The sequence below is a fragment of the Opisthocomus hoazin genome, chromosome 1 (genome assembly GCF_030867145.1).
Source record: "Opisthocomus hoazin isolate bOpiHoa1 chromosome 1, bOpiHoa1.hap1, whole genome shotgun sequence".
Lineage (NCBI taxonomy): Eukaryota > Metazoa > Chordata > Aves > Opisthocomiformes > Opisthocomidae > Opisthocomus > Opisthocomus hoazin.
Genome location: NC_134414.1, coordinates 18,447,767 through 18,591,945, shown reverse-complemented (window position 1 = coordinate 18,591,945; position 144,179 = coordinate 18,447,767). Strand labels below are relative to the sequence as shown.

At 41.7% G+C, this 144,179-nt stretch overlaps 2 protein-coding genes across 2 annotated transcripts; one reads left to right on the top strand and one right to left on the bottom strand.

Annotated features, from left to right (window-relative positions):
• Positions 1 to 28,919: 28,919 nt before the first annotated feature.
• CEP126 (centrosomal protein 126) lies at positions 28,920 to 72,712 on the bottom strand. Its single transcript, XM_075428174.1, has 9 exons — positions 72,642 to 72,712; positions 71,589 to 71,714; positions 61,255 to 61,400; positions 59,818 to 59,923; positions 53,918 to 54,116; positions 40,575 to 42,687; positions 33,410 to 33,619; positions 30,942 to 31,006; positions 28,920 to 29,160 (listed from the first exon to the last, which is right to left on the bottom strand). The coding sequence occupies exons 1-9, from the start codon at positions 72,710 to 72,712 to the stop codon at positions 29,053 to 29,055; spliced, it is 3,144 nt and encodes a 1,047-aa protein (XP_075284289.1). The 3' UTR covers positions 28,920 to 29,052.
• Positions 72,713 to 76,555: 3,843 nt separating this feature from the next.
• On the top strand, positions 76,556 to 89,117 carry ANGPTL5 (angiopoietin like 5). The gene is made up of 9 exons (XM_075426541.1): positions 76,556 to 76,654; positions 78,390 to 78,537; positions 79,557 to 79,660; positions 80,229 to 80,281; positions 80,325 to 80,368; positions 80,729 to 80,829; positions 86,169 to 86,289; positions 87,318 to 87,503; positions 88,798 to 89,117. Exons 1-9 carry the CDS (start codon positions 76,556 to 76,558, stop codon positions 89,115 to 89,117), a joined length of 1,176 nt encoding a protein of 391 aa, XP_075282656.1.
• Positions 89,118 to 144,179: the final 55,062 nt, after the last annotated feature.

The following is a 144,179-nucleotide window of genomic DNA, read 5'->3' as shown; positions in this document are numbered from 1 at the left end:
TGCTTGGGCAGCTTGTTCCAATGTCTGACTCTTTCTGTGAAGAAATTTCTCCTGATATCCACTCTAAACCTCCCCTGACCCAACTTGAGGCCGTTGCCTCTCATCCTATCGCTAGTTACGTGGGAGAAGAGACCAACACCCGCCTCACTACAACCTCCTTTCAGGTAGTTGTAGAGAGCAATAAGGTCCCCCCTCAGCCTCCTCAGGTCCCCCCTCAGCCTCCCTCCTTTAGGAGGGAGAGGGCAACTCTGGGGCCTGTTCAAGTGACAGAGACTGTTTATTGCTTCTATCTAGTGACTGCCTGGCTAATATGAAATATTGGAGTAATCTTGGATTTAGGCATGAAAGTTCTTCAGCAGTCCTATTTTAAATGCTTTTTACTGATGCTGACTAGTTGTGGTTTTTTTCCTTATTATTTGTAGACAGTGTTGTAGCCATAGTGCAAGTGTTCTGTTAGTTACCCAGCACAGTTTTACATATATATGAGGAACTAAATTTTGCCTATAGACATGCTTTTGTCTTCATTGGTGTTTGATATTCACGCTAGAGAAGCAAGTGGCAGATTGGAGAGAACGCTTTTATGCAGTCAGTAATACTTCCAAAGTTTTGCAAGAGCGTATTGAAGAAATGCACACAAATAATAAAGAGAAGGATAACACTATCAGTCGACTAAAATCGAGGCTTAAAGATCTGGAGGAAGCATTTGAAAAGGCTTACAAGTTATCTGATAATAAAAATACAAGGCTAAAGGAAGAAAATAAAATGTTTCAAAATGTAAGTGAGAAAATGGGCAATGGTGTTCACAGCTGCGCAGCTTGCTATGAACACAGCAAGGCCTGGGTTGTGGAAAACTGCTCGGAGTTTATCGTTGGGAAGTCTTCATGGACAGCTAAGAGCACAGAATTATTCAGCTGGCTGCTTCGTAGTCTAGGGGTTGGGTAACACAGTGGACCTAACAGATTTTTAAAAACAGGTATTTAATGCAGCAACTGTGTACTTGATGTGATAACACTTGTCATAGTCTGCCTCAGGTATTTTATTACTTTGTACGCTATTAGTTAATTTTTATTTTTCGTTGTATTATAGGAAGTTATTTTGGAACGTGTTGGGTTTTTTTTCCTCTCAAGCTTAGTGGGAATGGACTGAATTTTTTTCGTAAGTCGTCACAACTTGCTAAAGCTGTTAATTTTGTGTATGATTTCAGGCGGAATCAAAATAGTTACTTCTCTGATTCTTCAGTAATAGCTTCATGGAATGTTTAAATGGATTTGTTCTGGCAAAAGGGGTAATAGCTGGAAAAGTTACTTCATGCTTTAACTCCTTTTTTACAACTAAAATTTCAAAACACAAAGTCAGATTTAAAGTCAGTGAGGAATTTTTACTGGTTTGTTCAGGTCCTTCAGTTTCTTTGGAGGTGAATAATATGAAAATTAGAAATATGTTGTGTAAGTATCTCTGTCTTCTCTTGTCCTGTCTATAACTTTTTGTTCCAATTAGAAGATGCTAGAACTTAACAAATAATATTGAAGTACACTGTATCCCCTGTAGTGCTTCTGCCTTTGTTAGACAAGCAATTTTAGATAATTTTTACAGCAATGAACAAACTGTTCATTGTACATGGAGCTGAACTTGGCAAGGGATGTGAAAAATAACAAGAAGGGCTTCTACAGGTATGTCAGCTGAAAAAAGATGGTCAACCCCCGCTCATGAGCGAGACCGGCGAACTGGCAACAGCAGATGAGGAGAAAGCTGAGGTATTCAACAACTTTTTTGCCTCAGTCTTCACTGGCAACCTCTCTCCTCACCCCTCCCAAGTCGATGAATGGCATGAAGGAGACCAGGAGGGTAAAATCCCTCCAGCTGTAAGTGAAGACCAGGTTCGGGACCTCCTGCAGAACCTAAATGTACAGAAGTCCATGGGACCTGATGAGATGCATCCCAGAGTCCCGAGGGAACTGGCTGACGTAGTTGCCAAGCCACTCTCCATGATATTTGAAAAGTCATGGCAGTCAGGGGAAGTTCCCAGTGACTGGAAAAAGGGAAACATTGTGCCACTTTTCAAAAAGGGTAAAAAGGAAGACCCTGGGAACTACCGACCTGTCAGCCTCACCTCTGTGCCTGGGAAGATCATGGAACAGATCCTCCTAGAAGATATGCTAAGGCACATGGAGGCCAGGGAGGTGATTCGAGACAGCCAGCATGGCTTCACCAAGGGCAAGTCCTGCCTCACCAACCTAGTGGCTTTCTATGATGGTGTAACAACAAGGGTGGACAAGGGAAAACCTATGGATGTCATCTATCTGGATTTTTGTAAAGCCTTTGACACGATCCCCCACAACATCCTTCTCTCTAAATTGGAGAGCCATGGATTTGATGGGTGGACCGTTCGGTGGATAAGGAATTGGTTGGATGGTCGCAGCCAAAGGGTAGTGGTCAACGGCTCAATGTCCAGATGGAGACCAGTGACGAGTGGAGTCCCTCAGGGGTCTGTACTGGGACCGGTGCTGTTCAATATATTTATCAATGACATGGACAGCGGCATCGAGTGTACCCTCAGCAAGTTTGCAGATGACACGAAGCTGAGTGGTACGGTTGAGACACCAGAAGGACGGGATGCCATCCAGAGGGACCTGGACAAGCTGGAGAGGTGGACCTGTGTGAACCTCATGAGGTTCAACACGGCCAAGTGCAAGGTCCTACACCTGGGTCGGGGTAATTCCCGCTATCAATACAGGCTGGGGGATGAAAGGATCGATAGCAGCCCTGCTGAGAGGGACTTGGGGGTGCTGATAGATGAAAGGCTGGACATGAGCCGGCAATGTGCGCTGGCAGCCCAGAGGGCCAACCGTGTCCTGGGCCGCATCAGGAGAAGCGTGGCCAGCAGGTCGAGAGAGGTGATTCTGCCCTTCTGCTCTGCTCTGGTGAGACCTCACCTGGAGTACTGCGTTCAGCTCTGGAGCCCTCAGCACAAGAAGGACATGGAACTGTTGGAGCGGGTCCAAAGGAGGGCTACAAAAATGATCCGAGGGCTGGAGCACCTCTCCTGTGAGGACAGGCTGAGGGAGCTGGGCTTGTTCAGCCTGGAGAAGAGAAGGCTGTGGGGAGACCTGATTGCAGCCTTTCAGTACTTAAAGGGAGCCTATAGGAAAGATGGGGACAATCTTTTTAGTAGAGACAGCAGTGACAGGACGAGGGGTAATGGTTTTAAACTAAAACAGGGTAGGTTTAGGCTGGATATAAGGAAGAAATTCTTTACAATGAGGGTGGTGAAACACTGGAACGGGTTGCCCAGAGAGGTAGTGAAGGCCCCATCCCTGGAAACATTCAAGGCCAGGTCGGACAGGGCTCTGAGCAACCTGATCTAGTTAGCGGTGTCCCTGCTCGCTGCGGGGGGGTTGGACTAGATGACCTCTAGGGGTCCCTTCCAACCCAAAACTTTCTGTGATTCTGTGATTCTGTGATCTTTTGTGTTGAAAACAATTCCTTTCAAGTGTAACAGTTCCTCTCCCTTCTACATGTGTGAGTACAGCAGTACCAGGCTACAGGCTGTGCTGTTTTTCTCTGGACAGTGATAGGGGTATTTGTGGGAGTGACTGAAGTTCTAGATGCTGGAGGCTTGATTCAGTCATTTGAACTTCGATTCTACTGCCATTTAAGATTCCTCAAGGGGCTGGAGCTTCTTCGTGGGGCTGTCAGATATGACACAAGACCTAGAGGAGATCTATGCTCCTCCAGACTGGTGGCTGGAGGTCAGGTGGGCCTTTCAAATGGCACTAGACCTAGAGATGAAGGTCGAGACCTGCAGTGCATTTCTGTTTCAGAGACTGAATTTTAGGTATCTACTTGTAGTCATTCACAGGTCAGCTAAGCTTCCATTATCATCAGGGAGGACCAAGATCTCAATTTAATTGCATAGAGAGGCATTTCAGATGTCTAAAGTACCTTTGAGATTGCCTAGATACCCCTTTTCTGTTTTTCTGGAAGGGCAGCTGGAGGCTGAGTCTACTGTAAGTAATGATATGTCTGCCAACTCCATAAAGGTGATACTCTACTTTGTCTCAGATGGAACTAGGTAGCCATGTGTAGGCATCTGAATGGAGTCCCAAGTCAATACTGTCCTTGGAGTCAACAGATTTATTTAGCTGACAAGATGTCTGCCATACGATGAGCTCAGAAATATCCTAAACTCCATACTCGAACTCTGTTGAATGCATGATTGCATGTATACCTAAAGTACATGTTACACATATACATCTACCCAACAGGCACCTAAAGCTGGGATTCAGGGATGAATTCCAGCTGTGAAGGGGCTGGCTGAGTGGCTGAAAAAGCATACTGGTCCTTTCTAGTGTAAAATTACTTAATATCCCTTTTAGTTCTGCACACCTTACTCTCCACTTATGCTCTTGATAAAGCATCTAAGAATATTATCTTCCTCGCCAGTATTTTGTACATCGCAGTTCAGTCCCGCTCCTCCATCCCTATGAGCAAATTACAGCTACCTCCAGGATCCCAGTTCCTGTGCACCTTCCATCACTCCCTCCCACCTTTGACGCATTGTACCCAACCTTGGGTTCATGTCTCACTCTCAGCTCCTTCACTGTATGTACCAAAGCCAGACAGCTGTTGGCTTTCATTAAAAATAGTGGGCAGAAATATCACCACTATCTATTTTAATCATTTTTTCTTCTCTGAGAAGAAGTATATACAGTACTACTGCTACATTTTAAAGGATTATTTTTGCGTGTTTTGTGTTGGACTACTGAATTAGAGACAATTTGTAAGCATATCATTAATGTATACTCCTTGAGTGCATTTCACAGAATCACAGAATCACAGAATAGTAGGGGTTGGAAGGGACCTCTGTGGGTCATCTAGTCCAACCCCCCTGCCGAAGCAGGGTCACCTACAGTAGGCTGCACAGGATCTTGTCCAGGCGGGTCTTGAATATCTCCAGAGAAGGAGACTCCACAACCTCCCTGGGCAGCCTGTTCCAGGGCTCCGTCACCCTCAGAGGGAAGAAGTTCTTCCTCCTGTTCAGACGGAACTTCCTGTGCCTCAGTTTGTGCCCATTGCCCCTTGTCCTGTTGCTGGGCACCACTGAAAAGAGCTTGGCCCCATCCTCCTGACACCCACCCTTCAGATATTTGTAGGCATTTATAAGGTCCCCTCGCAGCCTTCTCTTCTTCAGGCTGAACAAGCCCAGTTCCCTCAACCTCTCCTCGTAGGGGAGATGCTCCAGTCCCCTCACCATCCTTGTAGCCCTCCGCTGGACTCTCTCCAGTAGCTCTTCATCTTTCTTGAACTGGGGAGCCCAGAACTGGACAGAGTACTCCAGATGAGGCCTCACCAGGGCAGTGTAGAGGGGAAGGAGAACCTCCCTCGTCCTGCTGGCCACACTCTTCTTGATGCACCCCAGGACCCCATTGGCTTTCTTGGCAGCCAGGGCACACTGCTGGCTCATGGTTAACCTGTCGTCCACCAGGACACCCAGGTCCCTCTCTGCAGAGCTGCTCTCCAGCAGGTCCACCCCAAGCCTGTACTGGTGCACGAGGTTGTTCCTCCCCAGGTGCAGGACCCTGCACTTGCCCTTGTTGAACCTCATCAGGTTCCTCTCTGCCCAGCTTTCCAGCCTATCCAGGTCACGCTGAATGGCAGCACAGCCTTCCGGTGTGTCTATCACACCTCCCAGTTTGGTGTCGTCAGCAAACTTGCTGAGGGTACATTCTAACTCTTCATCCAGGTCGTTGATGAAGAAGTTAAACAAGACTGGGCCCAGTACTGACCCCTGAGGGACACCACTAGTTACCAGCCTCCAACTAGACTCAGCGCCGCTGATGACAACCCTCTGAGTTCTGCCATTCAGCCAGTTCTCTATCCACTTCATCGACCACTCATCCAGCCCACACTTCCTGAGCTTTCCTAGGAGGATATCATGGGAGACTGTGTCGAAAGCCTTGCTGAAGTCCAGGTAGACAACATCCACGGCTCTCCCTTCGTCTACCCAGCCAGTCATGTCATCGTAGAAAGCTATCAGATTGGTCAGGCATGATTTCCCCTTGGTGAATCCATGCTGACTACTCCTGATAACCTTCTTTTCTTCCACTTGCTTGATGATGGCCTCCAGGATAAGCTGCTCCATCACCTTACCCGGGATGGAGGTGAGGCTGACCGGCCTGTAGTTCCCTGGGTCCTCCTTCTTGCCCTTTTTGAAGATTGGAGTGACATTGGCCTTTCTCCAGTCCTCGGGCACCCCTCCTGTCCTCCAGGACCTCTCAAAGATGATGGAGAGTGGCTCAGCAATGACATCCGCCAGCTCCCTCAGCACTCGTGGGTGCATTCCATCGGGGCCCATGGATTTGTGGACATCCAGATCACTGAAGCGATCTCTCACACAGTCCTCCTCGACGAAAGTCATCCTCTCTGTAGGCTTCTTCTCTTACCTCCGGGGCCTGGGATTCCTGAGGGCCAGTCTTAGCACTGAAGACTGAAGCAAAGAAGGAATTCATTAGCTCTGCCTTCTCCGCATCCTCCATCACCAAGACACCTGCCTCATTCAGCAGCGGCCCCACATTGTCCTAGCCTTCCTTTTGCTGCTGATGTAGTTGAAGAAGCCCTTCTTATTGGTTTTGACATCCCTTGCCAGCTTCAATTCCAGGTTGTTAGGGTGACTTTGGAGAAATGTGTATGTGTTAAAATTAGGAAGCAACAAGGAAAGGTATTGATTTTACACTGCAAGGGATACATCAGTGACAAATCTCCATGCCGCTTGACATGAATGGTTTGAAATTGGGATATTTAGGACCCACAGAGACATTGATTTCTCTCCTGAAGTGCGTGTGAACTGAGCATTTACAAACATATCCCATGTACGCGAGCTACCCATCAATATACTTTGCTTTGAAAAATTTACCTCATGGTCTCAGCTGCTGTAGAAGTCAAAGGCTATGAAGGGTTAAGCCTAGCTGCATTTTTTTTCTCGTCAAGAGGGTGGGGTTAAGGCAAGGAGGGAAGCTATAAACATGTAAGATTTGGAATGTAGCACTGTTGCCTAACAAGACCTCTGTCTTTGACATAAAATTCGGTCTTTTTTCAGGGCTGGCAGGCAAAGCAAGTTCTGTTACTCTCTTAAAAGCTGGGTAAGAGGTCATGTGACTTTTGCTTTCATAAAAATAGCTTTTGTTGCAAAATCCAGTTTCCTTTGTCTGCTGTTTATACTATTTAAACAAAGCTTATTGAGGTGTTATAAAATAAGGTACCCAAATGTCGTCTTCCATTCAGTCTGACGAGCATCCTTCATAGCATAACCATGAATCTTAACCCAAGCCATCTGAGAGACTGGCACTCTAAACCCTGAACCTGTCTGGGAGGCTGGAGAAAATGGTCTGTTTTCGGATTTGTTTACTACAATTATGAGGTCTTTGCTGAAGAGCAATATTTGTTCTCTAACCTTTATAAAATGCCTTATGTTTGGGGGGGTTATTTTAAATGACTTACTCTAAATTCTTACGCAGATTTTTTCTTGCTATTGTTTTCAATCGTGTAAGTAAATGTAGTCTATTCTATTCTTCCTAGAAAGGTGAGGAAAAGATGGGCTCCACTGTAAATTGCTTCTTTGGGGCTTTGGAGAACTGGAGCCAGTTCCTAATGTGACCGCAAAGCTTCTACTGCAATTTTAGCAAGTAATTCAGCACTAGACCACAAAGAACTTAGAAGGTAGCACTGGTGAGCTGAGATGCCCATCAGGGTCCAGATTCTTAGTTACATGTCTGGGCTACCACTTCAAAATGTGAATAGTTACAGAGATCCCCCCAAAAGCCCCCCACTCTAAGCAAAGTGATGCCTAAACTAGCTAGCAGGAAACAGTATCTGATAAAAGGAGAAATTTCGTATGAATTATGAGAACTGTGCCATGCCCTTGGATTGAAGTCTCCCTGAGTCCAGCTGAATACTCTGGCCACTAATTCTGTGGTCATTTCTATTCTTTTCAGCCCAACAAGTATTGCACTTCTACATGAAAAGTGAGTTTCAACAGCGAGACTGACAGAGATCTGTCCTGTACTGACTGCCCTCTGATCTGGACATTACAAAAGGCGATACATGAATACACGTTTCCCCTGTGGGTAACATCCAGCTGCACCCACACAGAGGAAAGAATAAGGGTAATACAGCCACTGGCTCTGTTGTTCTGTGCAGGATTCTGTCTACCAGGATACCTCTAGGAATGCCTACTGAATTGGGCTTGGGAAGTCACATAAAAGAGGAAAGTCTGTGCTTTGAATCCTGATGCTGTTTAGGTGTAGGGCAGATGTTCCACAAAGTCAGGATTAAGGTCGTTGTAGGCTTGTCCTCAAAAATAAAGAAAATACTAAGAAAAGGCTTTTTTGTGGGATTTTTTTTTCTTTTCTTTGAAGTTTTCCAGCTGACCGTTTTGCTGTTGTCTTCCACAATTATGACTTCCACAGCAGTCAATAGACTATCAGCCAAGACATCTATTTCTAGAGGTAATGCCAATACCTCCTGTCATGGAAAAGGCAGAGTAAGAGATATGTCTCATGCAATTTGACTTACTCAAAGTGAAACAAAGATTCTGCCAGAGAGCTGGTGATAATGGGTTTCTCACTAAGCATCAGGTGCAAGGACTGTCCTTGTTCACCTCTGCAAATTCAACTCTAGAACAGAGAAACACGTCTAGGGACCTAGGGATAATAAGTACCTGCAAGCAGATTGGCACCCATGTAGATGTGTGAAGCAAAAGGTTCTTGTTATTCTATTCAACCCAAGAGACAGGCTATAGCAATCAGACTAATTGAAGAGTGAGGGTAGCCTTTCAAGGATATCTATTTTGGGTGCATTAAAGCAGCACAGTGTGAAGTCAAGAAATACAGGGTCAGTTCAGGAACCACTAGTGTTGTCAAAACAAAACCATCACCCAGTGTGAACAAAAGCTTGACATTTCTACGTTTCCTCCAGAAGAAACAGGAAATGGTTTTGGAAATAGGTAGCCATTTTGATTTGAGTTCCAGGAATTCTGTGGTTAATTCTCACCTGTTGGCTAATCTGGGGCTTTTTGTCAGTGTTTGAGAAGTCTACAGGGTTTCTAGCAGTCAGGAAAACTCCATGGAGTCTCCCAGGGCGGAGCTGAAAGTCTAGAACTTAGGTTCCACAGCTAATGATGGAGGTCACCAAGTGTCCAGGCTTCTTCCTCAGTGCCAGGGTGAAGCCCTCATTACAGTTAGAAATCTTAGGCTCTAGGAACAGCAACACAGAGTCTAGAAATCCAAATCTGCACAATAGATCTGCCTTGAATTCACAGGCTGGGGAAGACTGATCTCCTAATTATCTTACCAAGCAGTGATTTTTTTTGGTGGCAGGAAGCTAGGGGGGGTTTAATTCGGAATTCTGCATGAGTTTTGGTGAAGTTGGTTTTGATTCACACAAGTTGAGATTATCTAATGAAAACCTGCTTATCCAAAACCTCCAGCTACACAACAGAATAAAATAACATATCAGAGAATGTGACTGTTATGTTGTCTTTGCAGACTCCTCCTCCTGGTTCAGTTGGTGTTTTTCTTTATTTTCTATTCTAAGTTGCTGTGTGATTTGCTGTGCAGTGTTAAATACTGGTCTCCTGACAGTAGTATGCCTCAGAATCTGTGTTGAAGGAAGCAATTGCTCTCCTCAGATGCAGGTCCAAGACTGCAAGGAGAGTGTGGAACTCTTGTTTGTGGGAATGAAATGTGTGGCCTAAATCTTGTGCATGGCCTCTGGTAGGAAACCAAATTGGAGAGCTGACTACCTTGTCTACAGATGCCAATAGATAAGAAGATATGTATGGTAGTTTGCTTCTGTAATTTATCTGGTGAGAATAAATTAGGACCTGCAAAACAATTGAACAAAAAGGCTGCCGCAGATGCACAGTAAGTGTAGCAGGATAGTGTACTTTGCAAGTATTACCTTTTAGTCTTCAGGTCTTACAAATCACTCTGTGTAGTTAGAATGTCAGCATCAATCCCATCTTCCCCTTGTCTCCATTCTGAAAGAATCTGTATAAAAGAGATGAGCTTCCCCTGAGCCTTCCAGATGAGTGCGCAGGGGTCGGTCACTACAGCAATACTGTCCTGCTGAGGAAATGACAAACTCATTCTTATATATGGGCTGGGTGAGAGTCTCACTTGTTTGTTATTATGCACAGTGTCATTTGAATAAAAGAATGTGGAAATGCTTTCTCAAAGTTTCTGAGAATATATACTTTTTACTTAGGCATGAAGCCAAATTGAGCCATAAACTATGAAAATTGATGGAAACCAATGAGTTCTATACCCTGCAAAAGAGACTGGGTTGTCCTTCCTGTTCAGCTGACATGGTGAAGAATGGATAATCTGCTTTTATTCCTTAGCAATAAGCCTGAAGAGATATGGCAACATTTTAATTTTGATTTTTTCTTTTTCTTCTGAAGGATGCATGATTTATGGTGCCCAGTCTGGCTCCCAGAGGGAACAATTGGATCATTGCCATTTTTCTCTAAATTGCAGTTGTCTTCTTAATCATGTTGTAGTTCAGCTGAGGAATATTTAGACTAGAGTGGTAAATGTTTGGGTATTAAGACCCTCTTAGGAAAAAAAAATGAATCAGGGAAGCAACATTTAGAGAAATTATTTATATAACAAGAGACCAAGAGATCCTTGCCAAAATATCGACTAGTTGTGCCAGACATGTGCATACAATAAAAGAATTTGTAATCTGAAGGAGCAGTGTTAAGGGTTTTCAAGTCTGTACCCAAGACACAACAAGTAGGGAAAGGCTAAGGCGCCCTTAATAAACCCATAACTTCCTTCAGAGCTTATTAAATCATCTTCTGAATGCATTCAGAATGGTACAGAATCTGATGCTTTACAATTCTATCTAGAGATCTCCATACATTTCTGAAAACATTATTTAATTTTCTGAAAAGCTTGTAAGCATTTCCTTATTCCATAAGCACAAGGAGATACAAAGACATTTCCAAAAGACTGTTCCAACAGAACTCATTATGCCTGACAAGCCTGGAACTGGCTGTAAGGTCTTTTTTTTTTTTTTTTTTTCCCTTGGAAGATAAATTTAAGTTAATTCATAAACAACCTTTGCTACTGTGATATTTTTGTCTGATTTTGGTTGTGTTGGGGGGGATTGAGTGGTTTTTTTTCTTTTTCTTTCCTTGCTACCTGTTTCTCTTCTGCATTTTAGATACCTGAAATTTTTTTCATATGCTATTCCCATCACAATTATTGAGTTCTGCCTTTTCTTTCAACAGCAGAATGACTGAAGTTATACATATTGTTCGTATGTGAGTGTCTCGAGATGGAGACATATCTCTCTTGGTGGATAATTAGGTTTTCAATCTTAATTCATAATTTTAAAGAACATACTTTTAAAAGTTAGATGTAGAACACACATTGAGAGGTAATAAGGGAACAGCAGAGTATTCAAGGAATAAACAAGGTGTCTCAGGAAGCATTTTTTATACCTATATATTTATATCCTCTTATTTGTCATAAGTTAGATCAATGATGCCAAATATCCTGTGAACTGTAATTCTGGCAAATCATCTGGCTATAAGATAAATTTGATTAAGTTGGAAGCACTGAAGGTTATGTTCGATATGTAAGGTGACCATTACATAGAAGTATTCAGATGTTAACAGAAAAAGTTCAGACTCATTGGCATCTAGTTCCCTAACGAAATTGAAAACATAATCAGAGTTAACTTATCCCCATTCATTATGGAGTTAGCGAACAACTTAAAAGGTCAGCGAGCTCTACCTCTTCCCCTCTGGGGAAAAGTAAACGTCAAATTAAAGTGAATGCCCTCCCTAGGACCCTGTTTATTTTGAATGTCTTCCTTATTCCAGACTTTTATCAAAATCAATATGCTGACTATGCCCTAGTGAAGCATGGATAGTGAACATTAACTCTCCTTGCAACATTATCAGAACAGCCAGATTTCTCAAGCTCTCATCCTATCATTAGACAAAAGCCCTTAGCTAGACAATACAACAGCTTCAGTTGTGGGAAAGGCAGTGTTAAGAGCCCTAAATCGGCATTAAATGGAATCAGGATCGTTTGCTCCTTTTCGTCTCATTGAACATACAGACTGTTTGGCTGTGTTTATACTGCTGAGTTGATTCAAGCCTTGAGGCTGAATAGCACAGACTGGCTTGTGTCCACACTCCACAGGGTCAACTCCCTCTACCACAGACTTCTCTTAGTGACAGCTGAAGTGGTCCAAAATAGAGTCAAGCAGAGAACTGAGAAATAAGCAGCGTGACAGTAAGTGCGAATGCCTGACCGTATTACCTGGCCTTCTGTGGCTTAGCAGTATAGATGCGCCCTCAAGAAAAAAATACCCAGTTGCTGTGAAAAACTTGAAAACAAGCGATCAGAGCAACAATGATGACGAATGCATTAGATGTGTGAGTCTATAGGTGTACGTGTCACAGCCTGGGAAGAGGGCTCCTCCCTAGGATTCTCAGTAACGTTCGTGTCTGGAGAATCAAAGCAGAGACCTGCTGCTCAGGATCATGGTCACAGCAATCACGGATCACAAAGAACTCGGCTGCAGCCGTGCTTACGATGTACCTTGGTAGAGGCTAGGCAGCTATGCCTGCCTGCACCCAAGGGCTGTTTACCCCTCCTGCATGTATGTACAGACACATAAACATACGGGAGACGAAATTCACATGCATATACATAGATATACAGATATGAAATAGAACCAGCACTGTTCTTCAGCTTGTGTAAAACTAGCTTGTGCTATGGCAGTCGGTGTAATTTTAAATTGCTGCTAAGAAATCTTCCTGACAATGGAGCCATGGATTTGAGTATGGTCTGTTTAAGAAGTTGCCCTGGCTGCTGTTGGGAAGCTGCTTCGCAGGCTGCCAGATAAGTCTTTTTGTTATGTAACACCGAGGGTGGCTTAGGACGTGAGGCCATGGAGAGGCCTGCTGAAACGCTGGTTAGTCTGGGAGAAGCCACGTCCAACATGAGTCACACTTACACTGTATCTTCATGCAGTGTGGGGGTGGGACACTGGCACATGCCATCTCTTAGTCTCTGCCTAGTTCTTCCCAGCCCCAAAACAGCTGAGCTTGCTCCAGAAAGGAGCTTGAGGGGGAACTAACACTTAGGCAGCATGAACATTCAGGAGATAAGAGTTGGGCACAAAACTCTAGCAGACACCAACAAGACAGTATAAATGTACTTTTTGTTTATTAAATTTGAAATAGCTTTTTTCCTATGTGTTAAACCTTCCATGTAGTGTAACTCAAACTTTTTTAGCAGAGTTGATCAGGTTGGATTGGGAAAATTATTTAGGTAACATTGAAAACTCTGCCTTGAAACATTAAGTCTAGAGACTAGGAAGGTGTAATATCAATTCTCTGTTCCAGTTTAATATTGAGCATGCTATTGCAGTGTATTGCTTTCCCTTGATCTGCTCTCAAGGTGATATGATATTTAAAATACAGCCAAATGTCCAATATTGATGGCCAGATTATCTTTGTTGAAGTTAAACCATGCCAGAGGCACAGAGGTGTGTGATCTGGCTGCCTGATGGAAACTGTCATGCACATTCCCATAGCAGTATGTCTGAGCCAATATATTTTATTAGACTCTTAAACCACCTCTGTAGCTACACTGGAAACATGTAGTGACGCAGGGGTTGGGTTTAGGCACTGACCTTTTAATGGTCTGTACAGTTTAACTGGCGGCACAGTTCCTGGCGCAGTATGGCCTGTGCCAGCTAGCACTTACCAAAGCAATGTCCAAGCCCAGCTCAGGGCCTGGCACAGTCCCGGGTCTCTCCCCAAATGCAGTATGAACAAAGCCACCTGCTCCAGGTGCAAAGAGAGTTTAACTTTGTGGTTACAAGCTGTAGCATGCCACTTGCTTTTGGAGCTAGAGAATTGGCTCTGGTCCATTTTATTTATTGATGCAGATGTAGCCAAACGGATCTGTGCAGACCCAGCTTAGCTTCTTACACCCAGTTTATGGATTACACTGGACGTGTTAGAAGTCAGGATGTAGAGATTTCAAACTTCCTCAGCTTAGGTTTGGAAGCATTTTTTTTCATTTACTTGTGGAATCCCAGCTCTTCAGTTACTTGGATGAAGGAGAATTGACTGCAAATGAATGAAGTTTTGTTTATAGGGACATGACCAGTTTGACCAGGATGTGCCACCAGGTGCATTGGTGATGACCAAGTTCACATGTTAATACATCCTTTTGCAGCTAGCTTTGGTAACCTCAGCTTGAGATCTATTTTGAAAAAACCCCACAGTATGCCAAGAGAAAAAGTGAAGAAAAGAAGTCAACAGACCTCTTCTGAGTCTATCTATAATGGAATTCATATCATCTACCTTCTATACAGTACTTTTGTCTAAGCTAGTCCCTAAGCTCTCTTTCAAGTCATTAGAGACAAACAGGCATGCTTAGGGACTGATTCACCTGGCCTGTTTTAGATATATACCTTACGGACAGTTGAATCGTACCTTAAAATTGCCTCTTTCTCTCCAGTTGTTACAAAGGAAGCACATGGCAATTATCTCACGCATAGTTTCTACACATCTACAGGAGACATACAAAAGCTCTAATTCCTCAGCCTACAATGGTACCGTACAATTAGTTTTAAGATTTTCTTCTGACTTTATGAATAAATCCACACACAGCAGCAGCAGGCCACCAAGGGACAGCTGTCAGCTCACATCCAGTCCCCCGGGGTGGCCAGGCAGTGAAGGGGGGGCTCAGACCTCAGCGGGTTGGGGGTGACACACAGTGGCCCGGGGGCAGCTCGGGGGCCCTCCTCTGCACATGGCAAGCGCGGTGGCCACAGACCTGGTGGGACCTGGGCTCTGCTGTGGCTGCAGATTTACGGCATGTTCAACCTCCGGCTACTCAGCTGCCAAAGGAAACATGAGCGGCCACAGTAGTGACGTTCTTTGTAGGAGATGAATAATCACAAAAGGGCCATCTGATACCCCACACGCTAATGTGCGAGTACTGTCTTATTAAGGACAAAAGAGATCTGAGGAACAGGCAGAGACGTGAAATCTAGTACTCCTGCTTTTTGAAGTCTGTTAATAACTTTATCTTCCTTAACTCTTCAGTTTTTCTCTTCCCTGGAAAAAAAATGAGTAACTTTTAGACTCACTGGGTTTAATATACCTTGCATTTAATAGTACCAGAAGGATCTTAAAACACTGTATTAATTATGGGCCAGATGTTGCACGCAGTGCCAAGGTAAATTGATAGGACTGTTCAGTATTGTAAGTGCTGTGCCACAGTTACGTGTTTGTAGTAAACTCTCAGGGGAAGCGTAACATGGCTGGCAGCTATGTACCACTGAAAGAATTTTGACCCAGGTAGACAAGGAAAATCTGTATGATATTTAAGAATTATGTTATTTCTTAAAGTCTCTTCTACATGACTTCTGGAAAGGATTTACACTTTGGTATTCAGGAGACGAACTAGGCATTTCCATTGGATTCACCTTGATCTGCTGCAATGTGCTCTGTACATTTATTGCCCTTTTTGGGTGCTGTTCAAATGCTGTGTTTGTACTTGGTTTATAAATCATACATGAGATTTTAAAATCTTTCAAAAAAATGTGGACACCCAATTTCCGTTAAAATGAATGGGAACTTTGAACCCTGTCCCTTCAGGTGTCACTAAAAGCTTCTCAAGCTGCCTTTTAAAGCCTTGGGCTATTATAACATTGTACAAAAAAATATGCATTTCAGTATGCTGAATACTTTATTTCACCTTCTCTCCTTCCAAAATGAAAAAAAGAAAAGCACTTCTCTTGATGATTCCATGGCAACATATTTGTCTTGAATTTGGATTTTTATAAATAACACAACAGCCAAATGAAAGTATTCTTCAGAGACTAGTGTCACTTTTCTTCAGAATCATCTAGCTTCTACATTCAAAAGAAATCTCCTCCTACATTTTCTATATTCCTAGCTCCGTGAAGCAAGCCACAAAACTCAAGCTTTCTCTTGGCTTCTCATTTTGTAGAAGACACCAATATAAAAATAGACATGTAATGACATTATTAGTAGCATATAATATGTATACAATGTAGTACACATACTATAATACTTACTACATATATTTTTATATCATAATCTAAGACTATTGCAAAATAGCTTTTATAATTCTCCCCCTCCCTGTGATGTAGATCCCCAACATTTTTAAAATTTGTGAGTAGCAGATTCTGAGCTATCAGCGTCCTGATTTACTAGGGATATCTGACTCCCCAAATGGCATCTGATCTGTTATACCCGATTTGTTCTAGAATATAATCATATTTAACGAATGGCTGTTTGGATTGAGTGTCTCCCAATGTTCTCCTTCATCTAAACTTTTCAACAAGAGGCGTTGTCCTGTACATAGTTTCATGTAAAAATCTTTGCAATGACCAACAGGGAACTCGAAAAGTGCTTTCCTGGAGCAGCCTGTTGGTGTAAAGGCTGTGAGCCGAAAAGGTGGTTTGCAAAGAGAGGGGAAAGAATCTCAGTATTTACTGCTCTTGTTGGGATAATAGCCTGGATGGGACCTCAGAAAACAGACCCTTGAGACCTCTTGCACAGAGACGGTACTGACGTCCCTTCGTGCTGTTCTGGTGTTGGGTTGAGTGTGGGGGTTTCTTCTGTGTGGGGTCTCTGTTCCTCCACTAATGGCAGATGCAGAACAACTTAGAACTGTCTCTGAAGTTTCTTTTTGCACTGGATGAAGAATGGAGGTGAGCCACTCTTGAAACTATTTCAGCATAACCTTCTGTACATTATTCAGGTGAAGTTTACCCTGGTGGTGTTCTCATTTGGGTGGCTATAATGTAAAACTATAAAATTATATTTGTAGAGAATCTCTCAAACAATATGCACCCCACAGCATTCTCACGAATGAGGTGAAAGAAGAGATGAGACAGAGCCTGCTACAAATGCCAACAAAAAGTAGCACAAAGCTAGGGACAATATACTCACTCCATGTGTGAAGGACATGTTACATTGGAACCTACGTGGTGGATAAAATGATACATTTAGACCTTGGCTGTGCTGGAGGCAGTTCAGTAGATCTGGCTGTTGAAATTACCAAATGTGACCAAATGGCTTTCAGCAAGCTCTGCACCTTGCTGCAGGGTCTCTTGGGAATGGTGCTGCCCATAGTTAGCCCCGTTTGCAACTCCTCCTCCTTCCCTCTTCTCCTTCCCTGCCTCCCGAAGCTTGGATCCAGAAGTCTCTGCCTCTGGCCCTGCAAACATTCTCCTTACGTATTGACCTGGTAATGGATTTAAAGACAATAACAGAGAAAAAAAGAAAGAAAAAAGAAAGAATAAGCCTAAACTGGAAAAATAAAAGCAAATTTATTTTAACTGCAATCAGAAATCCTTGAGTTATTAATCTATGTAGCCACCATCTGTGTATCTGTGTAGCCACTGTCTGGACATGCAGTGCCAGGTGCTGTTTCCTTCTTGGAAATGGTCTCTGTGCACTGTTCACAGCAATGCCATCTCCTCTCCTTTCCCATCATGTGCTTACAGCCAGAAAGAGCATAAAACATCTACCAGAGGCCTGAAAAAAAGGGAAGGTGGGTGGGTATTCGTAGAATCATAGAATCATAGGTTGGAAAAGACCTCTAAGATCATCAAATCCAACCATCCACCCAACACCACCATGCCTGCTAAACCATATCCTGAAGTGCCACTTCTACACATTTTTTGAACACCTCCACATTTTTTGAACACCTCATGTCCAAAAAATTGTGTATAGTGAGCATACAGGGGCTCTCTGTTTTGCAAGTATATATTTTTTATCCAATTACTTCTTTTTTGAATATCCCCTGTCTAACACCACTTGAGGGGATAACTTGGCCAACAGCACTGTTCTACATATTTTTATTTCCAGTGCTATCCGTGATGAGGCTTGTGCATCAGAGCCCCGATGTATCCCAGGTCCCAGCCACGGGTGTTAACTGATATGTTCTGGGCTGTGAAGTGGAGCTGAGCCATAGGGATGCAAATCTCCAGAGATGGGGAGGATGGGCCAACATGAGTTATCAGACACTGAGTTTGCCATAAGGATTTGATCTTACAGATCAATAGGAGCCTTTCTGTCAAGTTACGTTTTTCAAAATCAAAGTGTGTGGATCTAATGACGTGGCTCTTTTATAATTTTGATGTAGTGTGTGAATACAAAATATGATTTAAGAATCCACCATGTGATTCCAAAGCTGAGACCAGAAGCTTTTGTGTAGCATCCTCCTGCACAAACCCAACCCCGATTTTCCCCACTCTGGGGACAGATCCTCAGAGACATGAAAATTACTGTTTTCAGAGGCAAGGCTGGGTGAGCCTGCTGTAGGTAGTGCGATACGGAGGTGTGAACAGTGCTGAGAGAGCTTTCCAAGAAGAGAAACACAGACGACACTTGAAAATATTTTTCGGTTGCAAAGATTTGACAAAGGATTCATTGCTTTGAGCATTGTCTTGTCAGATCAGCACATTTTGACAGGGCTTTAGTAGTTGGAGTAGAACAAACTCTCTGGATTGTCTCTTCCAACTCTTCACTTTAAAGGAAGCATAAAATGCTAGAAATCAACTGCAATTGGATAGGAAACTTGTAAAGGAGAACTTCCTTGACGGAAAATAAGATTTATGGGAAGTGTGGCTATTGTGGGAGAGAAACAATAGTTAATACATTTGGGGAAAAAAAGGAAGGAACTTTTCTTATTTATCTGTCACTTAACAGCAAACAAACGTTCTGCCAAAGGAAAAAAAGTACGGCTTAAGCCAAGGATTGCCAAAGTTAGTTAAAGCTTGTCACTCTCACATGTTGCCTAGAAAATGTCATCTGTTACTATCCTAATTATTCCATGTTTGGGCTGTCTGGCATTCAGTGACAAGTCATTAGCAAGACAGAAAAGCTGCTATTGCAGTACAGTCTGAACTTTCCTGGAAAAAGCTTGCATAACAACGAATAGCACAGAAAAAGTGAGCAACGTGTTCATATTTCCCCAGGCTCATGAGAGAGCAAAGGTACATGATATGAAGCTGAGATAACCTGAATCCATTTCAAAATCTGTTTAAAAAAAGAAGGTTAAAAATACTGTGCAACTCTTCTATAACAGTGAGGCCAGGAGCTGGTGGCAAGGATGTTGCATTATTTCTTTTAATCTCTACTAGGAGTTCAGGCAGAGACCAAAAAGAAGGTCTGGCCACAGTCCCACAATAGGATGTAAGGATGATCTCTGTTGCTAATTGAACGTGTAAAGAGTCAGCTGCTGCACCTTTACTGGGGACAAACGTGTCCTATTTTCACAGTACAAATTGTATGTACCACAGACACTGCTGTCGATCTCCACAGCACCCGCTTTCCCCCATGCCCCCGCACTGTGCAGCGTTACGCTCTTTCTTTCTACACATGATGCGGCTGATCCATGTTCTTTACAAGAGTAGATGCTGTTTGGCAGCAGTTTTCCACGATGGGGAGCTGGCTTCCATCCAAAGATTTGCCAGACATGTTTCTGCTGCCCTGCCTGCTCACCTACTCTCAGCTTTTTAATATCTATAGACTGGCCGTGGAGCAGGGGTTTGAGCAGCCCCTCGTCGGACATGTGCCTCAGCTGCCTGGGAGAACACAGCTTACAGGAGTGTTACTACAGCACTCAGCTTGTGACAGGGCTGTGAATAGTGGCCTCATTGCACTGTGTGATTATTTATACCAGCAACAGCGCGAAAGTCAGTGTAGGTGGAATTAGGAAGTCACATGCCTTGATAATGATGAACCGCCCGTGTTTCACGGGAGTACGGAAGAGTGGTGATGACAGCCGGGTGGCACTTCGTTGCTCTGAAGCCAGACGCCTCCTGTGTTCCAGATACGCTGTCCTCTAACCTCCCAAGAGCCGTGCTGGGTGTTGCTGTGCTCCACGTGACTTCATCTCTTGCCGTGCCCCTCCAAGACAGCCTCCTGCTGAGCAGCAGGATTGGTCCGCAGGCTTCAGAGCTGCGTTGTCAGCACACGCGGCTGCGTCTGTCTGTTTTCTGGTGTGGTGAGACTGGAAAAGGACCTCCATTTTCTTTTTGCTGGTGGTCAGGTTGAACTGCCTGGCAGCATTGTTGAAACATTCATTAACGTGCTGCGCACCCTCTTCTGTGTGCACAGTAACTACTGGACTGTCAGTGAAGAGCAGGTTCCAGGCCATGTCTTTACGACCTTTCATTTAGCACAGAGGCTCTGGGGGCAGCAGGAGGGACGTAGCTCTCGGGATATTATTGAAATTCCACCTATTAATGGTTCTTCTGCACTGGAAGAACAGTTTTTTGGTGCTTATGTATGATTTGCAAATAATAAGCTGTCTTAGAGTGACTCAGCCGTGAACAAACATAAATATGTGAAAAGGCATTTTAAGCCATGTCTCCACAAATCTTTACATGTAATAAGCCTGAGTGGGACGTTTGATCCAGTAATCATTCTGAGACTTATTAAGGCCAGAAACATAAGCCTCAGTAAGTGCAGATTGAGATCACTCTATATTTGACTAGCTATTTTCCTGAGAAATTTCTGACCTAAGTGTGTGACAGAAGCTTTCTTTTCTAAATAACTTTATGAATGTTTGCTGGCACGACAAACCAAATGACCAAGATACAATAGCCTCTTGGTATAAATCTCTGTTAATGAGATCAGGACTAGAAACCTCATTGTTCAGCTCACATTCTGTCTGAACGCAATCTGCTTCTCAAATTATAAATCAGGGGCAAGACACTGTACCATTGTGTAACCCTACACCCCGGCTCTGGAATGTTTCCTAGTCACAAGAGGATTGTCATCATTTCATTTATGAGAGAGCTATCAAACAGGCTTAGGCCATATTTGGTCTACAACCCCCCCTCAAATGAAGACAAATCCCCCCCCCCCGCCGCCCTTGCAGCAGGGTATTTTGGTAGCGACAACACAGAAGCCTGCATTATAGTGTGCCACTGCCTGAGATCTGAAAATGAAAGAAAAAAGTTATTATATCTATCGCTCTCAGAAGCCGCGCTAATTACTAAGCATGAAGAATTTGTTTATATATGCCCTGTACATCTCCATCCCCCTAGAAAAGAAACACGCGTACGTGAAATAAGGTCGCTGATCGGAAGGTGGAGTTGTGTCTGCAAAGGGGCAATGTGTGTGCAAAGCCTCTGCCGTCCCACAAGACCTTACAGCACATTCTGCTTCAGAATGTAGATCCCTTCTGACCATCCAAGACAGTCACAGAGAGGGACTTCATCACAGGGTGGGGGTGGTGCAGTAATTTCAAGAGGTCTGAAGGACATAGGTGCTTTCAGGTTCTCATCCAGCTTTCTAACGATTCAAGAAAAAGGGAAAAGACTTACTATGTTTGTTACTGGCCTAGGAGCTGTCTAGGAAATCCCAAGCTCGCTCTGCGGCTCCACCAAATGTAGGCCGTTACACCACCGAATGTTCAATCTGTCTGATCAGCCTGGTCACCTTTTGTTCCTGGTAGGACACAGTCTGCAGGAAGGGTCTCCAGGAAGGGAAGGAGGTTCACCCTTAGCAAACTCTGGTGGGTCTCCCTCGTTCTGGCTGCTGGTAAGAGCAACACCGTGAAAGGTAAGTGTAAATGCCCATCCATACCCCCTTATCGCTGCTAGGTGACACCTCCCCGTGCTGTTCCCAGCTACTGGGGACATCTGTGCTGGCACTGCCACAGCAGCTGTGCAGAGCAGCGCCGTGTAGCTCTGCTCTCCAAAGGGAGACCATGGGCATGGGCTGAACAGCAAGCATAGAGACAATTGTTGCAATGTGAATAACTACGAGAAAATAACTCCAGCAGACCAAACATATGATCTCTGGAGGCCACGTTCTCCAGTGCCAAACCCTTTGCCTACAGCCAAGAACAGAGTTCAGACCTCTTTAACAGATCGTGCACTTTTTTTTTGCTTTTTATTTGATGGCCAAACTGAGAAATCAGAAGGGGAAATAATTTCCACCGGCAAGAAATTACCAAAATATTTAAATGGACCTGAAACTAAACATTTCACATTGCTTTCGAGTAATCTGATTAAGCAAAATTTAGTCTCAAACCTTAACTTGAAGTGAAAAGTCAGGCTTTTAAATATAAGCAGAAATATTTCAACTTTAGTGATTCTTTTTTTTATTTGACTAAAACTCTTTGCTGAATATGAAGTGTTTCAGGAGCATTTCCTCTTTTCAAAATAAATGTTTTTATTTATATTAGTTTGCTTAACGGCACAGTTCTTCAATGACCGTCAAATAACAGACAATGGTCCATTCTATTGGCGATTTTACCTAACTGCACAATGGCACAACCTTAAACAGATTCAGCATCTTTTAGAATCTCATCTCAGCACCAGTAGGAAAGATTAAATATGCATAGACATTCCTGAAAATTGGACAAAAGGCATAGGAAAGTGGTTTTCCTCTTCCTTCTGTTTCCTCTCCTCTCCTCTCCTCTCCTCTCCTCTCCTCTCCTCTCCTCTCCTCTCCTCTCCTCTCCTCTCCTCTCCTCTCCTCTCCTCTCCTCTCCCTTTCTTTCTTTTTCTTCTTTTCCTGCCACTCTGAAAGAGCATGAACTACTGGATACAGATTAAATAAAAATATGCAACAATTCCTTCTCAAAACAAACACAAAATTAATATATACAGCAATAGAGACTTTCTATGTAGATTTGTGCCACCCACAGCCACTTCTGTCACCTGGATCATTGCCACCATTGTTGCTGGCTTGGGATTTATATTCAATATTGAAGGAATCTTGCGGCTACGATTTGAAATACAATTCCAAAACCATTGTGGAGTCATCTCTAGTTATACGGAGTCAAATTCGCTCTGGATGAATTCTCTCTTATAAAAGCATTGGTGTTTGAGCAGGAATCATTATGAGCCAGACTATTATGAATATTATGATGAGGACAACTAAAGGATATGGCAACGCCTGTCTATTTGGTCAAGCAGATTTAAGCGTTTCAGTGTATTTGATGAGAAGTGAGTCTGATTATTCCTGCACACCAACAGCCGCGTTTTAGTTGTCACTCCTCGTATTCACTCTGCCCATATTTCGCTGATTTCTTTTCCAATGTGCATTGTAATTTCAGTTTTGTCCGTAGAATTTGACAGCATCAGTCAGGTTCTCCTCCACAGCAGGAGCTTTACCACAGCTTCTGCCACACAACTCAAGACTTCTGTACCAAATACTGGCCTGATACAGGTAAATCCATATTTCAAGGGAGTCTTTAGACTTAAATGCTCTGCGGTACCCTCAGCCTGTGGTTACGCAGAATGGCAGTGTTCACTGCTGCAATTTTACACAAATGTTGGCTGCCCCCAAACATTGCCATGAAGTAAGGATTTAATTGTGTCCCTTTTGGCTGCAAAACATAGTTTTTAAAATATTTGACACACGGAGTGCAGCTGTCAACAGTGGCTCTGCAAAGGCCTTCATCCCTTTAGAAGGCTGCTGGTCTGTAGTGACAAATAAACTGGTATCTCGGCTCTGTGTGTGTGTTGGGTGTTGCACACCTGGTAACGGACTCCGTCTGCGAGACAACAGTTCTGTTATCCTGTGACTCTGGTAGCTACAGAAAATACTTTTTCCCCATGAAAGTAAATTGGCCATGAAGAGTGGCAGGAGGAAGCAGGTCTGTGGCCTCTCCCAGTCCCACTCTTCCCTCCTGTTACCGCTGCAGTTCTTGCCACCACCAAGACCTTGTCAACCAGCATGGGCAAGGGCCCTGCCGCCTGCTGTCCCCGGCTGGCAGGAAGGTCCAGAAGCGGATGGAGAATCGGTGCCTTGTTCAGAAACCCTGGGCTGCTGTGGCAGCTCTGTCTGCAGCCCGGCCAGGCCCCGTCTCCCTGCCTGTGCCCACCAGTGCTGAGGACGTGGCACAGTCCCCATGCGGCTGCAGCTTCCCCCACCCATCACATCCACAGCACCCTCATGCCTGTCACCGCTGCCGCCGACAGCAGGCAGGGGCCCTTCCCACCCTGAGCAGGAGGCCGCAGGTCCATTGCCTCCCGGCTGTAGGTGCTGCGGGTGGTGGCTGCGAGCCCGCTGTCCCCTCCCAGGTGCAGAGGTCGGTAATATTCTCCCTGGCAGTGGAGGCTGCTCCACAGGAGACAGAGCACAGGGTGGACCCTGGCAAGGGTGATTTCACGTCCTGCGAACCCCTGATGGAGTGCAAAGCTTGGGTTAACCTCAGCCCCTTTCTTCTAAGCCGGGCTTCTCCTGGCCATGTCTGCGCTCGGGAGGCTGCTGTCAGTGAGACCCTCAGCTCGCGCTGCTCTACTGCCGCTCGCAACCCCTCCGGGACGTTCGCCCTGGCTGCTGCCTTGCATTGGCTGACGGGATGAAGACCAGGCTGTGTCTACACCACTAGTGTGATTTCCCCCGAGTGAAGTGGAAGGGGTTTATTGTTATGCGCCCCACCCCGCCACGGAGGGGCTGTGGAGCTGCCATCTCCTGCTGAAATCTTGCCTTCATTTGCCCTTGGAGCCTCGCTGCTTGTTTGCAGGCCTTGGATTTCTACAGTGCTCATCGCAATCAGGTTTTCCTGGGCATTGAAATAATATAAGTAAAATAATTTGCTCCAGTAATATAAGTATTATAAAAAAATTATTTCTCTTATAAATCCATGATTTATTGATGGGCCAATTTACTCCAATGTTGCAGGCCAAGTAGCAAATCAGACTAAGAGGGAAGCTGAGTGTAAAGCGGCAAATTTCCTTTCAAGAAGAGGAACATGTTTTGCTTTCTTGAAGCGTGAAAGTTTAGTCTAATCAGTGAAAAATCCATTTTGTGCTCTAGCTCTCCTGTATGACTTCAAGTGACCTGGTGGTCATGAGCCTTTTTCTTAAAGTGTGCTTTGTCACGTGGGAAAGGATATGTACTGAGGACACATGGCTATTTTTTGGGACCATTTGCATGTCGTTCTCTGTAAAAGCAGTGAGGTGCATTTGCACCTGAAACCACCTCTACAGATGCTCAATCAATTTGAAAACCAGGCACATAGGTGCAGATTTAAAAGAAGATTTGTGGGGGTTTTGTATTTAGGCTTGTATTGGAAACCATAGTTTTAACCTGGTTTTCATGTTTTCTTTCCATACTAAAGTTTTACTGTAGAAAGAATATGGACTAATTTCTTTTAAAAGCAGCAAAAACGGTAGGCAGAATCAAGACTTACTGAAAGAAATCTAAGGTACACAAATTTTAAGATATTCATGTCTCAGCCAAGCTTGTTGATTTTAATGTAATTACTTTTCTTCATACCCAAAAAATAAGATGAAGCCACTTCTTAAAAATTGTTCTAAATTTCTATGCAATGAATAGAAAAGCCTGGAAACATCAGTCTGAAGAACAACCATCAACTAACAGGAACAAAAACTTGTTGGCTTTTCACAAGTGCTCAGGATCCGGCAGCTGCCTCTGGGCCCACTCTCGCGGCGTATTCCTGGGAGTGACGCTGTTTAGACACCTAAACAAAAACTGTACTGCGGTATTGTCAAAGAGCCCGAGTGATCCAGGAAAAAAGGCTATTATCTTTGAGTTGAAACCTGTAACCCTAAATCAAATAACCCATTTGCAAATGCTTTCCTGGGAACTTAAATGCAGGCACCTGTTTTTGAAAAATCTCTCTCCCTGTAATTAAGAGCGGAAGCTGAGGTGTGGGCTTTGCTTTTGCCACCTAAACCGATTAACAGGGGAAGAAACCTGGTTAAGCTGGTGCTCTGGCTTGCTGACTAGCAGGGCTGGTTTTGATCCATGGCCTCTGGTATTTGGATTATTTGCTTTCCCTTCTTTTAATCTCTGTGGGGAAACTTTCCCTCATTATTTAAATATTAAATCCTTGCCATGCTGGAATGTCACAGTGTACTGCATACAAACAGAGATGCAAGGGCTCAGTATTTGCGGTGCAAAGCTACTCTGAGTTCCCACTCAGAAGGGCTTTGGTCATCTGCTCTGAGGATACATGCATGTCTTGCAACCTCCACTATCAATACAGGCTGGGGGATGAGGGGATTGAGAGCAGCCCTGCCGAGAAGGACTTGGGGGTGCTGGTGGATGAAAAGCTCAACATGAGCCACCAATGTGTGCTCGCAGCCCAGAAGGCCAACAGTAGCCTGGGCTGCATCAACAGAAGTGTGGCCAGCAGGTCGAGGAAGGTGATTCTGCCCCTCTGCTCCACTCTCGTGAGACCCATCCTGGAGTCCTGTGTCCATCTCTGGAGCCACCAGCACAAGAAGAACACGGAGCTGTTGGAGTGGCTCCAGAGGAGGCCACAAAAATGACCAGAGGGCTGGAGCACCTCTCCTAGGAAGACAGGCTGAGAGAGTTGGGGCTGTTCAGCCTGGAGAACAGAAGGCTGCGGGGACACCTTCTAGCAGCCTTTCAGTACCTGAAGGGGGCCTGTAGGAAAGATGGGGAAAATCTTTTTAACAAGGCCTGTTGCGATAGGACAAGGAGCAATGGCTTTAAACTAAGGGAGAGTAGATTTAGACTGGATATAAGGAAGAAATTTTTTACAGTGAGGGTGGTGAAACACTGGCACAGGTTGCCCAGAGAGGTAGTGGAGGCCCCATCCCTGGAAACATTCCAGGCCAGGTTGGACGGGGCTCTGAGCAACCTGGTCTGGTTGAAGATGTCCCTGCTCACTGCAGGGGGTTTGGGTCTAAAAGTCCCTTCCAACCCAAAGCATTCTGTGATTCTATGAATTTTACATGTATTTGAGCACCAAAGACCCAGTAAGTACTGACACACATCAGAACCCTTACAGCATGCGGAGTGCAGCTACACCTTTCCCCTTCTGGCAGCACTGCCAGCACAGACGGCCACAGCAGCTGTAAGACACCAAGCTTCTACAGTTCTGATGTTTAAATACAGTTTATTTTAACAGGCTCCAGACTCAAGTCAGCCCCTTTGTGCCTACCAGATTATTCCTCCAAAGATTCTGCAATGCCTCGCTAGAGGAAAAAGGTACCATTATTCCATTCTTCAAACACTCTTTTTTTAAAAAAATCAATCTTTCCCTAAACCTTCTTTGTAGAATTTCAGCTGCTATTTGCTACATGTGTAGCTCGCCTTAGTCTTGACGCACCAGCAGGTCGCTCTAATCCCTGATAAACTGCCTGTTGCTGTGCTGGGCACGTGTTGTCTCTCGTCTCCTTTTTACAGGCTGGTTCCCTCCTCCGCAATGCCAGCACCTATTAAAGACCATGGTATGATGGTCATGGTATGATGGGGAATAACAAAATTTTTAAAATACTTCTTCCAAATAATAGTTTGATTGCTTCTTTTGGGAAGATATATTCTATTCAGAGAAATGCCAGCGTCCCTCTGGGTGCGCATCCCTGTGACTGCACCGGTCCAGCAGCGAGCATGCTCTCCTCAGCTCCCGGCACTTCGACAGAGGCTGGCGGTAACACTGCGTGGGGTTCGGGCACATTGCTGGTGGAAATACGGTGGTGCGTCAGACCCCAGACTAACCCCACAGTTCTTAATGCCTAGCTACAAACAGAAAATCAGGCATCTAATATGGAGTTATAAATCCAGAGATTTAGTGAATTGTTTTTATTGCTTCTCGCAGCTAATTAGCAGCTTAGATTTGTTGACCAGGTCTGTGCATTGCACGTACCTTCTGCAGCTTGTTTCAACATTTATCCACTTTGTAGAGAAACAGCAGGGGAAGAGCAAAGAGAGGAAGTTTAAAAGTTAACCACTCCTTAGCAACTAAGTAACTTCACAGATTTAGGTATCAAGCTGGTTAACTAACAAAAGGCTTTTAATCTAAACCGACATAGCGATGCAGACAGGTTTATCACCAAACACGTCAAATTCGTTGACGTGTGAATCGTCATGCTACCGACGAATTTAAAGTTGAGGGACCAATGCACAATCTGCCAGTCCAAAAACTGCCGGAACCAATCTGTCCCTCCACAATAACTGCTTACAAAGGCAGCTGCAAGCATGCCTAGCTCCGCAGCAAGGCATTCAGACATGGGCTTAGACTGTGTATGCCCTTCTGCAGAATATATTACTGTTGGGCTCCAGCAGGAACAGAGTCCTCATCTCCAAGCCTGTTGTCCCCACTTTGCTTTCCTTTTGTGTGGAGATTTTGTGATATGGATTACAAAGGTAAAGCCGATCAGGAAAACCAAACATCAGCTTCTGCTGATGAGCTAGCCGGGTGCTTATGGCTCTGTGTTTCTAGAACAATTGTTTTTCAGCCTAAAGCTGACAAGGATGTGGAGAGGCTTCACTGGGTGCTTGGGTGAAGGTGCATTTACATACCATCAGTTGTATGTTTCCTTCGGAAGCATCTTTCTTTCTAATTTCCTGACAATTTCAGCCTGGGGTTCTTTACGTGAGGAGCTGAGGCAGAATTCCTCTTTAAGTGCAAGTGTTGGTAAACGTTGGAAAAATCTGGAGAATGGGAATCTCCAACAAATTCAGCAAGACTTGCAGAAGCACATGACATATGATGTCGGGAGCATAGTCAGGTTTAGAGCCATCAGATGTAGCTAGTAAATAAGGGCAACAGTCTGCAATAATTTGCAATACAGCCACGAATATAAAGATAAAAGGTGAAACTCTATGTGTTATTTCCTGATAATCAAATCATGTTCACAAAGATCTTTTACAGTTGTAACAGAATCTATTAGCAAAGTGTGAAAAACAGAAGAAGTTAGGAAGGTAGTTAGCCCATACAGTAAGTAGCAAAATATTTGTTCTTCTTTCACTTTAATTATGGGTACAGGAAATTTACACAACCAATACATACACTACAAATGTGAAGTATTTTCATTCTTTTAATTTTACAAGACAATGCATAATAAAATAGATTAATTTGTCCTAAAAATGCTTACCAGTCAACTGACATTATTTGGAGCTACTGCTTTCATCTTTGTTTTGTTGCTAATTTTATAATGTCAAATAGTATACACGTTACATATAAAGTACATAAAGCTACAATATTCTGGAGTGGCTTGTTTAAGATAATGTCAGTACCTCCTGTACAATTGCAATTGATTTCTAACTGAGGCGTTCCGGTACTGCTGTGAGGCTGTTGTAGTGTTCACCAAAAGGGAGGATATACCTTGCTGAATACTCTGTAATAAAATGGAGAATGATGAGATATATATGTATACAAACAGAAATGTGATTATGTATAACATTCAAAAAAACATCATTTGATGATATCATGTGATCTGTTTTCCATTACAGGAACCAGTGTGCACCCTTCATCTGGATTTAGAGGTTGGTATTACAGGATACAATGTCATTAACATGAACTACTGAATGACTCTCTGTACTTTATTTGGATGCTCTGAAATTAGGGGAGCTGAAGCAGGTGGTCCTCTTGGTGAAGTAAAAATGTAAAATCCCATCACTTCTCATAGCAGAAGATCTGATGAAATCTCAGCCATCTATGCTTTTTCTGCAGCTGGGAACTTGTATGACAGTTGTTCACTCTGATCATCAAGAACAATTCCAAGCCCGTGCCTGAGATCTGAATGTGTATCTACAGCTGGACAGCTGTTTAATTGCATATATAAGTATATACTTATATTGCATATATAAGTATATACTTGTATATATATTGTGTGTATATATATAAGTATATACTTGTATATATATTGTGTATATATATATATTTATATATATACATATAAGTATATATATTGCATATATAAGTATATACTTGTAGGGAAAGAAGGGTCTTAAATGTCCATCAGAGAAATTACAGTTCCAGACACTGGACAGCCTTAGTAATGTCTAATGTTTAGATCTTATTCATGAAACAAAAATCTCGTAGATAAAGAATTAGCAGCAGAAAACTTTGCCACAGACCAGCCAGCTACAAAGTCTGACTACTGAAAGCCAGGATAACACAATGGTGGGGGGAACAGCTTTTTTTGTGGTTTTTTTTTTTTTTCTTTTTTAAGCATGACAGGCTATAAAGAAAGCATCAGAGAATGTACAAGCTCAGAAATACTTTAGTAAAATGCAGTTAGGGCCAATAAAAGTAACATGCAACACTAATTGCTGAGAAATACAAAATTTACAAGTTCTTTACCCATAAGGAATTAAATGTGTAAGACAGGAGGCAGAAGAGAGGAATCTGAGGTTCCAAGTCACGCCTACTACTAGGACTCACAAGAAGAGAGAATGATGTGCTCTGTGTTCTTTTCACAGTCCCACTTCAAATCCAGGCAATTGTTTTGAATTTAGGGGGCAGGATACTTTCTGGGCCTCAGTAAGTGGCAAAAGCCTTCTGAATTAAGAGTTTTTTTCTCTAACATTTCTGGTAACAGTTGATCCAGTAAAGTACATGGAGTTTGTGAAAATATATAAATCATGTGAAGTGCACAGTCATCTGTCTATATGTTTTCCTCAGTACAAATGCATAGTAAAGGAGAAGACTGATAACACAGAATTATAAATACTAGCTCATGCAATACAAACTGAACATTTGAAATGTAAATTTTGCACTTCAGGCGCTCATCTGTCTATTAAGTTATTTATATTCCAGGTGTCATGATTATTTTGTTTCGAACTGACAATATCTAGAATGTATGAAACAAAATACAAACACTGCTTGAAGAAAGGTAATACTTAGAGAATATGGCATATCTGCACATCAAAGTAAGAATTCATTGTATTACTATTTTATGCACTACTATGCATTATTCCCTCTTTCCTCTCTATGTTATTAAGAAATACAAATTCATTATGTGCTCTATATGGTTCAAATGGACGCTGCTAAATTACTATTCCTTAAAAGTTCTTGGAACTTTCTGGACTCTGCAGGTGTCTTCATATTTCAAAAGGGAACCATAAGGTCAGTTTACAGGAATTTAAGCTGAACTTATTTAAATTAAATACTTACTAAAGGGGTGATTATGTGCAAAACATTTGAGGCAGATGGGTTTCTGCTAATGGCTTCTTGAACATCTGAAAATAGCATAAAAGTATATCATAAATATTATATAAACCAAATGCTACATTAGATATATGATTCACAGTCAAATACACAACACAAAACAAGATTGTGGAAATGTAGTTTAATAGCACTGTTCTTTTTTTCCCCCTACCAACAGCTGCTGAAGTATATACTGTACCTGTTTAAAATTTGCAGCTAGATATTGTTACCTGAACAAAAGATATAGTGTCAATATGGGAAACTAAAGCTAGAGGAAAGAATGCCAGCTACTCTAAGCTGGCAACAAAATTTCAAGACCTAGATTGGTTAGTGACTAACTGTTATTCATTAAAACAGACCGCTATGAAGGAACACAGTTTTAGTCACTTAATTTGGAAACATGAAAGCAAAACCAAAAAAGGGGGGTGAAAAAGGTCACAGTTTAAAAAAGAAATGGACTTACATGACATGTAAGTACTTAAAACACTTTACTTACTTACTTACAGGTACATGCTCACATGTACTTACCTGTTTTGTAAGACTACCTGTAAAATTTCACAGCTTTTTATTGCCAATTTTAATCCTCAAATAATTAGGCAAGCTAATTAAATTTCTAAGATACATATATATATGTATTACATTTGCTTGCACAGTTACTTCATTTGCAATCAGTTAACTCCTATGATTCTTTCATTATTTCTTTCATATTTTTATGCATTTTTCTTACAGTTTTTATACTTTTCCTTTTCACACTTTACAAACATCAGCTTTCTTGCTCCCAGTGCCTTTGCTGCATTTACCTTTCTCTCTATTGCTTTGTCATTTCTCTGTTATTTATACAAGAATTTATTTTCTATTTCCTTGTATTTCTATCTTCATATCTACTTTCTTAACCCAAGCACATCATACTAAAATTCCTCTCTGACAAAAGACAGAATTCTCCACTTCTGTTTGCCTGAAAGCAATATCCATGAATATTCTGAACCACGCTTTGATGGGAGCAAGGACTGGAAGTTACAGCTGCAGAAAGTTTCTAAGCAGTTGCAAAGATCTTTGATTCTGCTGTTGCAGTTTACAGGAAACTGAAGACTTTTTCCTCAAAGTCAAGCAACCCACCATTTGATGTAGAAACATCTGGATAGTGCGCAGAAACTTAATGAGCCCTGGTTTAGTTTGATTCCCGTCAACGAGGGGCTAAACTTGGGTAACCTGACCATGAAATGGCATGGTCCAGAAGGAAAAGTAGTGGAATAGTAAAATAAAATCAATGGACTTCAAGAAAGCAGACACTTATAAACTCAAATAATTGGCATGTAAAATTTCATATGAAAAAAGTCCAAGGAAAACATAAAATTCAGGAGAGTTGGCAGTTCCATAAGCAGCAAAAATGGCAAGCAGAAGTTATTCCTGTGATATGGAAAGCCAAGCAGTCCAGTGAAGAGACCACGCGGACTGAGTCACAAGGTCCTCACTGATTTCAAATACAGGATGGAGAACACAAAATGCAGAAACTATGTCAAACTAATGAGGATTTTTATGAAAGACCTGTATGTTCACGTAAGTCAAAGCAAATACTAACCATCAGCTACAGCAGCAAGAGACCCAAGAAGTACGTTTTTTTCTCTGAGTGTGTTAGTTACAATGGGATGACGAAAGAAAGTGTTAGCTAAGTAATCACTGGAGAGAAAAAATGATCAAGAACAAGTACAGTCTTTTCCCCCACATTCTTCAGCAAAATGGAAGCTGTAATTGGAGAGCTCGTGTGAAAAGCATCAGTATAAAGCAGGTAAGAAATCAGCCTGGCATAGAGAAAGAACAGGTTAGTTTGACATTTTTAAAATAGTTGTGCAAGTGATATTCACTTAAACATTCAGATTTGGCTGCAGAAATCTCAGAACTCAGTGTTTGTGATCTATAAGAATTCATGGAGAAGAGGAACATTCTATAACACTAGAAGAAAGAAAATTAAAAGCCATTCATTATAAAGGGTGACATTTGCAAAAATATAGGGTATATCATATATAGGGTAATTATTCACAAAAATAATTGCAAAAAATTTGAGATGGGTAAGCATTGGAACATATTCCCAAGTGAGGCTGATACATCTTTAAAGAACAATTTTGACAAACATCTGTTAGAAACAACAGCTACAGTTGGGCTGAGCTAGTTTCAAAGGTGTCCTCCAGTCATATTTCAAATGATTTTTTTGACCAAGGCAAAGTCACCACTATTTTAAATTAATTTCATTGACTTTAAGAAAGGTTTTGTGATTTTGATCTGTTTGCTACATTTAGTAAAGAATAATAATAAGAAGAAAATAGAAGAAAAATATTTGTATCACAGAACTAATGTTTTTAATTCAAATTAACCCATGACAACAAAATATAAAGTTACCTAATCACTTGGTGTAGGATCCTATTTTTTATCAAACTTACTTTGTAGCCTTTGATTGAGACAATCAAGAGACTGGAAAATCTTCTCTTCTTCTACTGAAAGTGTGCTCACGCCTGGACATGGAGCCCTGCTAAGCAGCAGGGGCTGCCTGGCTGGTTGCACGCGTTCCATATCTGCCAGGATTTCATCCTCTGCAATGGGTGTACTTGCTAGTTTTTCTGCCACAAGAAACTGAAGAGTGCTTTCTGAAACTGAAGAGATTACAGGGGTAACTGCAAATGAGAAGAGCTCATGACATTTAGATCATAGGATCACAGAATACTTTGGGTTGGAAGGGACCTTTAGAGGTCATCTAGCCCAACCCCGCTGCAGCGAGCGGGGACATCTTCAACTAGACCAGGTTGCTCAGAGTCCCGTCCAACCTGGCCTGGAATGTTTCCAGGGATGGGGCCTCCACTACTTCTCTGGGCAATCTGTTCCAGTGTCTCACCACCCTCATAGTAAAAAATTTCTTCCTTATATCCAGTCTAAATCTACCCTCCAGGGAATCACAGACTGCTTTGAAATTATGCTGCTTGCTTCCACTACTATAGGTCTGCAAAACACACAAAATTCACATTGAAAGATAAAAAATCTGGCAAAGTCAAGAAGCATGACACATTAGAAAATGCCATAATTAAGATCAATAATGCCTCTTACAATTGGCACCAGAGCAAGTTCTGCTGACTTTGGCAATATATAATGACAGCAAGCAATACCTGTCCATATCATACAGTTATGTATGATACATACAGCTATCATACAGTTCAACACAAACAGGAATGGAATGAAACTTGACTATATGTTGTAATACATTTATAAAACCATCAATATCATGTCACATGAGACGCTGTATCTTACATTTCTGTGACAAAAAATTCAGTCTGGACGACAAACTACCCTTTCTTAGACTCACTGATGCCAAAAGAGACAAGTCGTGTCACACAGCGGATCTATTCGGTCCCTACTTTATGTATAACAAAGGATTGAAGTGAGATGTGTTACTGTACCTTCACCCGACTTATTGGTGTTATTCAGATTTTGTGCTGAGAGAGCTGGCGGATGTCATTGCTGAGCCACTCTCCATCATCTCTGAGACGTCCTGGAGGACAGGAGGGGTGCCCGAGGACTAGAGAAAGGCCAGTGTCACTCCAATCTTCAAAAAGGGCAAGAAGGAGGACCCAGGGAACTACAGGCCGGTCAGCCTCACCTCCATCCCGGGTAAGGTGATGGAGCAGCTTATCCTGGAGGCCATCATCAAGCAAGTGGAAGAAAAGAAGGTTATCAGGAGTAGTCAGCATGGATTCACCAAGGGGAAATCATGCCTGACCAATCTGATAGCTTTCTACGATGACATGACTGGCTGGGTAGATGAAGGGAGAGCCGTGGATGTTGTCTACCTGGACTTCAGCAAGGCTTCCAACACTGTCTCCCATAATATCCTCCTAGGGAAGCTCAGGAAGTGTGGGCTGGATGAGTGGTCGATGAAGTGGATAGAGAACTGGCTGAATGGCAGAACTCAGAGGGTTGTCGTCAGCGGCGCTGAGTCTAGTTGGAGGCTGGTAACTAGTGGTGTCCCTCAGGGGTCAGTACTGGGCCCAGTCTTGTTTAACTTCTTCATCAAGACCTGGATGAAGAGTTAGAATGTACCCCAGCAAGTTTGCTGATGACACCAAACTGGGAGGTGTGGTAGACACACCGGAAGGCTGTGCTGCCATTCAGTGTGACCTGGACAGGCTGGAAATTTGGGCAGAGAGGAACCTGATGAGGTTCAACAAAGGCAAGTGCAGGGTCCTGCACCTGGGGAGGAACAACCCCATGCATCAGTACAGGCTTGGGGTGGACCTGCTGGAGAGCAGCTCTGCGGAGAGGGACCTGGGTGTCCTGGTGGACGACAGGTTAACCATGAGCCAGCAGTGTGCCCTGGCTGCCAAGAAAGCCAATGGGATCCTGGGGTGCATCAAGAAGAGTGTGGCCAGCAGGACGAGGGAGGTTCTCCTTCCCCTCTACACTGCCCTGGTGAGGCCTCATCTGGAGTACTCTGTCCAGTTCTGGGCTCCCCAGTTCAAGAAAGATGAGGAGCTACTGGAGAGAGTCCAGCGCAGGGCTACAAGGATGATGAGGGGACTGGAGCATCTCCCCTACGAGGAGAGGCTGAGGGAGCTGGGCTTGTTCAGCCTGAAGAAGAGAAGGCTGCGAGGGGACCTTATAAATGCCTACAAATATCTGAAGGGTGGGTGTCAGGAGGATGGGGCCAAGCTCTTTTCAGTAGTGCCCAGTGACAGGACAAGGGGCAATGGGCACAAACTGAAGCACAGGAAGTTCTGTCTGAACATGAGGAAGAACTTCTTCCCTCTGAGGGTGATGGAGCCCTGGAACAGGCTGCCGAGGGAGGTTGTGGAGTCTCCTTCTCTGGAGATATTCAAGACCCGCGTGGACAAGGTCCTCTGCAGCCTGCTGTAGGTGACCCTGCTTCGGCAGGAGGGTTGGACTAGATGACCCCCAGAGGTCCCTTCCAACCCCGACCATTCTGTGATTCTGTGATTCTGTGATTTCTTATGAGTATCACAGAATCATAGAATGGTTTGGGTTGGAAGGGACCTTCACAGGCCATCTAGTCTAACCTCTAGACCAGGTTGCTCAGAGCCCCATACAACCTGACCTTGAAGGGTACGTAGTGTCATGCAGAAAACCTGGAATACTTCACATGGTTTATTTGATTCACAGAATCACAGAATGGTTGAGATTGGAAGGAACCCCTTGAGGTCATATGGTCCAAACCCTCTGCTACAGAAGGGCCATCTAGAGCTGGTTAGCCAGAATGATGTCTGGATGGCTTTTGAATATCTTCAAGAATGGAGACTCCACAACCTCCTTGAGCAACCTGTGCCAGTGCTCGGTCATCCTCACAGTAAAAAAAAAGTCTTTCCTGATGATCAGAGGGAACCGCCTGTGTTTCAGTTTGTGCCCACTGCCTCTGGTCCTGTCACTGGGCACCACTGAATAAAGCCTGGCTCCTTCTGCTTTGCACCTTTCCTCCAGGTATTTATAGAAATTGATGAGATCCTCCCGGAGCCACCTTCTCTCCAGGCTGAATGGTCCCAGCTCTCTCAGCTTTTCCTCACAGGAGGCATGCTGCAGTCCCTTGACCATCTTCATGGCCCTTTCCTGGACTCTCTCCAACATGTCCAGGTCTCTCTGGTACTGAGGAACCCAGAACTGGACACAGCATTCCAGGTGTGGCCTCACAAGTGCGATTCAAATGTAAAGTCATGGATTAAAACTTTAGTACTACTGCTTGGGATTTTGTAGCTGATTTACTAATTTGTACAACTGCATACTAATTTTAGTGAAGACAGTACTGCTGTACAGTATTTTCCCTCGGGCTGAGAGGCCTAACCTAGGCACTGTACCTCAAATTTATCTCAGTTTTGTCTGATGTAAAAGTACATTTTTAAAATTAAAGTATCAAGTTTCAAAATTTAAATTAAATTCTTAATTAAACTGTCATGAATACAAACTGGAGATGCTAATCAGCATTTTCATGTGCAAGTCAGGAATCTCCATATCCAAGGAGATATTATATTCTCATTTGTGAACAGAGTTACTTGATTCGTAAATGCAGTTATTTGATTTACACTGGGGAATATAAATTACCTATTCCTGTACATAGTAAATTGTCCCAGGTTCAGCTGAGACAGGGTTAATCTTCACAAGAAGCCAGCTGGCCTGACCCAACCCAGCCAATCAAACGGGATATTCCATACCATGTGACAACATCCGCGGTATTTAAGTGGGGAGCTGCCTGGAGCAGGGGGATTTGCTACTCAGGAGCAAGCCGAGCACTGTGCAGTGAGAACATTGCACTCTGTATGTTCTTCTTATCAGTATTATTGTTGTTATTTTCCTCTCCCTTTGCCAGTCTGTTGAACTGTCTTTATCCCAGCCCACGAGTTTGCCCTTTCCTTCCCATTCTCCTTCCCTTCCCACCGGGGGGCGGGTGGTGGGAGTGAGGGAGCGACTGTGTGGTTCTTTGTTGTCAGCGGGGGGGGTGGGGCTAAACCATGTCACAAATACTTACGTGTGCTGTTTAATGTGCAGTTCATGATTAGACCAAGAGGTCTTTTAGTGATTTTAACACAATTTTCTTTCTTTAGTTCTTATTACAGTGTTATTTAACAAAGAATTCTTACCATTTGTGGAAAAAGAAAACAATTTCTTGATTCTAGAAGCAGATTTGAAACTACTCGTCTGGCTGCTGCCATCAATCGTAACATGGGACACTAGCTTTAAAAGGTTGCCATTTAGTTATATGCAAATTATTGTAATGTGGCACACGGTGCTGAATAGCACCTGAAAAAAAAAAAGCAAATGTGATCATGTTCTGTTGAATATAGGGGGAAATTTAAAAGGAAGGAAAGAAGAAACTCCTTGTTGTATTAGTAATCACATAACATTTTTTTTAAAAATAAAATCCAAAATTGCTCTATTGATATACATCAACATTTAATTTAATTAGTTTGCAAGACATGCTAGATCTATGCCAAGAAGAGTCATGAAGAAATTTTGGGAAATTTAAGACAAAGATATAATAAGCAATAGTCTCTTTAAGGGCATGGGACACTGAGCAGTCTACCCCTGTATAACTATAAGCCTCTGAATGAGCCCTGTTATTTGTCACAGGCTAAATGTTATGCACATTTTTAAAGCACTTTACTGACTGAATACCAAAGGACTTAAAAAAATTCTAATATCCAGCTACAGAGAATAATATGTGTCAGCCAGAAGACATACGACTTGAAGCCTGGAAGCCCAAATTAGAGGAAGATCCTCATGGACAACAATTTTATTTCTTCATCTTGTTCTCACTTATTCTTTCCATAGCATGCATCAGGCCAAGCATTGCAACAGATCACATTTTCTGCAGTGTCCTCACAGACCTCATCTGGAGTACTGTGTCCAGTTCTGGGCTCCCCAGTTCAAGAAAGATGAAGAGCTACTGGAGAGAGTCCAGCGGAGGGCTACAAGGATGGTGAGGGGACTGGAGCATCTCCCCTACGAGGAGAGGTTGAGGGAACTGGGCTTGTTCAGCCTGAAGAAGAGAAGGCTGCGAGGGGACCTTATAAATGCCTACAAATATCTGAAGGGTGGGTGTCAGGAGGATGGGGCCAAGCTCTTTTCAGTGGTGCCCAGCAACAGGACAAGGGGCAATGGGCACAAACTGAGGCACAGGAAGTTCCGTCTGAACAGGAGGAAGAACTTCTTCCCTCTGAGGGTGACGGAGCCCTGGAACAGGCTGCCCAGGGAGGTTGTGGAGTCTCCTTCTCTGGAGATATTCAAGACCCGCCTGGACAAGATCCTGTGCAGCCTACTGTAGGTGACCCTGCTTCGGCAGGGGGGTTGGACTAGATGACCCACAGAGGTCCCTTCCAACCCCTACTATTCTGTGATTCTGTGATTCTGCGATTCTGTGATTCTGTGATTCTGTGATTCTGTGACCTCACTGAGCTCTGCAGTAGTGCCACAGCAGGTATTTTTACTCAAGAACAACACAGTATTTGGTCTCTCATAGCAAGCAATTCAGGACAGACTGTGGTGATCTACGTGCATTTGCAGGCAATAGAACAAATAAAAGCAACTCTTTAAGAGTTATCTAGAGTATTTAAGATAAAGAAGACTTTCAGATCACAATATCTAAGCAGATACTGAGAGAGCGCCACCCACCCAAATTTTAAAGAGACGTTACTCAGCTCTTCCTCTAAAGGAGCTGGAGCTATGTGTCTCTGGGGATGTAGCATTCAGAGTTGCAGTGAAAACAGATGGTATTAGCAGCGCACACAACTCTGGACCAGTAGATTTCCTGATTCATTGATCTGATGTGCAAATAAGGACATCCAGAGGCAAGTATCTCTGCTGGAGGCAAGCCATGGTAATGCAAGACTTCGTTCATTCCCAATGTAAAATCAAATAGGTTAACTTCAGTCACACATATCTTAAGCTCATCTGTTTCACTTTGAACTGGAACAGACAAGCAGATAACATTTCTCATTTCCCACCCCTGCTTTAGGCCAAGAATATTCACCTACCTCTGCTCTTACACACCAGAGCTATTCTGAATAATTCTGTAGTTAAAACTATGTATTACTGTAGATAAAACTAGAAATTTTTTTTTTTAAGTTGTGGGAATTACTTATTTTGCTAGAAAGTGTCTTTGAGCTGCTCAGCTGATCCTCAGGTTGCTGATATCAGTAGGTTAAGTGGTTTGGATACTGCTTGTACCTGAAGCAGGGTTTACAGCTTCAGGAGCTCTCCCTCCAGCTGCAACCCTCCCCTGAACAGAAAGCAAACCAGCATACAACATACAAATTACAAACACAAGGATGCCATCAGTGCCCAAGGCACAGAATATAGCTAGGCTGCAGGGGAGAAATAAGGCAAATCAAAAAACATGAAACATATTTTGAAATATAAAAACCAGGAGATTAAAATATATTGTCCAAAAATTTCTTACGCATCTTTCCTCTATCTTACCAATCAGTCTCTGCATCATCTTGTACACAGGGTTAATTTTTAATAAAATGCAGGGTTGGTCCTAAATCTTAAAATTCTTTATAAATCAGACATTTTGCAGCACAGCAAAATTTGTCCAGTAGAAGCTATTTATTTTGAAATTTAATATTTTTTTGAGCATTAATTATATTACTGGGACTAAAACTTAATAATTTTATACATTCACAGTGTCAGCATTTTAAAAAACACGGTAGATCTACATTTCTTTCACACTCAGGTGGCAATGACTGTTGGACAACAAGCTATGACTCCCAGTTACCTTGTAAAACTTGCTCACATAAACTTAGACACTTCCTCCTATATAATTATTTTGACCACCTGCCACATCTGCTTATTAATCAGGAATATAACATCAGGGAAAAGACTTCATTTTCATTTAATATTATATTATATTATGGGGATCAACACTTGAGAGGCCTCTGGGTACCACTAGAATAGAAATGACAATGACAAATGGTGAAAACCTGTTGAAACTGGCGGTATTGTGCGAATGGATGAAAGGCTGGATGTTTTAACTGAAAACAAATTTGTGATGTAATTGAAAAAGACTTTCTCCTGAATGTCCCCCCAACCCAAACCCAGAAACATGACTCTTACCAGTACCAGAGTCTTTTGGAGCGCAGGAAGTGTGAGCTGCTTGCCACGAGGTCCTTGTTTTCCCAGCTGTTGGGATACGATGGAGATGTAATCCATTTTCTGCATCAGCAGGTCTTCTTTCAGTGCAGGTTACTGAATGACCTTGACAGGCACTTGTCTGAACACTCTTTACAGAAGTATTTTTTGCCCAGGGTTCATATTTGGCCGTGCTGCAGCCAGGTGTAGGTATTGCAGCGGCCCAGTCCGAATGACAAGTAATACTCCCGCTGTTTTCTGTGACCCCACCTGCTAACAAAACATGCCTTTCATTTAAATCCTTCCTGCTTGCAGCGGTAGCTTGAAGACTTGAAGGCAGCTGTGGCTGACACCCAGGGATGGCTGCATTCTCACCATTGCTGTTTCCTGGCAGATGTGCGGATGCTGGGTGAGGTGCTAGCAATTTTGCCGGAGCTTTTAGAGCTCTGTTTGCTTCAGCAGCCGACTGCAGTGGGATTATGGTGCCTGTTCTCTTCTTGGGCATAACACTTGGCTGGGCTCTTACAGAGCTTGGTGGTCTTGTTATTTTTGCCTTATACTTGAATTGACTAACTTCATTAATTTTAGAATTATTACTGCATACTGGGAGTTTACTTTCTTCATCTCTTGATACCATCCAAGCTTTTTTAGCAGAAAAGGATCCAGTAGACATAAATGTATTCAGAGATGTGCATTCTTTATTTGATTCTTCTGTATTAACATTTGGTTTTGATAGACGAGAGTTTTTCTGATGACTTTTCATGAACACGGGGTTTGAAGGTTGAGCAACACTACTTAAATTAGTCTTAGGAGTATTATTTGTACTTTGAACATATTGCAGCTGTGCAGGAGATATTTCACTGGTGTTTTTTTCATAGCATTTTTCATTATTTTCCATTATTACCCGGTTAATTTGATCACACCATCTTAGCTTTCTACTGTATTTTTCATTGTCTGCACTTTTCATTTTTACTTTTCCCAGTTCTAAACTGTCTCTGATAGAAGACACGGGTCGAGTTCCAAAACTGGTCTCATGGTTCATAACCACAGGTTTGAAATGACTGGGTCCATATTTAGATTCCTTCTTCAAGATACTTGTGAATAATCTTGCTCTTTTACTTTCAAGAATATTGTTTTTCAGGGTTTTGTGCTGTGCAGGAGGGCCAGACCTTAACTCCATATCAGACACCAGTGGTATAATTTCTACCATATTTACCTCTTCTTCCTGTTTGTTATTCTGTTTAACATCGCACAGAACTGGGACTTTTGCTATGTCCTGAAATAAAGATGGTCCTGGATTAATGTCATCAATACATTTAGTATTTTCTTTTTTTTCAGTCATTTTTCCTGAGGTATTTTTAAAAAACTCTGTACTGATGTTTTTGTCCTTTGGTAATGCATCAGCTGTGCTGGGAATGCCAGTGGAACACCCCTGATTAGGAAATAAGACTATAGATGTTGCAATAGGTTGACTGGAGGTTTGCACAGATACAGTCCGTTTTTGTGGGGTCATTTGAAAACTCTGATCTTGCATCAGATCTTGAACTCTTTCTTCTGGAACAGAGGCAGGGCTGGCCCCGGCTTTGCTAGGATTGAAAACAGGATGACCAGAGGCTAATGTGCTAGCCGTTCCAGAGGATGGCTTGCTTCTTTCTTCTTTTATATTTTGCGGAAAACTAAATGCATTACTTACAGAGCTTTCTTGCTCACCAGAGGCAGAGAACTCTGCAGGTTTTTTTCCAAATCTGTGAGAAGCAGATGATTCCTCTTCTGAACTGTTTACATGGTCAGCGGGAGTTAGAACATTATGTTTAGCTAAAAGATCATGAACAGGTAAGTTGTGGTGGTTTTGCAAATCTACATTTCTCAGACAATTATTTAGATGCATATTTTTAGAAGAAGTACTTTGAGCTCTACAAAGCAAGCCATTATTCCTAGTCTGTGATTTTTCTTGACTGTACAGGGCACAGTCACACTGTGCAGTCAAAGATGATTCACTCGGCATTGTGTAATTTCCATTTTGTTCTCCAGTCTCAAGACTGTCAGGGCTTGACAAGCTTTCTGAATCATCTGTTTTCTTGACTTCTTGATGAAAATTCTGAAACACAGGCACAAAACCAGACTGTTACACTTACTAGAAATCGTTTTTCACTTATATTAATTTTTCATTAATGAGAGCTTAGGCTAAAATACAATCAATATTGAGCTTGGTGTTTTTCCAGCTTGGGGTCATAGCACCACGAGTGTTTCCATCAAGTCAAAATTTACCTGTGGTCAACTGCAAAAGAAAATGATGTGGCTTGAGCATGAAATTCAGAGGAAACAGCTGCAACAAATTTAATCGTGAATTTTATATCAATTCTACAATATCAAAAAAAGGAACATGATTTCTCTAAACAACACTACTGTTTCCAGATTGCCCTATAGCACAGGATGGTTTTTGTACTCTAGCATGAAAGGAAGTTTACAAAATGAAAGAGAATCCATAAAAATGCAGATTTCATAGTGGACCTGCCCCAAACTGGCGTTTTTCAATAATACTAGACTGAATATGTTTATTTTCATACAAACTGCCACAAATGATGAAGATTTAAACCTTCTTATGGCAAACACAGAAAACATCTCTCAGCTATCATAAGCACAGTGATTAATACCTCTCACCAGCGAAAGGCCCTCTTCTTTCAGAAAGAAGAAAGTATCACCTGATCTGTGGGGACAGATCAGATCTAAAGGCATCTGGGAGTCCCACCTAATCCCTCAACTTCTTCCTTGAACCTTAATGTAGTGATGAGTAAGAGCAACTGGCACCAATCGAATCACCATTGGGACACCTCTGTGTATTTACTACACAAGCATTTTCGGCACTATTACTTCTCCGTCCAAACACCAAGATGCCTGACATGGCTGAAAATACATACTTTTTTAAGTACAAGATTTCAAAATACATATAAAGGAAAACAAGCATACCGAGTATTTTCACAATATCTTGTACACTCTCTGCTGTTGAGTTCACTTCCACACAACTCAGCAGCTAAGTGATTTTAAACCATATGTTGGACAAAATTGGCATGAAAAACTAAGAGAAGCTGCATTAGATATGCAATCCTTTGCAACTAAGATTTTTTTTTCATTAGTGACTTTAAATGGAAAATGTTTCAAGTAGCAAAATCTGTTAACCTAGATGATTATCTATCCCCTGGCAATTACAATAGAATTAACATTTTGAAAACTTATCAAAGAATGCATAAAATTAATTTGTGATTAAGAACATATGTTTGTAGTAAACCTTTATTTTTACTCTAATAAAATTGTTATACCATAATATTGCATAGTTTATAGCTGTACAAATATTTTAAATTGCAGAATAAAAAGCTTAGTGAGTCCTGAAAGACTTTTTATGATTGAATTTTATCTTGCACTAAACGTTCAGAGGTTGGTGCAGTCTTCCATTATAGTTATGAGCTGAGATAAAGAAACTGAATAGAAGAACAAAGAATCAAGTGTAGGGAAAGATCCCTTTAGGGAACATTTTCAAACTAAAGCTGTACAAACTGGTGTCTTTCTAATAGAAAAAAAAATAATTCTTTGTTAGTTATTTATTAACCTTTATGTTTGGCTAAATTATATTGTTAACCTCTGCTTGAACTTCACCAAACAAGAAAAAGGCACAGGCTCAAGAGTTTTCTGTATCAGGCCAAATTTAAGAAATAACTTTGACATTTTCAGATAGGAAAAAAACAGTATAAAGATATTACAGGTGTCAGGCTTACTTCTTGTCCAATCTGGAAACATCATCTGTGTCACTAAAAGTGTTTCTAAAACGACAAAGTTAAATAGAGGAAAAATTCTATATGGATTGATTTTAAAAAACCTGTTCCAATAGCAGGATAGCTTAAACTGCTAAATCTGCAGGGTGCAAGAAAAGTTGCAACTTTTCAACATTCTGATAAAAAAATTTCCACGCAGTTGTGCTCCAGAGGTTGAAAATAGACTTGATCCTGCATTCTAGAAAATTTACTCTCCTTGTAAAACAAAAACTCACGGGAAGACAAAATCTCAGTTGATGCAACCTCCAGAAGTAAGTTAGGAACTAAAGAATAAAGAAGGATTCCTCACTCAAAGTTGTACTCGCTTTTACTTAGTTCATGCAAATTTAGTTCATTTACATTTATTTTGTTGCATCACAAAATTTTGTAATTTCACACATTAAAGATGCTTATCATTCTCCTTTCAATATTTACACATTTTGTTTCCCTTTCCAGCCTTCTATGTAATGAAAGTGAATGTCACATTTTCTTGTAAAAATGCATAGCTGGAACTACTTATGCAGCCCTCAAAAGGCATTCAACAATTATTCATTCTTTTTCAGTGGTCCATAGCGACCGGGGAATAAACCTGGAAATCCCAATGATTTAATCTGATTTAATCTGTGAGAATATTATAGGATGACAAAGAAACAAAAATATTCATAGAGCATACTACCTTTTTATTTTCTGGGTTTGCATATTGTTTCTGTTATATAAGTACAATTTATTGTATTGCCTGTTGCCTGCATTATCTTATGACCTAATGCATGAACTCTAACCCAGCCACTCCACATACTTGCTGTTCTAGGAAAGCGAACACTTACAAAGAGTTAAAGAGGTCACTTGTATGTCTTAAGGCTTAGAACAGCTGTGTCAAGCAATTTCATTTCAGTAAAGCACTAAACAAAAGAGAAAACATGAGCCTAAGAAATTTTCATGAGGCCAATGAAATCACAACGTGGCAACAAGTAAAATTTCAAGAGAGCCTGACAAGTGAATTTTCTGCCAAAGGACTCTGTCGGAACGCTGTTACCCTGAAGCGCTGCTATCTGTGTATTTGATGTTTTCTGCAAGAGGAATGCTGATGGTTCACAGTTCCAGGAGGTGAATGAGGACACTCTTCTGAAGATAAGTGCTGGAAAAATGCTACCACTCCGAGAACCCAGGCCCCTCACCTCTCGCACTACTTGCTATTTTTGATAATTTCAACTGGTTTATTTACAGCAGCTCTTCGTGTGGAGATGCAATGCTATACTTCAATTTCATTGTAAGAGACGCCAATGTTCATGCAGATACAAAGCTAACTATCGCAGCCAGTGAGGTATCTAAACCCATTTACATGTTTTGAGTTTACCAACTATGGAATGGGAAAGTCCATTAGAAAATTAATTAATAATCTCTTTTCTACGCAAGTTGGGAAAACATAATGTATGTGGCACTACACAATACTGATTTCACAGAAGATTTGGGCAGACCCAAGAAAGCAAATGCCACTGAGGCAGGATTTTGGTGCTTATGTGACACAACACATCCACTATACTGTGCCAAACCCATCAAAGAAGTTATGGATCTGTAGGATGACCAGAGAAAAGCTTCCTGCCAACACCCCTGTCTTTCCTAGGCTAACTCCTAGGTGCTTAATTTGCCCCCAAGCTATCTAGGATACAGCAACTAGCTATCTATGAACCTGAGCATTTAAAAGGACCTGATTTACCTGTTTGGAGAATCACCACAGGATGCTAGAAATGCAGATTCAAACTCCTTGGGATAAAAGGACTCAAGTCTCCAATTTTGTAGGTGCTCAGGCACTACAGTACGCCGTACTGTACTGAAGGATTTTTAAAGAAAAGCGATCTGAACACTGAATGTCAGGGTTTCAAGTTCTGACTTCCAGTTTTAATGAAGTCCCCAGGCAAATGCACATAACTGTGTAGGAAACAGGTTTTCAGCTAAACGTTTCTCTGTGTTGCTTTTAATTAATTTAGCATCTCAGCACTCAGAGTGCTGCTTCTCAGGATCCCCGGTCCAGGTGCCTCACTCCCTCACAAACTCACCTAGTCATTTAGCTCCAGAAGTGGAATTCATAATGCTAATCTTTAAATACTACTAGAATTATTAAATGATTAAATGTTCAGGCACTGAACACCACAATGCATTAGTCCCTTTTTTGTTTCTGACCCATTAATAAATTTATTCTGAGCAGGCACCATCTACCATGCAAATTTAAGAGATGGGGTCATGCAAAAACAGTACAGGACTCCATAATTCAAAACCATCATAAGGCCTAGAGACATGGAGAAAAATTTGGCATGCATATGCAGTATTAATTCTAGAAGTTCTTAACTGCTTAACTAATAATCATTTTAATGTTATATATAAAATGCAATGAATGAATTTAATGAGCAAATTCATAATTATTTACAATCTATGTTATAGTCAATGTAATTTTGATTATCCGAAAAAAGGAGAATGGAGATCAACAAAACTCATCCATTTTTGCTTCTTTGGAATTTGCAGGTTGTAGGAGAAATTATGTTTTTAAAATACTTCATAGATGAAGCTATTTCTAGACAATACTTCAGAGACAGAAATGAGAGGGAAACAATTCTAGATATTTTTTCCATTTTATAGCAAAGAAGTGATCCTCTCTCACGGATGCTTTAGGTCTTAGTGATGAGATTCAAAGCCTTGGAATTATCCTTTTCAGAAAAGATTTCCAACAAAGTCTGATTTATGGGGAAAGAGGAGAAGAATAACTGATGGAGGAAAGTATTTCTTCATCTTCTAGTAAGCTCAGAATCTGTCTTCCTGGTTTATTCTTATTCACAAATACACAAATAAGGCAAAGCATTAGGGTTGACACATTTGAACGAAATGGAGCTGAGGCATCAGACAAAAAATATTAATACCATTTGACCAGTATCCACCTCCCAAAAGACCCACAGCCATAGAGTGTGTGCATATAATTTTTAAAATAATCCCTAGTTCAGATGAGGGACTATCCTACCAGATCTCTTTGGTTTGCTAAAAAATTAATATCCTTTTTTGCAGTCTATAAAAAGCAATACTATTAGCAATGTAAATAAATTGCAAAGATGGAGCAGTTTTTAACATGTTTCTCCTGTATCTTGTGCACTGCACAGCAGCAACCAAGGCAGAAGGTGGATTTATGTTAGGAAATCCTAAAGGTCAGATACAGAAATACTTTTAGAATCATAGAGTATCCTGAATTGGAAGGGACCCACAAGGATCATTGAGTCCAAGGCCTGAATCCACAAAGGGGAACCTAAAAGTTAAACCATACACCTAAGAGCATTTTCTAGTATTATGTATTTATACCTCTCCAGAAATAAGTTTATCTAATGAGACAGTTTCATGTAATTGCCAACATTCACTTCATGCTTCATGAACCTAACCACTTGTCTTGAAAAAAATATTTAGTGACTGTTACATGTTACCTGTATTACAAATTCCATTTTTTTGATTAGGTATTTTTCAAGACATACATTCCTTTTAAGAACTTTACAGACATGATTTATAAGAACATGCACAAGATTTCAGCATCTACCTTCCCCCTAAACAGACTACTGAATTTAAAGGCTGACTGTTTTTTTCCTTGCCACTCTTTGAAACAGCACCATTCTTTCAGTTGTTTGTTACAAGATCTTTCAGTCTCCTGGGTCCCAGTCATTCTCTGCTTATTCCTGTCTTCTGAATTCTGGGTGTTTGGTTTAATGCTTTATTTCCCAGTTGGTGAGCCATACTTCCTCATGGAGATATGCCAGTATCGGGCATAAAATGCACAGCAAAGCTCAAGCTACTAAATACCACAGAAGTGCTGCTGCGGGTTTATAATAATTAATATTTAAAAAAAAATTGGAAGAATTGATTAGGTTTCTGTGTACCCAGGCCTATTAGGACAGAAATAAAACACTGGAAGAAAAAAGTAGTTAAATTCTGTTCTGCTTTCCACTTCACAAAAGGTTCATCTCTAAAAAAAAAACACAACACAATCTACAGCTGTGTCATCTTCAAAGAGGTAGAATCACTCTGGACAGTGACACTTTAATCTTGATGAGAAAGCAACAGACTTCCCAACGTCCCTTTGAGACATTAGTATATACTACCTCTGACAATACTAACTTATCGTAATGTAATACAGCATCCTGACAGACCAGGATGAACAAAGTTTTGCATCTTCCACTCCCTTCCTGTAAGCAAACATTTTATTGTTACCAAAACTGCAGTAAACTAAAGATCAGATACTGATATTTTTCCCTCTGTTCCTCTCCTTTAACTACATTTATGAACAATTTATTTTGTTCCAGTAAAACAAATCACTTAAAAATAGCTATGAAGTATCGTAGAAATAATTTGGTGCATAGCTACATGTAAATATTTCATGGATACATATATATATATATGTATATGAATGTAAAACCAAAAATAGAGTCATGTTAATATGTACGGCCATTCTTATGAAAAAGAATGTGCTTGTAAAGGAGGAGCAGGTATATATTAGACGATGGTTCTCCGTTTCCCTGTTTCTGTGGTTTGTGAGCTATGCTGAACGTATAACACTCCTAACATGTCCACAAGCAAAGTCTTATTAATGTATTAACCCACCTGCGAAACAAACTATTTTGTACTGAAAATACTGTTTCAGCTTCAATCTTATACTATCACCTGTTTAAGCAGGGCTTTGAATTGAGGCAAGACACTCTTCAGATGACTGAACATCCAGGTTGCCAGATATGAAAATTGTAATGCCATTTTATGCAGCACAGGCTTAGAATAAACCACCGTTTACATAAAAAAACTCATACGCTTGAGGAATACAGAATCAAAACAAGTTTGAGTATTTTGGTAAAATAATTTAGTCTGGAGATACATTTCAATTTGCCTTTATAGCAAATGTGAATTTTGGATTAGTAAAATAACGTGGAAGACAGTAGTATGTTGCACTATTGGTTGAACACCAATAAAAACTCACTGTCTCGTCCCCCACTCCCCCTTCCCAATCTTGAAAAAAAGGAAAATGAATAGGGTAATCACTTAATTTTGTCATATAATTTAAGTGATCAACATAAAAGATGTTAACATTCACAGCTATAAGGAAGAAATAGCCAGCATTTCTAGATTTAAGGTGACCATAGAAACCTATTTCAAGTCTTTGAATGGTGTCTTCAAAATCAAACCTGACTTCAGTTCCAATGCCATTTTATCCTAACCCTCACCTTAAGCATCTGTTTCCCCACTGACTAGCCCTGAGCATGCTACAAGTTCTCAACGCTGGGGAGAGGCTGTACATGGGCACTCCTTTTTTCCATGCTGGCCTTGTCTACGCCTCTGCAGTGTCAGACTGATATGATACACCTTGCAGAAGGAACCCTTGTTTAACTCATTCCAGTCATACTACAAATGCACTTGAAAATGAAATCAGTTTTTCCATCAGTTACCTGAAACATCTCCATTTCATAGCCCCAACCCAACCTCAAAAGCACAGGAACACAAACCGCCACCAGTCATCCAGGTCAACTCACTCAGAAAAGCAAGGCTGTGTCCATATCGATGTGTTTGCAGCATCCGCTGCTTTCATTCAGTGGAACAGCACTTAGGAAATATTCTTCAGTATTTCTCAGAAACTGCATTCTATATCTAACGTATACAAACACACAGAGAGTATACTAGGGTACAAAATTCTACTGTATTCAAGATAACACAATAACTTTCTGATCTCATGGTTTGAGTTGCAGTTTCTGAGAAATGATACCTGTGTTCCCATCCCTGTTTCAACAGATATTGAAGCATTTCTTGCCAAGGGGAACAGTATCCATAGAAAGACTGATCCTGTACATCAATGGCTGCACAATATGCTTGGAAAAAAGGAGAGCCGAGGTAGAATTCCTGCTTCAAATCGATCAGAACGGGATTTAAATTTGGATTTCACACATACCACTTGAATAACCTAATTATGGTCATATAAAGGAGGGAAGAGGAAAATGCAATCTCCATGTTGTCATCTATAACTATTTTGTCTGTGAACTAGCTCTTGCTTCCAAGCATTTTTTTTAAAAAGTGAAAAAATAGAGATAAAATGTTATGCCAATCAAACAGTTGGATTCACGCATAACGTACATTTCTGGAAGAGCATAGAAATATTGTACTGACCAAAACAATTGTGTACGGCCACCAAATTAAAGAGGTGGTGAAAAGAAAAAGACAAAAGATATACAAATAATAATGATCTGTGTCCCTGTTGAGAAATGTTAATGGAAATTTTCTAAATTATTCAGTTCAAGGCAGGTTCTGCGAGAAATGGAAAATCTCAACATAAACAGGTAACATTTGGAAAACTGATAAACACTTGAGAGTAATGTCTTTTGGTGAAAAACTTCATGCAGCTTTAGCTAAAGACCGTGCTACCAGTTCCACCCTAAATATTTTATCTATGCCTGCAACAAAACCAGGAAAGGACTGTGAAACAAAACTTTGATTGTGAATGAAGTTAGCAATATTCATTTCTTCAAAATGGAACATACTTATGGACACATAACAAATAATAATTTGATGTACTAGCTCAAACATAACTGTTGCACAAAATAGAACCTACTGCTCTCAATATGTTGCTCTCAATTTGTTGGACTAGATGACCTCTAGGGGTCCCTTCCGACCCAAAACTTTCTATGATTCTATGATAATATTTTAAGCAAAATAATTTCGGAGAATGGTAGAAGGGTCACTGAAAACTTTGACTTACTGTTGAAACCATACAAATTTTTAGGGATGGGAAGCAGGGAACACACCAAATCTGCTGGTAAGGGCCTACACAGAACTTTATAACTCTGTAGGAAAGAGAAGAATTTTAGGAATCTTTATAATCCTGCTGGGCCTATAAAAACAGAAATGAAGACAGGTCAAGGGATCTCGATGGATGGTTAGACTGCAAAGCATGGGCACAGTGAAATACTTCGACATTAGTTTCAGGAAGGCAAGCACTGTTGAAATGGCTTTGGGCAACAGACAGTACAAGACTACTGAAGCCTATTCATGTCAGTCAGTGTTATAAATAGTTATAAATCATATTAGTAAATTATAATAGTATTGTAAATACTATTTCATACCCCAGGAAGTCACATCGCACATGTACACCAGCACAATCCAAGTATTAATCTTTCAAAACTCAGGCCTTAGAACAGTGACAATGGCTTTCTTGACTATTTTTCTAATCCGAGTCCTAAGCATGTAATTTCAAGAAAGAAGGTCCAAATGTTTGAAGTATAAATATTTAAAATTTGAAATTATTTATCAGAGGGAAGAAGCTGAGCAACCCCTAGTGGTAGCAGAAAAATACATTTGGGAAAAAAAAAGCAAAATTTTTTACAGGACCAAAGCATGTTCAAAAATACATTAATATGTAAACACAAACTTCTGCATTATATGCAGTGTCCAAAGCTGATGACAACTTTTAGAAAAAACTAGAAGTGAAAAATCATGCATGACTCACGGCAGTTTTTCCCTAGTATTCTATTAGAATGTGATAATTGTGTTTGATAAAATACACTACAATATAGTCATCTTATAATATATTAAGATGAATCTTTTTATACATTTTTCTGAAATGGATTGCATTTTCTTCCTAATTCTGAGATGTCCCAATGTGACTACTGCCAAATTCAGCATCATCATTTAGGGAGGGATTTGCAAACAGTATACCAATGAAGCACACAACTTTTTTGCATTTTGTTTGAAAGTGGTTATCTAGAACTCAGATTTATCAGCTGTCTTCTATAAATTGCCAATTGCTCTTCCTTCTTTTATGCTTGGAAATAAGACTGAACACTAATCAACAACCTTGACAGTACAAACTGTACTTTCTTCTCCTCAACCTTTTTGAAATTTACTCCAGTAGAGTAAGATTTTCTGTGTTAGCCATCAGCAGGTCAAGATTCTCATGAATACCCATCAGAACAAAGGAGGTACAGAGATGAATGTGCCTGAAAACATCAGGCAGAATATCAGAGAATTCAAAATATATCTGAACTGTATACAGTCTTTGAAAAGTTATCCATACAGATGCATTAAAAAGAAAAGCCCTTGCTCTATTGCCACCCATGACCACAAGCCTCTAGTCATCATCAGGATAAAGGGATGGTGCTTCATAGTGTCAAGGTCATTTCAGACACCGTGAGTCCATATACCAGTAGATAACATTATAAAATAAAAGAATGAGTCCAAAATTATGTCTTGTTTACAAAAAATGTAATATTGGAGACAATGTTTCCAAAATTAAAGACAACACTGACAGACCTGAAAAAAAAAAAAGTGCAGTTATAAGAAATCACTTTGGAGCTCAGTTCTTCTTGATTTGCACTGTCTTTCTAAGGTGACTTTTGAAACTGATTTTGGGCCCAAAAACTAGTTTAGGCAGAAAGTTAATGGGCTTGTTACTGAACACCTGCATCTAGTCCAAACTTCACAAAAAAGGATGTCAAGAGACTTGAATTCAATCCCTAAGAAAATACCACACATGAGAAAAAAGCAAGAAATATTCCGCCCCCCCCAACATTTGACCCACTGTAATTATAATGCTATAGCATTTTGTGCTGAGATGTAGCAATCTGCAAAGGAGAAACCTCATCTTTCCCCAGTTCAAGAAAGATGAGGAGCTACTGGAGAGAGTCCAGCACAGGGCTACGAGGATGGTGAGGGGACTGGAGCATCTCTCCTATGAGGAAAAGCTGAGCGAGCGGGGCTTGTTCAGCCTGAAGAAGAGAAGGCTGCAAGGTGACCTAATATATGCTTATAAATATCTCAGGGGTGGGTGTCAGGAGGATGGGGCCAGACTCTTTTCAGTGGTGCCCAGCGACAGGACAAGGGGCAATGGGCACAAACTGAGGCACAGGAAGTTCCGTCTGAACATGAGGAGGAACTTCTTCCCTCTGAGGGAGATGGAGCACTGGAACAGGCTGCCCAGGGAGGTTGTGGAGTCTCCTTCTCTGGAGATATTCAAGACCCGCCTGGACAAGGTCCTGTGCAGCCTGCTGTAGGTGACCCTGCTTCGGCAGGAGGGTTGGACTAGATGACCCACAGAGGTCCCTTCCAACCCCTACCATTCTGTGATTCTGTGATTCTGTGAACTGAAGTGTGAATTGCAAGCTGCCAATTTAAGTTCGGAGCTAGGACATGATTCCTGTGATAGACTAATGGCTAGCTACTTCAGCGCCAAGAAGTCTGACACACAAATCTTAAATTCACAAGAAAGACAGACAACATGACAGATATCTTTGAGGAATTTGTGAAAATATTCTTACAACACTTTAAAAGATCTTTGATTTCTTACTGAAAAATATGTATAATTTTACTATAAATAATCTATTGGTAAGGCATAGTGCAGTGTGCCCGCAGGTATTGTATACTCAGTAAAGTGTGCTTAACAGACATTTCATTTTCATCACATTCACGAAACATTCTATTACATTTAAGAAGCATCATTTAATGAATCACGTGAAAATATCATACCTCCAAGTTGCTGAGATGCTGTTTTTCAAGGAGTTGCTGTATTTCTTTCATATTTTTCTGGAAGAGAAGTTGGTTACTATCCACGTTTGTTCTGCTGCTCTCTTGTACTGTTTCATCCCAGCCTTCCATTGCTGAAATCTGCTTCTGACGGCAAGAATCGTTTCTAGATGCTGATGAGGATGAAGTGTCATCTGTGGTTCTTGATGCAAGCAAATAACTTATTACTTTGGCTTGTTTCTGCTTGTCAACTGTACACTTTTAGACACGTTCCTTTCCAAAAGCATACTTCATCAATAAATGCCTGGCAAGTGAAGGACAGCTATGCTATATGTAACTACAGCTGGTGCTGTTAGTACTATCCAAAACTGCCCAACACTTCCCATTTCAAACCATCCCTTCTGTTATTTATAGTCAGACTTTTCTGATTGGATTGTTGGGTGACTACCTCAGGCTGAATTAATCTGGAAAATGTCAGCCAGCAGTCTGGTCATTTACAGAAATGCAACACGTTTTTTTTTTTTAAAAAAAAAAAACAAAATGGCCTTTATTTTTCCATAAGGTTGGCTTACATAGGGGATAACTATATACTGATGCTGTCAGATATTCCCTTAGTTCAAACAGCAAGAAGGCTTTGTAGTATCCAGAGAACACAACACTACTGATGATGCATTATGTCAGCAAAGTGGTACATTACATTAAAGAATTTGTATCTGCTACCTGAAAAAAAAAAAATCTTTGGAGTAGCTGGGTGCTGTGGTCAGAGTGAGCTCAAATTAAGACAGAGGAAACCACAGGACTCTACAGGATGAGAATCAGCAAGAACCATGGGGCTGGTTGACACCCAGGAATTAAAGAAGCCAAGAAGCATGTGAAGCCAAACAGCAAGGAAAATGGGCAATCAGAGACTAGGAAGGCAGGGAGTCTGTAACAAGATATGTTCAAGAATAAAAAGCAGACAGAACTGGAACAAGGCTGGGTAAGATCACTAGGAATAGCAACCAAGCTTTGGAAAACAAGAGGCAAGAACTAGGTAGATATCAAGGATGACGAAACCAAGAAACAAGTAGCTTTAACCAGTAAGAAAGATACACATTAAAAAAACCCCAAAATAACCCACACCCCGAAATACACCAGAAAAGAGTCTGGCCCCATGCTCCTGACACCCACCCTTAAGATATCTGTAGGCATTTATAAGGTCCCCTTGCAGACTTCTCTTCTTCAGGCTGAACAAGCCCAGCTCCCTCAGCCTTTCCTCATAGGAGAGATGCTCCAGTCCCCTCATCATCTTTGTAGCCCTCCACTGGACTCTCTCCAGTAGCTCTTCATCTTTCCTGAACTGGGGAGCCCAGAACTGGACAGAGTACTCCAGATCCCCATCTCACTAGGGCAGAGGAGAGGGGGAGGACAACCTCCCTCAACCTGCTGGCCACACTCCTCAATGCACCCCAGGATCCCATTGGCCTTCTTGGCACACTGCTGGCTCATGGTCAACTTGTCGTCCACCAGGACACCCAGGTCCCTCTCCACAGAGCTGCTCTCCAGCAGGTCCACCCCAAGCCTGTACTGATGCATGGGGTTGTTCCTCCCCAGGTGCAGGACCCTGCACTTGCCCTTGTTGAACCTCATCAGGTTCCTCTCTGCCCAGCTTTCCAGCCTGTCCAGGTCACGCTGAATGGCAGCACAGCCTTCCGGTGTGTCTACCACTCCTCCCAGTTTGGTGTCATCAGCAAACTTGCTGAGGGTACTTTCTAACTCTTCATCCAGGTCACTGATGAAGAAGTTGAACAAGACTGGGCCCAGTACTGACCCCTGGGAACCCCACTAGTTACAGGCCTCCAACTAGACTCAGTGCCACTGATGACAACCCTCTGAGCTCTGCCATTCAGCCAGTCCTCAGTCCACCTTAATAGCAAAATGGGTATACCTTCACCAAAAAGGGGAGATCCAGCTTTTATTTTACCAGGTTGATCAGGGCCAATATTTGAAATGATACTTTGTCTCAGCAATCACTGGAGTTTGAGTAACAAACCAAACCTTATTGTCCATTCAATATACAGATCCTTTCCAGCATTCCCAGGACGCATTTCTTGTTAATAGCTCCTTAGGAGCATCAACACTACTTCTTAAATACTGTGAAATTGGGTGAAGGTGTTTAGCTAAATTTGTGGCAAAAGTGAACTTTTACTCTATATGCAACTAAGTACAAAAATTATACTTCCACATACTTCCCTCTTTTTTTTGATTGGAATCTAGCTTGACAAGATGATCTACCACTCATATTTTACCCACCCTCATTTTCAGTGAAGGTAATGGTAAAGATGATGGTTCCTTTCATATATGGGCAATATGCAGTGTAGGAACTTGTAAGAAGATATCTATTTCATGCCAGACAAAGCTATCTTCCTTAACGGCTGGCACCCCTACTGAAGTGCAGTCACCCAATACATCCACAGACCTCATCCTCTTCTATTGCTTATCCAGCAGAGATACATTATTAGGAAACATGTTTTGCTCCTAGCTGGAGATGGCTACCATATGTCTAATATATGTACAGAAACGCAATAACCCCTTTCCTTCATTTCTCTCCATTTCTTCAGCTTAAGTGTCCACAGTTCCTTCCTCTGAGCCCTCATCTGTTTCATCCTCTTTCTGTATCTAAAATTGTACTCCCTGTTAAAATCCATCCCTTTTCTTTGTAGTACATCTGTGTCAAATCGGTAAATAGTCTAATGAGACCTTTTCTGTATTTATTATAACACAATATTAGAACAATGGAAAATGGAAACTTTAATCCCATCAAGATTAGTGTTATTTTTCAGAAGATTTTATACAATACTCCAAAAAGGCTGTCTTGATTGCACTGACCTAAGCAGAGATATATATTTGGCAGAGTCTAAAAAGGAATGTATTATTTCTGATGAGATGGCTGATAGTAAAAAGGAAGAACAACTTCTCATATTTATTTATAGAACTCAGAAAACTGTATTCTATATTCTTTTGAATGGGAGATATCCTCCCGTCCAAAAACTTTCCGTACCTGTCCACTTTTAAAGACTTTGTTACTGTGGACCAGACTGATCCACATCTGGCCCCACAAAAATCTGTTTTTTGGGGGGCAGGGAGAAATTTCTTGATATCTATTTGAATATTTAGACCATTTATATTTATAAAAGTTTCTACATCCTAACTTTTTTCAGAGAACATTTTTGATTTGTCCAATTAAGTTTCTATTCCCAAGACTGAACCTAATCAAATACAACTGGTTTTAAACACTAACAGTGAAATATATCTTGTAAAAAGAGCAGCACACCATTTACACACCTAATGTGCACACATCCCAATCCCTGTCGGCTAACGAATTGACCAAAATCTTTGCTGCAGCATTTAATAACTAAACCTCACTAGAAGCAGAATAGCTCTACTGCAAGCACAGAATACAAACTCTCACTCATTAGGTGTTCCAGGATTTTTTGCCTTTCTCCAAGAGGGGGTAATATGTCTCCATCACTTAATGTAATTTTTTATAACTTGTAATTTTTGGTTTGAGTGTTTACAGAAGTGTAAGAAGACACAGAAATACAGAAAGGGATCTACTGCCTCATTTGAGTTAGTTATTAGCTGTCTCAAAATTTCCAGTTAAAGGGATTGTAAGACCTTTTTAAAACTTTACAGCTCAGAACTGAAGAGTTTTGAAGAACCTCCACCTTTGGAAACCTTCCCAAAATGCTTTTCTGTATCAAAGCTTACTTTGCTGTACTGATTTGCAAGAAATTTGTTTGCCCTCTAAGAGAAATCTGCAGCATTTTTGGAACCAAGCCTGAAAACACAGAAATGCCACTTTTATGACCCACACAAACTATGGCTCCCAGACCAAAACTAACAGGAACAACCCTGCACTAACATCTTCTGCAGCAGACCAGAAGAATCTACGCTGCACAGCTGCTGCATAGCATGTGTTCAGTTTGAATCTCTGTGCGTAGTAAAGGATTGCGTGAGATGTAGACAAAAATGCTTAAAGTATTTTCTGTCACAAGGAAGGAAGACAAATTGTTAGCATTAGAATAAGCAAAGCTTTATTTCATACTAATTCATATACTTTGCCCCTATACAAAAGCCTGGCCTGCAATAACTTAATTCTTTTTGCCTTGTTACCATACCCAAATATTCTCTACATCCTCCCTCACCCAACCCATCTGGCTCCCACCCAGGCCTCCTAGTCACCAGCTGGGGAAGAGGCAGGACATTCTGTGGCAGGTTCCAAGATACTCGTGTGCTGTCTGATCCGTACTAACTGGCTTGTGACCTGGCAATAGGTCAATGTGGACTCAACTTCTAAACCTTTTACATGCTGGGGTCACTGGTTTGAGTAATTTCTTCCCTGCTCAATTGCCAATTTCAAGCTTATAGAAATATAATTATCTTTGAGATTCTTAGCGCTCTCTCAAATTTGGTTACTAGGGGAACACAAACTGTAAAGGAATATGAATGTATAAATTTAATTTCTTTAGGAAATCAGGTTATAAAAATGAAAATCAGAGAAACAATGCACTATCATTATTACAGGATAGCAAATTCTTTAAATTATACAAATATAATATGGAGTGACAGCAATGTTATACTGTAAGAAATTAAGGATATGGTAAGTGGCTTGAACATGTCCTGAGAGAAAGCTGTGAGCCCTTGAGGCACAAGGAGCAGTTTGAAGAAAGATAAAAAATAAAGAAACAAATGATAAAGGCAGTGGGAAGAGGCACTGAGCTGCTGTCTTTAGTCGAGCCTACGAATGAAATGAGACAATCAGGATCCCTGAGACAGGTTTCAGAAACTTCTACATTTTTTTGCCATAATTTCAACTGATACTTAGAAGCAGATTTTTTATTGGTTTGTTTTAATGGCTGCAATCCTCCTTTATTATGTCAATTCAGCATAGTAGCTGAACTATATGCATGTTGACCAGCAGATAGCATGAGTTTTTAGCTCTGAGAGGTATGAAATATTTTCTCAACTGACCAGTTTATCAGCTGCAAACATGTTTTAATCAGCTGTAGAAATGTAATTAAACTGAATATTAACAACACAATGAAGAACACACTGAAGCTCAAAAGTAGGGAGATCCTTTTTAGATAGAATTTATCTCTATTCTGAACATTTGCACAATCGACAGCATGCAGAAAATATTTATAATAGTAGTAATAACAAAAGCAGCAACAACAAAAATAAAATGCTGAACTGAAATGTTAAAGAAACGAGAGATTAGGAAGGGGATAATCAGGAAGGAGTATCAAATACAGCAGACAAACTATGCATGAAGAAACTTTCTGTGATAAGTCAAGGTATCTTAGAAAAAGTGCTTGCGTAGAGTGAAAAGTATGCAACTCAAATTGTATGTGACACAAAATGAAACTGCAGGAAGAATTGTTATCAGGATGCTCAAGATACATATAGAGGATGAGAAATTCAAAGGAGTGACAGCTGGAAAGAAGATCAGATCATGGGATGAATATACAAACTAAATTATCCTTGAATGTCAAAAGGAAAAAATCTGAGTAAGAATAAGAAATCGTCGGACAGAATACTTTATACTTCATAGAACAGCAAACGGTTGGATAACTGTGGCAATCTGAGTCAGACTGTAACTGAATGGGGATCGGGTTAGCCCCGACTGTTCCCAGAATTCTGCTGCAGGAAAAAGGTTTATGTCATCTCCTGTGCTCTTTTACCAAATGGACACAAACAACTCAAGGATGTTTCATAATGTTTCATTGGAACAGTTCACAGAAATGCTTTCTTTGCCACTAGAGAAATGGCCTACTATTTCTGAAAGCGTAATTGTCTGCTGTTTATTGAATACACTAAGCAATTTACTTCCTTTGATCATCAGAGCAAACAGAAATGCTTACCTGAAGTTGGCTTTGTTTCTGCTGGGCAAGCACAGTCCTGGTGTTAAAACAGATCCTTTAATTTTTTCAAGAGCTTCTTCTAATTGAAGAGCTGCTTTTGTCTGGACTACAGGGATTACAGTAAAAAACACAATGGAGAAAAATATTTTTAAAATTGGAATATTTTACCATAAAAGGTTTGGTTAAGTTTGGAAGCCTAAATCCAGCCTGTTGCAATAAACTGAGTGGTTTAGCATCATTAGACATGCTGCAGCATCTCTAGTTCCTCTGACACAAAACCCCAGTCTATATAAGTGTTTACAGTAACACCTGTATTCAACAGTTTTGCTGTTTGTTTTCACACTGCACTGTTGAAAAAGTAGGCGGTTAAAAAATCTAGCATCCACTTTATTTTTACATCGCTATTATTCTGCTCATGCACTAAGCCAAAGTCATGGCTTGCAGATATTTTATAGACGCCAAACTGTGAGTTACTAATCAAACCAGTGGAGAAAGAAAGAGTCCAGACAGGCACAAGGTATTGCCTCTTTCAAGTTAGCAAAAGCAGGGTAGAAAGTGGCAGAGGGAGAACTGCTATAAAGCAAAACCAAGGAAAAAAAATTGTGATTCATTATATTGCTACACAGTCTGGGCTGTCAGTAGAGCTACGAAGAAGCCCTAAACCAGTACTGTTCTATTTTGTTATTTTAATCTGACATTTGATCTTGAAGTCAGAGACATTACCTCACAGCTGGCACAACTGCAATTGGGAGAGTAAATCTGTTAAAGAATACCTAAGTAATATACCATATCTTAGGAGTTTCAACACTGGAAAGTTGACTGGAAATCAGACTTGGATGATGCTGTTAAAAACCCCTGCCAATCTGCACTGATTCCAAGAAAGCAGAAACTGAGCTGAAGCAATCATTATTTCCCAGCAGTGAGAGAACAGCTTAAAAAGCTGACTAATTCAGCAAAAGTTATGTAATATATTAACTTATGCTAGGACTGCTTTTACTTAATCATAAACAAAGTGCACATTCTTGAACATTTCATATTTGGGGGTTCAAATAGGGGACAATTACACTACCCTAGTAACTTCCAGTGGCCTTGTAACACTTCACACCTAGCTGTGAAAGCACAGTGCTGTAAGCAATAAGCACACTGCAGTGAAAAAAGCAGGGAAAACCCAGGAAGCCACAATATCCTGAGGAGGTGATGTACTTACTGTGACTGGAATATAATATTTTACAATACAGTTTTTAGAAAAAGGTTTGGTTTTTTAATTCCCTCTACTCACTTTTGTTGTACGTATCAGACCTGAGCTTCTTGTTGGTTATGTTTTGTTTATACAAAAGCATTCAGTTTGAGTAAAGTTGTTCTGTTTGCCTTCAATTATAATCTATTAAGAGAAAAACACTTGTACTGTGAATAATAGTTAAATTTTAATTTACAAACCTATTTGCTTGTGCTGAGAAAAACGCAGGTGAGCACGCTGGAACTTATCAGTTGCTTCCTGAAGTTTCATTTTCCTCTGCTGCAGAACTTGTTCTCTAAGCCTTCGTTCTTTTTCTTCTTCTTTCTTCCATTTTTCTTCAAATGCTCTGTATTTAAGAAGCAAAAGTAGATGATCCTTATGTTTTCTACATACATTTGCAAAAATATTTGTAACTTACTTGCGTATCAGTTTGTAATTTTAGTACAAAATCTTGCTTGTCCATAAATTAAATGCTATAAACTTCAGCACAACTGGATTTTTATGGTTTGTCTGAACATAAATGGGACAGTGGGTGGTGAAGAAGAGACACATCACAATCTTTTCCTTTTTTAGCCTCAACCAGAGATTTGATTCTTTCCTATGTGTGAATTAACATGCAGACTCAACCAGTTCTTCTCAGCAATGTGAATTTCACCACAGTCTTTGCATTACCATGTAAATGTATCACAGTGGGCAGATCAACAGGAAAGTGAATTGCAAATGATCTCTGTATGTGCCTTTCACAAGATGTCAGGGAAATAGTTTAAAAGTTGTTATTCAGAAATAGCACAAAGGAACTACAGCTTTTACCTATAAATATGTAAGACTTAGTATCAACTTCTAGTTGTTGAGATAATTCCTGAAAGACAATCAGATTAGTAGCACAAAATGGAATAAAACAGTACTGTGAAACTATGATTGACACAATCATGTGTTAATATCAAATATGTTAAATGTGTCCTTCTACTGGCTGGAAAACAAAGCAGGCTCTAATCGAAAACAACCATCATCACAAAGCTTTCCTTCGGTAGGCACAAGCTTGATGAAGCTATGTGGAACTTTTATTCCTGACGACGAAATCATCAGCTTTTACTGACAAGCTTAAACTAGCTCCTTGAGTGAAATATACCCAGTAAATTTATTGGCACAGTGCCTATGTAGGCTAGTCATATTTAAATAAGTGTTTTAAACTAAAAGAGGGTAGATTTAGACCGGATATAAAGAAGAAATTTTTTACAGTGAGGGTGGTGAAGCACTGGCACAGGTTGCCCAGAGAGGTGGTAGATGCCCCATCCCCGGAAACATTCTGTGCTAAAGGCAGTAATACTGTAAAAGTAACACTCTTCAAGTAAAACTTCTAAATCCCACCATGCAAGGATCACTACAACTGGGAGCTTCCCATCTTTAAAGTTCTCTGTGTGCTAGAAATGTGATTCTACAGGTCACCAGTACACTGCGTAGGTAGCATTGTCCTAGTACACTGTCCTAGCCAGCATTAGTGCGAAGAAAGGTAGTAATGTTTAGCCACATGTTCTTTCCTCCTCTCATCACGGGAAGATCCCTTCCCATAACTTTAAGCGCTTGCAGTTCCTTCATAGATCTTCTTGCTTAATCGAGTAAAGCTGCTACTTAACAAGGCTACTCCTTAATCAAGCTATTTTAATTATTCTTCCCTTTGCTTTTCAGGGAAAAAGTTCAAACTGAAATACTCAACTCGAGCCTCCCTAGTATCCCTTCAAAGTACTGACTGATCGCCTGTGAAAACAAATAGAAAAATAATTTGAAGTAGATACTTTTAATTTTAGAGAGTCTAAAGGCCGTAATTGCACAATAGTAAAAAATAGGAAAACCGCCAACTAATTCCCACGTACACACTTTTACAGGAATACCCACTTCAATCCACTTGGAAGCCAAAGCATAGCAGAGAGAAATATAAGGAACTTTCACTATATTGGAAATTCATATACGCACAGTTCTCAAAACATACTGAAACTAAAAACTGAGATTTACCAATTTTATGGACAAATGATTACATTTCATTAATAGAAACTGAAGACAAAATAGATATTATTTTTTTTTTGAAGTGGAAATGCATGGAATCTATTTCAGCTCTTCAAACCTTCCGTCACAAAGACTACATACTTGCATTCCTGCCACCATTATGAATGCACCTTAAACCTCCTCCTCATATCATAAGGGAGAACTGGAAGCTGTGTTACATCTGATCTTCCTTGCTTTGATACCACACCTCCAGTACTACCAATGTTAAGGTCAAGAAAGACAGTGGTGGAGCATATGAAAAGCCAAAAGCAAGAAGAGAGACAAAATGCAAAAGGATCCGCTGCTTTTGCTAATGTATGTGGCACTCTGGATTAATGTCTGCCAGGGTCAGAAATCAAAACGCCAATGTACACCATAAGCAATTACTGCTTCTACTTTGTAAGTACATTCACCTCAGAAAGCTGCTGAGACTACATCCTGTAAGGTATACAGACGGTAGCTTACATTTTAACAGCTTGTTTATTGCAAATGACACTTCATAGTTACACTTTCAAAAATCCAGGTGAATTTCTTCAATTCAAGGTAACACTTCTTCTAGAGATGAAGCTATAAAATTCTTCAGCTTCAAATGAAGGATGGGACAGAAGATTGACTTATGCAAAGAGAAACAATTAAATTAAAATATGACCCCAACACTGCAAGTTTCATTTGCAAACTTCAGTTTGTCAGCAAGCAGGAATGGCTTCACTTGAGGCATGAGGTGAAGCCAGACAAGCAGTTATCCAAAGCCAGAAAAAATCTGCAGAGGACTCTATCCACATAAAACGTCTTCTTGCAATTTGGTTAAAATTTCACAGGAACTTTAATTGCTCATACAATCCAGAAGTTAGAACTAAAAAAGTAGAACTAGAGTTCATTGTCAACTTTCAGTATTCCTGTATTTCACTCACATTAAAATCTGATACAGAAACCTGCAATATTTTACATCTTTATCCTGACTAAAGAGATAGGGAAATCACAACAGAAGAAAGAGACTTGTTTATCCTAGCAAGTACTTCAAACACATTCTTCTTGATCACCTCAATATTTCTAGAAACTGCACAAGGAGGCCTTTAGTTGAACTGTAGTTGTTAAACTCAGACATGTGGGAAATTCTACAACTTTGCACCTGGATTAGTTCCAGCATATAACTCCAAAAAGGAAAGAGTAAATTCTGACAGAGTCTTTATTTTTCAAGCGATTTTGGAGTGTGACTTAGCTGCACTCTGCCACATTCCTAATAACTGGCATAAAAAAAAGACTGTTGTTCCATATAGCTGGAAATGGACAAGTCCAAATGCTGATGCAAGAGGTCTTTTTCACCACAGCTCATCATGATCACTGTTTGGTTTGGATTGAGGGAGAAAAAGGATCTTATTTTAAATGTAAGAAAATGCATTAAAGATATTCAGTGAAGCCTGCATCATTAACTTCTTGACCTCACAGAATGTAAATGGTGACACCCAGGTGCATTATGTAAAATAAACAATTTTACAAATGCACACTGACATCTCACAGAAAAATAGTTAAAGTAAATGTTTGTTCATCCACTCTCTTTAAGCCACCAGCTTAGGTTCATATCACAGATGTAACACTGGCAAAAGAGTATGGCTTTAAGATGGAGAGTTAGCAGAAGAATTTCCTGAACGGTGTTTTTTTAACCCAGTTTTTCTGTCTACTATAAACAACCCAGACCTGCAGCAATTTTTGAAACAGCTGCCAAAATGTTTATAGTGAATTTGGAATACGAAACTTAAAATATTTAGCAGTTTCACATATACAGACATTATGTGGAAGGTATTTTTATGTTAAAAACAGTATGACTAGATGGTGGAACTATTTCCTGGTTAATTCCATTAAATTGTCTTCACAGTGAAGTGATGGATGCTGCATTCCCAGGTGGACTAAATGCTTACTACTACCTCAGATGAAAATAAAAAAAGGAACACATATAGTGAATATAGAATGCTATGAAATGAACCTTCTGATACTGGGTTGATATTATTCATCCATTGCCATATGACACTTGCAAACCAGTGCATAGCAAATCCAAAATTGAGGTAGGAGGATGTTTGTATACTTAAGGACTACAGCAAGATCAAGAAAAGGCTAGAATGGGGTCTCACACTCAACATCCCCTTCATGGGCAAAGAGGGAAACACACCTTATATGCTTACTAAGATCTGTGGACATTGCCCATAAATCAACTTTTTTCTTTAAGTGACATACTTGCCAGGACCACAGGATCGTATATTAATTCTAATCCCACATAATCTTTGATTATCACATGCTGAATACAAAAGGACAGCCCCAAATTGCTGTAAGGGCTTTGGAAGGAGCGACCCTTACAATGTCATAAGGTCTCACAGAGGGCTGGCCTCCAAAGTGCCCCAAAGGTTCACAGGAGGGCTGCCCACCATCCACCAGTTGTTACACTCCAAACCTTATTTATAGGCAAAAAGTCAGCACACCTTATATAAAGCCAAGAACTTTTTTGTTAGCATATAATCATTATTAATCCTGATACAATTGTTACCAAAAATAATAATACAGTAAGAATACTTCTATACAGAGAAAGCCACAATAATCGTGATAAAACAGTTTGAACTGTTATTCACACATTGAGTTTCTACCCTTTTTCCTGATGCTTGTGGTTCCATTGTTCCTCTGCATCCCAAGGCTGGTGGTTTCATTCTTCTGGTGCTGCGGTGAGCTGTCAGCATCTGGAGTCCCTTCACCAGCAACAACAGGATGTTCGTGTTAGTGCTTTTTTCTGCCTCACCTCAGGATCCACTTGGAGTCATTTTTCTCTTTGCTAACATGCTTTTACACCTTTGCCATTTCTTCATCAATCTGCAGCTCCGCAGTACCTCCAAATCTACCATACATGGTGCCTTTTACATATATTACATACTATTCTTTTGTTCTCTTTGTTATCCCTGAAACCAGTTTTGTCTGATCTAGGTCTGCATTTCTTTAACCTTCTATCGGTGAGTTGTTTATAGCCGCGGGGTCTCCAGTGCCAAGTCTGTGCCCCATCTCTTACCAGCCCCTGCCTGTACGCCTCTACACCGCATCCTGCACCTCCGGTTCTCAAGGCCTCTGCTGTCGAACCAGGCCTGTACTCCCCCACACTACATCATGATGTTAGAGTCATAAATATCTCATTCTCTACATAGAATTACTGCTTGTTACTTCCATCTATATAAAACTACGGTCATACCATAAAAAGATAAACAAACGCAAAATAAATTAGCCACAGACACCTGGACAATCAGAGAAATCGCTGTCACAGCTAAACCAAGCACAACAAATCTGCGCGCAGGGCAAGGAAAGTTCAGAGAGAGCAAGCTTGGCAAGCCTCTGTCTGAGGCCTCGCAAATTCAGCACAATCCTGTGGCCGGTTACCAGAAATGGCAATACCACGTTTCGGGTCTACATCGTTACAGTGACCACTACTTTTCACAGTTTCATTCTTATGTTGAAAGCAATACAAAACTCTTAACATTTGCCCTCTCTGTTTACCAAGTGCTAACTTTTTTCTCCTATTTCTGGCACTAGACTGCTTCTCATTCTCTATCAACACCATCGATGAATAATTTAAAGAGCTTATATTAAATAATCAATAATAATCAGCCAGTAGGTGGAGCACAAAGCTTGTGTGTATGTTGAAAACAAAGTATTTTTGAAAAAATAACAGTAATGGGAATAGAGTGGAAACTGATATAATTTAGGAAAGCATTTCCTTCCTCAATTACAACACATGGATTAGCTATTCAGATTTCAAGGTAATTCAAAACGCTGAACCCAGACAGCTGACTGTAAGGTTTATTTAAAAATGCACATAGACAATTACATTTCCAGCATGAACCAACCACCTGCAGCCAGTAACGTCACATTAAAATGGGATACACATTTTACATTGAGCAGTAACAGTGGGATGGTTGCAGTCCCCAGCACACTGGCAGCTGGTATTTAAAAAGTACTGTGTTATATAAACACAAAATATGATACCCTATTTATTTACATCAAGTATGTGTTTAGTCAGTAGCTCCTATTTCCAGAATACTGTTATTTAAACAAAATATCTGTCAGCTACTGCCCCAGAGCACATTTAGTTCTTAAGCTGATCTTGAAATTGCAACTTCGTGTATTAGTGAGACAATAAGAGAATTACTTTCTCGATACTAGGGCAAATTTCTAAAAATAATCAGTAGGCTGCTTGTTCACTATGTTGATGTACTGCTAACACAAAACCAAGGAGCTTGGTCAGTACAAGAGATGCAAAGAAACTAATAACTTCGGATAGGATAGGAGTACAGGTTCCTCTAAATATCCACTTTGAAAAAGATCTGTGACTGAAGTTACTGAGATTTTGCTTTGCAAAGCTATACTTGGTCTTTTCTGTGCAAGTGATGTGTTTGTCTTTTACTAATAAACCAATTAACTGAGCACATCGTGTCAGAAGTCATTTATAATACTGAAGCTGTTGCATTTTAGAGGTATTGACAACAGATGAATACAACATTGTCAGGGAAAATCTCATTGCAAGTACATTTAGAATAGCCTGAAAACAGCAGACTTCAATCTGCAAGCTCTCTGCATATGCAGTTCTTGTTAGCTGGGCACTAGAGGCTATCAGACTTGGACTCAGCCTTGGTATAACCTTGTTCAAAGGTAGCTTGGTGGTGGTTCTTCAAAAAAACACAAAAACAACCCATAGAAAAGTTTTCCCGCACAATGCAACACGAAGAGAATGAACCTAAATGACACAAGATTGAGAACAGGGCAGAAGCTCTGATACGTCTTCTCTACATCTCTGTGCTAATGGAAATTCACTGCTATTACTTTTCAGCAGAGGCTTTGCAAATTTAAGGTTGACATTAAATTTGGTCATGTTTGACCAACTTGATAAGCTTCTTCAAAGAAATGACTGGCCTGGTAGATAAGGGGAAAGCAGTGGATATTGTCTAAGTGGACTTCACCAAGGGCACTGATACTGTCTTCTATAAGATCCTCATAGACAAGCTGTTGATGTATAGGCTGGATAAGCAGACAGGGAGGTGGACTGAAAACTGTCTCAATGGCCAGGCCCAGAGGGTTGTGATAGGTGACATGAAGTCTGGTTGGAAGCCAGTAACTAGTGGTGTACCCCAGGGGTCAATACTGGCCCCAGTCCTATTTAATATCTTCATTAATGATCATGGATGATGGGGCAGAGTGTACCTTCAGCAAGTCTGCAGATGACACAAAACCAGGAGGAGCGGCTGATACATCAGACGGTCCTGCTGCCATCCAGAGGGACCTCAACAGGCTGGAGAAATGGGCTGGCAGGAACCTCATGAAGGAGAAGTGCAAAGTCCTGCACCTGGGGAGGAACAACACATGCTGGGAGCCACCCCGCTGGAAAGTAGCCTTGCAGAAAAGAACCTGGGGGTCCTGCTGGACACCAAGTTGAACACGAGCCAGAAATGGGCCTTTGCTGCAAAAAAAGCAAAAGGTATCCTGGGCTTCATGAGGCAGAGCATTGCCAGCAGGTCGAGGGAGGTGATCTTTCCCCTCTACTCAGCACTGGTGAGGCCACAGCTGGAGGACTATGTCCAGTTCTGGGCTCCCCAGTACAAGAGAGACATGGGCATAGTGAAGAGAGTCTGACAAAGGACCATGAAGATGATGAAAGGACTGGAGCATGTCTCCTGTGAGGAAAGACTGAGAGAGCTGGGACTGTTCAGCCTGGAGAAGTCTCATGGGGGATCTTATTAATGTCTATAAATACGTGGAGGAAGGGTACGAAGAGGATGGAGCAAGGCTCTTTTCAGTGGTGCCCAGTGACAGGACCAGAGGGAATAGGCACAAACCGAAACACAGGAGGTTCCCTCTGAACATCAGTAAACACTTCTTACTTGGGGCTACAAAGATGGTGAGGGGACTGGAACATCTCTCCTACGAGGAGAGGCTGAGGGAGCTGGGCTTGTTCAGCCTGAAGAAGAGAAGGCTGCGAGGGGACCTAATATATACTTACAAATATCTGAAGGGTGGGTGTCAGGAGGATGGGGCCAAGCTCTTTTCAGTAGTGCCCAGCGACAGGACAAGGGGCAATGGGCACAAACTGAAGCACAGGAAGTTCCATCTGAACATGAGGAAGAACTTCTTCCCTCTGAGGGTGACGGAGCACTGGAACAGGCTGCCCAGGGAGGTTGTGGAGTCTCCTTCTCTGGAGATGAATTCAAGACCCGCCTGGACAAGGTCCTGTGCAGCCTGCTGTAGGTGACCCTGCTTCGGCAGGAGGGTTGGACTAGATGACCCACAGAGGTCCCTTCCAACCCCTACCATTCTGTGATTCTGTGATATTGTGAGAGCAACTGAGCACTGGCACAGGTTGCCCAAAGAGGTGGTGGAGTCTCCATCCTTGGAGATACTCAAAAGCTGTCTGGACATGGTCCTGGGCAACAAGCTCTAGGTGGCCCTTGTGTAGCAGGGGGTGGTTGGACCAGATGGCCTCAAGAGGATCCTTCCAACCTCAACCATTCTATGTGAAGCTTAGAAGTAGAAAACAGACTGTCATACTTCACAGTGCACTCATGTCTACTCTCCTTATGTTGACAGAAAAAAATATGAGAGAAACAATTTCAGTTTTGAAATTGTAAAACAGCAGTGCCAAGAATAACTTCTGATGCATGCTTGTAAGCCCTCTCAGGGAGAATTCAGGGTGCTGCCAGGTGACAATGCAGAGCTTAAGGAAGTTATGCTGCCCTTAAGAAACCATCATGATAGCTAACACCTTTACATATGTTTCAAAGCTAATGCATTTTGGCTTATATGCAGATTGGAGACATGACCTGATGGCTGATCCATTAGAAGATAAATAACTTCCTACCCGCATAACTGTCAGGAAAGAAATATTCATTTTCAAGGAACATTTTATTTCTAAATTACTTTCCTCCATATATGCAAAGACTCTTAATTTTTAATTACATTTCACAGCTTATTAATACTGTACGCACTTACTACCTTTCTAACACTAGACAACTAACTCCTTTTCAGTTATTAGAGGAAGACTTGCCACCACAGACTTCCATTTGAACTGCTTGTTATGCTTTGAGTTGTGCCATTCTCAACTGTCAAAAATGGAAACAATTTCATTTTACGAACACCATCCCTAAATTCTTTAACTGGCTCACCCGAGTAACCTGGATTTGTACTGTGTTTCTTAAGGCTGCAATGAGATTCATATGGAAATGAATTTATGTATCAATGAGTATTAGTTTAACTATACCAGTCTATCAAAAATTTGCAGGCTGTCTGGTATTTGCTTTTACATTAGAGTATAATATTTCAAGACCAGTAATACAATAAACAGTGTTCATCTGAGATGCGTAGTGTTACAGTGGTACTGTTCCAGAAAACTAAGTAAGACATTTAATCTTTCAGCTGAGACTCGGTTTATTATCTGCAAAGGTTGTGGGTTGCACACTGTCTTTAATGACTCCCAGATGATCACACTTCCTCTTCCATTTTTCTTTATATTTCAAAACATATGCTGACAGCACACACTGTCAAGCTAAAATGGCAGTATAAACAATATCTACAGCCCCTCACAAAGTATCAACATAGTTCAGTACGTAAACATTGTACAACAGAAATCATCTGATATGGGAACTATGGGGGATGAGCGTTAACGAGTTAACACTAGGCAGAGGAACCTGGTCTGAGGCTGTGGGCTTGCAAGGGGAACCCATCTGCCTCTGCAGCACAGACAGCTGAGTCTCCTGCATGTGCGAGTGCAGTCCCAACGCTCAGAAAAGCCTCCTATGCCTGTTAAACAACTTACAGCACGTCACTGAAACAGCTCAGTGTATAATTGACTTAATCCATTTGTCACAGAATATTTAATAACTCTGCATTCTCATGTGTGCAGAAAGGCAGAATATTCAAAGCTCTGTTTGAAACATCAATGCAGAATATTTTCCTTACCAATATAATCCCGTACTAGAAAGACTTTGCATTGTGTTTATTGAGAAGTGGGAGCGCAAAGCCCCACCACGCAGGGAAGGCTGTGCAGCTGTTACGCCACACAGAAGAAAAGCAGACACTTCAGCAGGCAACGACGACTGCCTGCCTGCTGACCCGTACTGTACTGCCGAACGCATGTCACACATCCACTGAAGCTAATAGAACCCAGAATTACACAAGAAATGCAGATCCATGAAATGAAAGCGCTACTTACCTTTACCTTATACAGTAATAAGTGACTACAGTGAGTTTCCATAAAGTAGCGAGCAACTCAGAATATTGCTCTTTTTATGTTTTGTTTGTCCTATAGCGAGAAACTGCATCGGTGAAATTTATCAGCCCAGATTCCTCTAGAACAAAGCAGTGAGGCTATTTAACAATGTAAACGTGCAAAGAGTAGAAATATATTGAGCCGTTTCAAGGTTTTGATTCACTTTTTTTTTTTTTACTATCTCGTACCAAAGGAACCCTAGTTACTTACCTTCTTCTTCTGTTTGTCTCTATCAAATATCTCTGTGCCCTACTCCGACATATTTTTTGATCTTCTTTCAATGCCCGACGTTCTTCTTCTAAATCCTGTTCAAAATGAAACGGTAAAGCTCTGTCCCTAGCATTGTGTTAAGGACAATGGAAACTGCATTAAACAGCTCATTAAAAGATTAAAAGCCCATGTGATTGACTTCACATATCTTTTAGGAAAGGGCAAACTTTATCCATGAGACACAAAATGCTGATACACCTTTTGACTAAGTACACAACAGCTGGTCCCACAAACATATATTATGGTCATACCTAAGTTTATGTTTACCCCCCAAAAAAATGTAATTGTATTTTACTGTTTACCATGATTTTGACAGAGGCTTTCCGCTCATCTTTCACGGTATCAGCAAATGAAAAATCTTGCTGTTATTATGTCTGTTTGAAGACACATCTTTCTGCTATTATCTAAATCTGTAACATATGGATACACTTATCACAGGGAAAATGTTTGAATAGTCAGTCCCCCCCCAGTCTAAAGGGCTATTTGTTGACCCTGAAATTCATTAATCTCACTGGATAAGAGCTCTCCACAGAGCAAGGCCAGTCCTGCCTCCTGTCAGTACTGACTGGAGTGGCACTGTACGGGCAGAGCTTACAACTTGTGTCAGTATTTCTTAGTACTTACATTCACAAAAACAAGGATCCCGAAGTTAGGAGGGAAAATACACTTCCCAGTGGCAGTGCATCTTAGAAGAGGGAAAAGAAGAAAACTCCGAATTTGCCTGAGAACCCAACCTTCCTACAGCAGCTTAAAGCCCCAGCGTACCAACTTTGTCCCCAGCCACCCCTGAGGCGATCCCCGACCGCGGGTGGGGTGCCCACCGCCGCCCCACACGGGCCCCTCGGCCCACTGCCCGCCTTCGCGGGGCCCCTCCGCCGGGAGGCTGCTCCTAGGCAGGCCCGCCCTCACGGCCCGCTCCTCCGCCCGCCCCGGCGGCCCGCCCCGGGCCCTCGCCGCCGCCGCACCCCGCGGAGGGCGATGCGCGAAGGATACACAGCAGCGGGCCGCCGCGCTCCCGCACAGTCCCGGGGGCCGCCGGGGGGGACGTTCCCGATGGGCTCCATTCACCGCCCCGGGCCCGCCGTCCCGCACCGCAGCGAGCCGCGGGAGCCCGCTCCTCGGGCGTGTTCGGCCGCGCCGCCGTCCGCGTAGCAACCGGGGACGCCGCTTCCTTCGCAACGGGGCGGGGAACGACTGAGGGGAGGGCGGGGCAGCGGCTGAGGGGAGGTCGGGGAGCGGCTGAGGGGGAGGCGGGGCAGTGGCTGAGGGGAGGGCGGGGGAACGGCTGAGACGGCGGTGGGGGAGCGGCTGAGGGGAGGGCGGGGGAACGGCTGAGACGGCGGTGGGGGAGCGGCTGAGGGGAGGGCGGGATAGCGGCTGAGGGGATGGCGGCGGCGGCGGATTGGCTGGCGCTGCCTTTACCAGGCTTCAAACCCGAAGCGAGGGGCAGGGCGGGCGGGGCCCGGCAGCGAGCGCTCCCGCCGGCGGCCGGGCCCCGGCGGTCCCCGGCGGTCCCCGGCGGTCCCCGGCGGTCCCCGGCGGTCCCCGGCGGTCCCCGGCGGTCCGGGGCGCTGGCTGGAAGCCGGGCGCGGACACCTCGCTCCGCCGCCGGGCCCCCGCCGTGTCTGGCCGCCTCCTGAGGGACCCCGCTCCTGGGGCACGTTGCGTGGCTCTCACCGGGCTTTCCATCCTCTCCGCGCTTTTATAAATAACAGGATACCATTAAAAAAAAAACAAACAAAACCCCCCCAGTGAATCGGAACAGATAACGTTTATCATTAGTTTCGCAGGGCAAAAGAGACAGCTCCCTGAGCCTGCCTGCTGCTCGTGGTTTGCAGAGCTCCCTGCGGGTGTCTGTTAGAGCTGTTGGCCGTGAAGACAGGGAGTTAACAGGATAAACCTTTTTTTTTTTTTAACCCCAGGCTGCAGAAATCAAAATACAAAAAAAGAAAAAGATACGTAAAATTTATAAAATTTTATAGAAGAATATAAAAAATACATAAAGTGAATAAATTTACACAAATTTTTTTAAAAAATTGTTCTTAAGACTGCAAAGCTTCAGTTTTTTTTCAGGCGACGCAGGGTGTGTTGTCCTGGGGTACTGCCATGCCTGGGATGAGCTGTCGGCAAGAAGCTAAATGCCTTGGTGGTTTCCTGGCGAGACATTTCTTGGCTGTTGCATTTGAGCTTAAACCAATTCTTCTCTTTTTCAGTGTGCAGCTGGTCTATGTCTTTGACCGGGAGGGTAAAAATAGCACTCGGCATTTGTGAAATACTTTTCTTCACAGACTTCCCCCCCCCACTGGTAGCACAGCTTGTCAAGTAGGTGTTACTATTACCATTTTATGGTCAAGACCACTGATGCTCAGGTTGCCGAATGTGCAGAATATTTATGATATCCCAGTTACCACAGTTGAGAAGATGACCCGAAAATGGAAGTCTTTCACCTCCAGTTCAGAATACCAGCCCCAAAGTTGCCACCTCTTTGCCCAGTCTGAACTCTTCTGTGTTGCAGGCAGAAGACTGGTTGCCACTTAACTACCATGCACTTTTCAACCCACGTTCACGTTTAAAATCCCAGTTTGCCTGATGAAACGCAGCATTTCGTTTCGGTTGCAGTGGCAGGCTTTATGAGTATGGAGAACTGAGTCACCCAGGCAGGGCTGAAGCAGAGCTGGGAAACCACTGCAGAATCCGAGCCCATGTCGCACCCAGGAAGATTCAAGTCCATGGTCAACTCACACTGGCAGAATTTGAGCTGCTTTAGACTTACTGCAGATTTTCATCTTATCCAGCGCATCTCACAGCTTCACTGTAGATGCCTTCTGAAATTTAGAATTAAGACTAGTTTTTATGTATCTTTCTGTCTTTCCCTTTTTTGCCTTTTCCTTTTTCTTACTTCTCCATAGCCCTCCTTCAGGGTTACTAGATAACTCCTCACATCTTCCAGACTGTGGGAAGAGAAGGCCCTAGCCGAGGACCGTGCATTTCAGAACTGGATGATGATTCTGGGACAGTAAGCAGCCTGATATCAAGTGGTTACAAAGTGGAAGGTCTCACTCTGGCAGCTGGTTTGAAGCAAGTCTCATAAATTTTACTGTGGGACAGAGACTGATACTCCAGCGAAGGATAAACACCAGCTCTTAAATATTTGCTGGGTAGATTCTGAATTTATTACAAATCTCTTTTGAAGGCTGGAGCATAGCTATGCTGACGCAGAAACACAGTTTTCTTTTCTTGTTCCAGTTGGAATTAATCTGCTAATGCCCTTTAGCTTTCCTCCAAGCTTCAGTTTAACTGTGTAGGCGACTGCACGGGAGAAGGAGTTCAGCCAAGGTTCTGACCATTTTAACCATTCCTTCCTGAAATTTGGGTCGTCTTCCTATTTCCGTGCATAGGAAGAGGAATAAAAACTGTTCTTTTCCCCTTATTGTCATATATGGATAGCTATGAAAATCTTTTCCACCTTTGTACCTCCCTGAGACTGTGCGATGGATCACAACCTGCATATTCTAAAGAGAGCATCAACTAATGCACAGTTAAATTCTAGTAACTCTTATCTTGGAGAACTATAACATGCCATGCAGTAACAAATAGAACAAATAAAAACCTTATTTTGAGAGATTATTGAAGAAGCAATGTTGTTAAAATTATCACGAGCAGTTGAATGTGCTCCTCTCAGGAGGAGCCCAGGTACAGGTTCTCAGTGCCCATTAGCTATTAATGTTGAAAGAAAACATTGGATTAAAAAAAAAATGGATTAAAATCTGGATTAAAAACTGTATTAACCCCGCTCTCCCAACTGCTTTCAAATCTCCTTCTGGCAAAAGCTGTTTCCAGTGTATTCCAGCTTCAGATAGGGATGGAGATGAGCCACAGTACTGAGACACATCTGGAACATTGGCTGTGCCAGTGTAAGGTGACGATGAACAGCGTATTCTGACAATCCCTGAGACAGTCTTATCTCCCAGTGGTACGTTAGAAGCTCAGGTTTTATTTATGCAGCCAGATCACAAACAGTCTGAATTCTCTAATGTGCATGAGGAGTTGAAAATCTGCTGGACCTTTATGAACTTTCAAAATAAACTTTCCAAATAATTTGCTTTTTGGATAAAATGTCAGATACAGTTTTTAAGATACAAAAATAGTGGATCTGAGTGTATGAACACTGTAAGTGCCTGCTATATAGCTTTAATTTAGTTTCTGTGGACTACATTTAATCTTATTTTTCAGGACATTCTCTTGTACTTTGCTATTTTTTAGGGGTAAAAATCATTGTATTGGCATGATTATCCCACTCCCAATACTTCTGTTCCTAAGGATGGGCCACCAGTGAGACAAACAGACTGCTGTTGTCCTCCCGGTAAACAATTTTCAGTGTAACACAAAGCATTATTTTAAAATTTTCCAGTTTTCTATTTAGAATTTGCTTTTAGGACATACATACTCTAAAATTGCCTCCACAGCCAGTTCTAGTGTACTACCACCACACCGATATCAATGCCCTCATTTTAATGATAAAAACCTTTGTAAAAAGACAAAAACCTCGATTAATACTAGTTTTTCTTTCAAGTAGCTCAGACTAGTCCATACCAGATATATACTAATGGTCAAAAATAGCATATAAGAAAATCTGCTGCAGTTTTATCACACTGCAAATGTACACGTTTGATGTGTCATGCAGAGGTGATAAGCAGTAATTGCTCTCAGGATACAAGCAGTATGATATAAAATCTGCTCTGCAATTGAAACGTGGTTTATTAAATCCAGGCATTACAGGAGTGATGTGCTGGCTGCTCTTTGCGCTGCAGACATTCCCAAATAGTTAGCTCAGGACTTTGTCGTGTACAATCCTTTCCACAGAAATTTGAAACCCGTCAAAACGTTAGCATTTCTTCAAGTAAAAGATGATCTGCTTTAGGGTAACTTCACTGATTTGTCTGAATATTTTTTGGTTCAGTTTAGGAGAGACTGTCATAAGTAATGTCAAGCCTTGTTCATCGAAGGTAAGATTTTCAATTACTTTGCTTAGATAAGGTAATGAATGTAACTGATTTCTCAGAAAAGTGGCAGAAGTTTTTAAAATGTAGATTGCTTTATTCAGGATAGATACAAAAATACAGAAGAATCAGGTATTTTCAGCTAGAGAAAAGATACTACATTGAAAGGATAGGAATTCAGTATATTAGAACAATTTTGTCTTAATGTCCTTCATCACAGCTCAGTTGTTAGGCCTTATTTTTAATCTCATCTACATGACTGTAAATGCAGAGTAACTGTTGGTTTTGGCAGAGTCACAGTTTTTGCTTGAATTGCTGAGGTCAGATTTAATTGCCTGTTTCATGTTGGCTTTTGTTAAAAATAAATATTGATTACAAATATTTGCTTGACAGCGTTTAATTGAACATCTGGTGAGTAGCTGTGATAAAGCCCTGGAGCAAACTGTAGTTTCAAGTGTTCTATTTATAACTCTTACAGAATATTTCTTCCTTTATTTCATGCTTACTTCAAAATTAAAGAAACATATTATTTTAGTTCTCTAGCATTTATCTCCAGACACAAAATGCAATTACATTAATAATTCAGAACCCTTTTTTTTTTTTTGTAAAATCTCCTTGTTAACAGTTTTATGTAATTTTGACTTTCACTTTTTAAAAGCAAAAATCAGGAAAAAAAATTTTCATTGTTTTGCCAGTGTAGTGCCAATACCAGAAGGAGAAACCTGAAGCAGGAAAGGAGTACAATTATGTTGAAGATATATTCAAGTCTAAAGAAGTTTTCTTTTTTATTAGAATATTTATGTTTCTGAGGATCCTATTTACATTTGAAGATCCTATTTACATTTGAAAATGCAGTATATGAACATACTGCAATGCTTTGCTGAGATTATGGAATCAAGAAACGAAGACTGAAATGAAAATATGTTTCTTAGTCTTTTGACAATGACACATATTTCAGGAATTACTTTTAGCATTTCTTTAAGTGATGAGTCATAGGCATTCCCTTATTTTATGTCACATGGCACCATGGAAGAAAAAATATTAATATGAAAATACTATTTTAAAAGAACATTAATAGGTTTAATTACTTTTAATAATGCTTTTATTATTACTATTTCAGATAATTGGGTGCTTGTGAATAGCGTCCCTGTATTCTTTCCCCTATAAGAGCATTTGACATATTTTTTTAATACAGAGTTTTGTCTGCAGGTCTGCTTGGGACTGCTCGTGTGCGTAGATTAATTACTTGTGCAAATATTTCCATGATCAGAGTCTAAGTAATTAATTTAGGGACTTTCAAGAGTGAAAGTGTTTTGCTAATATGTGTTAAATCCCAAAGCCTGCTCCTTTCCAGTGAAAATAACTTTGTTAGCATTTGAGATGTCTGTTGGGTGTGGTGATTCCTAAAATGTGAGCTTCTTAAATACGGGATTTTGCAAGTTCTTGCCTCCAGTTCACAGTGCTCACAGGCAGAATACTTTACCAGAAACGTTGGAGATATTTTTTAAATTTATGGAGGTTATTCTTTCTGTCTGACACTCTCTTTCTCATATGAGATCTGGCTAAGCAGAAGATACCTAACAGGCCTTGGTCTCAGCTCTGTCAATTATTACTTAATAAAGCTTTAAAAAAACAGGTTTCAAAGGAAAACCCATGGAGTAATCTACTTCATTTTGGCAGACTGAGCTATTTTATATGTTTTATGATCAATTTATTTCCCCCCCATTGTTTGGTACAACAGGGCACAAGGAGTGTTGGAGCTGTGGAGGAACCACTCAAGGCAGAAGAGAAAAATAAATCTGCAGATATTTCAAAACAAAAAGAACAATGCCTTGTACCATGTGATGTTCAAGCTAAAATTTTACGAGGGGAAAAACATTACATGTGCAGTATGTATTCCTGAAGAATACTATCAGTGACAAGCTATGCAATGCCGTGCTATGCAATCCTCTGCTATGCTACGCTATGCTGCGCTAATTCATTTTTTAATCTTCCTGAGCACCTGTGACAGCCTTTGACCCTGCTGCCCAGGTTGAGTATTGTTCAGAAAATTTGGGGTGATGTGTTTTTGGGGTGCAGCTGGTGTGACAGAATTAAAGTACAATCATGCTAGTCTCTCTTTATAGTCACTGGTGAAGATGGGCAAATCCAGGCAGCAGCTCAGCCCACCTAGATCTGTCTTCCACTCTGAACGTCAGTAGCTCTCCCTTAGAGAGGAAGAGTAGGGTGTCTGTCCCTCATTTAAGCATCATAGTTAGGTGTGGGGGAGCTAAGTGGCAGTTATTAGTTAGTTAGTTAGTTAGTTAGTTAAAATGGGAGAAAATCTGTACTTCACCTTGAATTTTATAGATACTTATGCAGGACTTTCTCTCTTCACTGCCTTGACAAACTACACAGCAAATGATGTAATCAGGCTCAGAAAAAAATTGTCAAAATTCTTGTCTTTCCCATACGATTTTTTAATATGTATTATTAATTACCTGACAGGCTTACTTTTAAAAAAAAAATTTTAGCATCAGGGCAAAAAACAGGTGTAGCAGAGTGAATGAGTAAATGTAGGATGACAGGAAACCTTATATATCTGTCTTTTACCATTTGCGTTTGCATTTCTATGATATCCATTAACTGGTCATCGAAGTTGCCCAAGGATAAGATGAAATTCTTCTTCATATCTTAGAGAAGAGCCATCACTTCTTAAGATGTCTTCACTGCAACCAGCGAGGCTGATGTTTTTAGCATCTTTGGCTTTAATCTGTGGTCTCTGTACTACTTTGGTTTCACTTTTAGGTACCCTAAGGTTAAACACCTTCAATAGTCACTTAGATGTCATAAATAATTGTGTGGTCATTCAGTCAAGAGTATTTCTAGATTTATGATAACAGAGTGGATGAACATATTTCTTTTAAAGGAAATTTGCAGAACTCTCTTGTTGAATATGCCAGAAGTACAAAAAAACTGGTAAGAAACATGATGGATGATCAACAGTCTTCTTTGGATTACCTTTCTAATCAGGTACTTTATCATAAAGATTTTTATTTATTATTTATCACTACAGGTATTGTCTAAGTGAGGAAAATTAAGCATTTATATTGTCATTAAAACAGTAGAATTAGAGTCTCTGTCACCACCCCTTGTACCTCGGGTAGGGTGCGAGTTCCATTTCTGTGAGGAGTGATAAGCACCACCTGGTCCACAACTTCGTGGTATACAAGGCAGTACGGTAATTGGAGGACTGTTACTCCACGCTGGTTGCTATCTCCACTCCTGCTGTATTTGTGCAGATGACATATTATATTATCATTAACTCTGAGAGTTTACAAACACTGTGCATCAGTTAGTACATATAACAAGCTTTAATAAAACTGAAGGACTTTTTCTGAATTGACCGGAATTGTGGCTAAAAAATTATTTTGGATGAAAAAACTAAAAAATCAGATCAATTCACCTAATGAAGGTACGAATCACTATCACATCACAAAAATAAACTGCAATTATATTTACTAGGAGTCATAAAGAACATCTTCAGAATGTAAAATTCCTCACTGCAACCTAATTAAAGATCTTTTATTTGAATTTGCAGGTAAATGAACTCATGAACAGACTTCTTCTTTTGAATGCAGAAGTTTTGAGAAAGCATTTGGATCCACTTTCTTCTTTTGAATGCAGAAGTTTTGAGAAAGCATTTGGATCCACTTCCTTACAAAGCAGTTCAATCTCATGGTAAGTATTTTTTGCGTTTAGTCCTGACCTGTTCCCTTTTTCTTTCTGTATCTTGATTAAGAACTAATTAAAGCAAAGGTAAGCAATTATAACATTTACAGTCTTTATTCTGTGCTAGTAACATATAAAGTCTGGAAAATTTGTCAACTTTCTCTATAACTGAGCTTAATGGAGTTCAGAGAATTTTTTTATTTACAAGGTAAATTCATGACAAAACATGATATTAAAGTTTGCATGACAGGAAAATGATATTTGAAATCATTCATACATTACCAAGAAAAGTGATATTTCTGTGCTTAAGCTGTATTTTTTTTTTAACATGTTTTGCTAATGAACTTCATCACATACTTTGTTCTCTAGGGTTGGATTGCACTGATATTAAAGATACTGTTGGTTCAGTTTCAAAAACTCCAACTGGTCTGTACATTATCCATCCAGAAGGATCAAATTATCCTTTTGAGGTAATACATGTATCTCTCAGGATAGTAACAATTTGCTTGAAAATATGCACTTAGAATATATTTAATGGATTTGAAGTGTTTTCCTTGACAATTTCTCAACAGATGAATAAGAAATGTATTCAATCATCCAAATGTGTCTGCAGTTACTATAATTTTGATGAGTTTCTCATTTTCTACACAGAAATTTAATCTCTGTCATAAGATCCCATCATCAGTTTTCATATACAGTGAAAAATGTACCAAAGAGGAAAACCCAGGGTATTTTCCAGCAGACATTTTGGACATTGAGAAGTGCTGTTCTTTTCTGGTTTAGAGACGGAAAACTGAGGAGCCAAGTGACTGATCCATTTGGCTCCTAAAATGGGACCTGTGGCTTTTTGAATTATTCTGCTGGATGACTGTATAGTGTTGCCTTCTCTTAAGAGGTGATTCCACTGATGTCTATAACTTGGACCATGATATTGTATAGGCATCTAAATATAGGTGCAGATGTAGATTAGTTTGAGGAGTAAGTTCTTAGCTCTTGTCTGAGCATCATTATAACTCAGTCTTGAGGCAGAGAGGCATCTAAACTTTCAGTTTTCATATCCAGTTTGTAGCATGTACATTCTTAAGACAAAGAAAAAAGGATGAAATTCGGCATGAACTGCAGCAGTCATGCTTCTTATCATCACCTGTATTTTCTGTAATTGCCTGGAGTTACAGTGCTCATCTAGGAGAAAAAAGTTTTGGATTAATTTCCTCAGGCTCAGGACATTCAGCTCCATGCAAACACAGGGAATACTTTGTTTTGGCTGTTTAATTCCATTTCAGGCTGCTCTACGTAGTGAAGTCGTTATATATAGTGGAAAGACAGACATGGCACTTTCAAACCTTTAATTTTGCAGTACATGCTGGGGTCATTAGTTTTTGGAGAAAAAATGTGGAGTTTAAGCCAGCTAATAAATACCACAATTTAATATCTAGCTTTATAGTCTTTATATATAACAAAGAAAGGATGAATCCCTTTATCTCTAGCCAATAGGAACCCTACAAAATGCTACAAAAAAAGAGCTCAAACTGGTTATGAAAAGGCTTCAGAAGTATGCTGGGATCTCAAAAAAAAAAAAAAAAAATAAAAGAACTTGGTTGTGCATACCCCTGACAGAAAAACCTGTCATTCTCACTATACGATGCAGTGAGCTCAGGGGAAAGATCTGTAAATCTGCAAGTTCCTTCTAGGTAAAAGAAAGACAAAGACACGTAGAAGTGTTCACAGAAGAACCATATTTATGGTATGAAGAAAATGCTGTCTGCATCACCCTAGGATGAACCACAGCACCACATGCATCTGTTTCAGAATTTCTTCTGGACTGAGGGGGATTCCATTGAGGAAATATTCATACCTCACCCAAATTACTTTTCCTGAGAGGTGCCATGACTAATCTATGTGAGAAAAGTGATTTCTCAGTTCTGTTATAGCTTTTGGCAAATAAATCTGAAATTATAAAGTTCCTCTCACTTCAAAAGTATTTTTGACACTTTTGCACATTTAAAGTCACTGCCAGAATCTGCGAATCAGTTATATGAGTGGAAAGGTTCCTTGAGGAGAACAAGAAGCAAAAAGAAAAATCATAATAATTTGAGTAAAAGCACAAGGTAACAATAAATAATGAGAAGAAACGTCTGCACTTATGAAACGAGTGTCTCATTTCTTGTCTGGTAGATGGTGCACAGAACTGGAAAGATAGTGCCAAAAAGTTTTCAGAGAAAAATATCCGAAATATGTGTGTTCCATAAAGAATGTTATTTTAAGGAAAACTATTTAATGCAAATTCTTCCATGTGTTGAAGCATAAAAAGGGTACAAGAGAAATGACAGACGAACAAAAATATCAAGAAATTAAAACATAAACAAGAAATTGTAATGCATTCTAAGGAGCTAATAGCCAAGAGTTGTGGAAGTTCTTCAGGCTAGCAAAATAAGAAAAATACAAAGAGGCAGAAAACCACAGTAAGAAACCAAAATACAGAATATAAAGACAGCATGAGACAATTTATTTCAACGAGGACTTTTCCAGCAATGAGCTGCCCTTCAAATGTAACTAAAACTAAACCAAAATGTCTTTAGAATCATTTGCATAAAGAAGCCAGATAAGTGAAAAAAACTATTTAGACAACTTCATCCTGTTCTCATGTTTTCATGGTTGAAACTTGAAGTTTTCAAAAGTGAGTCTAGATTTTGATGCTTAACTCGGGCTAATTGAAACCTGAATTCCAGGAACTCTAAGAATACCCAGTTTCAGTGGTAGTGGCAGGTTCTCATCATGTCAGAAAATTAGTCCCAAATGGGCTTTTGTCTGAGTATTCAAACATGAGGCAATTAAAAACAATTTAACTTCTGGAAAATTGAATCATGATCACTTTCTGGTAGATTTTTCAATGAGTAAATTTAGATCAATGATATTTCTAAGGTGGGTCAGACAAACTCAACAGTGTTTGGAATATACCTCTTATACACACTAAAGATGGAAAGGGAAGAAATATTCCGTAGAAGCATCCTCCTGCTCATTTAATTTACATTGTACCTGGCACAGTCGTGCCCCTCACACCTTGCACAATATGAGACACAAAACAAGCTGTATAGTGGATTAACTACTATAAGGCTTTAAGAAGGAAAATTGCATCATTTCCAGTTTATAAGGGATTAAGAAACTACACAGTGATGACTGCTTTTTATGTATCAGTCTCATATTTTTACTTAGCTGGTGCCATATCTAACTGGCTGATGACCTTTCATGTAGAACCAAATCTTCTCCTTCTGAGAGTTATCAGCACTCCCACAGATTTATACTGGACTGAAGATTGATGCGGTGACCAAGGGGGCTCCTCTTTGTATTTCTGACTCATAGTGAGAGGAGTAGCCAAGCATACAATCATCTCAAGACAGTGGATGAGGCAATGGGGTTATTTTTAATGAGTTTTAGGCATTTGCATCTACATATTCATTTTGGAGTCTTCTGTATTTCTTTTTATTCCAGTTCCACTCTCCTTGTGTGACTGAAATAAGCATGTGATTCTCCAGGGAATAAAGGCCATAATTGTCTTTCATGCACGTGACCCTCACTATCAGTCAGTATTTGTGTTGCAAGGATTGCTCAGAGCATCCAATGGCACTGACTGACTTGAAGAGCCAAGATTCCCCAGGTTATATTAGATCTCATTGCAGCTCTGTCCTGTTGCTTTCTTGTCGTTCATAGGGAAAATAGGAACTCACAAGGGTTCTGAATATGATGTTGATGTGTTCCTGCCAAGGAACAAGTTTTTGGTTTCATGAAAAACATCTGGCTGGTACAGGCAATGGGGGTGCAACGTATAAAGCTCAGACTGCCACAATTTGTTTGAAGGTCACACCGTCTTTCACCTAGACTCTACTTTTAGCAACTGGCTAAGATTGCAAATCTCTCTCCTGAAACATGTTTCATTATGTACATTCCCTGTTACATGAACAAAAAATTCATACTTAACTCCATCACTTGTGCATCTGCTTACTGTTATGTTTTACTGATAGCCAATATTATATTCTGAACTTACTTTTGTTATCACAAGTAGCTTAACGGCTCCATAGCTATAAGCATTTTCCAGGTTAATTCTCCTGATATTAGTCACATTGGGAGACACTTAAAAATGCCTCTGTTGGAGCTACTGGAGAGAGTCCAGCGGAGGGCTACGAGGATGATGAGGGGACTGGAGCATCTCTCCTACGAGGAGAGGCTGAGGGAGCTGGGCTTGTTCAGCCTGAAGAAGAGAAGACTGCGAGGGGACCTTCTAAATGCTTATAAATATCTTAAGGGTGGGTGTCAGGAGGATGGGGCCAGACTCTTTTCAGTGGTGCCCAGCGACAGGACAAGGGGCAATGGGCACAAACTGAAGCACAGGAAGTTCTGTCTGAACATGAGGAAGCACTTCTTCCCTCTGAGGGTGACGGAGCCCTGGAACAGGCTGCCCAGGGAGGTTGTGGAGTCTCCTTCTCTGGAGGTATTCAAGACCCGTCTGGACAAGGTCCTGTGCAGCCTGCTGTAGGTGACCCTGCTTCGGCAGGGGGGTTGGGCTAGATGACCCCCAGAGGTCCCTTCCAACCCCGAACATTCTGTGATTCTGTGTGATTCTGTGTTAGTATCCCTAGAACTACTTTGAACAGCTTAGGTGGTGCAGTGTCTAAATGTGCAGTATACACTTTTCTACATTAGGAAGCCCAGACTTTCTAATTCCTGTCAGAACTGGTCAAGCTCTGGCACTGGGGACATACTTGAAAAATTCTCCGAGTGACCTGGATACAGTCCGCTTAATTTTAGGCACTTAGCTGAAATCCCTAGAGAGCAGCCAAGACTCTAGGGGCCCTTTTGTAGAGGGTGGAGGTGACTGACACCTGCAGAGGGTGATTTAGATCTTGGTTTCCCAGAGCCATGCTATGAATGCACATTTCTCTGTATAAGGGGGATTACAGGGGAGACAAGGGCAAGAAGATGCCTAAATTAGCGAACATAATTATGTGTGTAATTGAAATTAAAGTTAAATGGGCTGAGGAGAAAATGTGGCACACAATGTGATACTCCATAGCAGAGCAGAGGGCAGCTGGACCACTGCCATTTGACGTGCTGTTGGGCACAAATTTTAGTGAAGACTCATAAAGACTCATAAATTTGAGAGCTGATCTTGTGTATTCAGTGGGACTGCTCAGTTGCCAGCTGTTAAATGTTCAGATTGGGTCTTCCCTGGATTTGGACCCCTTCTTATGCAGAGTTCTTTGCTGCTCCACCATAAATTATTATATACTGGGTTATTGCTATTACTTTTTCCATTTCCTCACCTCTATTAAGGGCTCTACATTTCCCAGGCATCACAAACACAGTATTTCTGGGAAAAAAGTATGATGGTGAGGGAGAACGTGTAAGAAGTTGTGTTTGTTTTGCTTTGCTGAAATAAAGGTATATTCAGTGTTAGTGCTTGTATTTGTAATATTTTGTATGATTAATACATGACATTGCATGTTGCTTCCACTTCGTGATATTATTAATACACAGTAACATTTATCAAAGCTTATTTATTATGTCTGATATGAGCAAACATTTGCCCACAACAGTTCCTACTGGTTGAGGAAATATCCAAATCAAGCAGTCCAACAAGAACATATAAGAAAATACTGCAGCTTCATTTTTAGTTTTCTTCGAGCTTTTTGTTAAGGCATTTGAAAAGTATGTTGCTTAGCAAAACTCTGACTAGTCCACCTTTATGTAATTAAAATGTTTTCTTTGTAACGGCTGCTTCAAGAATGCTTAATTATATCTATGTCTCTTTTAGGTGTTGTGTGACATGGATTTTCAAGGAGGTGGATGGACTGTGGTTCAGAAAAGAACTGATGGAATCATTCCATTTCAGAGAACATGGTCTGAATATCTGGATGGATTTGGTGACCTTTCTGGTATTAAATTTAAATACTCTAAAGTGCTTTGGACCGAATGTTTCTGCTGTCTTGATGTGAGCTACATTCCACTAAATTGTGTGGGATTTTTAGTAGTATAGACAGTAAATTTCTTGTTTCTTAAAGGTCTTACTTATACTTAAGAGTTTTTTTTCATCAAATCTACTGTGTGATCTTCTCAATAATGACTATCACCCTAACAGAGTCTATAGCCATTGCCCATCCTCAATCTCAAAATAGGTGTTTGAAATGTTGTGACATTTTCTTCCTGAAATCATGTATAAATGATATTTCCACCTTTTCCAGATTAAAAAAAAAAGCCTGAGTTAGTTTTAATCACATTTGCAAAATATTTCCTTAAAGCAGAGAAAAACCAGTAATATTTCACCATAGGGCACGTGAAATTGGAAACAGAAAGGAAGTATTTCAGTAGGTAATACCAACACAACTGTGATATTACTTTTTTACTGCCACCTTTCATCCAGCAAGTCTAAAACCAGTTGCTTTTTCAGGAGTTTATCTGGGATTGCAATGGAAGCACACAACTTTTCAACTATACAAAAAAGCGCAGCTCATATGGAGCAACATTTTGTGGGAAAAAGTGTGATTTACAGAGGCAGCAAATATCGAGAACAGGGTTTGAGTTTTATTGTATTTCCTAGAATGCTAACATTTATAATTTCTCAGTATTGCCCTTAGGAACACTGCTCAATTCTGTTTAATCAAGTTAATCTTTAGCACATCCAGTGTTTGTGGTCTTCTACGGTATATCAAAGATGAACACTTGAAAGTTACTATTTGGACAATAAAAAAATGTCACCGAGAAAAAAGATGATGCATACATGGGAATTCTTTCCATGGATTTCCCAGTGAAGTGGGAACTTTGTACCTTCATTAGTCTTTCAAAGACATTAGACAACTTTTATTACTCTTGGTTCAGGAAGGGAAGTACAAAAACTAAAGGAATCCATTTTTTCTTTTACTCTTTCTGTTCCTAGAAGTTCATTGACTATATATTTCTGTTTTAGGGGAATTTTGGCTTGGACTAAGGAAGATTTTTCACATAGTTAATCAAAAAGCCACTAGTTTCAGTCTTTATGTGGATCTGGAATCGGAAAATGACAAGCATGCCTATGCATCATACAATGGATTTTGGATAGAGGATGAAGCATGTTCTTTTAAGATCCACTTGGGGCGTTATTCAGGAAATGCTGGTAAGAACCTACTTCTTTAAAGTATTTAAAACCAGCTGCTCCCTTTCTTAATGTGAAAAAATGCACTGAAAAGAGTAATACTTAACTAAGATAACTTTAAATACGTTTATTTCTAATCTGTTTTTCTCCATTTGGTGCATAATGAACATTTATGTGGGTAAATGGTTAATGATGTAGTGGTTAATGATGTAGTGATACAGTGCGGCCTGCTGTAGGTGACCCTGCTTCGGCAGGAGGGTTGGACTAGATGACCCACAGAGGTCCCTTCCAACCCCTACTATTCTGTGATTCTGTGATTCTGTGATTAGTTATGCCAACATCAATCCTTACATAGTAAGAGAACATTTTATTGTATTGCTTCAAGGTCTTTAATAGAATAACTGAATAAATGCTCCTTTAATAAAGAAAATGAATAAAGAAAATAAAGGAATCTTAATGGTTCGAGTCCACAGAATATGTATATAATACATAAGGGATTTTGTGTGTGTTTGTCTATATCTATCTAATGGTTCAATTCTTTAGATGTCCACTATCTCGTCCCAAATTTGATGATGCTAGTGGAAATCCTCCTGATGTTGTTGCTTTGGTTAGTTCAGAAGTGCCCAGACAGTGGTGTACAAAGGATAGAGAAAAAATCCGACTGGAACAAATTACACCTATAGTGTATAGTAGTTACTGGCTGACATATAGACATAAGTTAATTTACAGTTCCAGACCTCCTTTAATATCATAGCTATACCAAAAGATTTGTGTTAAGTACTGCACCATGTCTTACTGCTTTTTTCTAGCAGTAATTTTTTTTTTCAGGTTTGCTAATATGCAAGAATGTTCCTTCCAAGGTGATACTTAGACTCTAAATGTGTGTAAGAAACATTCTTTCTTTATTAAGACAGCAGAACCAGTATTCCATTTTATCTCATGGCTCACTCTGGGCCTTTGGGCACATCACTGAAAAATCTGAAGTTAACAACCATTTTTGTTCCTTTTATCTTTTCTTCCACTGTCTTTGAGGACAGAAGCTTCTACATTCATAGCTGGTGTGCGTCACTAAAAGCAACAACAATATAAAGATGTTTCACTGAATTTCAACTTCCATACTTCTCAGTATTTTATACTTATTCTTTCCTACATCTTTAACACATTGCCAGCTCATTACTTGGTGCTTTTGAACTGCTTTTGAAGAAATCTATTTTTCTAATAAATTCAGATGAAAACGTACTTTGCAGCAAGTAAGAAATGTTCTGTTTCTCCATAAATAACTCTTTTATCCTTCTGCTTTATCTGTTGTACTTAGGTGATGCATTTAGAGGATATAGAAAAGAAGATAACCAGAATTCAATGCCTTTCAGCACATTTGATGTTGATAATGATGGATGCAGACCAATGTGCACTATTAAAGAACAGCCTGTAAAGAGCTGCAGTAACTTCAGTGATAACACTGGATGGTGGTTCAACCAGTGTGGCCTTGCAAATCTTAATGGTGTTCATCGCTACACAGGTAGATTTCTTGCAACTGGGATTCACTGGGACACATGGACAATGAACAATAAACCAGTCAAAATTAAATCTGTTTCAATGAAAATTCGGAGAACCTATGATCCGTATTTCCATTAACCTATGAAAATAGCAGTATATCTCGTCTTGCAGTTATGTGGGATAATGTATCATTGCATCATAAATGCCTTTCATTTTCACTTGAACAATTCAGTCTTAAAACTTTATTAGATATTTCCATAATACAGTTAATCATTTTTATTATGAAATGTCACCATTTGTTGTCTTCTCCCTTGAGTAAGAAGGTCCTAGGAAGAACAGGGTTTTCAGTAAGCAGATGAGGCTTAGTGTTTGTCAGCTTTTATTCAAATGCCTTTTATGCAATCTCAGAGCCAGTGGAAAAATTCTAATAAGGAGTGTAATGCTGACTTTTGACTGTGTTTCTTCTATGCTCTCTGTGTATCTGAATTGCCAAGGAATTTCAGCAAATTTTCTTTTAGAAAGCCATATACCTGCCATTTCCATCATTATATTTTGGAAAAATACCTTTTCTTCACCCTAAAAAAAAATACCTTTTCTTCACCTAGCTCTTCTTTCAAATTCTTTATCAGGCAAGATAACACTGACTTATTTCAACACATATGTAAGGTTCTGTATACTCTCAGGGCCCAATTTTTATACAAGTAAAGAAGATACAGACGTGCAAGTGCTATGGTCTATTTTGTATTTAATTTTTACAGTCAATACGTTTCATAATCAGATTTTTACTCTACCATTGGCTGTTTCACAATCCACTACAAATGAACAGTTTTTTTCAGATAAAATTCATAACATTTCATGTAACTTTTAGAGTTTTAATTTTTGGATATATGGGCCTGATTTATGTTTTTCATTCTTATTGGCATTCACTTTGTGAACGATCATGTGGTAATGAACAAAACCAATCTGGGTTGTATAAGTACATTTTAAATTCAATAGTGTGAATTGTTTGAATTTCTGTCAGTAAAAATAGAATAATATCAATAAAAATGTGAATATTGTCAGTACAGCAGTGTTTCTGGCACGTGGCATCTATTCTGTAGCAATTAGGCACGGTATTTCTCGTCTCTGCTTCAGTTTCAGTAGATCAGCTCTGCAGTAACATGTGGAATGAAATCAGTTAAAAACTCTACGGGTTTCCTCTTTGCTGTCTCGCACTTTGACCAAACATTAATACAGTGAGCAGAAACCATCATCAGTTCAGAATCACCATGTTAGAATCATAGAAAAGAATCATAGAATCGTAGAATCACGCTCTAGAACTTCTTTCCAAAGATGTATTTAGCTTTTGGAGGAAATGAAGCTTGCGATAGAGTATGTATACTGTTACAATGTTAAGGGAGAGAAAAATGTCCTCTTTTCCTCTATGCTTGACTAGTACTTAACAACTGGAGGTGAAAAGTTGCTAAAAGCAGAAGGTTTCTCTCAGCTAGAGAGATATTACAGGCCCTGTAGAGGGACTGTGAGAGAGGGGGTAGCTCGTGCTCTTGGGGAAGACTGGATTCTCTGCATGAAGGGGGATTTTTCTGCCAGACCCTGTAGTCTTTGGAATTAGAGGTGGAGAGATAGTGTGAATGCCCTCTTTAGCCCCTCTCTCACTGCAGGCTTATTAGGCACAGAATCCCTTTCTAACGGCAGCACGGACCCAGCAGACCTATAAAGGTAGATGCTAAAATGAAAGAGCTTCTGCAGTAAGATTAATAAGCATTACGGCAGTATGTGATCATTTAAAGAGCATTACTTCTGGCTGCACACCTGGATGTTGTCACTGTAGTAGGGTTATTATGTCAGAAAGAATCCCCAGGCTGCAGTGTACCCATCCTACTGGAGAATGCCAGTGGCTAAATTTCATGGAAATTTAATGACTTTGAGGAAAGCCTCGAACTTTGGGGGTGGGACCTCTGCACTGACAACCAGGTCCAAGCCTGTCAGCAGAAAGGAAGAGTCTAAGTGGGGAATCTGGATGCTGAGTGTAGAGCTAGGGTCTGCTGACACCTTGAGGCTCCTCTTGGCTGTATTAGAATCTCTGCTTAAAAATGAAGGTGGAAAATGAAGATTATAAATCTGTACTGGCAGGTATTACCACATTTAATTACCAGGTTTAATTTCTCCTTTGTCAGCGTTGGTTAGATTAGCTGGCAGTAACAAGTCACAGAGGATATGGGCCTGAAAAGAAAACTAAAGCTTGAAGGATCATTTGTTCAAATAGACATTGGATCTTAAAGTCAAGTGAAATTCTAAACATGTACAAAATAGGAATTGAAATCTCCATATCAGTACTGGGGGGACATGGGACTACTTCCTGTTCCTTGAAAGATAAAAACATTTCCAAGACTATTTGCAGAGACTGCTTTGAGCTCAATACATATGCTTTAATACCACTAAGTACTACTTTACTAGCAAGGTCGCAGGCAGACACTGCGCTCTCTGTGGCTTAGAGTTCCTTCCCATTGTAGAGAAAATGAATTCATTTTGCTCCAGGCTTGACTTATGTCTTAGTTGTGCTGTGAGAGCTGGACCTGAAAAGTAAACTGCAAACAGGATGAAGTCCAAATTGCAAATACTAGTCAGGTTTTCACTCCTTTAAATCATTCAGGTACAATTTTTCAATATAGCATTCTTAAGCAATGCTTTATAGACAATGCTTTACTTCGTTTTCAGATTAGAAACAGTATCTGAAAAGAGATTGTTTTGAATTTCTCCTCTTGTATTTGCCATACTGTCTACTAGCCATGATCACACTTAGTGCTTCTGTGGCGCCAAAACAAGTAATTAGATAATAATTAGTATCATTTAATGATTTTGTTTCCTTTCCTGGAGTCTAGCAGCTGAGAAAATTTGAATAAGGTTTCTATGAAAAGCTTTTGGGCATGGGAATCTCATAGTTTATCATCATTTGAGTCTGCTGAAATGTGAGTATTGGTAAGGTCTGGTTGTGTTTTAAAATTTAGCGTATGCTTAGAAAAGCAGAGTGCTAGAGATTAGTTGGCTGCTTGCCTGGTGCAAATCTGAAATGCAGCAATGAAAATAGAATATTTTCCATGTGATAGATGGCTGCTGTCTTCAAAGGTTCATTCCGTTTCCTCTCTAAGAATAAAACAACTTTGAAAACAAATATTTTTTTAGTTAAACACAGAAAATTTACAAGGACATTAAACTTATTCCAGGGGCCTGTGTTCCATATTTACAACTGATTGTTCCCAACCACCATACGTAAGATTTTTGTGGCTGTATATTTAGGACGGGTAATCAGCCGGTTATTGCCCAAACAGTCTTGTTTCGAGTAAATAAAAATGAAAATGTAGGGTGTAGCATATTAAGAGAAACTGATTGAATGTTCCAAATAAAAAGTAGCTTGATTAAACTACACCTAATATCTATTCCAGGAATGATACTCCGGACTGTGAGAAATTGTCTTTAAAGGACATGTAATCTCTGATGTTATGAAACTGCATTTCTTTCTTTTGTTTTCTTTTTCCAAGAGTACGCCTTCAATTTGTAAATCTCAGTTTGGTGAACTCAAATTATTTGACCCAGTTTATGACGCTACAGTAATACAAATAAATGACAACATGGTTTCCATAGCTCGAGTACTACCGACGTGGCAGTGCAGTGTATGAGACATCTGGAAAAAACAAAACATTACAACCAAAGGCATTTTACTTTCCACTTGGAAAATCCTTAATTGGACAGTAAAAGAGCCTCTAAACTACTTAGATTACTTCCTTTTTTTTACTATAAATTCTGGCATGTATTTAAAACTTTGCAATCAGCCATGTTTTATTAACATGAAAAAACATCTTGGTTTTATTACTGGTCTCTGTTATGGAACATAATTATGAAAAAATACTCTAACAATATATTGTATTGATGCTTCACTACAAAATACACAGCATGTTTATGTACATCGTACAGCACTCCAAGTTGCACACAGGAAACTTTGATTCATAGCTTGACTCTAAACTTTCGTTGGTTGCATGCAACGGTTTCCGTAAGTCTTCCCAATTATTTAAGGATCAACAATGTAATGCACAATTAACATGCAATTACTTAAACTACCATCTCAAGGACTCTGGTTTGAAATCCGTTATGTTGAATGTTCTGCAAATGTTGGCAGTGTGATCACTGGCATGAATATGTTGCAGTCTGAAAAGCGTGATACCAAGGAATTCTGATGCGTGCCTCTAGTGGGCTCAAGCAGAGTGCACTACTCCACTGCCAATGCACAATGTCATAATAAACTACAAAGCTAGATGAAAAAGTTCCTGAGACTGAAAACATATCTGCTTTTTCCTCCTCCCCATCTGATCCATAAAAGATAAAATACTCAAACACTAAATGCAGTAACATGGTAAAGATCCCTTTAGCCTCACCCTAATCTCTGTAGATGCCCTTGAACAGAACCTGAGGTGGTTTTAATGGAAACATGAGCTCATTGGGATGCAGAGCTCAACACAAACTCAACATTGTAGTGAGCAAGGAAGGAAGAATGAAAGACGAGATGAGACTGGGCCTATGGTTTAACTTTTACATGGCTGTGTTCTGAAGACAAGACAGAAGTAATGGCAGATTATTAAAACTCCAGATCTCCCCACTGCCGCTTGTTTTCAATGTCCAAGCCCACTATTCTTTTCATGATGCTTGTAATGATCAGTTACACGTAGTTCATCACATAAATGCCCACAGCTTCATCTGGAAACTCTGTTCAGTGACTGTTCTGTGTAGAGCTGGTTAGTTTTACGGCTGGCTTGAAAGTAGACAAACTAAGCCCATACATAGTCTAATAAGCATGGGCTCTCATTTTTCCTGACCAAAGTTGCTGGAATATCCAGTAAAATACAGTCCTGACTTGTCCTGGTCTTCAAAGCAAATTGTAATCCTGTTTTGTACAAGTCATCCAGACATATCAGTCCCAACAGGTACTGTCTTTTATCAGCCTTTACCTTTAACAGAAACCTAAATAGGTAGTAGAAGTTCCTTGTGACTCCTGTGGTCAGACAATCCTGCTGGGTCTGTCAAGGGACCAGGCTCCACTCAGGCTTATATAAAGCCAGCATAAAAAGCTTATGTCATATATAAGATTTGTGTGTGTGCGCACATGCTGTTACATATATTTTGATGCTGTAACAAGTATTTTCTGGGAACCTTCACTATAGCCCTTATTCTCTCTCATCTGTTCTAGCTGTTCTACTTACATTTTGTCATGTTGTATGTAAAGAACGTAGAAATAGAGGTATTCATTATATTAAAAAAATGTGTAGATATAGCACTTCAGGACATGGTTTAGCAGGCATGGTGTTGTTGGGTTGATGGTTGGACTTGATGATGTTAGTGGTCTTTTCCAACTTTAATGATTCTATGATTCTACGATTCTATGATTCTATGATATAGGCCTATAAAACAAGGTAAAGTTCATAAAATTGTAGACGACCTCCAGAGCTCATCTAGTCTGGCTCCCTGCTAATAGTACATCTAATTACATCAGCTTGCTCAGAGACTCTTCTAATCGAGTCTTGAATATCTGCAAATATGAAGATCTCACAACCTCTCTGGGCAACATGTTCCAGTATTTGACCACTCTCATGGTGATTTTTTCCCCAATACCTGATTGGAATTTCCCATGTTCCATCTTGTGTCTGCTACCTATTTTCCTATACTGACTGACTCTGATTTTTCATGTATGTCTAAACTGGGTCAAGTGATCCTTAATTCTCTCTTTCTCTATTGTGGGTCCTGCTTCACTCTCAGGCTGTGCCAGTAGGCTTCAGGGACTAGGGAAGCCTAAGAACAAGCCTTACCAGTTAAAAATGAGTCAAAAAAAGCGTTGAGTACCTCGTCCTTTCTCATCTCCCCAGCCATGAGGTCCCCTGCCCCCTTGAGCAATGGGCCCACGTGCTCCTTACCTCTTCTTTGGCTGCCGGTGTAATTATAAAATCTTTCCTGTTGCCCTTTGACTCCCATGCTAGTTTTACCTCCAGCTGAGCTTTGGCTTTGCAAACTCTACTCCAACACACGCATGCAACATCTTTGTGTTCCTCTCAAATAGCCTGTTGCTGCTTCCACTTTCTGGGTCCTTCTTTGTGTTTCAGCTCAGTCAGGAGCTCCATGTTCATCCATGCCCATGCTCCATGTTCTGCCATGCTTGCTCGACTTCCTGTGCTTTGGAGTGGATAAGCACATGTATGCATTTTGTGGTGTTTATCTAGGTTTTCAAGCTCTTTGCTGATCATCTTTCTTATTGTGTGTTTTTTATAGCGATTATTATAACAGAGCAGGGACCAGGGCCTGAGGGCATTACTGCATTTCAGCTACAAGAACTCTACTTTTCTAAGAATTGATTACTCCCCTTTCTGGAGAAGAGTCTGACTCTGCATAATACATACTAAGTCTTTGATTAAAAAATCCCCTCCAGGTTCATTGCAGTGCAATTATTTGTTATGAAAGAGGTGACATCATCCCAGTTCCAGAACTATACACCAACAGCAAACAATAACATCATTTTTCTTTGTCAAGTTTCTGCAACAATTCTCTAATGCATGCGAGCTCTTCCTGTCATAATAGTAAATTGAATGACTGTGCCAGGAATGAAACAGGAGGATAGGATTGTTCTCTTAAAACTTAGAACTTCTTCATATGATTTCTCTTTACCGTATTTCCAAAGTTGAAAGGTGACTGAAGTGTAATGTGAGAATGGCAAAAAAATAAACCCATGGCATACAAAATATCCACCCTGTACAAGTTAGACTCTTCAAATAAGTACTAAAATTGCAGTGTGGTTTGTTTTTTTTTTCTGAATAGCTGCCTAAAGTAGGAATTTAAGGTGGGTTTCATTGTCCACAATGTAGTCTCAAAAGCATTTGAAATTCAACGGCCTGGTCTTCAGCAATGACAACAATACTTTTTTATTTTTCTGTTTCAATTCCCCAAAAAAGTCAATGGAGAGAGATCACACAATTACAGAATCACTGAGGTTGGAAGGGAACTCTCAAGATCATGTACTCAACCAGGGTCACCTACAGCAGGTTGTCCAGGACCATGTCCTGTTGTGTTCTGAGTATCTCCACAGATGGAAACTCCATAAACTCTCTGGACAACTTATTCCAGTGTTCAACTACCATCACAGCAAAAAAGTGTTTTTTCGTTTTCCAGAGCTCCACGTTTTGAAGTCCACTAGACCAAGTTCCTACATTTAATTCCCTTCCTTGACTATACAGGAAAAAAGAAGAAATTTTGTTGCCCTCATTTGCTCAGGATCCTAACTTCTCCGCTTTTGTGAGGATACATTTGGATATTATTAAAAAAAAATATAATAGCAGTGAAAATGCTCCCTGTTTGCATAATAGCTTACAGATTTCAGTGTCTACAATACTTTGCTACGAAGCAGGAGTTTAGATCACCTTCAAGCTTAGAGTTTACGTCAGATCACCTGTAAGTAGGAGGTTATTTTGGCTATAAGCTCTAGGGCTTCGCCTTTTTGAAACTGGTCACTCAACAGTCATGAATATATGAGTCAAGGGAAGAGGTAGAGATTGCTTTCACTGAGAAACTAGTCTAGTAGACAGGACATGGTTCTGCTGGACTTCTGGCTGAAGGCTGCCTAAAGCTAGATATCCCATTTCATGGCTGGCTGTTATAACCATTGATCCGTTAGGCAGAAGACAGTTGTCACCATGATAAGCCATGTCATGATAAAAATGCTTGAACGAATCTTTTACAAAAAATGGTGGGAAACAATACTCTCTGAGCTAGCACTACAACATAGCTGGATTTTGAGAAATGCAGTTCTTAACCAGAATAGGTGATTTCACTCTGAGTAACAGACAGAATTAGGTTTTGTAACACCATATCTTAAACCAAAAGCAAAGAGAGTGAACTCAAACTATGTGTTCCCTACAGAGAAAAAGTATAATTGGTTTGTGATGGTAAGACAAAAATATTACTGGACTAAGTCTCGTAATGACTCACTTACTGAATCACTGTTCAAGCTTAGAGGAGAGATTTATGTGCATAAAAAGTTCTAGTATGAAACATTCCTATGATGGTAGTTGGAATGTCACACAAGAAAGCTGATGAATGGGTGAGAGGCCGAATTACAGAAGTCTCATACATGAAAGACATTCAAGAGTAAGACTGTAAAGTTGACATTGGGAGAATAAAAAATATATTTGGAACATTGTCAGCATTGACAATTTTCCCTGCTTATAGATGCTTTTGAAACTTGAAGAGACTCCAGTGGCTAAAGGAGAAAGTTCAAACTTACACTGTTTCAGCAGACATTTAAGAAACAACTGTTCAGAGGCTCTGCACCTCTCCAAAAGCCCTGACAAGCTGCTTCAAACTCCTGTGATGTAAATGAGATTGATGTGATGAAGGTGAGAATCACAGAATCATAGAAAGGTAGGGGTTGGAAGGGACCTCCGAGAGTCATCTAGTCCAACCCCCCTGCCAAAGCAGGGTCACCTACAGCAGGCTGCACAGAACCTTGTCCAGACGGGTCTTGAATATCTCCAGAGAAGGAGACGCCACAACATCTCCGGGCAGCCTCTTCCTGTGCTCCGTCACCCTGAAAGTGAAGAAGTTCTTCCTCATGTTCAGACAGAACTTCCGATGCTTCAGTTTGTGCCCGTTGCCCCTTGTCCTGTCACAGGGCACCAGTGAAGAGAGTCTGGCCCCATCCTCTTGGCACCCACCCTTAAGAGAATGAATGCTATCTGCTAGAATTTTGCTATTCTGAATCAAGATAGGAATACCATGAAAAAACCTCACCTAGATACCATGGAATACTTTGACATGATTTTTGAGAAATTAGGCTAATTTTCTGTTGACTTTGTAGTTTATCATATTTAGACGTGCAACACAGTCCCAGACAAGTACATTTTGAAAGGTAGATAACATCTGCTTTGGACTGCAAAATAGGTTACAGGCATAAACCATGAATGTTTAATGACATTCTCTTTCCTTTGCAGGATTATTTCCATTACTGAAGGCATGGTTCAGCTGCAGATAAAGTGCATGGCACTTGTCTTCTCTTTGAATTGTTCTGACATTTAAGAGAAGACTCCAATAAAAAATAAAGGTTGAAGTTGTATTGCAATGAAGAAAATTGAATAGAATACAATCTCTAGTGACTTGGCTTGCCCATTTGTAGCTTTATGTTTAAAAGCAAGTTTCAGGAGAAACATACTCAAAAGTCTTTTTCAAACACATCACTACGATGAAGCCTACCAAAGAGTTCATGGGACCGAGAAATAATCTAGATACAAATGGTGCGCCTGCATCTTGAACACTGCATGCAGCTCTGGCCACTCCACTTATGAAAGGTCACAGTAGATGAAGTCATCCAAAGAAGTGTGGCAAGAATGACTGACACGTTCGATCAACTAAAGGGAAAGAAACACTCTAGGTTAGAAAAACAGCGATACAATAAGGAGATCTGTGATTAACTGTTAATGTCATGGAGTAGATGAATCCTTGCCCATTGTTTGTAAAGGGGCACACAGTAATCTGTGAGCAGCTGGCTTACAGAGCAAATTCTTTTCATATATGTCATTAAATTGTAGGACTTATTGCCATCACGTATTGTGAAGGCCAAAAATACAAGTGTGTTCAACAAGGGACAAGACATAATCATGAGTCTTTAGGTACTGTTAAACGCGATGCAAACTCCAAATGTAAGATCCAGTTCAGGAAGTTCCTAAACGTCAAAATTCCAGAAGGTGGGAAGGTATAAGGGAGAAGTCATTCTAACTTCTCTCATCTCACACTGATTCCTAGAGCATCTGAAGCATCCCCTGCAGGCTCACTCTCAGATGTGGTATCTGGCTGGGGACATCGCCGAGCCATGCTTGGGGTCTGGTGCTCAGTGCATAAGAGTGATGGACTTTCTATCTTGCAGCAGTGCAAAGACCTCTTTTTAATGAAGAAGAATCAAATTCCAAAAGGAGAAGTAGGTAGCAATGCTGCCAAGCACTTCTTTGCAACAAGTGAAACTGCTGACCTGAAAGTATCAAGAAGAAGTAAGATACTGCAGACATCGGAACACATGCTGTGAGGGAGAAGACAGATGAAGAGAAAACCGATGGCTTTTTTGCTCTGAAACCAATGACGGTAGAGAGGGTGGCAAGGGTAACTGTGCACACTGAGCAATGTACAATGAAATGCAAAGGGAAGAGACCAAAATAGCCAAATCACCACATTCTGTGACTTGACTGAAAGAGATCTGTGAAGGCTGTGGAGGAAGGTTCTTGTCTGATCAAAACAAAAACAAAGCCACTGCGTAAAGCTGGCATTCAGCATCCAGAGGAGTCTGCAGTGGGTAAGGAAACTTTGATGTGCGGGTCCTTCTTGTGGGCAAAAATAATGAATTCTCTAAGAAGAAGTGAGATAAAATAAGCACACATGCATTGCATCTGGAGACCATGTAATTAGAATTTTTCCGAGATTAAAACAGAGAATAAAATCATTACCTTTTGCTCAAAACAGTGATCTGACCAGGTTAGGTCTATCCCTTTGTCTTTTATTGCAGAAAAAGGATATTGAAAATCACAAGACAGTTCTCTTTCGAGCAGCTGCTCCCCCAATATGAATAACAACAGGCAGCATTTTTTAAACTTAGCTTTAGTTAATTAGTTGGAAATAAAATGACTTGGAAAACACTGCAGATAAGAAATTGCAGAAGAGAGAAATAAACCAGTACTTTCCACATGCAAAGGTCAGAAAGCCAGCCTTAACATTAATTAACCAAATTTTCTAAACTTGCATACCCCAGGACAGGATAATATTGCTTATAGCTCATGACTTTGTATGGATGAAGATTATTTTGTGTTAGCGATAAGTCAGTAAAATAAGGAATCTGCATCAGAGTGGTGTTCCTCCGGCACTGAACCTGTGCTCACGCAGATGCTTCCGCCTGCGGGTACCCTGCAGGCCTTGTCGCTTACTTTCCGAGTTTGTAAACAGTGCTCAGGCTTAACAAATAACCGTCTGCGCAGCCAGAATTTTATGCTGGCCTCATCATTGGAATAATAAAAAAAAAAGTTTAAATTCTGGCATGCTGAGACTTTTAACTTCAGAGTGTAGTCACTCAGTGTTCCCCATGTCATCAGTGGAAGCCACACACAGCAAGAGCTTGAGCCAGATCTTAAATGGCCCTGAGGAAAGTCAGATTGTCTCTACTGGTTACACAGGGAGCAAAGGAAACCTGCACTTCTTACCTGAACTCCCCTGGAGGGTGCCTGGAGCTTGGCAGGACCTGGGTTCATGGAGACCTTTAGAAAGGGATTTGTGTGCCCGCACAGAGGGATCAGAGTCCTTGGAAATGCCCTGGCACGTCCGAGGTGTCTCACACAGGTACCGTAGGAGACACTGGCTGCCCTGGAGCTGCAGTGGAGGCTGGAGAGGATACCCAAGGTCACCTCAGATGGCTTGAGATGCCTGAACCCTTCTCAACAGGAGAGGTCTGGCTGTCTGCAATGACAGAAGAAAAAGAAGTAACTTTGGTAGTGACATGTTGGAGGGGCAGGCCAGTATGAAACGGGTCTCCATGGTATGAAACTGTGCCTCCCTCTGAGACCTTATGAGCTACACACTGATGTTACCTGTGCTCTGTTTTAATCCCTGCAGCGGTGGTTTGTACCAGAAATGCTGCCGTAGATGTATTCGGTGTTGTGACTGGAGACGAGCTTCCAGCGGGCAAACTGCATCGAGCCATATGCGACCAGGTAGTTCCCAAGATGTTGCGTGTACACCAATTGTACTGTTGACTTAGATGCCTTCTAAATGCAGCCACTGCAACTGGGTTTATATTTACTACACCTAAACCTGAAGAACAGGAGCCACTTTACAGCTACAGTCAGTGAATTAGAAACATTTCTGGGGAGTTTAGTGCTGTTTCGCACCGCTCCCTCTGGAGCACGCCCTGCAGGAGCCCCGTTACCGACCCAGCAGCCGGCAGAGATAATCCACCGCCACGGGAGAGCTGCTTTGTGGGGTTTCTGTTTGCACGTCTGCACAGAGAGAGGAACTTATTTACAAAAGGGGTGCTGGAACCTCGCGCACCCGTTTCCGGGCCGGGTACTGGTCTGCCACGTGTTCCAACCCATAAAGACGGGCCGCACTGCATTTTGCAGCTCACTGTAAAATGAGTTAAAATTGAGGAAAGAAAGGCATCCTTGGCTTTCAGCGGATGCAGGTTTTGCAGACGTGTTCTGTATTCACTGACCAGAAGTTAAGTTCTTACTTTACAACATGCTCCTATAAACACTTCTTGTATGGATCAGAGCAGACAACACTGTGCTGTGCAGCACTGGGTAACTCACATAAAGGCGGGAATAGTCCTTTCCTAAAGAAAACGTTTTTACTCCATGATTTAAAATTTTAGCTTTATGCGTGCGAACGTGTGTGTAGAACCCACAGAGGAGCAGACATCCCCAGGTATGTGTTTCTAAGGCAGTTCCTAGTGAGAGAGAAGTCTGGTGAGAGCAGCATAAAACGGGCTTGCAAGCATTTATTTTCCACGTGCTTTTCTCCGTCGCCTCGTACGGTCTGACAGCTCTGGTTTTATTTTTGCAGGACGCTGTCCTGGGCAGGTGGCTCGCAGACGGGACTGCGGAGCAAAAACCAGCCCTCAGTGCAAATACTGGGCTCAGCTCTGAGGCCAGCACAGCCGTGATATAAAAACCATTCCAAACGTCAAGAGTTTTTCCAGGTACGCCTCCTTCCTCCTTTACAGCTGCGGAGGGCTGCCAAGTGCCCGAATTCCACTCGATTCCAGGTCCCAGGGAGGGAAGGCCCGCCTGGTTTCGACCCAGTGGTTTCCAGTCCGAGTCACAACAGGCGGCACGGGACGGCCCGGCTCGGGGGCCGCCGGCTCTCTCCCACCGCGCAGCTCGGCCTCCGGGGCTGAACTCCTGCGGCCCCGGGCACGGCGGCCCCCGGCAGGCCCCGGGTACCCCGCCGGGCCCCGCGGGGAGCGCTCCCTCCGCCCGGCACCGCGCTCACCCCGTCCGCGCCTGCGCACCTCGGGGCCGGCCGGCAGGGGGCGCCAAAGCGCCGGGCGCTGCGCGGTCCGCCACCACCCCCGCCTCCGGACCGGTTAAAATGTGATTTCATTCTTTTTTTTTTTTTTTTTTTTTTTTTTTTAATTTTTTTTTTTAACCCTGAGCGTCTTTCTCACACATTGTGTGCTTTGGTAGGTGCCCTGTGCCGTGCAGCGCAAGGCTTTAGGGGTGCTTTGTATTTGGGGGGAGGGAAGAGGGGCCCACGGCGCCGAGCCTGCGCAGGTCAGGGTGACGGCGCCGAGCTCCCTGTGACAGGCACGGAGTGTTGGGCAGCGAAACTGAAGGTGCAAGTGGGGTGGCACCGATCATCTCCAGGGTGTTCAAGCTGTGGCAACCACAGACACAGAGGCGCCTTCCCAGGGCACATCCGCAGCCCAGCCTGGAGGCGGCTGTGGCTGCTGCCTGCTTCTGGGTGGGCGGTGGGACTTAGGGGCAAGGGCTGGGGTGGCTGGGGAAAAATTAATGACCCTCTGTAGGCAATATGACACATCAAACTGGGATAAAAAATACCCGGATAAAACAATAAAGTCACTCCCAAACTTTTCTGAAGCCTGAGCAGAACGCCTGGTGGTGAGGCAGAGGGAAGAGCGGGAAGTTTATGTGGTCCAATAGCCTCCATGTTCATTTCATTTACGAGGTGGGACCAGAGCTGATGCAAGCTACAGAGAAAGAAGATCTGAGGAAAGAAAACAAAGATGATCCAAGCTAGAGAATGGCTTTCATGTGGGAGCAAAAAAATAGATGAAGACTCCTACATAAGTTGACCCTCATGAGATCAGAGAATATAACAGGGTTCTATAGCACCCACAATGCCATGGAAAGGGTGAAGAGGGAAAAGCTGTCATGTCTCTTCCAAACCAAGACCTAGCAAACAAAATCAGCAGATTGCAAGTTCAAAATCAACAAAAAAGCAGTATGTCTGCACACAATTTCTAGCAAAGCTTTGAAGTTTGCTAAAAAGGTAGTAAAATGTTGTGTGTATTCGATACGGACTTGGATGGATGTGTAGAAGACAAACATCTGAAGGCTATGACATTGACAGACATTGACAAGTAGGTCAGGAAACTCCTGCACCAGAGTTTTCTGGAGGCTGACTGAGTCTTCTTTTGTCTTGATAGCTTCCACAGGCATCTGCTCTTGGCTCTCATCAGGTGTGGGGCTTGCTTAGATGGACCTGTGTAATGGCACCTTAGATAGACTTAGATAGACTGTGTAATGGCAATGTGTGGGGTGGCTAATGTCCTGCTGTGAGGGCCCAGAAGTTACATTTATAGCATAGATACGGGAAGCACTTCCTAGTTCCTAAGATGGGATGCGTAATCTTTGGCAGTGGCTTAACAGCACTTGTGCTTGACTCCTCCTGTGCTTGGGTGTGTGCCAGACCCTTATTTCTCTTCTGCACCTGGGTTTTCATGCAGAAGTAACACGTGGTGTTTCCTAGGCAGGTGTTATGGCACAGGCGCTGGTCAGAGCACTCGGCAGATGACGTCTTCCGAGTTCACCATGCACCCACAGCTAAGCGCAGAGGGAGATGTCACCCTCTCCCTCCTTGCACCTGTTCCCCTGGACCATGTAGACAAATGTAGGTTTGTGTCTCGGTGCTGCAGTCTGATCCAGCATGTGGGGTGCGAGGAGCAGCTGGTGTGCTGTGCATGAGGATGTGCTTTCTGTGCGGGCTAACGTCTCCCTGCGGGTGAGCCGGGCGGCTGGACACTGTTGGCTGCAGTGATAACCAAGTCAGTTGGCACTTCTGAGAGTCACCTCTGTTTCTGATTCATTTAACTGTGTCATTTCCTGTAAACCAACACAGGGAAACATTATTCTGAGGCAGCAATCCCTGAATTTTCACTAGCATTATAGCACAGTTCAGGCTGCCAGCACTAGATTTATGTAAAACCTTCTGTAAATTTTCACTGGCTAGAAATTTAGGAAACAGCTAATATGTGGGGTATTTTTCCTTTGAACTGCAAATCAGGAAAAAGTTTAATTGCCAGTGCCAGCAGACATCACTTTTAGGAACTTGTCTCCTGACTATTCTGAGTATGACAAACACAAATTTATAAATGGACACAAGAAGACATTTTCTTTATGCAATAATTTCTTCCCAACTTCTTTTTCTACTTTCCCCTTAACCTTTTTTGCAGATTGTTATTTCATATTTTCTTTCAACACTCAGTTGACAACAAACTTCTGACAAAGCTGTTAAACTGAACCAAGGGTGGGGAAACTATGAGATACACAGGAAAATGCAGTAGATGTTTCCAGGACTCAGCTATTTTGTGGTATGTAGCTGCAGATAAATAATGTCAAAACTCAGTTAATTTTCTGCTTCGAGAAGATATAAAATAGAAGTTATTTTTTCTTCTGTTTTTTTTCGATTGCAAAAATAAATACATAAGTTATGAAACTGAGAACTCAGCACAGAGTACAAAAATAAGTAAAAAATAAGGCTGCATTTTGTATGTTTCCTGCCTATGACAACAGATTGATTTTTATATTTGCAGCTATTTTTGCCTCATGGTAGTCAATAAGGTCCTGCATTATTGCAAGTTTAAGTATTTTGCAAACCTTTCTGGTGCTCTGATTTAATTCTGATCCAACCACATAGATTGACAGTCCACTAAAATGCTGGGAAATAAACAGAGCAGAATTCAGCAGACCAGAGTACAAAATCTGAGAAGATCCGAGTAATAGAAACGAATATTTTGATACAAAGTTTGTCAGATATTACAGTTTTAATAACTTTTTTCTTATTAGAAAATTGAAGTCAGAAGAAAGAACACGCTCTCTTTTGTAGGGAAATATTTGAAGGGATCCAGCTATGTAATTATTCAGATTTTGATTTACATTCTTTTGCTAGTATCTTTTCAGATGCTTAAACAGTTTGTCTCCACTTCCTTTCTATGCTTTTTAGTTAATAATTAGAAGGCAGAAGCAGAAAGAACTCCTTCATTCTAATGAAAATGAATGACTGATTAGTGCTTATCATTCTAAACCACTTTTCATTTAGAGGCTTTAAAAAAAATTTGCATGTGTGACCTATTGTACAAACCAGTGCTTTACAGAATCACAGAATCACAGAATAGTAGGGGTTGGAAGGGACCTCTGTGGGTCATCTAGTCCAACCCCCCTGCCGAAGCAGGGTCACCTACATCAGGCTGCACAGGATCTTGTCCAGGCGGGTCTTGAATATCTCCAGAGAAGGAGACTCCACAACCTCCCTGGGCAGCCTGTTCCAGGGCTCCGTCACCCTCAGAGGGAAGAAGTTCTTCCTCATGTTCAGACGGAACTTCCTGTGCCTCAGTTTGTGCCCATTGCCCCTTGTCCTGTTGCTGGGCACCACTGGAAAGAGCTTGGCCCCATCCTCCTGACACCCACCCTTCAGATATTTGTAGGCATTTATAAGGTCCCCTCGCAGCCTTCTCTTCTTCAGGCTGAACAAGCCCAGTTCCCTCAACCTCTCCTCGTAGGGGAGATGCTCCAGTCCCCTCACCATCCTTGTAGCCCTCCGCTGGACTCTCTCCAGTAGCTCTTCATCTTTCTTGAACTGGGGAGCCCAGAACTGGACACAGGACTCCAGATGAGGCCTCACCAGGGCAGTGTAGAGGGGAAGGAGAACCTCCCTCGTCCTGCTGGCCACACTCTTCTTGATGCACCCCAGGATCCCATTGGCTTTCTTGGCAGCCAGGGCACACTGCTGGCTCATGGTTAACCTGTCGTCCACCAGGACACCCAGGTCCCTCTCCGCAGAGCTGCTCTCCAGCAGGTCCACCCCAAGCCTGTACTGGTGCATGAGGTTGTTCCTCCCCAGGTGCAGGACCCTGCACTTGCCCTTGTTGAACCTCATCAGGTTCCTCTCTGCCCAGCTTTCCAGCCTATCCAGGTCACGCTGAATGGCAGCACAGCCTTCCGGTGTGTCTACCACACCTCCCAGTTTGGTGTCGTCAGCAAACTTGCTGAGGGTACATTCTAACTCTTCATCCAGGTCGTTGATGAAGAAGTTAAACAAGACTGGGCCCAGTACTGACCCCTGAGGGACACCACTTGTCACCAGCCTCCAACTAGACTCAGCGCCGCTGATGACGACCCTCTGAGTTCTGCCATTCAGCCAGTTCTCTATCCACTTCACCGACCACTCATCCAGCCCACACTTCCTGAGCTTCCCTAGGAGAATGTTATGGGAGACTGTGTCGAAAGCCTTGCTGAAGTCAAGGTAGACAACATCCACAGCTCTCCCTTCGTCTACCCAGCCAGTCATGTCATCGTAGAAAGCTATCAGATTGGTCAGGCATGATTTCGCCTTGGTGAATCCATGCTGACTACTCCTGATAACCTTCTTTTCTTCCACTTGCTTGATGATGGCCTCCAGGATAAGCTGCTCCATCACCTTTCCCGGGATGGAGGTGAGACTGACCAGCCTGTAGTTCCCTGGGTCCTCCTTCTTGCCCTTTTTGAAGATTGGAGTGACATTGGCCTTTCTCCAGTCCTCGGGCACCTCTCCTGTCCTCCAGGACCTCTCAAAGATGATGGAGAGTGGCTCAGCAATGACATCCGCCAGCTCTCTCAGCACTCGTGGGTGCATTCCATCGGGGCCCATGGATTTGTGGACATCCAGATCACTTAAGCGATCCCTCACACAGTCCTCCTCGACCAAGGGAAAGTCGTCCTCTTTGTAGGCTTCTTCTCTTACCTCCGGGGCCTGGGATTCCTGAGGGCCAGTCTTAGCACTGAAGACTGAAGCAAAGAAGGCATTCATTTTACCGTGGTGTGTATCAAACAAGCACTTTAATTCTCAGCAAGATACAGGTAGATATGATTGAGGTGAAATAAAGCAGTCTGCTCAGTAGTCTGGCCCCAACCTTGGCAACTCAAGGTAGGCAGCGCCCGATTTGCACCCAGCAGCTCAGCAGGGCATTTCACAACAGCTCGGCTCTGGCAAGGAGCGGTAACAGATAGAGTGGGGTTACAAATGGGCTCGGCAGGGATCTGTCCTACAAGCGAGAGCACCCCCCCACTTGCCTTTATGCTCTCCCTGCTGTAGCAACGAGCAGTGACATAGCCTCAATGTATTGAAAATAGCAGCTTGCTGGGAAAACTGAGCTGGTGCGGTGAAATGCTGGTGCTTAGCAGTCTAGGAGGTGATGGAAATAGAAAAGCGGGCACTGTGAGTAGGGAGTACTCCATGGGCTAAGTGGCAGCTGTCAGCCCTGTGATGGGATAAATCTCTGGCACATAAGGCACAAAATAGTGGGCTTTTCTGTAGCTGGGCACAATACCCTCCCTTGCTGGACATTAAGGGTAGTGCTTAAATTAATCTAAAAATAACATTTTTAATGACAGCAAACAGATGGGAGTTTGGCTTATTGATAGGCCTGGCAGGAAAATTGTATCAAAATTGTCATGTGAAGGAAAAGGTAGACTCACAGGTCTTCAGCCAAAATTTTCAGACCGTGCATTTTTTTGGTCAAAAAGCCAGTTTTATTTTTGGGGAAGCATCTTCTTCCTGCGCTCCCCACCCATGATCAAGCAGACGGAACCCCTCAAGGCTGCTGCCCTGCCACCCTGCCGTCGCCATGCTCAGCTTTGTAAAGTTCCCTGTTGCTGCATTTCAGGAGTCTGTTCGCTACTACTGTAAAACCATCGTCTCTTTTACCTCATTTATTTCAATAAAGGGGGTACAAGCCCAGGCAGAGGCGCACCAGGGCCGCAGCTCAGGCAGACACCCCGGGGAGCCTGAGGTTGCAGAAGAGAGGCATAGCACTCTGGATGTCTTCAGTTTATGGAAGTATAAGCGGTATGTTGTACAATAATTAATATGAATGCATCAACCGTGTCATCTGTGTCCTGACTGGGTAAAGAGTCAAGTAGGCAGTGGACCAAGTAAGAATACAGTGAATTGCCTTTCACTAGTGGCAGTGCTTGGTTTAAGGAAAAACCACTGAGCCGTTGGGCTTTGCTTGTGTGAAAGTGCCTGACGGCATGTGAATGACGGCCGTCAGTCGGTGCCGTGTACACGGGGATGGAGGGGAGGAGGTAAATAGGCATCTGCACCTGTATCACAGCCCAAGCTCCAGCGTGATGTGAGTGGGTACGGAGGGGGGCCATGGCTGCGGTCCTGAGGTCTCTGAGCCGTCGGGCTGCTGAGCCCTGGCCGGCTGCTGGCAAATTGCTGTGGGTCTGCGGACGGCTTTGCTGGCAGGTCAGGCTTTGTGCAAGGAGTTTTCTCCATGGGGCACAGGTCATTCCAGCTGAGAAATTCCCAGAAAGTCTGGAAATGTCCAGAAGTCTGGAAATGTCCAGACCCAGACAGTAATGATGGGCGGGGTGGAGTAGGCTGTGCTCAATCCACCTCCAAACACAGCAGATGCTTGAACCCTTTTAATTACAGCCTTTTTAGTTTGGAAGTCATATTTTAAAATCAGCATGGATTTAATCATCTGCACATCTTAGTCGTTTTGTCATCTTCTCAAGTAATTTCTTTTCCTTTGGAGGTTTCTCCCACCCTCACATCCATGCCAAGTCTTAGTGAGGTGGTGCCCCTGCACCACATGCCAAGCTGCCCTTACAGACCATCAAGGTCCCCTCTGCAGGGCGACCGAGCTGTAGCTTTGGGGACTTCAAAGAGAAGCAAAGTCCATAAGCCAACCGAGAGGAGTAAAAATCAGTAAACTAATCCCGTTCTCCTGTTTAATGCAATCTCAATGGCTTCAAATGAAAGGTGACTACGGTCAGAATGTTCAGGGAGACATTTGTAAGTGTTTGTAAGAATGAGGGAGAGGTCTGCTTTCAGGTTGTCCACAGGACTAGGCTGGGTACATTCAGCAGGCAAAAGCAGTCCATTCTTACCATGGTAGGATTTAAAAATGCTATAAAAAATACAAAACTGAGAGGAACCATAGGAATACTGATTGAATTTACATTTCATGTATGTAAATCCCCAGTAAGCCCGTTTTTTCCCAGTGCTAGGTATTTTTTTGATGAGAGGTTTTCTCAGAAGTGTCCCCAGTTAGCCTGTCTTAACTCCTCTTATCATCTCCTCTTAAGGCCGTTCTGTGCTGGCGTGAGGTGGGGGATTCCATCACCTTGTATTCCCACACAATACATGCTGCTATCACCAAAGAGAGAGGCAGCACAAAGAGGGAAACAAGCCTTATAAAGCCATCTCCATCAAATTATTTTGTTTTTCAGCACTGCCTGTCCCTGACACACACCTGGCATGGGACATGGGGTGGAGGCTCTACAGAGCAGCATCCGTCTCTGGCCTCAGAAGTGGTTCTCCTCTGCTGCAGTGGGCTGAGGAGCACCTGCGGCATCGTCAGGCCCAGCAGTACGTAATCATTTGTGGGCAAAGTTTTAAGATACCTAAGTTTAAGTTACATTTTTAAAGAGAACTAAAGAAATGGCTTCAGGCTCAGGACTTGTTTTCAATACCACCAAGAAAATGGGATGTGAATATGAAATGCATTGGATGTGACAGATAGATAAATAGTAAAAAAGGGCTAGTTCAAAAAACTTTGTCTTGTATTTATTTTGCTGTAACTGCGGGTGGAAATTTGGTCATGTTGCCTCAGTTTAATGTCTGTGACAAATATGATTTAACCATATAAAATAGTCAAAGCCTGCAGCCAGCTTCATTGAGAACCGAAGTCCTTGATTTACATGTATAAATACTCCTTGGAGAGATCTGTAAGTATTTCTTTAAGTTATTGTAATGAGACAAATTACCTATACTTTTAGATTTGAATCTATCCTGCTCACTGTTAATTTCTCTGATTGAGCTAAGATTTTCTCTTTGTCTTTAGTGTGGCAAAAAACCAGAGGGTGTAAATTTGTGGTGTGACAATTTTCCATACTGCAGTTACAACCTGAGTCTCCTAAAACGAAATACAAACTGGAGTGAAATCAAGAGATTGAACACATCCAGTAAAGCGGAGCCAGCCTTCTGGTGTCCTCTGGGCTCTGACAGATGAAGGTGGGTACCTGGGGAGATGCTCATTCCTTGCACTGGGTACAGCTGCATTGGGAATTTGGGGACACCTGGACTTGTGCACCCTGTTTTTCCCTATCTGAGCCCTGGGAATGGATCTTCCCTCGGCACAGCCGGGGCCATGCTGGGGCTGGAGAGTGGGAGAGTCTGCACCCCCCAGTGGCTCCTTGGTCCTCCTGCAGCATGGGCACCCCTACCTGAACCAGCTGCAGGTTGAGTTAATTGTGTATTTACCAGAATCAGTGCCTATTATTTTTCTGGAAGCTGAAGTCTCAGTTTAAGACATAGGATTACTTAATCAAGGCACAAGATCTTTAGCCAAAATCTGTGATTAAGTTTAGTATCAGACATATCGGTGCAAGGTGTTCCTTTGAGTTGCATTTATGGAGTGTAATTCACCTTTGTTATAGGTGAAATCTTTATTATATTGAATCAACTGTGATTAAGCTGCTTCTCACAAGTAACTATGCAAGAATTTTAAACCTAAAAGGCTGTGTGTTTGTGTAGGCTTTGAAGAATGTGTATGACAAGCTTTGACTTGATGAGATGTGGATAATTTTTAAAGAGTTACTTGGAGAAAGCCTTGGCTTAATTTTTTTTCTGGGCAGTAATGAAAGAACATTTAAAAGGACAGGAAAATTCCGGGGTTAATTTGGAGACAATCAAATATACTTCTATTGACTAGTTGATGCTGTTCGTTGTAAAACCTCTGTCTTTTCCTGCATCACTACTTACAGAGTTACTGAAGACAGTCACTGTATGTATGACTACACTAATAGACGTAGTTAATGTCATCAACAGCAGATATAGTCCAGTTATTCACAAACTTGCTGTCTCAAATTACATCAGAAAACGAAGTGCTCAAATTCTAGATTCAACTTTTTTAGCAGCCACCTGGGAGCAAGGAAAGCTCATAAATATGCATCACCACCACAAGCCAAATACGTACCATTCCTGATTAGAGTTATGGGAAAAAAATCTGCAGAATATGGACTCGTCCTGTAAGGAGTTTTTCGAAGTCAAGGATATGAAGGGGGAATATAAGAGTCTGCTTTAGGCTTGCTTCCACGGTGCCAGGGCAAAAGTTAGGTATCTCAGTGTGGCACACAGTAAATAAAAAGATCAACTGAAACAGCACGTAACAGCCCATAGCTACCATAGAAATGCCCTCAAACCGAGCAGGGGCCACCTTTCCCCTCCACTCCACTCGCAGTTCTCCTGCATGGATACTGCAGAAAGTGGTCATACTTCCAGGATCCCAAGGAAAGCCAGGGCAGGGCCAGGTTTAAACCATGCCCACTTTATCAGGGTTTCCTTGCCTGGCTCCCTGCTGTCGTGTTCGAGGCACCTCTCTGTGCTGGGCTTCTCATCGACAGGGTGCTCGGGGTGGTGGGGTCTCAGAGGGGACCTGATGCTTACCAGCAAGAGCTGTGGCACTCACTGGTGCTGTGCCTGAGCCACATCGTGTGGCAGACCCAGGCCTTGGTGACCGGACTTGGTGTGGGGTGGACCAGGTGAGCAGGCGGGAGGTTTTGTTTGGCAGCTGCAGGCTGGTACCAGGGCAGAGAGTGGAAAAGACCCGTGAAGCAAAAGAGAACACCGCTTACTGCCCAAACCCCTGCTGCAGAGCTTTCTTTTTCTCTTAAAATAACTTCAGAGCTGCATCTGTATTTCTTCAGGAATGCTCTGGAGCACCCGCACCCCGCACCAGCTGTGCTGGGGGCTGTGGCTGTGCGTAGGGCTGGGTTCAGTGAAACAGCAATGAACACCTCTTCCTCTGCCACCCTGAACCTTCATCTGCCATCACACACCTGATTCAGGGGCTGGCTGGTGTGTCCACTGGTGCTTTCCATGCTCCTGCTGGGGTTTGCCTACCACAAGCTACTAGTGGCATTTCTGGGTTGGGACGGACTCTCAATGCACAGTGAACTTGCAGTAAACTGACGGCACAATATGCAACGGAGTGACTGGTTTGGGGCATTTCTTTTCTCAAAGACCAATGAATACTGTTCAAAACACACTTGTGTCCCCTATCTATAGCACACTGTATGCTTCTGTCAAGGTTTAAGACGCCCTGATAACCACAGAATCACAAAATGTTAGGGGTTGGAAGGGACCTCTGTGGGTCATCTAGTCCAACCCTCCTGCCAAAGCAGGGTCACCTACAGCAGGCTGCACAGGACTTCGTTCAGGAGGGTTTTGAATATCTCCAGAGAAGGAGACCCCACAACCCCTCTGGGCAGCCTGTTCCAGTGCTCTGTCACCCTCAAAGTGAAGAAGTTCTTCCTCATGTTCAGATGGAACTTCCTATGCTTCAGCTTGTGCCCGTTGCCCCTGGTCCTGTCGCAGGGCACCACTGAAAAGAGTCTGGCCCCATCCTCCCGACACCCACCCTTAAGATATCTGTAGGCATTTATTAGGTCCCCTCTCAGCCTTCTCTGCTTCAGGCTAAACAAGCCCAGCTCCCTCAGCCTTTCCTCATAGGAGAGATGCTCCAGTCTGCTCATCATCCTCGTAGCCCTCCGCTGCACTCTCTCCAGCAGTTCCTCATCTTTCCTGAACTGGTGAGCCCAGAACTGGACACAGGACTCCAGATGAGGCCTCACTAGGGCAGAGTAGAGGGGAAGGAGAACCTCCCTTGACCTGCTGGCCACACTCCTCTTGATGCACCCCAGGATCCCATTGGCCTTCTTGGCAGCCAGGGCACACTGCTGGCTCATGGTCACTGATGAAGAAGTTGAATAAGACTGGGCCGAGTACTGACCCCTGGGGGACACCACCAGTTACCAGCCTCCAACTAGACTCAGTGCCGCTGATGACAACCCGCTGAGTTCTGCCATTCAGCCAGGTCTCAATCCACCTGACCGACCACTCATCCAGCCCACACCTCCTGAGCTTCCCTAGGAGGATGTTATGGGAGACAGTGTCAAAAGCCTTGCTGAAGTCAAGGTAGACGACATCCACTGCTCTCCTCTCTTCTACCCACCAGTCATGCCATCATAGAAGGCTATCAGATTGGTCAAGCATTATTTCCCCCTTGGTGAATCCATGTTGACTACTCCTGATAACCTTCTTTTCCTCCACTGGCTTAGTGATGACATCCAGAATGAGCTGTTCCATCACCTTTTCAGGGATGGAGGTGAGGCTGACCGGCCTGTAGCTCCCTGGGACTGTGCGTCTGTCAGAGTGACACTGTGACAGGGCCTCTCTTAGGGTACTTTCTTGAGTTTATATTTGCTGAGAGCAGAGAAGCTGTTTGACATGACCTGCTATGGAAGTGCAGCCAACAAGTGCAGCTGCAGACATCAGTGGCCTGTGTGTTAAAGAAGGAGGGCAAGAAAGGGCCCAGGAAATGCACTGAATATCGATCTACAGCCTACTGAAGTCAGTGAAAAAAACACTCTGTAACAAATAAATTCAGTTTGTGAAGCTATATTAATAGGCAGATCTGCAAGGGTTATAGTTCAGGGAAAAGGTTAGCATCTCAGAAAAGAAACAAAGAGCTGATGTGATCTCAGACAACAGAAAAACCCCAAAACACAGCCCTTCCTGGAGGCACAGTGAAGGACAAGGGCATATTACCTGCTTTGAGCCATGGGCTGGACCCTCACTGGACAGATGTTGGCAAAGAATAAAGTGTGGCTCGCGGTTGTCCTTTCACTGAGCATGAAGAGCATCTGTGAATCAATATTAATCACTGAGGAAGCTTCACAGAAATGTGTACATTTGGGAATGATTCTTCAGTTATCAGCTAGCTGATTTTACACTCACTTTGTAACTAGTCTGTGTTTAATTGACAGGTTAGATTACTATTTTTTATTTAGCAATATTAAATAGTAGCAAAGTGGATGCTTTATGACCTCCTGTACTTTTGCTTCTGTCTGTGTAAATCAGGTTCTGATCAGTCTGATCATGAAAGAAAATTTTGTTCATTTGATGAGATCTGGTTCCTTTGAACCCATGCAGACTGGTATTTTGCTATTCTTGTTCTTTCGTATTAATCATATGCCTTGTAGAACTTGCTATTTTTTTGTCTGGGATTTACATCAGGCAAACTGTCATTGAATTCTGTCAGACAGCCTGCTTGCCTTTTTTTTAGTATTGGTACAACTTTTGCAGACCTTTAATCCCCTCATATTTCAAGATGTATTAAAATTTAATACCAGTAAGTTGTATTTCTCCTCATCAAAAGTGCCTATGATACATGGATGCAAATTGATGAATCCTGTTGATTTAAAATGCTTCTGCTTGATAAATGCTGTTTTACCTCTCCGGTTAATAATGCTAGAACTGATTTTGCCATCCTCCCATGATACACCTATTGGGTTTACCTGGAGCAGACAGCATTTTCTCCCAGCTGCTTATTTGTTTCTGCAGTGGACAATTGGAAGGACAGGGCTTTCCATGTCTGCATGTCTATATACAATATATGTACTTATTGTATACAACATGTGTACAATGTGTCTGTGTAATACCACTACATGTGTTCAGCAGATCCAGGAACAGGTTGTTGACAGCCCTGTAAGTCTGGTGGTTCAGCCACCTTTCAGTCCACTTCACTATTGTCCATTTATCTAATCCCTGATTCCTCAGCTTGTCCTGAAGGAGGCAACAATGAGAAAGATTGTCCAAAGCCTTGCTGAAGTCAAGATAAACAACATCCATCACTCTTGATTTCCCAGAAAGCGTGTGAGAGCTTCCCCAATGATCCCGTCCTTTCATCACTTCTGTATTTGTGTGCATGCGCTTGAGGTGGGGCCTTTTCATCCCTGTTTTGCCAGTTAAGAGGTCTCAGTTGTCCATGTCAATCTGCTCCCTTTGCTTGCCAAGCCAGGCCACCATGCCCTCACTTGGTGGTATTTGTCATCTCCCTTCCCTGTTACTCTTAGTTTAAAGCTCTCATGTCACAGGATACTCCAAAAGACTTGTAATTATGGACAAATGACGCAGAGCAATGCAGATGTCTTCTGAAAATCCTCTTGGGAAAGGGAGAAAAAAAGCAAAGCTTGTGTGTCCTGAATGCAAAAGTAGAAAGCCTGGCAGGGTGCTGAAGCGTGTAATATTAGATTAAGAAATGTTTGGGGTTTTTTTAAAAGAAAACCCTCAAAAAACATTGCAACTGGGAGTAGAGTATGTTTTACTGTAGTTCTTCATAGTCAGGATTATTCTGCAATCAGGTCTGCTGTAGAAATACGTGATTACTCTTGTTGCTGGATAGGCAGACCTCAGCTGATCCATCTGGACTAGATATATTTGTAAATTGTAGAAGGTTATTTGAAGAGGCTGATCTTCAGAAAATTTCAAGTTCCTTAGATATCCAGAAAACACCAAAAATGTTATGTAAGTTTTCGAAGGCATTTCTACAAAATATCCATCATTTGAGTTCTTTACAGCTGTGAGTATAATGAGCTGATTAAGTTCTTGAGGTGGCAGGGTGTTTCCTTGTTTCTGAGTTTGCAAAGATTTTCTCCAGAAATACTGAAAGCTTTTTAAGGTGTTTGCTTGTTAGCTGAACCTCTGTACACTGTTGTCAGAGAAATAAAATAAATCTTTTTTACAGTTTGGGAAACATAAATAAGTAAAATTAGTGGAGCTGGTCAGAAGTTTTTCTGATCAATAGTTTTCTATTGAAAAATGCCATTTTTAGAAGCTGTTGGAAGCTTGTTTGCTATCTCGGTTTCTATTTATTTACTAGTTTTTCGGCTGGGTTCTTCAGAAGCTCAGTGTTACCTGAGGTCAGGGACCCCACAGGAGATCTAAAAATCTCCCTTGGCAAGTGGAGTGGGAGTCTGCAGTTATTTGAGAGGTGGCAAAAGCATGGCGATAACGAGCAGGCCTTCCAGCACCTCCTCTGCTCCAGGGAAATTAGCTGTACCCTGGGAAGAACTGGCTGAGAGCTGAGACCAAACAGAAGCCCTGTTCCCTGTGCATGGCCCCACCACCCAGAGCCAAGCCCCAGCCCTGTGCGTCCCTGTCCCTGGGCAGCACCAGGGCTGGGGGCTCAGGGAGCCAGCACTCCTCCGCATCTTCTCAGCCCGGGCTGCAGAAATTGCCTTCTCCAACAGGATGTTCTGAAATGCTGACTTTGCAGTTGTTTTCCAGATTAATTTGACCCCACGTCCCTCCCACCCCCCGCGTTTCCTGTGGAAGAGGATTTGGGGGGGAGAGGCTGAATCAGGGCCGGATAAGATTTGCTAGAGCTTGGCATGGAGATATCTGGAGGGGGAAAAGGAAGTAAAACTGGTGGTGATTTGTTGATTCAGACCGGGTCAGGGAACCCTGCTTTCTCACATATATCGTATTTATCTTTGGCCAAGCATACTCCCTTAAAATGCTTGCATTGACGTGAAACTAAATGTGTTCTCTAGATACCTAGCACATGTCTGTCCCAGGAGGAGCCCTCTTCATCTCTCTGTCCCCTGAGTGCTCTGCCAAACACGATCCTCAGCAGGAGAATCGTCTCCTGCTAGTAGCTAGCTCTGCTTCTCACTTTGCTATGTTGTCAAATCTTTCTAGTTCATCTCTGATCTCAGCCTGACACCCAAAGCCAGTCCCTGCTCAAGGGAGAGCGTGGAAGCGGTGTCTGGAGAAACAAGTCAAAAAGAAACGGGTAAGGTAGGCTTTTCCTTCCGGGATTATTGATCTGACCCCCTTCTCAATACTCAGGTACTCTTCAGTATCCTCTCAGAGTGACTAGCCCAGAAACTGGCTAATTCTGGATGATGTACACCTGGGGATTAATATTATGACAGAGAAGTCCCCGCACTGAGCTGATGATGATCTCATTTGAATTGATAAAAGTCAGACCAAGAGGCTTATTGTGAACCTGAAAGCCCAAGAGAGTCTTGAAAACAAGACAGTGAATTTTTAAGGAACTGATATGGAGACACAGAAGATTACCTAATGGAGAGGGGCTAGGAATCTCTTCCATGTGTTGGCAGACAACAGATACAAAGGACAGGAGAAGGTGTAGAGGTAGTCAAGGAGAGAACGGAGTAGAAGGTAGAGATGGAGAGAGGTGGAGGATGAGGCAGAACTAGAGACTGGATTATGGACAGCATTGTCCTTGAACCATTAAGAAAGTGAGGTCAAGAAGTTTGAATCTGTTACAAAAATGGAAAGGATGCCAGTACAGGCATGGAAAAAGGCAGGAAAGTATTTTTTGGTAGCTGTGGTTAGACAGATACAGGATGTTGTTTTGATTTCTAAACAGAAGTTTTTGTAGAGATTCAGAACAGAGAGAACCAAATTTTGTCTTTGTCAACAAAGCTTAGCTAGCAAGAACGCATTGCTGTGAAGATGGTTAAGCAGTACAGTAGTGTCAGTTATGCACACTCTGAGTTAAATGATATCCTGTTATGCTTATAGTGTTTGATAAACAAGATGCCTTTTCCAAAATTACTGAGGCTGGGAAAATATTCCTCATGAGTTCTCATTTGACTTTGCACAAATGGGAGGGAGTTTCCTGATGCTGTCATTTTCTCCTGAGGGATTGTTCTGCCCAGTCCACCAGATTTATGCCTGTTGTGAATTAAGCTTTTATATGTTCACTTAGTTACTTGAACAAAACCTGTCATCGAATCCCAGAACCCTGCAGACTGTAGGATCATGTGAACAGAGGATCTTGTTAAAGACTTTCCAACTAATGCTGGTTTGTTGTGCCAGTGACAATTTGAAGATGCCTGTACCTTTTGTGAGTCATTCCTAACTCGAATGCGTAATGCAACATCAGTGGAAGGACTGGTGAAACTTAAAAGCAGCAGGTCCCTGAAGTAAAAAAGTCAAAAAATGGAATTTAATTTTTATTGCATTTAAAAATGACTACACAAATACATATAATTTAACCTTTGTTTTCAACAGGGCTTTAATAAAAGATTATCTCAATATGGTATGTGTCATTAAACAGCAAAATTGTGAGGTTCATTTCTCACCATTTGACTACTAAAATGTTATAGGAAAAAAAAAATAAAATGCTTTCAGAATTCCTCTGAAAAGAAGCAGATGCGAGAAACAGAAATGCCACTGTGTGTACAGGAGCTCCAGCAGGGGAAGCTTTTGCTATACACATAGTAATGTTATAGGACAGGAAAAAGAGGAGGTAGGTTTTAGTATTAGAAGTCATTAATGCAAAGATTTTGTGAAGTGTTCCTATATATATGTATAGACCGATAATATGTGTGTGTGTGTGTGTGTGTGTGTGTGTGTGTGTGTGTGTGTGTGTGTAGGATCATAGAATCACAAGATCATAGAATCATTAAGGTTGGAAAAGACCTGTAAGATCATCAGGTCCAACCATCCACCCAAAACCACCACACCTACTAAACCATGTCCTGAAGTGCCATATCTACAGTAGTTTTTTTGAACACCTCCAGGGATGGGGACTCCACCACTTCCCTGGGCAGCCTGTTCCAATGCCTGAACACTCTTTCAGTAAAGAAGAATAAAGTAGTAGAAGTAAGAAAGAAGTAAGAAATTTTTCCTAATATACAATCTAAACCTCCCCTGACGCAGCTTGAGGCCATTGCCTCTCATCCTGTAGCTAGTTACTTGGGAGAAGAGACCAACACCTGCCTCACTACAACCTCCTTTCAGGTAGTTGTAGAGAGCAAGAAGGTCCCCCCTCAGCCTCCTCTCCTCCAGACTAAACAGCCCCAGCTCCCTCAGCCACTCCTTATAAGACTTGTTCTCTAGACCCCTCACCAGCCTCTCTGTCCTTCTCTGGACTCACTCCAGCACCTCAATGTCTTTCTTGGAGTGAGGGGCCCAAAACTGAACACAGTACTCCAGGAGCAGCCCCACCAGTGCCCAGGACAGGGGCACGATCACCTCCCTACTCCTGCTGGCCACACTATTCCTGATACCAGACAGGATGCTGTTGGCCTTCTTGGCCACCTGGGCACACTGCTGGCTCATGTTCAGTTGGCTGTCGACCTACACCCCCAGGTCCTTTTCTGCTGGGCAGCTTTGCAGCCACTCCTTTCCAAGCCTGTAGCGTTGCATGGGGTTGTTGTGACCCAAGTGCAGGACCCAGCATTTGGCCTTGTTGAACCTCATACAGTTGGCCTCGGCCCATTGATCCAGTCTGTCCAGATCCCTCTGCAGGGACTTCCTACCCTCAAGCAGATCGACACTCCCACCCAGCTTGGTGGCATCTGCAAACTTACTGAGGGAGCACTCAGTCCCCTCATCCAGATCATTGATAAAGATGTTAAACAAGACTGGACCCAAAACTGAGCCCTGGGGAACACCACTCGTGACCGCCCGCCAGCTGGATTTAACTCCATTCATCACAACCCTCTGGGCTCGGCCATCCAGCCAGTTCTTTATCCAGCGAAGAGTACACCCATCCAAACCATGGGCAGCTAGTTTCTCCAGGAGCATGCTGTGGGGCACAGTGTCAAAGGCCTTACTAAAGTCCAGGCAGATAACATCCACAGCCTTTCCTTCATCCACTATGTGGGTCACATGGTCATAGAAGGAGATAAATGTATATAGGTACGCACTTCTCTATATAGTTATGCGTGAGTGTGTGTATAGATAAATATTTTTATTGAGTGATCAAAGAGTGGGAAAGTGATAGAGCAAAGCACTAGAAAATACACATGTGCGAAACTAAATGTTTCGTGATACGATTGCGTATTCTTTTTGCAGAGGTGCACTGCCTCATTCAGTGCACAAGATGGACTGATGGTATTACACTGGCCAGTATTTTGTTTTATATTCATTGTTCAAGCTATGGCCTTGTCCTATATTTATTATATGCTTCTCTGAAAATAATTCATTTCCTTGTGATGTTTCCATGGCAATCATCATGTGAAATATAAGACTTTCTAACATACAAATTTAGTTTCACAAAAATACTGTTAAATGGACTGTTTTTATCCCCATTGCACATCTTGGGAACTGAGGCACACGGAGTTGTCTACTGAAGACTAAGCCTTTTCACAATACTTTGTATTGCATAACACAGATGGAAACGCTCAGTGCTTCAGAAAAATAGACCCTGGGGCTGCTTGTCAGGTATCCAGAAAACAAGAAACATGAGGTTTAGTTACACCTCATGAAAATCTTGTCTTAAGTTAGTTACGCATAATCAAATTGGCATTCAGAGGCAGATTCAGGAATAAAACAGTCTTTCAGGGCAGTCATTGAGCTGATCTCCAAGACCACAGAATCACAGAATCACAGAATGGTAGGGGTTGGAAGGGACCTCTGTGGGTCATCTAGTCCAACCCTCCTGCCGAAGCAGGGCCACCTACAACAGGCTGCAGAGGACCTCGTCCAGGTGGGTCTTGAATATCTCCAGAGAAGGAGACTCCACAACCTCCCTGGGCAGCCTGTTCCAGTGCTCCGCCACCCTCGGAGGGAAGAAGTTCTTCCTCATGTTCAGACGGAATTCCTATGCTTCAGTTTGTGCCCATTGCCCATTGTCCTGTTGCTGGGCACTACTGAAAAGAGTTTGGCCCCATCCTCCTGATGTCCACTAGGACACCAGGTCCCTCTCCGCAGAGCTGCTCTCCAGCAGGTCCGCCCCAAGCCTGTACTGATGCATGGGGTTGTTCCTGCCCAGGTGCAGGACCCTGCACTTGCTCTTGTTGAACCTCATCAGGTTCCTCTCTGCCCAACTCTCCAGCCTGTCCAGGTCATGCTGAATGGCAGCACAGCCTTCTGGTGTGTCTACCACACCTCCCAGTTTGGTGTCATCAGCAAACTTGCTGAGGGTACATTCTAACTCTTCATCCAGGTCTTGATGCAGAAGTTAAACAAGACTGGGCCCAGTACTGACCCCTGGGGGACACCACTATTTACCGGCCTCCAACTAGACTCAGTGCCGCTGATGACGACCCTCTGAGTTCTGCCATTCAGCCAGTTCTCATTCCACCTCACCGAAGACTCGTCCAGCCCACACTTCCTGAGCTTCCCTAGGAGGATGTTATGGGAGACTGTATCGAAAGCCTTGCTGAAGTTGAGGTAGACAACATCCACGGCTCTCCCCTCGTCCACCTAGCCAGTCATGTCATCTTAGAAAGCTATCAGATTGATCAGGCATGATTTCCCCTTGGTGAATCCATGCTGACTACTCCTGATAACCTTCTTTTCTTCCACTTGTTTGATGATGACCTCCAGGATAAGCTGCTCCATCACCTTTCCCGGGAGGGAGGTGAGGCTCACGGGCCTGTAGTTCCCTGGGTCCTCTTTCTTGCCCTTTTTCAAGATTGGAGTGACATTGGCCTTTCTCCAGTCCTCGGGCACCTCTCCTGTCCTCCAGGACGTCTCAAAGATGATGGAGAGTGGCTCAGCAATGACATCCGCCAGCTCCCTTAGCACTCCTGGATGCTCAGTACTGGAGCATCTCTCCTGTGAGGAAAGGCTGAGGGAGCTGGGCTTGTTCAGCCTGGAGAAGAAAAGGCTGAGAGGGGACCTTATAAATGCTTAGAAATATCTTAAGAGTGGGTGTCAGGAGGATGGGGCCAGACTTTTCAGTGGTGCCCAGCGCCAGGACAAGGGGCAAAGGGCACAAACTGAAGCACAGGAAGTTCCGTCTGAACATGAGGAAGAATTTCTTCCCTCTGAGGGTGACGGAGCCCTGGAACAGGCTGCCCAGGGAGGTTGTGGAGTCTCCTTCTCTGGAGATATTCAAGACCCACCTGGACGAGGTCCTGTGCAGCCTGCTCTATGTGACCCTGCTTTGGCAGGGGGTTTGGGCTAGGTGACCCACAGAGGTCCCTTCCAAATCCTAACATTCTGTGATTCTGTGATTCTGTGAAGTTTTGCAATGAGGCTACGGCAGCCATACATCTTCCAAGCAAATGCCAGGAATAAGTACAGTCGTAACATGAGCTGGTACATAGTAGTCACAGAAGAAAGAAGCTTCATTTAAAATTTCACCAATATAAGATGTTCTTTTTAAGGAGAGACAACATCCTAGCAAAATGGACAGCCATCTACAGAGACTTGGAGAAGGAACACAGAAGACAGCTTTTTCAATTAATCTAAACATAAACAATTTATTTAAACTGCTTCAGCCTTGTGATAACTATGTGTAACACAGATGGTCTGCAAATCCACATGAATTCAGTCTAGGAATGATGCTACTGACTAGCTGCTTTAACAATGTTCAATAATGTTCAGTTCATTGTATCTAGAACGTGTAAAAGCATCCACCTGTGCAGGTCCTTAATCCTGCTCATAGCAGTAAATCGATGCAGGGGTGCAGTCATTTACCCCTTCTGCTCCTGCGCAGGGTGAGACACTTTATTCTATAATCAAGTCAACCCAAGTTACTGTAGTCACTAATAAGCATCACTAAACATGGATGATACCATTCATTTGGGACGCATCCAGAGACAGTGGCTGTCCAGCTTCTTACGGCTTCAAGTTACTTAGGGCATCGCATGATTACTGCCTACAACAGGAGCACAGATCTTTCTCAGATCCTTGATGATTAACTCTGTGTGGACCTTGACATTGAAATGGTTTTGGGAACAAGTTGCTACATCATTTGACTACTTTTCTGTTGCTGCAGCATGGGACAACATAGATAATATTCAGCAGGGACAGATAATATTTAGCTTTTGTTTGCATCCTGTATGAGTGATTTCACTCAGCCTGGTAACTTATTAAAAGGAAGAACAGTAATAAACATACATATAAACTTGAATTTGGTGTTTGGTCAGCTGAATTGGCCCAACTGAAAATGAAATACTGATTGCCTGTGTAAGAATCTAAACCAGTTCTTGTAAGGACAAGGTACCAACCCCCTAAATAAATACATCAATAGCACATTTAGACCAATAAGATGTTCAGTGAGAGGGCTTTAAGTAAAATATCAGTGAAAATAAATGTGAGCTATCCAGCTTTTGCCCTGCCTAACACTGTACTGCGAACTAGGTGAAGGAAACATCTGAGGGTAGCCTATCCTGGATAGATCTCCCACTGTAATGGTTTGCTAATGTGCACCATGGAAATACACAGGGCACGATTCTGAACTTTGTTGGTTTTACAGCAGTTTAAGTACATAGTTCTTAGTGTTGCTGCCACACTCTTCCTATGGTGTGAATAAGAAAAGAGAATTAATAACACTTAGGTGATCCTATCCTTTGCTTACTTATTCTTACTGTAAAAGAAGGTTAAAATGGAGGTGTTTTAAAGTCTTAAAAAAATGTCTTAAAATATGAGAAGGAAAGATCAGCTCCTGTTCCTCTTAGTGTTACTGGCTAGGCTGCCAGAGGTTTACAAAAGATTTACTGGACCTCTGGAAATTGTAGGATTTGATTACTGGTAATGTCTTGAGAATTTTTTTGTGCTGCGATAAAATTTGATTTCCTCTCCAACAGTATCCGTTGTGTTCACCCTACTGTTTACTTGCTTCGAACTTTTACAAGGTCACCTTCATCAGATTCATGTTCTAAATGCTTCTCTGAGTAACTCTGGTCATCTCACACTTCTATAAATTTTATTTAACCAATCAACAATATGGGATTGACCAGTATCCTATTTTGTAATAATTATGAAAAACTGCACTTACAAATGTGGTCAGTGCCTTAATGAGGCCCCATTTCTTGCTAAGTAGTTCCTGAATATACCAAATTAGTACTACAGGACATTATTCTTTGCTTTTACTTCCTGACAACAGTAGCAATAGCGTAATTCTATGAAGACAGATACCCAGTAAACTGGGTAATTTCTAACTCTGCATAATTATACCTACTCTGATTTACAATGAATTACATTATGATTTATAGAAGTATCGTATGTTCTCTTGTTTCCATTCAGAACAGTAGCACACATAAGGCTGGAAGCAACACAAAAACAGTCATTCTTGACAGATGTCTTCGATTCCTCCTGAATGAATGTTGGACAGTAATTCAGTTTTTAAGAAAAAATTGCTCCAGAAGGACATCTTTAATTTATTTATATCCGCATCTTGTTATGCTTTAAGACTATGCTACCAATGAGTTTAAACTGAGTAAACTCCTATGTAACATTGCTTTGACTCTCAAAGACAGAAATTTTTGCAATATGTATGTGTATATGTGTGTGTGTATGTATATATATATGCAAACACACAGAGACTATACTATACAGATAAAATATAACAAGTTGATAGCAGTATTTCTATCACAAATAGAAAAATACTGATGTTACAACAAGAAATGTATTAGCACTTGCTAGCTATTATTATTTTTGTAATGCTGCTTTTTTCTTTCTGAGGAAAGGTGCAGACGAACAAAATGCAGAAGGAAAAAACAGTGACTCAAACTACTCAGTCAGTGTTAGCAGTGGGAGTACTACTTGTGTTTTATAGATATTTATATGGCCCTCCTCGCTAGGGTAATATCTGAATGCCTTGCAGTTTTTAATACATTATTCCTTACCTGTAAAACAGAGGAATGCTGTTGTCTACAATTTATGAACTGGGAGGCTGAACCAGAAAAAGAAGCAAACACAGGGATTTAGAAGACTTAAATTTCTCTTAGATCTCTGATCTTAGTTTCATCTGCTGGATGTCTGTGAAGGTCATCAAGCCAGCTGGAGCCAAACAACTAGAAAATTAGTCATGGGGAGTTGAAGCTGTTTGACTCTGGCCCTTACCTACAATTTCATAAGAAACTTTTGGTAACAATAAGGGCTCAGGGGTTTTGTTGTCCAGATTCACTCTCATGTCTTTATCACTGGATCATTAGACCTAATTTTGCCCCCCAAACCAGGAGACTCACAATATTTCAATGGATCCAGGTTCTTTATATAGCTGACTTGCAGATTTTGCTTTATACACTTCCATTTAAACAATAAGGTCCTTCCATGAATGCTGGAACTGATGCAAAACTGTGCTTGGCGGCCAAGCTCATGTGTGAGTCCTCAGATTTATTATAAGAGGGACTGAGCCTGTAGCCATTCCCTCAATGGAGGGAAATGGCAGTTAAAGTAAGCTTGAAGAAGCCCTAATATAGTCAAATAAGTTTTGATTAGAACTTATTCTTATAGAAATAAGCATTTTAATACAATTTATCTCCCTGGCTGCTTAAACTTGCTATAGGTGTGAGATTCTTACAGCAGCTCAATTTGACTGAAGTTGACCAATAGGTTTAAAAATTTTTGGAAGACAGAGGGAGAAGAAAGGCGAAGAAGACTGGCAAAATGACAGATGTCTAGACTCTGAAATATTGTGCATGCACTAAGAAGAGATGGGTGCCAACACTGCAGAACAGGATGTGTTGTTCAGAAGAACTTACTAACTACATGTGAGTTAACAGTGTGACACCACTGTAAAACATCAAGCCTTGTTATGATGTCCAGTGTCTACGGCATTGGTAGGACTGTCCTACGCAAGACACCACAGGCTGTCATACTCATTGGTGCTGGCATGGCCTCTTTCCATCTGACAGCTGTCATCATTTAACATGCTTTTGACAGATAACAGAAAAAGAATCTGATGCTTTGTCTTAAATAAAAAATGGACAATGAGAGAGTTGCATCACTTGAAAAATATTTGCTACTGACTTGCCAAAAAAGTGCATGCTGTAAAGACCAGTCAGGAGACCCAGCCAGCCAGGGCAGGCCTTGGGCAGGGCAGTGGCAATGCCTGCCTGGATGGTCAGCTCTACCCAGAGGAGGAAAAAAAGGTGTAGAACGAAAGCTGAGTGAGCGATGTAGTAATGACACCACTTCTGAGGCCAGAGAGCCAGACAGACATCTTTTTTAAGAGGATATTATGTCAAACACGAAGGAAGGGAAAAGGCCCTGGAAGGAAGGAGAGAGAGGGACAGGGCAGGTGCAGGTGGATTGTGAGGAATTTTGCTGTGTTTTCATTACACATAGCACATTTTTCCTTTCTTCTGGTCACAGCATCTCTCCCTTGTTGGCATGCTGGTGTACCTTAACTGCAGCTGAACCTAGGGCAATCATTTCATATTTGACTAAATGACTTTCTTCCTGTTCCCTTTTACTCTTGTAGGGGCAATGGTCATCTTCAGGCAAACGGCAGCATCATTTAACATGTGCCTGCCCCTTTTTCCCATCACTCTTCAGCTCTACTGAAACTTTTGCCCAGTGTCTGATACCAGTGGGTGCACGGGGAGGATAATATGGATGGCCAGTTCTCCTGGCCACTGGTATTTTTGTTAAAAAATCTCTAATGTTGTGCTTTCATCACTGTTTGAGCAGTAGAGAATCAGGCCAGAGATCACATTACTGAATCCGCTACTGAGAAGAGAGTTTCATAGCAGTTTCTCACTTTCCACAGGTGCTGGTGGAACCATTTGCCTCCATAGCACAGACCTGGTAATGGGAATGCAGTTGATAATTTCTGTGATTTCTATTGTTGTCATTGACTTAAAGCATATGAATTGAGAGAAGCTGATCCTGATCTTACACTGGTGTCACATCATTAATTTCAAAGAAGAGGCATTGATGTAAGATTGGTGTGCTTGACTAGCAAGTCGGGATCCTGCTTTCCATTTGTCTGGTAAGAATGCTGGATGCGAGAACTCAATGCCATAGGTAGACACTAGTGCAGAAATGATTACTAATTTTATGCATAAAGGAAAGAAAGCTGTAAAAATAGAAATTATTTGTGAATTTGAATTAAAAAAAATAAAAGAAAGCACACCTTGCTACGCACTACTCAGAGATCTTGAGCTCTAGTAGCTAACAGTGAATGGATGAAGAAAACTGAGGTTAGATTTTGGCATACTGGAATACGGAAAACATGTTTTCCATCACAATAAAAAAGGGATTTACTTTCTTCACATGTGACCTGACTTGCTTCATTTTGTGTTGTTGGTGAACTGTAACCATTCTTGCCCCAGTGATTCACATTGCACGAGTAGATGGTCCTCATTAGATATGCTTCTTTTATCATTAAAATAAAATCAAGAGCTCGTGTCACCCGCCACAAGCTGTTTAAAGAGCTTCTCAGTATTTAAGGTCACTGGATTTCAAACAGAACATGGAGGCATGATGTGGGAAAATTCTCTTGTGTAAATGTTTGAAAAATACTGACATAATGTAAAAATGAAATGCACACAATTAGAATGAGAAGTAAACTCTTAGTGTATGTGTGCACCAATGACACAAATCTGGTATCTGTTAAGACAATTTGTTATTATGATTCTTATGTCAATCTGTTACTATGATTCTTCTCATTAATTAGCCATTCCCTCAGTAAAGATCATGTGGATGTATGCTGCTATTATAGTCCTGCTATTATTTGTTCACATTCTTTGTAAGGTCACTGTGTAGGACAATATTCTGATGAACTCCTGAGTCACCCTGAGGGACATCTAGCTCTGCTGCTGTATACTCTTCATTCTTTTGGCAAAACCCCTTGATCTGAAATGGCTGGGCCACTGTGCAGAGGGGCAGGAAGGTTTCAAGGGGCCAGAGACAAACAGAACAAACAAGAGGAAGCTTGGCTTCCAGGTCTGGCAGATGGGGACTCCCCAGAGTGAGGAGGAATTCTTGTTTTCATCCTGTCTCTTACTGCTGACTCTCCATGGAAAATGTCTTGGCAGATTGAGGAGAAGGGATGGCTCTTAAGGAGTTTCCATCCCAGTATGCTTCTGCATTCAGTCCCTACTACGTGTTTTTTTTCAGTCTCTGAGATTTTTGCATTGCTCTCATTAGCAATGTAGCCAACTTCTTTCAGTGATTACTTTTATAAGGCTGCTCTGCAAACAGATATCTCAGCACAGCTAATGGGGCTGCAAGCTATAGCACTGGGGAGGAAGGAGCTGGGAGACAAACATCTTCAGATGAATCATGAACAGCAGCCTCTCAGAACAAGTGATCTGGCCCTAACAGATTAAGTTCCTCATCACTCTTCTTTGGAGATTTGGTGCAGAAAGGCCACTTTACCTGGGATGGAGTAATTTCTGGGTTCCAGCTCAAGCTCAGGAAGTTGCACTTGCTGATGGCATTTCATGTAAGTGTAGAGAGCCACTAAGTGGCCATCACAGCTTGTTAAGAGGTAAGGAGGAAGGCTTCAGCATTATCTTCATGATCAAAGTTCAAGAACTTTATACACCCTGTTGGGATTAGCCAAAGGACACCAAGTCCCAGTACAAAGTTGCTGATGGTGGTTATATCATGTTTTGTGGCCAGCGCTGGTCCTGAGCAGCCATTTTCCAGCAGTTAGCATAGTTGTGCTTACTGCAAGTCTCTGATAAGGCTTGTTGTTGCCCTGTCTCTTGGACGTCTTGCCGCTTTTCTTGAGAGTAAGAAGTAAATTTGTTATTTTCCATTAGGAGTTAATACCTCTGCTCAGTCCTTGCTGTCAGACTTGTAGTTTCATGTTCCTTCAGCATGCTAGGATAAAGGTGACCCTCTTTATATGATTAAAAATCCATCAAGTGTATGCTGAAATTTGTTACAACCTCAGGTTTGGTAATTTCTGTTTACTTCTCATTCCCACTAGATAACCTGACTTTGTCTCCAAGCTCAACTATGTAACTCTGTGCTCAGGTAAAGCAGTTATTGTGGGAAAATGCAGAGATTATTTCTTATCTTTTCTCAGAAACTTCATTTTTTCTTTTTCTCTCTTCCTTTATCCCTGGCTTATTTAATTGTAGATTTCCTTCACGATCAGTCCTTTTTCGCACTCTTTATAGACTTGCCATTTCTACCAACTACCTTTTTGGTTCTGAAGACTTCCATAAATTTCTTTTTTATCCCCTTACCAAAGACAGAAATTCAAGATAGAGTTTGGTTTTTTGGCTGGTTGATTAGATATCTGCTATCATTTTAATCTGATATCAAGTCTGTACAGACTTTAGAACATACTTTGAGGGAAAGAATTATCAAGAATATGGAAGTGAATGTAAAAAGGTTAAAATGCTACATGGATTTACTAAAGCTCAGTAACTTTATCTGAAAAGAATAACTCTTCACTATATAAAAGAAGTGATACAGCACCATGGAAATTATTAATTACATGGAAGAAAGCGGGGATTAAGGCAGAAGTGGGCAATGAACTGACTAAGTGAAAGATGGCAATGTGTAGGTCTAAAAGGGTAAGGATCAGCCTTGAGGGATTTTACTAGTGGAGTTCCTCAAAAATGATTTTTGGGATTGATTTCTTTAATATTTTGATTCATAAGCTGGACCAACAACATTTAGATTCTCAAAAATGTAGACTGGTTGCTGACGTTAAGGAATGCTCAAATGGTACTGAGCATTGATATCTCAGTTTGAGGATGACCATGAGTCTCAGACTTCCTCCTTTCTCTTCTGCTTGTTGGAAGAGTTTGTCCTTCTGTGTTACCACCTTCCAGAACAGTCCTTGCAAGCTCATAAAGAAAATCTCTGCACACTACTGATGGAACTCATGGTACCACGTGGAGGCTCAGTGTGCTACAAAATCAGGAAAATATCAGTGCTTCAGACCTCAGCTGCATCAAGAAAAGAAATTCTGTGGTTTGTCAGCCATCATGAAATCTCTTTTAACACAACAAAAACTCTGGGTAAGATTTACATGAGTTTATTATACTGAAATGCAAATCTCAAGAAATCAGCTTCTATAGTGAAGACAGACACTAGATGATGATGTCTAAGATGCTTCAAAGCAACCCAGAGTCTGATACAACTTCAAGTTGATTCAACTGTCCCCTAAAAATAGGTCGATATTGCAGCTTTATGCTTTCCATCTCTTCCCATTGTTGTGTAAAACAGAATACAACAGAGAAAACTACCAGAAGCTGAATTTGTCCAATTTCCTTGAAACCCTTTTCCTGTTAGTAATCTAGGACATCGTAAGTAACACAGAGGCAAAACTTTTTTCGTGTTGTTCTAAGCAAGCTTTCACAGACAAGAAACAGACACCACATAATTCATAATCTAAATTCTTCTCATGGTTCTTGATAATTTTTCTAACTTTTGAACCACGTGGTAATGCAAAATTATTCCTGAAAGCCAGTAGCTTGCATGAATACACCCAACAGGGCAGCTCTTTAGATGGAAGCCAGATGCTGATATAAATATATTCTGTTATTTTATGCTCTACACACTTGACATGACTGGTGGAATTGCTTGCGTGAGTAGTGATTCAGTAACTTAAATCAGTGTTGATTTATGTCAATTTAATTCATTCTGCACATATTCAGCATTACAAAGAAGGCATTAAATACCATTTCAGATCCATAAGGGCAGTCCAAGAGTGCATACACAGTGTTTAGTGTGCCGCTTCTTACATGTGAAAGTATGTGGTATGTGAAAATGCTTCATCCTGCATTCATGTCTGCTCTCCCTGGTGTATTACAGCAAGAAGAAACACCAGAATGGCTCTCGTAACCTGCCTGGCTCACTGGGGCCTGAGAGAGTGAGAAGCAGACTTGTCACTTCATCTTCAGCCAGTAAGAAATGAACCAGTGGCATTTTCCTGGAATGGGGATTAATTCACAGTGGAAAAAGTTTTAGACTGATTGTCTCACAATCCTTCAACTAGCAAACAAATGAGCAAGCACAATAGCAACCAGTGCCATCATTAACCAGGGATTTAAAGAGCTGGGAAGACTATAAAACTACTTAAATTGTTTCTCCTCAAGGAAATTCTTGTGCTTCAAAGTAAATTGTTGTTATTTTGTAATAAGAAGAGGTAAGTAATAAGAAGAGGGCCAGGATCAGAGGGCTGGACTACCTCTCGTACGAGGACAGGCTAAGAGAGTTGGAGCTGTTCAGCCTGGAGAAGAGAAGGCTCCAGGGTGACCTTAGACCTGCCTTCCAGTACCTGAAGGGAGCCTACAGGAAGGATGGAGAGGGACTTTTCACAAGGGTGTGTAGTGATAGAACAAGGGGGGATGGCTCTAAACTAAAAGAGGGCAGAATTAGATTAGATATTAGGAAGAAATTCTTCACCACGAGGGTGGTGAAACACTGGCACAGGTTGCCCAGAGAAGCTGTGGCTGCCTCCTCCCTGGAAGTGTTCAAGGCCAGGTTGGATGGAGCTCTGAGCAACCTGGCCTAGTGAAAGATGTCCCTGCTCATGGCAGGGGGGTTGGAACCAGATGATCTTTAGGGTTCCTTCCAACCCTTACCATTCTATGATTCTATGATTCTAAGTATGTTTGAAAACAATTTGGATTTGCGCAAGAAAAGAAAATGGCATCAGCATAAACAGTGGCTGTTTCACATGTTGTCCAGTGTGGCCCTTCCTATTTCTAATGTGCTTGCTGGAGTGTGGCTTTGGTGGAGGCAGCTGCTGCCCGAGAGCCCGTTTGCTTATCAGTTGGGATAAGGTCAGCAAGGCTGCTGAGAACTTGTACTTTTCAAAGTGAAACGTATGCTCCACAAACATCACCCTTTCTCCTCCAGCTGATGGGCACAAAGGTTTAATTCTGAACTGATAATGGGCCGTTTCTCTGCAGAACCAGCCACTGCTCCCACAGAGACCACAGAAAGCAGGATTGGAACTGCTGGCTGTCCATGGTTCAACCTCCACAGTGAAGCCCAAGCACAGACCTTTTGCACCTGTAAAGTAGAAACAGGCTAAGAAGTATTCAACTGGTATTAGCTTGCTTTGAACTGGGACATAAACACCCTAGTATAGCATAACTGGTAACCAATGTATAACCATGTTTGTACACAGTGTCCCAGTACAAATAATATTGTTGTTGCTAGTAGGAGGACATGTGCCTTATGCTGTCTTCTGCTAACGGTGCTTTATGCTAACTGTGCCTCATGCTAACTACATAAGCCCCAGTCTGGACTTGTTGCTGACTTGCTGTGAGAGCTTGCTGTGTGAACTGGAACTTGGTACCAGATGTCTCCTGTTGTGAAGTTGCATAGCAGGGGATAACAGTGAAGGCCTTGGAAGTAGGGGCACAGGTTGAAAAGAGAGGCCTGAGAACTATAAACAACAAGCTGATGGTCACCTACTCGTTAAGAGCTGGCAAGGCTGCTTTTGCTTTAAGACACAAAGATGCAGTTATGCAAGAAAGCAGAACAGCTAAGTGACACAATAAGGTACCTGTGACAGCCTGGAAAGTAACCCCACTTTAGCATCACCCAGCCTGCAGTTCAGGACCAGAGGTAAGGGCTCAGAACCATCCAGAGGCTGAAAACTCCTATGAAAGGAGATCTCAGATTTGAGGGCAGTGGGAGGGGAGAAAGGCAAGACCTCTTTCAGGTCCAGCTTCCCGTGTCAGAGAGCTTTCAGGCTTGATTACCTCCATCTGGGTAGCTAAGACCATCAAGGACCATAGCCACTAGCACCAACTATGTGGCTTCAGCTTCAAGGTACTGTATAACGATGTGTATTTTAATCAATATCAGCCCAGTAACTCTTCCGCTTTGAAGTTTGGTTTGTCAGTCTTTTGAACGTTCCCATCACAACAATCTCTCACTTGTAGATCTGTTCAGTTGCAACAACAGGCAAACAATGAAGACACATTTTGGCAGATATTATTATGTGTGCTTTTTGTTGGTTGTGCTAGAAATTTGTTACTGTGATCTTAAACCCTTTAAGGTTAGATAAGATGAGTGTGATTAGTTGCTGCGTACTCTGTGATGCCTCAGGCAAACTACTTCTGACATCATTGCTCCATGTCATGCGTTCTTTGAAGAGGGCCTGTATTCTGAAAGTGAACTTCAGATTTTCTTTACTATATTTTGGAAATGAAAAAACATATTCATTTTACCTATCCATTCCCAACATTTTGGAGAATAGATGATATTTACGCTGATCTGCTTGAATTTTATTCTCAGTTGTCTTGGATCTTACCTTGCTTTTGGTGGACTGCAGTCACAGCTCAGAACTCTTTTGTAATATTTTAAAACCACAGAAACCTAAATTTTCCTTCCCACATATGCACACATATTAGCAGGATTGTATCTCATTTTCCTTGTTTTTTGCCTGCTTTTGCAGAAAGTGCTAGTGGTATCTACCTGTATTTTATGACAACTTTTCTACTTGCATAGTTTTTGAAAGTCTGTGGTACCACAATTAAAGATTATTTGGTCAGCAACAGCAATAGGTCTGATTTTATTAAAATTGACAATTAGCATAAAGAATATTAATGACAAGACTAATTCTCAGCCAATCTAGACTTACTAATTTCCATGTTGTGAATCAGCATAGGATGCAGCTAGCTTTTTCTTCCAAGGACTTAATTCAACAGAGAACTTGGCCATTTGGTGTAGTAATTGAGGTACTTAAGTCCAACATTACTACTGCAATTTGTCTCACCTAACTTTAAATATAATTTTTTTTTAGAGTCCTACATCTGAACTAGACACCTGAGCTAGGATTTATCTTGAGCCAGTGAAGAAGCACACCTCATTTTTCGAGTCTAGTCCTTGGTAGCCAGTAAAAGCCTGAACTTAGCCTGGACGGCTCTGCTCATGTATAGCTGCAGATGCACAGAGGCAGAATTCATCTGCCCTGAGGTAGGTCTCTGAATAGTTAAGGCCCCTGAATGATGTGATCCGCTGAGGCTGTCCCTTACCCAAGACAACTTTGACAGTGGTGGTGTCTATCTTTTATAGCACTGAAAGCACTCATCCAGATCTGAGTTCAAAGCCCTGGGTGTAAGATCATCTTTCTGTCATGCATAAAGTAATAATATCAACCAAAACGCTACATGCTAGGCTATGAGCGAATACTTTCCAAACCTAGGTGTGCATTCTGAATTCCAGCGCATCTGGTCATCATTACTGCATAGTCATCCAACTTCAGCAGGAGAGATGGAGAATATCAGTCCAGCCTTTTTCTCCACATCCACAAGAAGTCTAATATCCCGTTTCAGCAGCTGCTGTTTGTTCATTTGCAAGAATCAAGCCAACAATATTTCAGCATTTTTTACCAAAGTGCTTGTGATTAAATCTTAAAATGTTATAAATAGTCTTTGGGGCAGCAATTTGCTTTCTGTTTAATAGTTAATAGGTAGATTCCCATGGTTAGATTTTTGTTTTTAAACCTTGTATTCTTTTATTGTACTGGTGTAGCTGGTGTGTCATACAAGGAAATGAGTCTGCTTATTTACATGGTTTTGCAAAAAATTAAGACTACACCAATGCCCAGACTGTGGCAATGCTCAAACTATCAAGTCATTTTGAAACCAAACAGAAAAGCAAAATAAATGCCATATTTGTCCAATTGCTGCACATTGTGTAAGGTTCTTCAACATTCTATATCGCGGAGGGCCTTCAGCTGCAACCCTGGACTCTGCTTTCCACTCTCAGCCCTATACACTTTACTCAGGCTGCTGGAGTGCTGTTTTCCAGAGCGTCTGGGGCAGTGTTTTCCCTTGTTGTTCTCATGCCCTTTCCCTTTCTTTTTCTTTATCCTTTTCCCTTCCTCCTCTCTGTCCTCTGTTTTTAATTTTTTCCCTAACGAATAACTTTCACGGCCCATCTGTGTATGCCATTAGATGCAGATCCTGCTAAGAAATACTCATGCGTGAGAACTTGTCTCAACATCCATTGTTCAACACCATATTTTTCTTTTTTTTTCCTTTGTGATACCTGTACTATACATGTACGTACTTGCCTATACACAAACATGCACACACACTTTATTCCTTGATTAGATAGTTCTTATTAATGCTTCTTATTGCACCTTCTATACAACATTTTTCCCGGATTACCTTTTTAGGACTGACTCTGTATCCAGGACTGTCAGGCAACTGGAACCCTGAAATAGCCATTTTATTGCTGATTCCCTTGCTCTACTTTTCTAAACTGTAAGTAGAGTTTAATTGCACATAACTCCCCCAGGATCCTTCCTTGAGGAGTGTTGTAAAACCTGTGCATTTACAAGACATTGACAGGGAAGAGAACACATCTTGCTAGGAAACACGTAAGGACTAGCAGTATATTTCACTGTTAACCAAAAAGTGTACTCTCAGCCTGAGGAAGAACACTGAAGATCTTAGAGAAAAATCTGAGCTCACAGTTAGAAACAAAACATTTCAGAAAACTGTATGAAAGAGATATGTCCTCTAGGCCTCTGTCTTCTTTCTGTGGTGCCTGTAGCATTTTTCCCTTGTTAAGTGATATGAAAAAATGTTGATGGAATTCCAAAGAATCCTTTGGTTTCAGTCCATACAAATAATTTCCATGATGTAATGAGCTGAAACCTACAACTCTGAGGCAGACAATTCCTACAATTCCTCCATTCTGCATGACAGAAAGGGAGGCAGCAGAGTACATTGTTGAACAGGACCATGGTTGGTCATCAGGGTTAGAAAACTGATATTGCGCTGCAGTTCTGGCTAATGAATTTATGCCTAAGGAATTGCAACAAAACCTTTCCTTGAAAGGAGGCAAGACCCCGGTTTTAACACTCCTCCAAACAAGGAACTTGAAGAGTATAAGCTGCCACTAAATTAATTGTCGGCAAAAAACGCTCAGTGTATTTGTTCCTAACAATATGAAGTATTTTAGAAGCGTACTCTGCCTTTCAGAGGTACCTGTTGAACTGGACCACTGGCATGCGGTGTCTCAGTGTTATATTTTGTGAGTAGATAGTGGGGAAAGAAGAGTGAGTGGGTTGTGCTGCAGGAATAAAGAGAAGCTTGTTGTTCCCAGATGATGGAATTCCTTATGATTTTTTTGGTTAAATAGTTGCCTTACCTTTGACTTGTGCCTCTCCAGCATACCTCCATATATAGTCTTGCTCATGAAAGCAGGAAAAGCTGAAGGGAATCAGGACATTTCCAGTCTTGCTAGTGCTGTGCTTTAATCATATCACCTTTTCATACTTCATTTTTCCCAGCTATAACTTTTTTTCCTAAAGGTCTGTGACGCTTTATGTGTTAATTTGAGTGCTTTGAGATCTTCAGCTGAGAAATATGTAGGTTGTTGTTTTATTACTGTTATTAACTCATCTCTGTTGGAAATTACTTGCTCCGTATTTTACAACTCTTTCAAAACATGCTACACTAAAAGCTGCCTTAGTATCCTGAGAATCAAATGGTGAACATGAAGCAGGAAAAATGCCAAAGAAGAAAAGCAGAAATATATAGAGACATATAATTTAATTTAGCCTCTGCTTTTCTATACTCTCAACTTTCGTATCCAACACTTTTTTTAAACAATTGCCAATGAAAATGAAGACAGTCATACATGGAAGAAATAATTTGTGTCTGCCAAGTACTAAAAGAAATATACAACAAGAGCATGTGTACCTTAAAAAGCTTGTTCCATTACAGGTGCTCCATTTTGACATGCTTCCATCTACTGACACCCTAGCCCTAGGAAGCTGACGAGCACATACCTCTGATGTTCACTTGTTATTTGAAGAAGAAGAGGCAGTGGTTTCTGAGAACTTACGTCTGCATTTCAATTATTTGTCTCACTTGAATTAGACAAGCAAATCTAAAGTAGTAATCTTCCCACACCTGAAAACGGTAAACCTCTAAGTAAAAGCATTTTATACTGGAACAGCAACAGCTACAGGAAGAGAACACAGAGCTGTTGGGAGATGATCATTCAGCAAGCAGCTTCATGGGTGGACATCACCTCTGTCCTTCTGCTGAAGGTGACTGCCCCTACAGCTTTTTCCTGATGAGTTGTTCATCTTTGTGCCCTGCACTCTGCTTCAAGAAAATCACTTTTTATTATTCTGACCACTTAGAGTTATAGAATGGTTTAGTTTGGAAGGGACTTTAAAGATATGCTAGTTGCTAGTACCCCTTGTACTATCGCTACATGCTCTTGTAAAAAGATCCTCTCCAGCTTTCTTGTAGGCCCCCTTTGGGTACTGGAAGGCTGCTATAAAGTCTCCCCAGGGCTTTCTCTTCTCCAGGCTGAACAGCCCCAACTCTCTCAGCCTTTCCTCATAGGAGAGCTGCTCCAGCCCTCGGATAATTTTTGTGACCCTCCTGTGGACCTGCTTCAACAGGCCCATGGACTCCAACTGGTCCATAGACTAGGGAGCATCCACATGAACCACTTCTTTGAGGGAAGCTGTAGGGACAGTCACCTTCAGCAGGGAGGGGACAACAGGGACCTGGACACAACCAATCCATCAGTGTCACAGCTGGAGATGGGAAATTGCTGCCCTCTTTATTCCATACAATTATAAAACCACAGGGACAATCAACAGGCATTCACTTGGATAGGATCTTGCTGAGGGTGGATTCCTATGGGTGGCTGAGCTGAATCTGTAATTGAAGGTGCATTGATACAGGGACAACTTGGAGAAATGCTGCAAGATGCAACTCAATGTTACTGAGTGCTGGCTCTGTTCTTGGCTGCTTCAGCCACCAGCCTGACTGTCTATCTATAACTATTGCTCTGCATCTCAGTGCTCCAAAGACTGAAAGTTTCCCTCCTGATGTACTGTCCTTTCATATGTCTCCAACCCCATTTTTAATGCCAACAGAAGGTCAATCAGCTGCTGAGTGAACAAGAGTACTGAAGACTGGTGCGCAGCAAATCTGTAGCCTTGAATAGACTGGCAAAAAGCAAACATAATTACTATCAACTTTATTTAAAATAACAAGCCTGAAATAATGCCTTGGTTTTACCAGCTGATGTTTCCTCTAAGCTAATTTAAAATCCTAAACCTGTTATCAGGCATTCATTCCAAAGCATTTTAACTGCATTAATGGATACATGCACAAGCGTATTGGCTTGATATTTACTGTCAGTGCGTCAAATGGGACTCGTACGGGGTGTGCATGAAATCTCATTGCTGCTGATGAGAGCTGTGAGGCTATGTTGAGTTTTGGGGTCCCCAGTGAGTAGTGATTGTCTAGCTGTAAGTGCTATCGTATGAGCTGTGCTTTAGTATTACTACCAGTAGTAGGTACATTAGCAAGTGTGTTTTATTGCTTTTGTGTTCACTCCTATTTTCTGTGATAAGGAACTGAGTACAGCCTCCACTGATGTAAATGAAGTTAACTCTGATTATTTTCGGTGGGAGTAGGCCCTTAATGACTGCATTTGTATGTGTATGTATCTAGCACATATTGCTAGGTTTGACAGTGAAAAGGGGTGTCCAGTGGACAGCTGGAAATTTTCACCTTCATGTGAGCACTGCTGACACGAGATCCTGGCATCAGAGGCCAAGAGCAATTCCAGAGGCCCCATGGTCAAATTCAAGCTGGTGAGAGTGTACAGAGCTATACCGCAACAAAGTGAGCCGGTGCTCTCTCTGCCCTCTCAAAGCAGAGATGCATGATGGCACATCTTTGGCTGACTGATAAGTGCGTGTGAGATGCAGCCCCAGTGGGTTGTAGCTCAGCAGATGACCGGCTCTGTGCCTTTTGTGCTGGAAATGGCTGGAGTGCATCTCCATCCACGAGATCGGTCGGAGTGTGGTTAAGGCTCACCCTGGTGCCAGCAGGATGGAAGAGCAGGGTGTGGAGGCACTCAAGCTGGCTTACTACAAGGTGGTACAGACTGGGTGTAGTATAGCCACAGTCATGCAGCATTAGCCCAGTATTGCAATCGAGCTAAATACGTATGCCAAGAGACATTATTAATAGTCCTCCTGGCAGCGCTGTGCTAGTTCAAAGATCCCTGCCACGGGCTCCTTTTGCAGGGCAAACAAACTTCTGTCCTTCTTCTTCACCCTCTATATTCTGAGGGTGTAGCTGGAGGATTCAGCTCTCTGTTTCTGTTGAGAGAGAAGGCACTGTATAACTTTTTAAAAAGATCTTTATTTTAAGGTTCCTGAGAAGCCCAAACTATCTGACATCTGGAGCTGAGCACTTGCAAATCCCAGCTGACAGCCAGCAGCTGAAATATGCAAGAGAGTGAGCCCTGCGTCCTTTCTGGAAGTTAATTTAGTTCATTTGATGGTGTGGTAGGAAAGCAAAACCTGGCTTTTTCCAGCAGGCTGAGTTGTCAGCTAAGGATTTAATTTCTAAATGGTAATAGCAAGTGATGGCCTTTACTGGTGTGCACTGCTTGGAAACTAGCTTCCAAAGTAGAGGTAACACAGCAAAGAGAGAAAAAGTAGGACACAGTCAGCGAATTGTTTCAAACGCTCACTAGCTGCATGGCGATGCTGAACACTAAAAGCTTTTGATAACTACTGAGCTGTATTATTTTTGTTGATATCACTTTGTTTCTGCCAAATGGACTCTGCCTGGCCTAGAAAGAGTATAATCCATGTTGGCAGCACGTAAGGCTGCGAGCAATCACTGTGACTGGCTGGCGTGGCAGATCAGTGTAATACACTGGGACATTATGACTAGCACAGATGTATCTTCAGGCCAAAGGCAACTTGGTTTTGGTAAACTGTGAGCTGGTTCTTACCAGACTTTTAATCCCCAGATACAACTAATTTCATGCTGCTGGACTCTCTGTCTTCGAACCAGTGACGTTATACTCAGCACCAAGTCTCTCTCCAGTGCAGGAAGGTGAGGCACATTCGAGTGCATCTATGCTAGCACCTTAATTTAGGTTAGGGGTGCACTTCAGAAGTGAATCCCAGTAGTAATGCACTTACTGTGCTTTGGTTTATATTGTGGTTTGGTCTTACAGCACACAGGCTCAGTTCTTTCCGGAGAAACTTAAACTGGGAGATGTACTCCAAGACATCATCCAATGAGCTTTGCCCACTCAGAGGTGTGAAATTCCCAGGGCCAGACTAGCTCTAATCTGAAGTTAAACCTCTGTTGTGCACACTGGGCCCTCGGTACCAGCCTGCTTCCATCGTGCTGCACTGCTTTTTAGTGTGGGGAGCCCTTAGGGCAGGATCCCGTGCATGGAGCCGGGAGAGGCGCAGGGCTCCGAGCAGAAACCACAGGGAGGGCAGGAGCGTGCGGGCAGCTGTCCTCAGCCCGAGAGCCTCTGGCTGCCCGAGGACTGCAGGCCAAGACCTTCTCCGGAAATCAATGCCCACATAATTTTCTTTTGAAAACTAGGGAAAGGGTCGTCTTCATAAAAGAAAGTAAAACAAAAACTGGGTGATGGGCCTTTGCTGATGCCTTTTTTCTTCAGCAGCTAGAAGGTTAGAAAATACTCTCATCTTTCAGAAGGTTTTTAATATGGGAGCTGAAAGTTTTCCTTTTTATATTTGAAAGTCAGATTTCTTGCTTGTACTTTTGTATTCAAGCTCCATGGACAGACCACTCGCTTTCCTGTGTGCCTGCATTGCATATTTCTTTTGTCTCTGCTGAATCATGCAGTAGAGATAACAGAAAATGTTAAACATATTAAAATTAATAATGGCACACATTCAGTTATTACACAAATTCATTCTGTACCCTTACTGCTAATTTGTTACTTTAACATTGCAACGTCATTGCCTGAAAACATACTTAGGGACACCTTCATTTTGATAAAAGCCTAAAAACAGAGTTTGAATAGCTGGGTGACTCATTAGATAGGAATATAGCTTTTGCTTCCCATGACCCGTCTCTGTATTACATTGAACTTGGAGGGTGTCCCTCCAAATTTTCTAGTTATCTTTTGGAATCTCCATTACAGAAAGTGAAAACAATCTATCAGTTTGGGGCCAGTCCTAAAAAATGTCAACAAAATGTTCTGAAAATGCAGAAGCATCTTTTTGGCCTTGCAGAATACAGGATTCCCAGAAGCGGATGCAGTTACACACTACTTCGTGCTCTGTGTCCGAGAGCTGGTTATTCTACGGTAACACATTTACAGGGTTTTTTAAGATTACTTTGTGAAAGTTTTGAATAAACAGGCTGTTTGCAGTTTCAAGGCAAGAATAAACCATTTTGCAAGCTATAAAATCTTAAAACAATAACAGGCTTGTGTGCTATGACCTCCTCAGTATTTTTCCAGTCCAGTTTTCTTCTCAGACACAGGACTTATACATCAGAGCATTAAAGGCAAAAGACTTACAACTATATTATATTTCTTTAGCTGAAAGTTGGTAGAACATTTTTTTCTCCTCTTTTTGTTGGAAAACTAGCAAAACTCCATCTCTGACCCGTTTTGTATGTCAGTTGTGGTTGAATCATCAGATCTTTCACTGCTCACAGTCTGCAGCTAAATGTGAAGCTGAAGACAGACCTGGTGCTCCTACCACTCAATATATGTTTATTTTTATCAAACACAGGATTTTACTCTGTCAAATCCCTTTAAGTGGAAGAGATTTCTTTTCCTCTGATTTCATTCCAGCTTCACTTGTGAAGAATAATAGTCTATGGTATGATAGGATGGATTCTCATGTAACAGAAAATAACTGCTATTGCCTCTCTGTGAAAATATCACTAGTTTGGGAAAAGGTCAGAGAAGGGCTTCTGTCCAACACAAGTCTTTGCAGAATGAAACAAGAACTGGTAAGATATAAACCAGGTACCTTTCTGGATACTCCTTAGTGTCACATTTTTGGTTCTAATGATTTGTATGTAATTTGTTATGGCTTCTTATTAAGCAATGTACTGTCTTGGTTATCCATGCTAGATGCTCCATAAATAGCAAATTCAGAGAGTCATAGTAACTAAAAAGGTATAATCTTGACCTCCTGAATTTCATAAGCTTTTTAGGAGGTGTTTCATTGTGCCTGGGATTTAGGCTTTGATATTTAGGCAGTGTTGACAGGCCTTATCACATGCCCCATAATTAAATAGCAGTTCTGTTGCTTAGTTTGTTACACCTTAGATGAAGAGCTACCTTTCATTTGATCACAGAATAACCATTTAATGTTTCCCATATAAAATAACTGGGGTAAAAACAGAAGTGAAAAGACACATGGAAAAACTAAATTTTGGGGACAACTGCCTGACTAATCCTTGTAATGCTGGTAGCTAGAGATTTCCTCTTTCAGAAAACTCTGAGTTCATTTTTTTAGTATTAAATATTCATAAATTGTTTGGAAAACTGACTGAATGTAGACACAAGACAAACCAGAAAGCTTTAGTAATCAGCTTTGTGATTTGAGTAGTAGAGAGTTCAGATACTTGCCAAAGCCCTTGGGTTACGGAGCCAATGGAGTCATTTGAAATAATCCTCACTTGGTGTGGTTGTATTGCATTTTCCCAGGTGGCTGTAGAAAATAGGGAGCAGTAGCTTGGAGAAGATTGCCTTAGCTGTGATGCATGGGTTTTGTGATTTAATACATTATTGTGCATCGTGGAGTAGCAATATCTGACTGCATGCATACTTTTACCTCCTTGCACGTGTGAAGTAATGTGGAAGAGCTACAATCTGCTTGATCAATATGTATTATCTTGTTTTCCCAAAACTGAGAATATAAACATAATTCATGACTGTGGCTCAACTGATGAACAGCAGTTTATGAAACTGGAGAAATCTTTCCTGTGCCCCAGGCTTTCGATAGGAGGTAACTGGTGGTGAGATTCCTTCAAGATGAAGCGTCTTACCAGTGCTCCCTGCTCTGCCTCCCGTATTTGGCATTAAAGGGTAGAAATTGGTGTAGAACCTGGGGGAGGGGATTTGCTTTATTTCAGTACTGTCTTCTGTTGAATATGGTAAAGTGATATTTAGGTGGCTTTAGGGCATAGTGCTCTGCTCCATGGCCTCTTAAGTGCATGGGTTAAAAGCATCTGCAGGAGGTCAAAACACTATCAAATGTACAAGTATTCCTCTGGAGGAAACTCTGGGTTTGAAACCAGACAAGTACCAGGCCTGTTTGGTACGGTTCTTCCAAATACAAGAGTGGCCTTTGTTAAGAAAAGGTTAGATTTTGGGTAATAGTTATCGTACATTTTATTCAATGAAAAATATGGAGTGCTGTTGATCTGGGCCATTTTTCAAGCTCCATGTAAAGCTAATAAAATTAGGAGAACTTGTTGAACTTATGCTGGCCTGCACTGGGAGCAGGTGGATAACATATTCTTTAGAAGCAATTTGCTCAAATGACTCAATCTCAGGATCACTAACCTTATGCCACAGGCCACAGAAAATTTCGAGAAAATCTGACTAAGCCTGCAAATTTTAGAACACGCTTTGATAGTGACCTTTTAAGTCATTCTGTGAACTGGAAATAGTAGTGTTTCACACAGAAGGGAAATGTACAGTGCACTTGAACACGAGGATCACAGCAGGTCATGGAAACAAAGACCATGTAACCCAAGGGAGCAACTCCACTCTGGCTCACAGTCTCTATTTGTAAACGCCATGTGGTCTGGATGTCAAAACACTTGGCATCTCTGCTTTAACCGTTTTGTCATGATTGCTTTTAAAGTTCAGAGCACTTGTTCACGACCTCTCTTGAAACCCCACGATAAATACTATCACTGCAGATGAACTTGATAGTCTTTGAAGTTGTTTTGATTCTAAAAATGGGGATAGAGCCTATGTGCAATATTTAATTTTCCAAAATTAAGACTTTTGTATGCTTGCAGCACAGAAATACATACAGACACTTTTTTTTCCGCCTGAGATTCACTACTCAAGTACCATGGTAGGCTTCACTCTGCTAGCACTTTTCATTCCTGTGTGATTTTGCACAGGGAATTTCATTCGGAATGGCAAACAAGATCAAGAGAGAATGATTCTGCTTCATTAAACCCCCAAACCTTTACATCTAGGCTTAGTAGAAGCAGTGTCAAAGCTGAACCCTAGGAGGTCTTTTGATGGCAGGACCACTGGTGGTCCACCTCACAGTGAAATCAGCAGAGACATGGTAGTAACCAGTTTCAGAAGGATGAAATCTGGGAAACAAGTCTCACAGTTTTTTTCCTTCTTGAGTGAAAAATAACCTCAAGAGTCATTGTAGAGTAAGCTAGTTTGACAGCAGAAGAGATGATCGTGGGAAGAGAAGTACTGGAAGGAAAAATGCAGTCATCTTTTTGGCCAATAACAAAGCATCAACAAAAAAGAGTGTGCGATTCTGACATGGAAAAATTTTTTCCCTAAGACCTGGAGAAAGCAAGGTCGAAACCTGGAAAGCAGAATAGTGAGGAGCATGATTAGAAAAGTCTCAGTGAACAGAAGAAAGTTTGATCTACAGCCATTTTGTGAGTTGTGATTACTAATGTTTCCAGTCCCAAATACTGAACAATGACATGACAGGACCTTACTCGTGAGAATGGCTTTAAAGTTGTGTTTGATTCTAAATGTTCTCATTTATACGCTAAGTTTATGTTCATCAAGCTTAATTAAGAACCACCTTTACGGTGTCACAGGAGGCTGGCAACACTGTATGTTCTTGAGATAACCAAGTCATGTCTGATCCTTAATAGTTTTCCTTTACCCAATCTATTTTGCCAT

Excerpts from the sequence above, each read along its gene's own strand:
- CEP126 (XM_075428174.1), bottom strand. The coding sequence starts at position 72,712 with ATGGAGCCCATCGGGAACGTCCCCCCCGGCGGCCCCCGGGACTGTGCG. Across the intron at positions 33,620-40,574 it reads TCCAAAAGACTCTGGTACTG|TTTCAGAAAGCACTCTTCAG; the intron begins GTAAGAGTCATG and ends TAATCTCTTCAG. Across the intron at positions 31,007-33,409 it reads TCTCAATCAAAGGCTACAAA|ATGTTCAAGAAGCCATTAGC; the intron begins GTAAGTTTGATA and ends TGCTATTTTCAG.
- ANGPTL5 (XM_075426541.1), top strand. The coding sequence starts at position 76,556 with ATGATCTGCTTTAGGGTAACTTCACTGATTTGTCTGAATATTTTTTGG. Across the intron at positions 79,661-80,228 it reads TGGATTACCTTTCTAATCAG|GTAAATGAACTCATGAACAG; the intron begins GTACTTTATCAT and ends TTGAATTTGCAG. Across the intron at positions 87,504-88,797 it reads GCGTTATTCAGGAAATGCTG|GTGATGCATTTAGAGGATAT; the intron begins GTAAGAACCTAC and ends TGTTGTACTTAG.